Consider the following 144179-nt stretch of genomic DNA (forward strand, 5'->3'; position numbering starts at 1 on the left):
CTCTAATATCATCCAATGGGAAGCACACAAAAGTGTCATTAGGGGCGAATTCATAAAGAAACTGACCCAACTCAAAAAGGAAAAACAAGTTAGAATCAAATCCTTAACAGATCGCATTCATGAGCTTGAACTTCAACATAAAAAGAATTTGGCTGTCTCCACTTTCGAGGAATTGACCAGAGCTAGAGAGCTACTTACGGAAGAACTGAATCTTAAGGCTAAAAGACAATACATATTACGACATAAAATATACTACGAGCAAGGTAATAAAAGTGGAAAAATGCTTGCGAGAGCAGTTCAGAGTAAGAAAGCCGCTTCCACCATACATCACATAAAAGACAATCGAGGAAAGTCGTATTCGTCGAACGAGGAGATAGCCACCCAATTTGAACAATACTACCAAACACTATATAATATTCCTTCCAATCCCAAGTCCCCCCTTAACTCAGAGGCCAGATCGAAATTAATACAAAACTACCTGGAGAAACATAGTCCACCGAAAATCGTAAAAAATATTGCCCAGGAACTCGAATCCCCCATTAATGGCGAAGAATTTGATAGGGCCTTGAAAGACATGAAAATAGGCAAAGCCCCTGGTCCAGATGGTCTCCCCTTACAATATTATAAAACTTTTTTCGACATTCTTAAACCCAAATTCTTAAAAACCTTCCAATCACTACACTCAGAAAAAAATCCCCCCAAACAGCTCCTGGAAGCGCATATAACAGTCATTCCCAAGGAAGGAAAAGACCCATCCCTTGTCACAAACTATCGCCCAATTTCTTTAATAAACATAGATCAAAACATCAAAATATACGCCAAAATCCTGGCCAATAGATTACTACCCCTACTGACCTCCTTCATTTCCTTAGATCAGGTGGGATTTATTCCCGGCAGAGAAGGTCGAGACAACACCATTAAGGCTCTGAACATACATAATTGGTTGACTTCTAAAAAAAAAACAGGGCTTCTTTTTATCTCTTGATGCAGAAAAGGCATTCGACAGAGTGGCCTGGGACTTCATTGATGCAGTCCTTAAAAATATTGGCATAATGCCCCAGATGAGAGCTTACATCGCTGCACTGTACTCAAATCCAACTGCACGCGTACGCACTAATGGCCACCTGTCGAATGCCTTTACCCTTAAAAATGGGACGAGACAAGGCTGCCCCTTGTCCCCGTTGCTTTTTGTCCTTACCTTAGAACCGCTCTTAAATAAAATCAGATCCAACCCAAATATCAAAGGCATCGAGGTTAAAGACCACTCTTATAAAATTGCCGCCTTCGCGGACGATATGTTACTTTTTCTAACACAACCCCTTGTCTCTATACCCAATCTAATTAAAGAACTTGAAACATTCCAACTACTATCCAATTTAAAAATTAACCACTCCAAATCGGTAGCACTAAATATATCGTTGCCCCCCAAAGACGTAGAATTATGCAAACAAAACTTCCCATTCACCTGGTCTCCCAACCAAATTACCTATCTTGGGATAGAGATACCCTCAACCCTAAAAGACTTATTCAAACTTAATTTTCTACCCTTATTAAGAAACTCACAAGAAGACCTTAAACGTTGGAACTCCCTCAACATTTCGTGGTTTGGAAGGGCCTCTCTATTAAAAATGACCATTTTACCCAGATTCCTTTATGCTATGCAAATGATCCCCATCAGATTACCATCCTCTTTCTTTGCCTCCTTCCGCAAAGCCTGTACCACCTTTATTTGGAGGGGTAAACCTCCCAGAATCAAATATGCTAGATTGATCCTCCCCAAAAACAAAGGAGGAATTGCACTCCCTGATCTGAAAAAATACCACCAAGCAACTGTACTCACGCGAATTGTAGATTGGAACTTACACCAACCTGTCAAAGACTGGGTGTCATTAGAACAGGCCCAATTTCCCTACTCAATCAATCACCTACCATGGATAGACCCCAAATACCACCAAAAAGAAATCAAATCACACCCTTTTATTGGCCCCACGATAGCAATCTTTCACGACACATACAAGAACAGAGACCCTACCCCTTGGATCAGCCCCTTATCGCCTCTCAGGAACAATCCCAATTTCCCGCCAGGAAACATTCCAAACTCTTTTTTAGATAGCTGGCCCCACAAAGCAGTGCTAATTAAACACTTCCTCCACAATGGGAAACTTTTATCCCTCAAGGAAATCAATAAGGACAGTGACCCTGGACTGATTTCCCCCTGGACATATCTTCAAATTAGACACTATATCTCCAAAGTAGCATTGGCAACCCTTAGATCCAAATCTCCTACAACTCTCGAGACCCTATGTTCAGACACATCCCCACAGAGACACATCATCTCATGTCTCTACAATTCACTATTCAAAGAGGGCTTAGAGTTCTCCTACCCATCTTGTCTAGCCTGGGAAAACGACCTCAACCTATCCTTCACCAATGAAAACTGGGAAAAGTATCTTCACTTATGCTCATAAAGGCTCACTTAACATTGCCACACAGGAGTGTGGGTTCAAGATTTTAACGAGATGGTATAGAACACCTAGTACCCTTCATAAATTCTACCCCCAGATTTCCAACAAATGTTGGAGGTGCAGTGGGGAGGTGGGCTCGCTATTTCACATCTGGTGGTCATGCCCACTTATTCAACCATTTTGGAAAATGGTTCATGAAACCATCATATCAATAACATCAGAAACGTTAGAACTCAATCCAGCCCACTTCCTACTGCATCACAACACAATCCCCCAAAAAAAATATTTGAAATCCCTAACCATGATCATGACAAACGCCGCGAGACATTGTATCCCTTGCCATTGGAGATCATCCTCACTCCCAACGAAAAAAGAATGGTTCAGAAGGATTCATGGTTCAGAAGGATTCATTTTATTGAAAACATTGAGGAACTTATAAGTATTTCACAAGAAAGAATGTTAAACTTTACCTCAACCTGGTCGAAATGGTTAGCATTCAAAGATACGCAGGAATATAAGTCATCCATATAGTAACGATTGCTGTTGAACTTCTGTCATCTATGTTACTTCTTCGAGGACCTAACAGCGCCGGCCCGCTGCTTAGGAACTCTCCTTGCCTACTCTTCCTTTCTGCAACTATATTGAGCTAATCTCTTACCCCTTACCTAGCCTTCCCCTCCCCCCCCCCTTTTTTTTTTCTCTCTCCCCCCCCCCCCTTTTTATGAGTAATCCTGTCTTATTTTTATATTTGCTCAGATTTCCATCTTATCCACAACGAAAAGATTAACTGTATAATAAGCATTAAAAGTCTACAGACTGTTCTCACTTATACCCTGTTAATTCTAGTAACTGCTTTTGTATCTCTGTAACCACCTGTGATAATGTATTATTATGTTACCACCACCGTGCGATATATTGTTGACTGTAATTCCCTGCAATTCTTCAATAAAAACTTTTGTGAAATAAAAAAAAAAAACATTAGTGTTAGGGTTATTGGAAGGATTAGATTAAAGAGGGCCTCGTAAAGAAGCACTGTTCGTTGAGAGAGGAGCTCTGCACTGAATGTTACCACTACCTTCTGCCTAGCACTGAAAGCTACTAAATCAAAAAAACCATAGCTCTCAACTGTCCCTGATTCCGAGGGACTGTCCCTGATTTGGAACAAAGTCCCTCTGTCCCTCTGTCCTCCTTATTCGTCCCTCATTTTGGTCTGGTCTATATAATTGTATATAAAATGCGCTTTTTATCTGTCAAAAAGTATTAGGCTACTTTCACACGGGGGGGGGGGGCAGGGGGGCGTTAGCAGTAAAGCAGCGCTTTACCACTGTTATAGTGGCTCTTTTTGACCACAGGGGGTGAATGAATGGCAGCTTTAACCCCTGCTAGTGGCTGAAAAAAGGTTAAAAGCACTGCTTCCGAAGTGCATGCAAATCGCTTTGGCAGCAGCGCTTTGCGGGTGCTTTTAACCTTTTTTTCAGCCGCTAGCAGGGGTTAAAGCTGCCATTGATTCACCGCCTGAAAGAAGCTGCTTGCAGGACTTTTTCTAATGTCCTGCAAGTGCACCAACCCTGGTGTGAAAGCACTTGGGCTCTCACCCTGGGGCTGCTGGGTAGGCATTTTTCAGGTGCTTTAAAGGTGCTATTTTTAGTCCAAAAGCTCCTGAAAAATGCCCCAGTGTGAAGGGGGTCTTACACAATGCTAAACCTTTCATCCAATTTCTAAACTGTGGCATTTGTCATTTTCAAAAGCCAGTATAAAATAATAGTAGTGGTAAAAAAAGCACTTGTGGGCTTAACCTTTTTTTTTTTTTTTATTGCAGTAAATGCACAATGAGTGTGCAGTCAGTTTAAGAAAATTATTTCATTTCACTTTCTGCTTTGCCAAAATAATGTTCAAAGAATCTGAATAATACAAACAACCAACCTTGTGTAGAATCTTATGCCAGATACACACAACCTTTTTTTCCATCAGAATAAACTCTGGCGGTTTTTCAGATGGAGTCCCACTGAAACGGTCTTGCCTACAAATGATCACACCAAAGTCCGATCGTCTAGAATGTGGTGACGTACAACGCGTACGGCGGGACTAGAAAAAGGAAGTTCAATAACCAGTAGCCAATAGCTGCCCATGCGTCGTTTTTTGGTCCGTCGGAACAGCATACAGGCAAACGGTTTTCCCAATAGGAATTTATTCCGTGGAAGGATTTAAAACATGTTCTATTCCTAGGTCCGTCAGAATTTTCGAAAAAAAAAGTCAGTTGAAGCCCACACATGATTGGAATATCCAATGAAATTATTTCGTCTGACTTTTTCTGCCAGAAAGTCTGAAAGTGTGTACACAGCATTATTTCATTTATCAACTTTTTTCATAAAATTCAATAAGTACAAGTCTCCTTTATGCTTAATACAGTTATGAAAATATATGTACAATGGTGACGTTCACACCTTTCCCATACATAAGTAGATATGACCATCTAAGGCTTCTCCTACATAGTGCCGTATGGCCCAATTTGCATGCGCCATGACCACCATGCAGCCCTTGGACAACAACATCACACCCTAACATCCAAATAATACCTTAAGAGATATTTATTAGAAGAGCCACACCACTTATGTACTCTAGTTGATGACATGAAAGGTCTAAAATGAGGCATCTCTGCTCAAGTACTTGCTGTCTGCCCTCATGACAACTTCAAAAGACTTGTCAATCCTATTACTAAATACCTCAGACTTTCTACTTTCCAAAAAGGGGTAGTTTAGAGAGCATTTGTACTGGCCTGGCATTTTAGGTAAATCTCAAGAAATGAGATCAGAGCGTCAGCACATCAGAGCTGATACATTTTCAAATATACCTGTATATGCCATAGTTTGTAGAATAACTTTCACAAAACACAATTGATATAGGCTTATTAGGATTGTTTTTACCAAAGACATGTAGAAGAATAGATTGTGGCCTAAAATTTTGAAGAAATTTGATTTTATTGGGTATTTTTTATAACAGAAAGTACAAAATATTGGGGTTTATTTTTCAATATATATATTTTTTTTTTGGGGGGGGGGGGTTCGTTTAAATAGCAAAAAATAGAAAATCCAGTAGTGACAAAGTACCACCAAAAGAAAGCTCTATTTGTGTGAAAAAAAATATTACAATTTAATTTGCGTACAGCATTACATGACAGCAATTTCCAGTGACAGTAGCACAGTGCTGAATAGCAAAAAATTGGCCTTGTCATGAGGGGATAAAACCTTCCGGAGGTCAAGTAGTTAAAGTCTGCATGTGTAGTGCTTGTCATTACTGTTCTCCATTTAAAGTAGTATTAAACCCAAAAGCAAATATTTATTATATTGCAGCTTACCAATTCTTAGATGTAATGGCTGTATTCGTTTCCTTTTTTAGGCTCTCCTTTTTCGAAAGAGCCAAGTCCCCAGTTCTCAAGCCCTACTGCCCTCCAGCAAAATATGGATCAGATGAGATCAGAGGTTGGCAACCCGCGGGCCGCACTCGGCCTGCCACCGCTAATTGTCCAGCTCCTCAGTGCCCGTGATTAATTCACAGGCACCAGGCCCGTGGAAATCTTCGCCGCTGTCCTCTTCATTGGACAGCGGTGAGCATCTGCTATCACAGGGCTGGATGGGGGCAGGAATTTTATAGTTAACAGCAGGTGATTGGTTGCCGGGCGATCCTAGCAACCAGCCTGTTGATGTTAAACGTTAACATCAGCAGTTCCCGCCCCCATCCAGCCCTGTGATACCAGGTGCTCTGTGCTGTGCTCTACACCTGTGTAAGGTAGAAGAATTCTACCTACACAGTGTGTGTTTTTGTGTCCGTGGGGTGGGGTGCAAGGGTGCAGAGGACACCATGGGGGCAGAGGACCCCTTGTGGGCAGAGGACAGAGGACACTATAGCGGCAGAGGACAGAGAACACTATGGCGGCAGAGGACAGAGAACACTATGGCGGCAGATGGTACTATGGGGCAGAGGACACCATGGGGGCAGAGGACAAAGGACACCATGGGGGCAGAGGACAAAGGACACCGTGAGGGCAGAGGACAAAGGACACCGTGAGGGCAGAGGACAAAGGACACCATGGGGGCAGAGGACAAAGGACACCATGGAGCAGAGGACACTATGGGGCAGAGGACACTATGGGAGTGATGTGAAGGGGGACAGAGGACATCCATCTCCCCCGGAGAAAGGAACCCCATCTCCAGACCATGATGGCTGGCAGGGCTGACGACCTTTGGGTGCCAGGATGGGGAAGGGGGCAGTAAAATCTGAATCCCCAGCCACACGCCCCTTCAGGGTGAACTGGCTTTTTATTACTGAAGCACCTTAAAGTGAGGCAAACCTGTAAGTTATTAATACTATATTAGGATTATTAGCATCTTCATTTATTAGCAGGTGAATGTGGCCCTCTATGCATTCACATACATTGAATGTGGCCCTTAAGTGGAAAAAGGTTGCTGACTCCTGACCTAAAGCGATATTAAAGTCTTATTTTTTCTTCTAAAATAACTAACATGCTTTATTTACCTGCTTTTTGCAATGGTTTTCCACAGAGCAGCCCGGATCCTCCTCTTCTCGGGTCCCACTCTGGAACTTCAGGCCACTCCCTCCTACTGTGTGCCCCTACAGCAAGCACCTTGCTGTGGGGGCACCAAAACAGGTGTGCTCCCGAGCAGCTCTTTGTGTCCATTCACACCCAGAGCTGCGGCTCAGCCCCACCCCCATCTCTTGATTGGCTCACTGGCTGTGATTGACAGCAGCGAAAGCCAATGGCTCCCGTTCCTGCCAAAAAACAGTCAAGAGAATATCAAGGCTCTCGTGGACATTGCTGGATCGGGAGGGGATTCTGATAAGTATTAGGGGGGTATACAATGTCCAAAAAGAGTGTAACACCACTCAGACTGTGGATAAAGATTTCCTCGTGGGTGCTGGCCCCAACTCACCACTGTCAATAGTAATTGAAGAAAAGGAAAATTGGTCGCACACCATGGAAGGAAGAACTTCTGTGGAATAGTTACTTTATTGTGAAAGTGCCACAAGTTCTTTCTTCCATGGTATGTGACCAATTTTCCTTTTCTTCAAGTATTAGGGGGGCTGCTCCACACAGAAGTTTTTTTTACCTTCATGGATAGAATGCACAAAGGTAAAAAAACCTTGTGCTTTTACAACCACTTTAACACTGGCATTAGTGTTCGGCTTTTATTTATTCATGCAAAACCTTTATCCTAAAAGAAAAAAAACTGTTTGCTGTAACTGATAAAGTCGGAGATGGAGTCTGGCTTTCATTTGCTAGTGTATCTAAATCTGCTAATACATTTAACATTACCCCCCACCCCAGGCTGACAATAGTATTGCCTGCTGTGCCTCCTATCTCATTCCTCCAGTGTTGTGACTCACTAATACTGGAGGTGTGTTACTGGCGAGATCACCAGGTGAAAACAGAAGGAAAAAAGCCAAAGAAAACTGATGCAGCCACCACATCTGGGGACTGATAAGCTGAAATATATTACATTTTTGGTTTTGGGTTTAATACTGCTTTAATAACTAAGTGTAGCCAAAATAAGAAACAGAAAAATCTGCACAAGGAATTTAGTAAGCCAGTATGTGTCCTCTTCTGTTAGTGAAAATCTTCTTTTGTCCTGTCCCCCCCCCCCCCCCCCACCCCTGATGCTGTTATTTTCCGGCGCTATGGGGTTAATACAATAATGGGCTGTCACAAGCTCTTATCAAGAGAGCCTGACTATGCCAACCTTCTTCACTCAGCTGCTCCATTTATAGAAATCTCATGACGTAAAAGTTATAAATGGAGGGGCGGACACAACATTTCTGAATTGAGCAGCTGGGTGGAAAGGGAGGTCATAGTCAGGCTCTCTAGATGAGAGCCTGTGACAGCCAGATAGCTTTATTATTGGCGACAGGGTGCGCGGGGAGGCAGGATGATGAAGATTTATCACTAAGAGAAGAGGAATCAGCACAAGAGACATAACCTACAGACTGTAAGTTTTGTCCCTTGTGCTGATTTTTCAATTAGTGAGTTTGGCTGCACTTAAAGCGGTGTTCCGCCCAAAAAAAAAATTAAAAATTAAAAGCCAGCAGCTACACATACTGCAACTGCTGACTTTTAACAATAGGACACTTACTTGTCCTGGAGTCCAGCGATGTCGACACCGCAGCTGATATTTCCATTGAGGGTAAGGGTACCCGGCAGTGTAGCCTTACGGCTTCATGCCGGGAACCCTACTGTGCATGCGCGAGGCACTGCTCCTCTCTGCTACTGACTTGGTGAGGGAGGAGGAGGGAGAACAGCAGTGATGTCACGGGCCGTGGCCTGGACCCCCGGAAGTGGGAACAGGATACCTCTCAAAGACAGCTATCCTGCCCCCCCCCCCCAAAAGGTGCAGTTTGTGGCACCGGAGGGGGAGAGGAGATAAATGAGCGGAAGTTCCACTTTTGGGTGTCTGCTTTAAGTGATTGTAAAGTCTCTTTTTTTAAATTATTATTATTAAAATTAACAAACATGTCATACTTACCTGCTCTGTTGCAGTGGATCTACACAGCGCAGCCTGGCAGGGCTGGGACAATGGTTTATTGCAGGGATGGGGGCACTCTGATCCTAACCCTAAGGGAAGGGGGGGCGCAGTTTGGCATTTTTTGCACAGGGCACTGGATGAACTTGCCCTGATACTGTAGCCCGAATCCTCCTCTTCTCAGGTCCCTCTTCAGCTCTCCTGGCCCCTCCCTTCTGTTGGGTGCCCCTACAGCAAGCAGCTTGGTATGGGGGCACCCGAGCTAAGCCACAGCTCTGTTTGTCCATTCAGACATGAAGCTGCGGCCCAGGCATGCCCCCTTTCTATTCTTATTGGCTGACTGACTTTGATTGACAGCAGTGGGAGCCAATGGCACTACACTGCTGTCTCAGCTTACAGAGACATTCCAACAACTTCCCTGGAGCTAGAGGAAGCTCAGGTAAGTATTAGGGGGGCTGAGGAGGGCTACTGCACACAGAAGGCTTTTTATCTTCATGCAAAGAATGCATTAAGATAAAAACCTTCTGCCTTTACAACCATTTAAAGCTTTAGATATATACTTGTCAGTTTGGTAAATTTTCTAAGCTACCTATAGAGAACTTGTAGAGGTCTGCCCATACTTACAAATGTTTTTTTATTTTATTAGGGCACTGTAATATACAAGTTTGAACACCACATCAATAGGTAAAGATAGATAGTTTTAGTTAATACCTTAGGGTTACCCTGAAATGAGACTCAGGATCGTGTGGTAAGATGACAAAGTGTGTTCCCAAAAAATAGCAGTTAAACAGAGTATAGCAATGAGAAACATGCTGTGATAACAATATCTTAAAGCTTCAACTAATAAGGCTAAAGTACTACCTTAAATTCAAACTGAACTTATACAAACCGTTGCATAAAACGAGTTGGTACCAAATAAAAATAGCGTTTAAGTTGCGTAGAGGAAGCTTAGGCCTTTATTTAATACTGAGAGATATAAACAGACAGCAGATTATGCTCAATAGAAGAAAATGTAGGTGAAGTTTTTAAAGTTAGTCTTCTGCTGACTACATTCGGGCCCTTTGAAGACATTGGTCGTCATAGGGGACAAAGAAGAGAGGAGAGATGTTTCTGCAAACAATGCTTCAGTATAGGGACAATTAACTCTTGAGAGCATTGATGAAGGGGTGACCAGGCAAGACTCAATACTCAGGAAATGGGGATGACTACTTGTCACAAATTTTGTCCAGCAGGACTGTAAATATGCAGCCGATGGAAGGTGTCAATGAGGATGAAAAAATTGAGTGGAAAATTACTAGAAAGGACTGTATTCCAAACACCAGCTTCACTGTACTGACATAAGCAGGCTTTCTTTCCTAGGTGGGGGCCCCCTTCAACCACTTCAGCTAAAGAAGGATTTACCCCTTAATGACCAGGCCATTTTTTGCGATACGGCACTGCGTTGCTTTAACTGACAATTGTGCTGTAGTGCAAATCTGTATCCAAACAAAATTGATGTCCCTTTTTTCCACAAACAGCTTTCTTTTGGTGATATTTGACCATCTCTTTGGTTTTTATTTTTCGCACTGCCAAGCCGCGCTACCACAGTATATATGCGGTAGGCGTTCCATAAGTGGTTAAGCTGTTGTTGACTTCCCAGTGGCTTCTGGAAACACAGCGATGAATGATGCTTTCTGCTTTGAAGTAGTGAACCCTGAAGGGACTCTCTCCTGTGCAGCAGTGATAAGCAGGTCTGATTCTGTTGGGCCGGGTCTCTGAGGACTCTGAGCAGTATTCGATCACAGCAGCCAGCAAAGCACCGACTCTTGCTCAGTCCAGCGGGATGCCACTGATCTCCCCACTCTCCAGAACCGATAGGCTTTGGTTTCAATGCAGCACAAAGTCTCTAATTGCACCCTTTGGCTCAAATATCTCTCTCTGCAACAGGACCTTCCCCTGTAAACACACCAGTGGCTATCTCCCACAGCTTTCCTATTTATGTGGCCCCTCCTACCTTCAGGTATGCTGTGTCTGTATTAGTACTGGCATCTCTCCTGTCATCTCTCCTAGCCCGAACTACTCAGAGGTGCTCCAGCTGAGAATGAAGCAGGAGTTCTAAGTCCATAGAACTCCATCCTGTGATAGGAAAAAGGAAATTCATGCAAAGAACATTAACAATGACAATACATCATAAAACCTGTTACATGTACAAATACAATTATAAATTTGATTACTCTACTGTTGTTGACTGACAAATATCGATCGGGTTATATACTAAATCCAAACTCCATTGAAGTCACAGGGATCCAATAATGGCTAAAAGGCAAATGACTGTCAAACAAATGGCATGGGTCCTGGGCGGTACGTTGGGGTCACATACCAAAGCAAAAAAAATAAATACATTTTAATGCTGTTTGGCCAGGAGCAACAATTTAAGTAATACGTTAACCACTTCCCGACCACCCCATAGCAGATTCACTGCTACAGGGCAGCCGTTCTGAGCAGAATCACGTATATACACAATAAGTGATTCGTGATTCTGCAATTACGTCGGGGGGGGGGGGTGCCGTCTCTGCTGTGATTAGTCACAGCAGATGGAATTAGTGGTTGCTGGCTAATGGATGTCCGCTGGAACCCCCTGATCAGCGAGGACAGATACAGGATGGAGCCCTGCCTATGTAAACATGGCAGAGCTCCATCCTGTCAGCTGGGATTTGATGGATTTTCTTTCCCTACAAAGCAGGGAATAAAATTCTTATATCATATAGTAAAAACAGCACACATAAACACTCGTTAGGCACGAATTTAACCCTGTGATCTCCTTAGATGTTTTACCACTTCCCAGACAGTGTCATTATTACAGTGACAGTGCATATTTTTAGCACTGATTAGTTAGTGTCCGATTGTCCACTGCAATAGTGCAGTCCTATAAGTCGCCAATCACTGCCATTACTAGTATAAAACAAAGTGTAATAAATAGAAATTCCAGTATATATACCATAGTTTATAGACATTAAAACATTTGCACAAACCAATCAATACACGCTTATTGGGATTTTTTTTAACCAAAAGATGTGTAGCAGAATACATATTGGCCTAAATTTAGAAAGAAATTCGATTTTTTTAAATTTTTGTTGGATATGTTTTATAGCAGAAAATAGGAAATATTGTTTTTCTCTTTCAAAATTGTCAGTCTTTTTCTGTTTATAGCACAAAAAATTAACAACCCAGTGGTGATCAAATACCATCAAAGGAAAGCTCTATTAGTGTGAACAAAATGGCACCTTACCTTACCTTAGCCCTTGCTGTATTTTTTAGAAAGCTTCAGAGACTTCCTTGTATATAGATTTGGGGTGAAGAAACCAGTAAGACACCGGAAGGCATTTACCAGCTGACCTCATTAGCGCACAAATCCTGCCCTGACCTCATTAAAACTTATACCCTTCACCCATCAACTATATTTCACAGCATTCCCGGCATCCCTCCACGTGTGAATTTGCCATGGCTTTTCAATGTAGGCTGCCACAGCTGCTATGTTTGCTACGTCCGCATGCTAAACTCTTTGGGGCCATGGGTTGGACACCCTTGATACAGTGCAGGGGCCTGCCTGATTGGACAGGTGGTGCCTCCTCCTTTCCCATGGTTTTGGTGAATCTAAAGGAGATTGTACAGAGATTTTACAATCAGATTGTTTAGTGTAATGCCAACTTTATACACCTAAAATTAACCAGTTGCATTTTCATTGCCATTATTTGTTAATGGCGCAGCAAACACAGATTTTGCCACATGAAAAAAACGGGTGACAAAAGCACAGGAAAAATGTGCACCAACAAGGCAAAATGTCCTATGAGCTACTTTACATGTGTAGTGCAACCCATTGAAGTCAACGGGTTGCCTAAGTATATCATGGGAAAAACTATTTTAAAAAAAGAGTGCTCTCACTATGCTAAGTGTGAATGGGCACTGAAAGTGAAATTGGTGTGTTTACACAAGAACAATGAGGCTCCATTCACATCTGTGCGTTTCTAAATGCATAGCAAACAGCACAGAAAATGCATGCTTTGCCTTGCAATTCAGAAACACACCACAAACATGGTAAACAACGCACCACACTCCGCTCTAAAAAGAAAGAACTCTGGAGCTCTTTTGAGACGATTGTTGAGCATAGGCCAGCCCATTCAAGTGAGTGGGCTTGCCTATGTGTAATGAGTGTAAACGCTCCAAAAGGCCCCCCCCCCCAAAAAAACTGTGTGTGGGAACGTGAATTCCCGCTATGTGAACGAAGCCCAACAGCTGAGTTTCTCCATCCACTTCCTTTTATGTACTTATAAAAAAAGATGGTCATGCACTATGCAACACTGATGCCTGCCGAAAGAAAAAGTCTAACTGACTTGAGTCCCGCCACAAAAAAAAAAGGGCAGAGTCTCCTCTGTGATGTCATGGTATCTTTGACACTGTTTTCATGGCTGAGAATTCCAAGCTAGTACATACATGAGGACGGGTGACATCACTGCTAAGGATGGCACTAGCCACTTCCTTAGTAGTTGCTGACATATACTGTAGGAAACCATCATATATAGTAGTGGTAGAAATACAGCCTCCAGCCCCACAGATTCAAAGTGTGTTTGGACTGAATCATGAGCACATTCCTTTTTATTGTCTTCTTGCCATGGGGATACCAGCACAAAAATTTGTAGTGGACATTTTATTTTTTCATTTAATCACTTCAACCCTGGAAGAATTTACCCCCTTCCTGACCAGAGCACTTTTTGTGATTCGGCACTGCGTCACTTTGACAATTGCACAGTTGTGCAACGTTGCACCCAAACAAAACTAACGTCCTTTTTCTTCCACAAAAAGAGCTTTCTTTTGGTGGTAGTTGATCACCTCTGCAGTTTTTATAATGCAGAAGGAAAAAAAGAAGAACTGCGCTAACCTCAGAATCCCAAAATGAATGAGATATATATATATATTCTAAACAAAAAAATAAAGAACTTCAAATATTGTGCCTCTAGAGTCACCTCAGAAATGGTGCATTCAAATATATATGCATAAATGTGCAAAATTAATTTAAAGTGAAACACGATTAAGTGTCATTAATGTGGTAAATAAAAAACATATAAAAAATGAAAAATAGCCCAAAACAAAATATACACCTGAAATAAAACACACCCCAAAAATTGAGAAATGCATGAGATGAGAAACAAAATACAAATGATAATGAAAATTATCAACTCTATATAACGTCCATATAATTGTATGACAAATTATTAATGCAAAGTGTCCATATGATTAATCAAACACCAGTGAGAAAATCTTTATGTGAATAACTGGATTTGAAGCACACAAATTAAATTTCCTCTCCAGAAGTGTGATGTGCTCTTTCCCGTCACCAGACAAATAAAATGGCTCCTTACCAGCTCCAAGCGACCCCCCGTTACAGAAGGTCACCACAAGCAGAATATGATTAAATGGATATCCAGGTAGCTGTTCCCCTTAAGCGATCCCAGATCTTCCACACAGTGGGACTATAGCTGTTACTCCATATATCACTCCCAGCTCAACGTAGTGTCATATAGGGAAAAACATAGGCTCCAGATAGTGTAAAACCAACGACTTTAATTCACAATCAATAAACGTATGCACTTACATGAAAGAGTTTAAAAACAGGCTCGAACAGAAGCGTGCGCCGGCCGGACACACGCCACAGAAAACCAACCTGTCCTTCCTGGTATGTAATGAACGAACACGACTGGGGTGACGTCGACACGTCGCGCCACCCTACGCGTTTCGTAATAACTTACGTCGAGCCTGTTTTTAAACTCTTTCATGTAAGTGCATACGTTTATTGATTGTGAATTAAAGTCGTTGGTTTTACGCTATCTGGAGCCTATGTTTTTCCCTATATGACACTACGTTGAGATGGGAGTGATATATGGAGTAACAGCTATAGTCCCATTGTGTGGAAGATCTGGGATCGCTTAAGGGGAACAGCTACCTGGATATCCATTTAATCATATTCTGCTTGTGGTGACCCTCTGTAACGGGGGGTCACGTGGAGCTAGTAAGGAGCCATTTTATTTGTCTGGTGACGGAAAAGAGCACATCCAGTTATTCACATGAAAATTTTCTCACTGGTGTTTGATTAATCTTATGGACACTTTGCATTAATTATTTGTCATACAATTATATGGACGTTATATAGAGTTGATAATTTTCATTATCATTTGTATTTTGTTTCTCATCTCATGCATTTCTCAATTTTTGGGGTGTGTTTTATTTCAGGTGTATATTTTGTTTTGGGCTATTTTTCATTTTTTATATGTTTTTTATTTACCACATTAATGACACTTAATCGTGTTTCACTTTAAATTAATTTTGCACATTTATGCATATATATTTGAATGCACCATTTCTGAGGTGACTCTAGAGGCACAATATTTGAAGTTCTTTATTCTTTTGTTTAGTATATATATATATATATATATATATATATATATATATATTTTGGGATTCTGAGGTTAGCGCAGTTCTTCTTTTTTTCCTTCTGTTTATTTGTGTATTTTTGGTATACATCAGAATTGCAGCTTCCGACCAGTGTTGTTTCTACTCCGTAGCGCAGTTTTTTTCCCTCTTTTTTTCCAGTTTTTATAATGCACCCTTAATGGACGGACCACCCCTGACCCTTCCATAAATTGATTTAAATATTCATTAACCACCTTTTCTCATTGAAAAAGAAATGTCAATGTCAGAGAAAAATTCTTTTCACCTAGCGAATGGCGGATCTCTTAAACCAGTTCATCAAGGAAGGGGCAGCTATATAAACAAAGGTGGACATTGTCCAGTGAATATCTGAGAAGGTTCAGCAAATGTGCTGCTGAATCTTGTATATACTGTATATGCCCCCTAAGCTTTCAGACAGTTCATTCCATTTCCTTTTGTTTAGTGTACAGAGATTTAGAGTACTTTGTCAGGAAAAAAAGAGAACATTATAAAGCACGAATATTTGCATGTAAATTCTACAAAATTTCCTGGAAACAACAATAAAATAAAAACCCACCCCAGAAAGAACAATATTTAACTATAGGCTATTCTTTCTTGCTCATAAAATAGCATATACTTTCACATTATGGCAGTAAAGTAGAATGAACATAGTAAAATAATAAAAAGATTTCAAAATGTAGCACATGCATGCTATATCATGCTGCTTTGGATCAGAGTCATGGCTTAAATCAACTGTAGATTTGTAGTTTCCTATGGCTAAATAATTTACTGACTGTTTTAAGATTCTCTCTTATGTCTTTCGTGCCTTGGCTAAAAGAAACTCCCATTAAACAGAAGCATTAGCAGAAATAGATTTTTATATACTGCATGGTAGTGATATGAAACTCTAAGGGGACAGACCCAAAATTATCAGCTATATCTGTGTCTAGACTGAGTATACCTTTCCTCAAAGTACTGTTGGCTGGCCTTGCTTCCCAGACTGCAATATTAAATATAATGCCGCGTACATACAAGCAGAATGTCCAACAGAAAAAGTCTGACTGGAGCTTTTCATCATATATTCCGATCATGTGTATGACCCATCAGACTTTTTACATCGAAAATTCTGACAGACCTAGAAATAGAACGTATTCTAAATATTTCCGACGGAACCAATTCCTATCGGGAAAAACGCTTGTCTGTATGCTGTTCCGATGGACCAAAAATGACACATGTTCTGAAGCAAGTACGAGACGGAAGCTATTGGCTACTGGCTATTGAACTTCCTTTTTTTAGTCCCGTCGTACGTGTTGTACGTCACCGCATTCTTGACGGTCGGACTTTGGTGTGATCGCGTGTACGCAAGACAGTTTCAGCAGAATTCTGTCGGAACTCTGTCGGAAAAACCTTCAGAGTTTATTCCAACGGGAAAACCAGTTGTGTGTACAGGGCATTACAGTCTAGTTGATTTTATATCTCCAAAATGTAGAACTAAAATCCTAAGTAACCAAATAATAGGTTAGATAATGTGCTGTGGATCAGGTCACTAAGTATCGGGTAGATGCTTGCAGGGGATTAGTGATTCATGTCATTTACCTGTCACGTGTGCAGTTATGACATTGGCAGGCCTCTCCATCATGCTTAGTTGACGCAGTAAACAGCTTTACTATAGTCTTCTTCAGCAACCAATACATAAGAGTGAATTGAATGGGTATTTTGCTCTCCTACATAATGGCCTCACCGGGGAAGGGTGATATTTCATATGTTATGTGGAGAAGAATAAAGGTAAGTTGGGGCAGTGGGGGGCTGTTATGTAGAGAAATATCATTTCAGCTTGAGTTACAGTTTATGAGATGTACCACATACTGTGTTATTTTATATTTAAAAAACTGTTAAAATGCCACCTGCATTTGAAAGTGTGATAGAATCCAGTTATAAGTGGCACTCCATACAGTGCCTAACCAGTGTAATCAGTACATGCTTGTAGGAACCACAACAGATTGCATGGTACAGGGACAAATAGTCACCAGCAATCCAGTAATATTCCTTTTCATTTGTGAAAGCAGGGTCACATAAGTAAAAAAAAGGCAACGTTGCGGAGCCTCATAGGGCCACCTCCTCAAGGCAACATAGTGACAATGTTCCTGCAAGGTCCTGAAATATCAGCTTTTCTTGACCTATATGATGCTGCTTTCACAATAAGTGAAAAGGAACATCGGTGGAGTGCTGGTGACTTCCTGTCTTTTCATCCTGCATTTAGGCTCGGTTCACAGTGGTGCAATGCGGAACCACCACGACTCCTGTGCGGGTTCCCGCATTGCGTTTGACTCGCAGGCAGTTCACACTGCTCTCTGTGAACTGTTGCAGGTGTCAACATAAAGTTAATAACAACCCCAAATCGGTTCGCAGATCGCAGTGCGAACTGTGGAATCGGATCTCATGGGTCTAGACACCCATGTGATCCATTGTCAGTGTGGACCAAAATAAGGGTCCTGCATGATTTTGGTGCTAGCGCAAAGCGATTTCAGCCATACAAACTGTATGGCTGAATTTGATTCACACAGACATTGCACGTGAGGTCTGGCATTGCATTAGTGTGAACCCAGCCTGAAAGTTGAACTCCAGACCTCAAGGAAATATAAAAATTCCTCCTTGCACTGTGGCTATGCCCACACTTTTTTTCTGTCTGAGGAATTTGAAAAAATAGACCTACTTACCTGATTCTCCACTCCCGTAGGCTCCTCTGTCCTGCTAGACCAGTCACCACAGCCTCTTCCTCCCTGAGCTTTGGAGGTCTAAGATCCTCTGATGTCATCAAGGCTGATGAATGGTCCATACCTATATATATTCATCATGGGGATGCCGAGGGACAGTCCAATGACAAAGCATGAGGGAGCACTAGGGGTGTTGCAAAGTCAGCAACAGATCTGGGGCTAGAGCCCAATTACTTGCCACTGGTATGCCCCTCCCCCAGGCCACGGGGGGGTGGGGACACGCCAGGGCAAGACATTTTTTGTGGGAAAAGGCTGGTGTTGGTGTTTCAATCACCATGGCACCATGCTTGATATTGTGCCAGGGTGATTAAAGCACATTGGTTCTATTGTTACATTATTTTTAATTTTTTTTACTTTATTTCTTTATTAAGATAAAAATTGAACATCCCCTCGGTTCCCCCCCCCCCTCCCATCACCTTATCAGATAAAAAATATAAAAAAGGATGATTCATATCTTGGGTGACCTAAGAGAGGATTGGTATCATGAGGGCCACCCTGGCTGATGTTCCATATAATCTAGATTCCCACTCTATCAATCTTCCCTCCCATCCCCATTCTCGCATACTTCCACCCTCTTCATTTGTCCTCTTACTTTAATTCTTATTGGGTCACTTTTCATCATTAAAATATTTATTTTTCACTCTATTATTATTCACATATCAATCCCTCTGGCATCCCACCAAGGTTTCCACATCTTGTCATATTTCTTTAAAGTCCCTTGTTTTATATATAACGCTTTCTCTTTAAGAATTACCACATTCATGCTATTTATCCATTCTCTACGGACAACCATCTTAGGGCAATCAATTTCCTTGCCTGAAATAGGCATTTCAGGACCACCGTCTGGCTGCTTCCCGGGTTTCCAACTCCCTCAACTAATCCCAGGAGACAATACTTTGCCTCCATCCTGGTGGAGGTTCCAAAAACCTGATTAAATGGTTACTGTCACCTCCGTCCAGTAGCGGATCAACTTCGGGCATCTCCAAAACATATGAATCATATCTCCCTCCATGTCCCCGCACCGGGGGGAGGCTTGCATCCGGCTGTCGACCAAATTGATAAAGTTTACGAGGAGTATAATAGGTTCTATATATATTGTTAAATTCTAATAGATAATGAAGTGGTTCAACTCACCATAATGCAGAATCAGAGGGAGCCCTTGGCGAGTCATTTGCCACGTCTCCTGCCACCAGATGCAGTGTGTCACCTGCCACCGTCACCTATCACCAGATGCAGCATGTCACTTGCCACCGTCATCTGTCACCAGATACGGTTTTTTAACTTGCCACCGTCTCCTGCCACTAGATGTGGATTGTCACTTGCCATGTCGCCTGCCACTAGATGTGGATTGTAACTTGCCGCATCCCCCGCCACCATTTTCAGATTGCCACATCACCTGCCACCATTTGCGGATTGGCACTTGCCATGTCACCTGCCACCATTTGCAGACTGTCACTTACCTCGTCACCTGCCACTAGATGTGGGTTGTCACTTGCCAACTTGTGTATTGTCACTTGCCATGCCAGCCAGTGCCACCAAATGTGCATCGTCGCTGCATTGGTGGCAGGCTGGCAGCACTGGCCCATTTAGTGAGGGCAGGAGAGAGGTGATGCAGAGCGGGCAGTGAGAGATGATGTAATCTCTCTGCTCCCCGCCGCACCTCCGACATTGAAGAGGCCCGTGTTCGGACAAAATGAGCACCCGTGCTGTGAGGGCAGAAGAGTGCTGATGTGTGGCTGGCAGTGAGAGATGTCATCTCTCTGCTCCCAACCGCACATCTCTCCCACATTGAAGTGGCCTGGCTGTGATGGCGGAAGAGTGGTGACGTGGAGTGGGCAGAGAGAAATGATGTCATCTCTGCTCGTCCACCCTTTCGTCTCTCTCTTCTCATCCACCTCTAATGCAGCCCGCCCGCCGCAGCCATGACCCGCTGGTTAGGCAGGGACCCTGTGGCAAGATACTTGGGCTATGGGCTCCAGATTTAGGGCTACAGCCTCAATAGCCACCCCCTGGCAACACCTATGGGGAGCACCATTTACCAGGTGGCACAGGATCGGGTTTTTAGGTTTCCTAGATTTGGGCTTAAAGTGATACTAAAGTCTTGTTTTTTTTTTTTTTTTTTTTTTTTATGGTAAAATGTGTTATACTTACCAGCTCTGTGCAGTGGTTTTGCACAGAGCAGCCCAGAACCTGCTCTTCTCTGGTCCATTATCAGCACTCCTGCCCCCCCCCCGTCCTGTTGAGTAACCCCACAGCAAGCAGCTTGCTATGGGGGAACCCAAGCCAAGCCGCAGCTTTGTGTGTCCATTCAGACACTGAGCTGTGGCTCAGCCCCGCACCCTCTCTCAACTCATTGGCTCACTGACTTTGATTGACAGCAGTGGGCATTAATGGCGCCGCTGTTGTGTCTCGGCCAATCAGGAGGATGAGTTCCGGGCACTTGATCGAGATGGGGCACAGAGAAGGCTTTTTATCGTAAATGCAAATAACCTTCTGACTTTACAACCACCAAAGGGGCACTACCCCTCCACCCCAAAGCACTTTGCCCTCAAGGGCCTCTTCACGACAACCCTGGGCAGTGGTTGTCAGGGATTGCGGGCGGGGGGCTTATAGAAATCTGGAATCCCCTTTAACAAGAAAGCCCCAGATCTGGGCTCGCCCATCCGGGCAGTGGCATCACAAGGGGGCAGGGTTCCTCATGACATCACTGGATGGCCCTGTGTCTCTAAAAAAATCAGCAGAGAGCGGAGCTCGCCTAACTGTGGAAGCTAGTGTCGGGTGAAGACATCAGAGGAAGAAGACCCGGAGACAGCAGAAGAACCAGAGGAAGAAGACAGTGGAGGGACACCTTGGTATGGATTTTGGGAGGAACCCCCGCGCCATTTTTTTTCTTTTGGCATGGGGGTTCCCCTTAAAATGATATCAGACTCAAATGCCTGGTATGGAATTGGGGGGCCTTACGCCGTTTAAAAAGAAAATTGGTGTGGGGTTCCCCTTCAAGATCCTCGGAGAACAAGTCGCATGCCAAAGTCGCATCAGTTAGGATAATGATCCGACTTTCATCTGACCTTAATGATATTCAGCGGACTGAAATAGGACCAAAGTCGGACCAAAGAAGTGCAGGAACCTTTTTCAAAGTCGGACCGACTTGTGTCAGGACAGTTAGGATGGCTCTCGTAGGTAATCATTGATTTACACACGTCATGCAACATGTGCTCCCAAAGTCAGAGGGTATGTCGTACCAGTGTGAACCCGGCCTAAATGGCAAACCGCCAGCCTCTGTTTGAAAACATAAAAAAGTAACTGTTTTGCATTGGTACATGTCTTCTATATAAGTTTCCAGCTGACCATGCCCTTTAAAAAAAAAAAAAAAAAAAAAAAAAAACTTGCAAATTGGCTTTGAAAGAGGCCAGAAAAAAATAACAAGATTCAGCTACCATAGATGTTTATAGTGTTCGGCGCTATATTTAGGTGTAGTAGATTTTTTCCAAGGTTAGCCAAACTTCTTGCGAACCAAACTCTTCCCTGGTTTGTTTATTTTTTTACTTAACTTTATCATTTGACTCCATGTAGTAGGCACTAGGAATAAAAGAATAATTGGAGAAATACTGGCAGAAATTCTGTTTGTGTTACAGAAGGCTGCACTGGCTTATAACAAACATACTCCTATGTCCTAATACACATACAGTACTTGACATTTTTCTTTGAAGCTTTCTTGCAGTACTTGGGTGTATTAAGCCAATCTCTTGTTGGCCTATAAAAAGTCCAAATCTACAGCGATGTCAGTACGAACAAACTAAACAGTACAGCATGGAAAAGAGCAAGTATTGAGGAATTTAGAATTTTTGGAAGCAGTATTAAATCAGTTTTAAATCTTCTGCCAGAAAAAAGAGGCTTATTTATGCAGGTATGGTAGGTGCTCTGATTCCCTACTGACTGAGTAGTACAATCGTGAGCCACTGTCACACCACTCCTGTCAACCTTCATGGAAGGATCATCAACCTTTAATTAAGAAAGATAAAGATATTAAACATTACTTTTGAAATGATATTAAATTACAATATATTATGTTCAAGTTAACATGACATTTTAGTGATTGGGTTTCTATCTACTTTGAGTCAGAAAAATCAATATTGTAATGCAGCTGGTGTACTGGCGGAGGTGACATTCTGCCATTAAAGTAACAGAACTGGCAGTCAATATGTTAAACTTCAAGGCATTATATTTTACCAAATCTGATAGAACGTTTGTGTATTTATTTTCATGGCACAAATAAAAAAACAGTGTGCATCAAAAAATGAAGCTATAGCAGTTGTAAGTAAATACAGCTGTCCACTAGAAGGTAGATTTCAGGAAGAGAAGCAGACTGGAAAGAGGTTAAGATAAGTGTTTTCAAATCTAATGTAGGCTTATGAAAATGTAAGTGGAAATCTGTCAAAGCTCAGCGGCAGCATGACAAATTTAAAGATAGAGCTGGTAACCTGGAGGCAAATGTTACATACTGCAGAGTATATGATGTGGAACAAAATTTCTGGGAACTGAAACCATATATTATAGAAGGTCAAGTAGCCAAAAGCATATTTTATTAATGCAGTTTTGGCTGACACAAAACTTAACATATTGCTCTTGTCTATTTCCATAAAGTAATGCACTAAAACTTGCAATTGTAAACTGGGAGTACTGACTGGAACCAAGACCCATTTAGATAAGTTGATACATCTGCATATTCCCTTGCAAAAGACTGTGCCTGTGTACAGTAATAAAGGTTTAGGTTTCTGTAATTGTAATTCTATTTAACATAAACATGTAGTATTTATTATACAGTGCCTAAATAACTTCCTAGATTTTGTAGCTATAATATTAGAATGTTCTGTTTTTAGAATGTATTCCTATTCCCCACCTACTGGAAATGAACAAAGATTTTTTGCGGTGGGAAGGATACTGAGGAAACATATGTTGATGTTGTGTGGAGGATATGCTGCAGCTGTGAGAGGAGAACACATGGAGCAGCTATGCCTGCCCCTCCCCTCTACTGCCCATTCACAGAAGCCTTTGTAGGTTGTGAATACGTTCACAAAATACAAAGGCTCCTGTGAATGGACAGAAGGAGTGAAAAGACTCGTATAGCAGTTCCAGTGACTTTGCTCTTGAAGGAACCACAGTAAGCAGTGTCCGGGAAGTTATCTTAATTTCCCGCAGCACAATAAGCCTGTCAGATGTGAATAATAGATCTAAATCTATAAGGCAGCAGGCACCTCATTTGATGTAACTCATGGTATGCCTGCAGCTGGAATTCAGCTTTAAAGCATCAATGTCCTGTAGTAACCACACGTTATTCTTGTTTGTCAGTGGGTTCAGCACAGAATGTTTCTAGTGTCTTACACAACATTAGACTTAGTGTACATACCTGCCAGATGCTCACACAGAGAATACCTGCTAACTTAGTGGAATTCAGTAGAATTGGCATCACCCTTCCCTTCAGGTATAGCAATGGTATAGCCATGGCACCAAAAGCTCTACTGTCATGCTTACCCCTAACGCAGGTGGTCAGACACTATAGCTAGCTTCTGTGTTATTCATCTATAGCAGTCCCCTTTCCCATAAGGCAAGCAGGCCTACCGTTACTTGTTTGCCCTTGGACTTATACACAATACTATAGTGCCTGGCTACCATGCTGAGGCAAGCACAGAGTACAGAAAACAGGTACTTGCAGTTGGCAGACAGGCAGAGTGGTTCAATAAAAGTCCAGGTACAAGTCAGGCAAGGCCAGGGTCAATCCATAGTCAAAAGGCAGGCAGAGTTCAGAGAATAGACTGATCTGAGGCTGTCAACAAGGAAATCCAAACAGCAGAGCAGGACAGGCAAACAGGCAGCTTGAGCCCATTTAAACAGCGCTTTCATGAGCATGAGGAGACTGCCGGTTTGACTGGATTAAGTCAGGTTTCGTCTCCACCCAGAGACTTGCCTAATCTATCACCTTGGCCAGACAGACAAGAAGAATGCCACAGCCAAAACCAGGATGCTGAAATGAGGAGCAAGAGAGTTACACGCTCCTGACATCTACATCTTCTCTCTCACCGATCACTTGTTTCTAAAACGTATTTGCTTTCTTCCTTCTTCTCTTGCTACAACTATGAGGCTCATGTTAAATGGTTCAAAGTAGCTTGGCTGGAAATCAAAGCTGAACTGTGTGCGTGATTGGCCATTAATTATGCTTAGATGATGCTGAAGGACTAAAATAATTAGGTAAATTTAGCGATAGGAGCTTATTTATCTTTAGCAATACTCTCATGCGTAACAAAAACATACTGACTTGAAACAGACTATACAATATCAAGAATTATAGAAGGATTTTCAAATTTGGAACATTTGGCAAAACACAAATTTTAAATTTGTCCAATCCAATCATAGAGATCATGTCATACATGGATAATCCATGGAGCAGTAGGCAGAACATATACATTATATATATATATATATATATATATATATATATATATATATATATATATATATATATATATATATATATATATATATATATATACACACACACACACACACACACAGTAACACAGTATCTCACAAAAGTATGTACACCCCTCACATTTTTGTAAAATATTTTATTATATATTTTCATGTGACAACACTGAAGAAATGACACTTTACTACTAGTAAAGTAGTGAGTGGACAGCTTGTATAACAGTGTAAATTTGCTGTCCCCTCAAAATAACTCAACACACAGCCATTAATGTCTAAACTGCTGGCAACAAAAGTGAGTACGCCCCTAAGTGAAAATGTCAGTTGTACATCATCACGTTCGAATCCATCAGACTTTGGTGTGATTGTGTGTGTTCAAGTCCATTCATTCAAAAAGTCCGCCGGAACTCCGCCAAAAGTCCGTCGGGAAGACTGTCGGACCTAGTACATCGAAAAGTCCGGTCGTGGGTATACAACATAAGCCATCTTTATGTAGAGCAACAATTCTTTTTTTTTTTACATCTTCAGAGAGTTCTTTGCCATGTTGAACTTCCAGTGACCAGTATGCGAGAGTGAGAGTTGTTAACACCAAAATTTAACACATCTGCTCCCTATTTACACCTGAGACCCTGTAACACTAATGAGTCACATGACATAGGGGAGGGAAAATGGCTAATTGGGCTAAATTTGGACATTTGCACTTAGGGGTGTACTCATTTTTGTTGCAAGCGGTTTCACTCATTACTTTACATTGTAGCAAAGTGTATTCTCTTCAGTGTTGTCACATGAAAAAGATATAATAAAATAAAAAACACATACATACACTAGGGCTGTTACTGATTAAAATTTTCATGTTCGATTAATTTTTTTTTTTTTTAATCGACTAATTTCAATTAATTATAACGCACATACAGATCCAATTAGTTTTAGCTGATCTCCTTGCATTGCAACTCTGCATTAGTCAGTGGTAAATGTGGTATACACTATATACAATCACCCAACACTAGTTAGTTTCCACAATCCATGACTTAACTTCACAGTTCACACAAATACGTTTTAAATTCAAACTGTAGCACTGACGTAATACATTTTTTTTATTAAACTTTACAAAAAACGTAGAAAGTTAGTTTAACTTTATTTATAAAACATATCTAGTATATTGACTGTCAATCACTTTATAGTAGGCAAGTAGGCATCCCTTTAGCCAATCACTCAGACATACCAGAGTGTTTAATTTATTTATTTTTTTACAACAATGTTAAAAACAAAGGTTATCAAATTTTCCTACACTTAGCTCACTGAATGATCCCAGTTAACCGCATCCATATTTACCATCACTGTCCAGGTTGTCCGGTGACGTCATGGACATCGACATCACCGGACTCCTCCCCCCTTCTCTTCGTTAGCAGACAGAGGGGACGAGTGCGGTGACGTTGTTGTCCGTGACGTCACTGGATCTCCGACGGAACTCCCTGAAGACCCGAAAGCCGGCGGAGAGGTGAGTATCGATTAAAAGAATTTTGATCGATCAAAAAAATTAACGATTAATCAAGGAAATAATCGTTCATTTTCCCAGCCCTAATATATACATATCATATTAACTTATAATAAACTATATACACTGGACTCAGTTTTTATGTGGATTCAAATGGCTGTGGCCCTTTTAGATATTAAAGTTTTATTAACAGCATAAAATTGTAATTGTAGCATTCAGGGGTCCATAGCTGTGGGGGACTGTGTAACATGCAGGGGTCCAGAGCTGCGGGGGGTCTGTGTAATGTTCAGGGATCCAGAGCTGTGGGGGGACTGTGTAACATGCAGGGGTACAGAGCTGTGGAGGGCCTGTGTAATGTGCAGAGATCTGGAGCTGTGGAGGGGATGTGTAATGTTGCAGGGATCCAGAGCTGTGGGGGGGGGGGGGGGGACTGTGTAACGTGCAGGGTCCAGAGCGGCATGGGGGCTGTGTAACATGTAGAGGTCCAGAGCTGTGGGGGGAGGGGGGTGGGGGTCTGTGTAATGTGCAGGGATCCAGAGCTGTGGGGGGACTATGTAACATGCAGGGGTACAGAGCTGTGGAGGGGCTGTGTAATGTGCAGATCTGGAGCTGTGGAGGGGATGTGCAATGTTGCAGGGATCCAGAGCTGTGGGGGGGGACTGTGTAACATTCAGGGGTCCAGAGCTGTTGGGGGGCTGTGTAATGTGCAGGGTCCAGAGCGGCATGGGGGCTGTGTAACATGTAGAGGTCCAGAGCTGTGGGGGGGGAGGGGTGGGGTGACTGTGTAACGTGCAGGGATTCAGAACTGTGGGGGAACTGTGTAACATGCAGGGGACCAGAGCTGAGGGGGGCTGTGTAATGTGCTGGGGTCCAAACCTGGAGGGGTTGTGTAATACGCAGGAGTTCAGAGCTGCGGGGGGGCTGTGTAATGTGCAGCGGTCCAGAGCTGTGGAAGGGGGCTGTGTAACATGTAGGGATCCAAAGCTGTGGGGGAGGGGGCTGTTTAATATGCAAGGCTCCATAGTTGTGGGAGAGCTGTGTAATGTGCAGGGGTCCAGAGCTGTGGGGGGCTGTGTAATGTGCAGGGGTCCAGAGCTGTGAAAATGTAAAAACACCCCACTATGTTCCCTGCATATCTCTGCACCCCTCAATATCTCTTTGTCACTACTGTGTACCTCCTCTCCACAACTGCACCTCTGGACCACAGGTGTGGGGGCTGTGTAATGTAAAGGGGTCCAGAGGTGCAAGGGGTTGTGTAATGTAAAGGGGTGCAGAGGTGTGGGGGCTTTGTAGTGTAAAGGGGTCCAGAGCTGTGGGGGAGCTGTGTAATGTAAAGCAGTCCAGTGGTGTGGAGGCTGTGTAATGTAACAGGGTCCAGAGCTGTGAGGGGTGCTGTGTAATGTAAAGGGGTCCAGAGGTGTGGGGGCTGTGTAATGTAAAGAGGTCCAGGGGAATATTAAGGGGTCCTGAGGTGCAGGGGAATATGCAATGTAAAGGGGTCCCAAGATTTGGGGGCTGTGTAATGTAAAGGGGCCCAGAGTTGTGGGGGGAGGCCATGTAATGTGCAGGGGTCCAGAGCTGTGGGGGGCCATGTAATGTAAAGGAGTCAAGGGCTGGGGGTGGACTGTGTAATGTAATAAGGATCCAGAGGTGCAGTTGTGGAGAGAGGTACACAGTAGTGAAAAGAGATATTGGGGGGTGCAGCGATATGCAGGGAGCACAGTGGGGGGTTTTTAAATTTTAAAGTGGGGAGTGCCAGATATAGGATCTGTTCCAAATGCTCTAGGTATGCTCCTGGGCAGGGTTGAGCCGCAATGTGTGTGTTAATAGACGCACACAGTGTGGCTCAAGGTCCAGCCTGCATGAGTAACCCCCCCAGCTAGCAGCTTGATAAGGGGGGTACTGAAAGGTAGGGGGAGCCAGAAGTGCTGGCAGGGGACCACAGAAGAGGAGAATCAGGCCTGCTCTTTGCAAAACAATTGCACGGAGCAGGTAACTGTAACATGTGTGTTATTAAAAAAAAAAATTACAATCACTTTCAGTTGTCACAAACTTGGTACTTTACTGGCATTTGCGATTTGAATTACAGGGGGTGATGCCAAAACAAGGAGATGGCAGGGGTTTCATATTCATTTGCAAAGATGTTGAGGCCCTGTATATAACCTAGGCCTGGGGTCCAGAGTCTTCCCAATTAAAAAAAGCTCAATGGTTTGCAGGTTACCCAAAATGACTGCTCTTTATGTCTAGTTTACATAGTGACAGGTTTACTTTAACAAATTGCCATTAATGTGATAAACGTAGTAAACATTTCACAAATTATGTTTTGCTTTGGCTTTTGCTCTTATATAAATAAATATACAAAAAGCTTATGCTTTTAATGGATCTGCTGACAATTTTGAATACTAGAAAACTGCACCACCTGCTCCCCCTGCTGTTAGATGATTTGTTCACAGGCATTGCAATGCACAGTAAAATTCCAGGAATACTTCAGCCTTAAAGTATGTTGTGTGCTCAGCATTATATTTCTTACAGCTGCGTAAGCTTATTGGCTGTTCACACTGGCTTGCTTTTTTAACTAGCAGTAGTAGTTAAGCTACATTCAACTGGATCATCTAATTGTGAGACATTTAATAACTTCTTCTTGTCACTTCTTCAGTTCAGAAGAAGTGGCATGGAGAAGCTGTGAAACATCTTCAACATTAAAGTAGTTCTAAATGCTCAAGGTTTTTTTACCTTCATGCATTATACTGTATGAATGAAGGTAAAAAAGAAACCTTCTACGTGCAACAGCTTCCCCTAATACTTAGTTCTACCGTGATCTAGTGATGTGCACAAGAGCCTTGGCTCTCCAGGGACTCTCCCTTCTCATTGGCTGAGGCAGCAGCAGGAGCCATTGAGCCAATGAGGAAAGAGAGGGGTGGGGTAAGCCTCATCAGATTTGCTGTTTGAAGTGGTACGTGATCAGGTAACTGTTAAGTCACTTCCCCTTTTCTCACACGTCAATTAAGCTGTCACATGAGACTGGAACAAAGAGGAACCCAGCATAGAAATATTGTTCCCTCTGCTATGGGCTCTGGGTTCCATCATGGAGAAGCCTGTTATGGATTTCAATGCAAGTTTCCCACCAGATTTCTGTTGCCGTTTTGAACACAGATTGCTATAAAAAGCATGATCTGCATCATAAAAGAGCCTTTGAGTGGGTAAAAGGTTAGGGACAGTGCCCCGCGCTGGTTAGAGATATATAACGCTTGGATTTGGCACTGCGGAGTTTAGAAGTTTTCTTTCTGGAAAGTATTCTTTAGAAAGAGGATATTGGGTGCTCTGTTTTATGTATGCCAGCTCAACACCAGGCACTAAAAGAATATTTTCAGGATTATTACATTATCTTATTCAAAAAAGCCTGTTACCTTTCCTAATTGTTGCTACAAGAAAAAAAAAAGGTGCAGCCAATCATTTAAGATAACTTCAGTTATGGGAACCTTGGTGCTTAGCCACTTGCCTACAGGGCACTTTTCCCCTTCCTGCCCAGGCCAATTTTTAGCTTTCAGCGATGTCTTTCAATGACAATTGCGCAGTCATGCAATGCTGTGCCCAAATTAATATTTTATCATTTTTTCCCACAAATAAAGTTTTCTTTTGGTGGTATTTAATCACCGCTGGCTTTTTTATTTTTTTGCTAAAAAAAACAAAAAAAAAGCAGAAATTTTGAAAAAAAAAGAAGAACGTTTTTCTTAGTTTCTGTCAAAAAATGTTGTAAATAAGTATTTTTTCTGCATCACTAATGTGCACTGCTGAAGCTTCATATATGGGCACTGATATGTTGCACTGAAGGGCACCGATGAGGAGGCACTAATATGCAGCAGTGATTGGCACTGATGTGCAGTACTGATAGGTGGCACTGATGGGCACTGATGAGTGGCATTGAAAGGCAGCACTGACCTGCATCACTGATGACAGACCACAGAATGGCCTCACTGGGCACACATTGGCATCACTAATGGGCACAGAATGGCACCACTGATGGGCACAGATTGGCACCACTGATGGGCACAGATTGGTGTCACTGATGGGCACAGACTGGCATCACTGTTGGTTCAGTGCCCTGATTATCTGTACAGGTCTCCCCTGTGAGGTGAGGGGAGCCGATTACCAGCACTTCCGTGTTTACATGTGATTGGCTGTGAGTGGCTGACGTCATATGACATCGGCCCAGATTGAGAGTGGATCCTGTCCGCTGTCATTTGTCTATACGGCATGTGGGAGAGGGTTAAAGAAGGCATTATCAGGCCTAACTTCTTTTGTTGATCTAACAAACAAAATGATACCAAAATGATACCACATCCCAAGTATTCAATATAAACAAGGAAAGCAGGGGGAGAGGTGACTAGCCTCAATGGGACTTTTAACGGTATCAGACATTACATATGAAAAAAATCGCATAGCAATCAAAAAAAGTTTTTTTTAAAAACAAATTTTCTTAGAAATCTATTATACAAAATGGTTATGTTATGTTTTTGTATAATACATTTCTAAGAAAATTTGTTTTTAAAAAAAACTTTTTTTGATTGCTATGCGATTTTTTCCATATGTAATGTTTGATACCGTTAAAAGTCCCGTTGAGGCTAGTCACCTCTCCCCCTGCTTTCTTTTGTTGATCAGTGAACTTTTGGATCCAAAACCCTTCATACATTGAGCGTTCATTTCTTTTGTTTTCGCTAACCTTCTGAATAGTTAAGTGTTGCAAGAAGGGTTTCTACTTATTGTTTTCTACAATATTTTTTGCCAAATAAAGATTTTTTTTTTCAAAGGGCATAAAATTTGTCTTGAGTCTCTGTTCTGATGGAACCCCCAAGGCGCTAACATTTTTGAGGTAGTCAGTAGGATGATGGAGTATCTTCCTGCATCAGCACTGGATGTCTCAGGTGGTGCAGATGGGAATAGTATTGGCAGTAATACCCTAGTTTCATGACACTAATGTTCTCCTCACTGATTGAGAGGGGCAGTTAAAGAGCAGTCCAGCCTGCCTGTATTAGGTCCCTATGGTGCATCTTCCTAATTTGGCCACCAATCACTTAGGGAGCAGAGCTTGCATGGCTCTATTGGTATTGCCTTAAAGAGTTTGGGCTACATTGAACATGGTGTTAGCTAGGTTAGAACGCCTATACTGAAAAGATACTTCAGTTGCTGGTCATCAAAAAACATTATTTACCAAAAGCCTTCATGAAAATTGGTCCCTTCCACAATTAGCATTGGTCATCCAGGATATGTGGAATCTTTTAGAATACAAGGATAGGCCTAGATATGCAGCAGCACTACAATCAGTAAATGGGTAAAAAGCTAATTTCTGTAATTACAGAAGGACCCCTGAAACAGGTATTAAGGCAGTGGCAGAATTATCAGGGTCGCAGCAGTCATACTTGCGACTAGACCCTGCAGTTCTGCCACTTCAGTCTGTCAGTGTGAGGGGTCTGCCAGTTTGCTCTGCCGCAGAATGGGGCTTTCACCCCACTGACAGCACTGAGGAGAAAGAAGGCAGAGGTGAGACTATGGACGTGGACCGTTCCGCCTATCCAGAGAGAATGTAGGAAGGCAGGGGCGTTCACTGAAAAGAAAGTCAGCTGACCAGCTAACACAAATTTTTTGAAGGGGGAGGAGCTCTCTCCTTTGCGACTGCCAGGAGTCCCCATGAGGCAAAGGCAGCCCTGGGCTGCAGGCACCATGTGACAGAATTCCGAGGAGGAATCGATTGCTTGACCTAAGTAAGTGACAAATTGCCAGTGCAATCCATCACAACCTCCACCACCTATGCCTCTTACTGATCCCATTGCCCCACCACCACCACTGCCACCCCCCTCAACACCACCACTGCCACCCCCCAACACCACCGCTGCCATCCCCTCTCAACACTACCGCTACCACCCCCCTTCAACACTGCTGCTGCCACTCCCCCTCGACACTACAAATACCACCCCCCTCAATACCGCCACTGCCACCCCCCTCAACACCACCGCCACTACCACCCCCCTCAACATCACTGCTGCCACCCCCCTCACCACTACCACTAATGGGGGGGGGCAGAATTCTGAGGATGAATCGATTGCATGACCTAAGTAAGTGACAAATTGCCAGTGCAATCAATCCCAACCTCCACCACCTCTGCCCAACACTACTGCTGACACCCCCCCTCAACACCACCTGCCATCCCCTCTCAACACCACTACTGCCACCACCCCTCAACACCATTGCTGCCCCTAATGGGGGGGCCCATCATGATTTCTTGCACCAGGGCTCTGAAGTTTCTAGTTACGCTTCTGCATTAAAGGATTGTGTCCAAGCCAAAGATGTTATTTACTCTAATGTCCTAGAGAAAGCTTGATCAGGAGAAATAAGAAGTTTGGATGACCACTGTATAGGGGGTCAGGAGACACTGGCATATCCTCTGCCATGTCTGTATTAAGACTGCTGTCTTGGACCTTGAAGGGTCATTAGCCTCTAATAAGGATTACCTATTAATTTACTATTGTGAGTGTGCATTTTTTATTTATATTTTTAATAAACTGTTTTTATTCAAATACTGCACCATGGAGGTTGCTTCCTTTATTTTTTTGTGTGCCATGCTGTCTCTTAATGAGAGGAGCAGAGGCTATTCCGATTCTCTGAGTGCTAGATCCATACACCTAACTCAGCTTATTTGATCTCTTATTATTTAGGGGTCAATTATCTCTGATAAGCAGGTTTGCTGAATGTGTGGAGTGGGATCACACCATAGCTGAAATTCCTTGCTGGATACATCGGATACACCAATTTCTTGCATTAAGAGTGTTACACTAGGCTGTTTTAGCAAATTTATCATCACATTTGAGAATAGCTAGTGTATAGGCATCTTTTCACAGTTAGTGCAATTATTCATGTTTTATGCAATCATATGGATCTTTGCACTGTTATGCCCTATACACACGGTCGGATATTCCAATGACAAAATCAGTCGGATTTTTTCTGATGGATTTTGGCCGAAACTTGTCTTGCATACACATGGGCACACAAAGTTGACGGAAAATCCGATCGCTCGGAACAAGGTGATGTACAACACGTACGTCGGCATTATAAAGAGGCCAGTAGCCAATAGCTTTTGTCTCGTAATCTATTCTGAGCATGCATGGCCCTTTGTCCGTCGGAATTGTCTACACACGATCGGATTTTGTTGTCAGAAAATTTTAAAGCCAGCTCTCAAACTTTATATGTTGGAAATTCTGATGGAAAAAGTCAGATGGAGCCCACACACGGTTGGATTTTCTGACAACAAGATCTGATCGCACATTTTCTGTTGGAAAGTCCAACCGTGTGTACAGGGCATTAGTATTACACAGCATTGTTCATTTATTTTATTGTCACACATGATCATTTCACTGTTTGTATTGTAGCAACTGTTCAGAACTTATGCTATTTTTTTTTTGCAATGTTTTGTGATACTATTGGATTCTTGCACTGTGAGTGTTACACGGTATTGTCAATTGCCTACTATTTATCGCACAGGATTATTTCACCATTAATAATTTGTGCGCCATTGCTTACGATTTATGCAATTTTTTTCACTTTTTAGTTTTTTTCACTCAGCTTTGTAAGTATTTTTTGTTTTTAGTTGTGTTTGAAAATAACACTCATTTAATTTGATGGTTTTAAACAGGTGGCTACAATCCTTGTGGAGGTCCTGGTTCTAATTATACATGTGCGATTAGTTTCGTACGAAACTAAAATTCGTAGGAATTTCCGAAAATTCGTACACTCCAAAATACGAATTTTTATGCATACGAATTCCATACAAAATACAAAATTTAGTTTACGAATTTCTGATCCAAATTCATAACGAAAATTCATAATTAACGAAAAGTTAACAAAACTAAAGGTTAAAATCCAGGAAGTCAGCACAGCACAGGGATGGTGGGAAACCCTCATAATGATAAATGCATCATAACGGAAATTCGTAATTGTTACAAAAAGTTAATGAACCTAAAAGTTAAAACCCCAGGAAGTCAGCACAGCACAGGGATGGTGGGAACCCCTCATAATGATAAATTCATCATAACAAAAATTCGTTATTGTTACGAAAAGTTAATGAACCTAAAAGTTAAAACCCCAGGAAGTCAGCACAGGGATGGTGGGAACCCTATGGGAATTTCTATGCTTACGAATTTCACACGAAATACAAATTTCGGAATTTCGGATCCAAATGAACAGAAACATGACTGGTCTTTTGTTCACCAATCAGAGGAAGTCAGCACAGCACAGGGATGGCAATGATAATGATAAATTCATCATAACGAACATTCTTTATTGTTACGAAAAGTTAACGAAACTAAAAGTTAAAAACCCAAGAAGTCAGCACAGCACAGGGATGGTGGAAACCCCTCATAATGATAAATTCATCATAACGAACTTTCGTTATTTTAACGAAAAGTTTAAGACTCTAACAAAATTTATTTTCGTACGAAACAAAATGAATTTTTTGACGGCGCCCATGTCTAGTTCTAATTAGAGGTGTTGGCAGTGCTGGTGGCTTGGTTATTTCACTTGGAACTGTCAGCATGGGGGGGAATTTTCCTTATTTAATTGAAGATTCCTGTGGCAAAGGGGCAAGCTATGGGCAATACCATGACCAGCCCCTAAGATGAAACCAGAGTGGTGTGTGCAGTTTGATATATGATGAGTCCAACGTTACTACTATGGAATATGCCTTCTATCAGCAATGGTATACTCAGTCTAAATTTGTTTGCATTCTGAGGATTGCTTTAAAAGCAGCCAATAATTTACGTATATCAGTGGAAGGCATCACCTACAATAGATGGCGGTTAATCACACATTTGGTAAAATCGGAATGCTGGTGGCCAGTAGCTCTGTTCTTCCAAAACAGGGCATAGACATGTTGCATAAATTGGACATACTAAAGCTTCAGGAAAACAGAGCAACATTGGGAAACATAATTTTTTGTACTCCCTTGGAACAAAAGCAATTGCAGAGCCTTGTTCAAACCTTACAGACATGTCACCTGCTTGCCACTTTTACCTCAGAAAGAATGTGATACGTTGCGATTAGTTTGCCACTTCGTCAATCACTGATATTGCCTCCCTTTCAAGAAACTTTTCTTTCATATGTAAGTGGGAACTAATGAAAAAACGACAGGGAGCTCTTGTACTTATGGGGGTGTATTGAATCATTGAGGTGGGAGGTAATTGGCTAGTGGCTAGAACTCTGTCCACCATTCAGCAAGGCGGAGTTAGAATCCAACTGATAAAACGGAGATCTACACCTATACAATTACCATTTGCTTAAAAACTGCACATGCTTTCTGTGTACCGAGAGAGTGCATCATTCCCTCATGTCCAGAGATGGAGAGAGCACGTGTTGTGCTTCTCTGACAAATGCTGACCAAAACACTGATGCTTACTAGCGCTTAAAAGAACTGTTTCTATCTATCAAAAAGTCCAATCCTGAACACCAAAGGCAGCTTTGAAAGGTTAAAACGGTATCCGTTTCTCCTAGAAGCACCGAGGACTATGGTTGCACTGTGGCTCTTGAACACCAGATACGTACAAGATAAGCACCTCCCATGAGGGATAGATACTAGAACAGTGATAGCGAACCTTGGCACCCCAGATGTTTTGGAACTACATTTCCCATGATGCTCATGCACTCTGCAGTGTAGTTGAGCATGGGAAATGTAGTTTCAAAACATCTGGGGTGCCAAGGTTCGCCATCACTGTACTAGAACATCTCACCAGCTTTAGGTTAGGAAACAAAAGAACTGCTATGAAAGATGCAACATGAGGGTGTGATTAGGAAGAGTCGTGGTCCTTGCCTGCTCTGATAATTTTAGTCTAAAAGAGAGATGAGAGCCTCAGTTTCTGCACAGAATATAGAAAATGGAATTCCTGCACACAATGAGACATGTGCCCTTTACCAAGGTTCAACGAGTCCTTAATGGCCATATGGCAAGCACATTACTTTTTTACCTTAGACTCGGCTTGTGGATACTGGTATTCAGAGTGGATAAAAATCGATGATTTAGAAAACATTTTTTAATTTTTTTTTTATAAATCAGATTTTTTTGTTTTAAATCCCATTGTTTTACCATTCTATGTACACTACAAACTGTATGAATGCATCAGTACCTGGCTCTAAGCGTGAGGAGGAAGGTCAAGCAGTAAAAATTAAAGTAAAACCTTCTAAGCAGCTTATAAACCTTGTGATCTTTTTGCACATAGCTTAAAGTGCTTTATTCCTCCCTTGAGGAGCAAAATGGCAGCAGGCCATAAAAGAGACACAGCTTGGGAATATTTACTAACCTGACAGCTTATTATTCTAAATAGGAAACCTTCATTTTGCAAATATTAAAGATTCCAACTACCAGCAAGAATGAGTCCTTACATTTAAAGCACCTGTCACTTCAGATCCATCATGGCAGTGCCTGTTAGTGGGCATCCACTCACCTGCTGTCGCCACGTCCCTCACCTTGTTGTGTCCCTGCTGCATCACCAGCCATCCCATTAAAGTGAATGGGGCTGTTGGTGAGTCAACAGCGGGTCAGAGGAGGAGCCACTGCTGGACACAGTTGACAGTTGCTCTTTAACAACTTTCAGACCGGACCATTTTGCTGGTCAATGACCAGAGGTCTTTTTACAATTTGGCACTGCGCTGCTTTAACCACTTAAGGACCAGGCCTCTTTTTCAGACTTGGTGTTTCCATGTTTAAAACAGTTTTTTTTTGCTAGAAAATTACTTAGAACCCCCAAACATTTTATATTGTTTTTTTTCTAACACCCTAGAGAATAAAATGGCGGTCATTGAAATACTTTTTTTCACACCGTATTTGCGCAGCGGTCTTACAAGCGCACTTTTTTGGAAAAAATTCACTTTTTTGAATAAAAAAATAAGACAACAGTAAAATTAGCCCAATTTTTTTTATACTGTGAAAGATAATGGTATGTCGAGTAAATTGATACCCAACATGTCACGCTTCAAAATTGCGCCCGCTCGTGGAATGGCGTCAAACTTTTAGCCTCAAAAATCTCCATAAGCGACATTTAAAAAATTCTACAGGTTGCATTTTTTGCGTTACAGAGGAGGTCTAGGGCTAGAATTATTGCTCTCGCTCTACCAATCGCGGCGATACCTCACATGTGTGGTTTGACCACCGTTTTCATATGCGGGCGCTACTCACGTATGCGCTCGCTTCTGTGCGCAAGCTCGTCATAACGGGGTGTTTTTAAAAAAATTTTTTTTTTTTCTTATTTATTTTAATTGATTTTATTTATTTTTACACTGTTTTAAAAAAATAAATGAAATGGATCACTTTTATTTCCTATTACAAGGAATGTAAACATCCCTTGTAATAGAAAAAAGCATGACAGGTCCTCTTAAATATGAGATCTGGGGTCAAAAAGTCCTCAGATCTCATATTTGGGCTAAAATGCAAAAAAAAAAAAAAAATAAAAAAAAAGAAAAACTGACATTTAAAAAAAATATATACCTTTAAGAGGTATGGGCGGAAGTGACGTTTTGACGTCGCTTCCGCCCTCCTATGGTATAGAGACGAGTGGGGGCCATCTTAGCCTCACTTGTCTCTATGCCCAGCAGATGGAAGGACCCGATCGCCTCCGCCGCTACCGACGGCTGCGGTAAGCGGCGGAAGGTGCGGGAGGGCGGCGGGAGGGGGGGTGGCACCTCTCCCGCCGCCGATAGCAGTGATCTCGCGGCGAATCCACCGCGGAGACCACCGTTATCGTACAGCCGACCGCCGCCTGAAGAGATGGATATCTCGGTTGTGGCAGCAGCTGCTGCTGTTACCGAGATATCCCTCTTCAAAAATAGGACGTACATCGTCGTGCGGCGGTCGGCAAGTGGTTAACTGGTAATTGCGTGGTCATGCAATGTTGTACCCAAACAAAATTTGCGTCCTTTTTTTCCCACAAATAGAGCTTTCTTTTAAAGGTATTTGACTGACTAAATGATATTTTCTACTTTTTGTTATTAGAAAAATCCAATAAACTCAATTTTAGTCATACATTTAGGCCAAAATGTATTCAGCCACATGTCTTTGGTAAAAAAAAAGTCAATAACTGTATATTTATTGGTTTGCGCAAAAGTTGTCACATCTACAAACTAAGGTACGTTTTCTGGAATTTACGCAGCTTTTTGTTTATGACTGCCTATCTCATTTCTTGAGGTGCTAAAATGGCAGGGCAGTACAAAACCCCCCCAAATGACCCCATTTTGGAAAGTAGACACCCTAAGGAAATTGATAAGAGGCATGTTGAGCCCATTGAATATTTTATTTTTTTGCCTCAAGCGATTGAATAATGACAAAAAAAATTTTTTTTTTTTTTTTTTTTTACACAAAGTTGTCACTAAATGATATATTGCTCACACATGCCATGGTTATATGTGGAATTGTACCCCAAAATACATTCTGCTGCTTCTCCTGAGTACGGGGATACCACATGTGGTCGACTTTTTGGAAGCCTAGCCGCGTACGGGGCCCCGAAAACCAAACACCGCCTTCAGGATTTCTAAGGGCATACATTTGTAATTTCACTACTCACTACCTATCACAGTTTTGAAGGCCATAAAATGCCAAGATGGCACAAAACACCCACAAATGACCCCATTTTAGAAAGTAGACACCCCAAGCTATTTGCTGAGAGGCATGTTGAGTCCATGGAATATTTTATATTTTGCCACAAGTGGTGGGAAAATTACAAACTTTTATTTTTTTTTTATTTTTTTTCACAAAGTTGTCACTAAATGATATATTGCTCACACATGCTATGGGCATATGTGAAATGACACCCCAAAATAAATTCTGCTGCTTCTCCTGAGTACGGGGATACCACATATGTGGGACTTTTTGGGAGCCTAGCCACGTACGGGGCCCCGAAAACCAAGCATTGCCTTCAGGCTTTCTAAGGGCGTACATTTTTGACTTCACTCCTCACTACCTATTACAGTTTTGAAGGCCATAAAATGCCAAGATGGCACAAACACCCACAAATGACCCCATTTTAGAAAGTAGACACCCCAAGCTATTTGCTGAGAGGCATGTTAAGTCCATGGAATATTTTATATTTTGCCACAAGTTGCGGGAAAATTACAAACTTTTATTTATTTTTTTATTTTTTTCACAAAGTTGTCACTAATTGATATATTGCTCACACATGCTATGGGCATATGTGAAATGACACCCCAAAATAAATTCTGCTGCTTCTCCTGAGTACTGGGATACCACATATGTGGGACTTTTTGGGAGCCTAGCCACGTACGGGGCCCCGAAAACCAAGCACCGCCTTCAGGCTTTCTAAGGGTGTACATTTTTGACTTCACTCCTCACTACCTATTACAGTTTTGAAGGCCATAAAATGCCAAGATGGCACAAAACCCCCACAAATGACCCCATTTTAGAAAGTAGACACCCCAAGCTATTTGCTGAGAGGCATGTTGAGTGCATGGAATATTTTATATTTTGCCACAAGTTGCGGGAATATTACAAACTTTTTTTTTTTTTTTCACAAAGTTGTCACTAAATGATATATTGCTCACACATGCCATGGGCATATGTGAAATGACACCCCAAAATAAATTCTGCTACTTCTCCTGAGTACGGGGATACCACATGTGTGGGATTTTTTGGGAGCCTAGCCGTGTACGGGGCCCCGAAAACCAAGCACTGCCTTCAGGATTTCTAAGGGTGTAAATTTTTGATTTTACTCCTCACTACCTATCGCAGTTTTGAAGGCCATAAAATGCCAAGATGGCACAAACCCCCCCCCCCCAAATGACCCCATTTTGGAAAGTAGACACCCCTAAATTTAGGGGTACACTAGTGAGACTCACAGGTAAAAAAGCACCTAGGCTGTCAGCGACTGTATCAAAACGCTACAAAAAAAACTGTTAGCGATCGCAGGGATCAGGCCTGACTCTGCGAACGCTGCAGTTATGTGTGTTGTGTTTTGTAAGTGACAGTGATCGATCGATACTGCACTTGGGTGGGCTGGGCTGGGCTTGGCGGAGGGGCTAAACGCAGGTGCTAGCAGGTATCTGGGCTGATCCTGCTAACAATGCGTTTTGGGAAACCTAAACTGCTGGCGACGCTAATATAGATCTGATCAGATACTATATTACTAAGGGAGGTGTATGCTTTGTGCGTGGGTGTTAGCGGTACTGGCACTAACCTGACGCTGCCTGGGGCGACGCAGACCTTATCTGACCCTCAAACTTATATCACCCGCCGGGTGATCAGGGGGTTAAACCTTTATTAGGTAATAAATGGCGGGTGCCCTGAAACTATAAAAAAGAACTAACCAACCAGCGTCACCTGTAATAGTTATATGGTGATCACTGGTGAAAGGGTTAACTACGGAGCAATCAGGGGGCTTTATGCGGTAGTATATGGGGGTCCCTGGCGCTATAAAAAGCTGCGGCGAACCTAAATACCTACCTGCCTAACTAGCGTCACCTGTGACACTAATACAGCGATCAGAAAAACGATCGCTTATTAGGCTGGGTTCACACTGGAGCGATGCGGGAACGCCATGAATCCGCGGCGGGTTCCCGCATCACACTGCCCTATGCGAACTGCTGGGAGTGTCAGTGAAATGTTAATGACACCCCCAGATCAGTTCGCATATCGCAGTGCGATCTACAAACTCGGACAGGAATCGGATCGCATGGTGTGAACACCCATGCGATCCGATTCTGCTGCGGACCAAAAAAAGGGTCCCGTGCGAGTTTGCGGCGGGTGCGATGCGAATTCAGCCATACTATCTGTATGGCTGAACTCGAATCGCACAGAGATCGGATGTGATTTGCACTGCAGTGCGGTGCGAATCACATCCGTTCTCATAAACCACTGCAATGTGAACCCAGCCTTAGTGACACTGGCGACGGGGGGTGATCACGGGGTTAAACCTTTATTGCGGGGGTTAGGGGGGTACCCTAGAACTAAAGGGGGCTAACCCTAACTGCCCTAACAGTTATTACAGTCACAAATGACACCAATGCAAAAAAAAAATGCAATTGGTGTCACTGTGACTGGGGGTGCAGGGGTGATTGGGGGGGTGATCGGGGGGTGAAGAGGGGGTGAGAGTGTGCCTGGCATGTTCTACTGTATTGTGTAGTGTTGGTGCAACTCACCGATCCTCTCTCCTCGGTGCCGGAACGAAAAATACCGACACGGAGGAGAGATTACATCACTTCCTCTGCCTGTGTTTACATTACAGGAGAGGAAGTGATGTCACGCTGCACTTCCATTCGCCAGGAGCGATCGCGAGGGGGTGGCCATGAACGAATGGCCGCCCCCTCATCCCGGATCGCTCCTGAACGGATTCCGACCGCCGCTGGCACCGGGGGGGGCCCGATCGGGCCCCCCACCCGCGGGAAGGCAGGGACGTACATGTACGCCCATATGCCTGCCCGTGCCATTCTGTCGACGTACATCGTCGTGCAGCGGTCGGCAACTGGTTAAAAATTGTGTTTTAAATCAAGTTGATTTAAATCAAGCCTTTTTACTAGGGATTTAAATCATGATTTAAATTGACTTGATTTAAATCAAATCCACCCCGCTGGTATTCCCGTAAATTGTATCTAAACCCAAAAGCAAAAATGTAATATATTGTAGCTTACCAATCAGTAAATGTGGTGGCTGCATTTGTTTTCTTTTTCAAGCTTTTTTTCTTCATTTTCACTTGGTGATCTGACCAGTAAGTCTGTTATTTGTCAACTTCCTTTAGCAGTCCAAGTTGTTTAGTAAATTGGCAGTAAAGGGTTGGGAAAAAACATTTAATACTGACATGGGTGCTTACAGTGGTAAGCTTTTATTGTTTTATGTAGAACCTTTATCCAAATAAACTGTAGCTGTAACTGTTTAAAAAGTGTCAGATAGAGTTCAGCTTTAATTTGTAGTCACAATCCATCTAAATTTGCTAGTGCATCTAATGCCGCGTACACACGACCAGACTTTCCGGCAGACTAGGTCCGAAGGGATTAGTCCGTCGGACAATCCAATTGTGTGTGGGCTAATCAGACGGACCTAGAAATAAAACATGTTTCAAATATGTCCGATGGACTCAATTCCGACAGACTAAAATCGGGAAAACCGTTCGTCTGTATGCTGGTCCGACGGACCAAATACGATGCAAGTGAAGCTATTGGCTACTGGCTATTGAACTTCCTTGTTTAGTCCCATTTACGTCATCACGTTCAAAATGAACAGACTTTCGAACTGACTTAGTCCATTCGTGTATGGCCAAGTCCATTCGGAAAGTCCATTGAAAATCGGCCAAAAGTCCGTCGGGAAGACCGTCGGACCTAGTCTGCCGGAAATTCCGGTCGTGTGTACACGGCATAATACTACCCTCTTTAAAGGGTTGACAGTGCTGCTGTCAAAGGTTGGCTCCATTGCTTCTCCATAGAGTGGAGCCCACTAAGACAGCAAGTGTGTTATTTTTTAGATTGAGAGGTGAAAATAAAGGAAAAATCTGCAAAAAAAAAACGATTTATGGATTGGTAAGCTGCAATATATTACGGGGTTGGGAGAGATAGATATTCATGAAGAGTGAAAGACTGCTTTTATCACCACAATCAGTTTATTTCTAAACGGATGCCCTTGGGCTAGACAAATGCCCCTAGCACCTATCAGATGTTAATGGATCGTTGCTTGGGGGGATCCCAGTTTTAATTCAGTTCATATATATCTGGACAATGTCATTAATTTTTTTAAACATTTAAAGAACGCCATCAGCATCTAGATCGTAGGGTTGATTTACTAAAGGTAAATAGACTGTGCACTTTCCAAGTGTAGATGCTCCAGAGCTTAGTAAATGGGATGAAGTATCACTTTTCAAAGAATGTCCAATCACAATTAAGGAAAATTAAAAAAAAAAACTAAATTTTTGCTTGCACGCGATTTGATGATGGAAGGCAGAAGAGCTTCCCCTCATTTACTAAGTCTTAGAGCAACTGCACTTGCAATGAGCACAGTCTATTTTCCTTTAGTAAATCAAAACCTGTGCTTGCTCAGGAACAAGGCAGAACTCAAAGAGTCAAGTCATTGCATATGCCAGCTGAAGCTTGCAGCCTTCAGAGGAAAATCGAGCTAATTACAGCTTTCAAATATGAATTAATAGTCATCATTTGATCAGTTGTGGAAAAATTAGCTGAATATTTATTTGGTGGATGAGTTAAACTTGTTATAAAGCCTAAACATTCTTTACCTTAATGTATTCCTTGTATCCCCCCTCATTCCCCTTTTATACTTACCTCATTCGCCCTCATTCGATCCGGTGCTGTGCCTGTTTGCAGCGGATCTCTCCTGGTCACTTCCTGGTCTCACAGGCTTTGCTGAGGCAGGGGAAGCCATTGGCTCCCACTGTTATAAATTAAAGCCAGGGACAAGGCAGCGGAGGGCGGGTCGAACACACTGTCTGTCTCTACAGATGCAGTGAGGCTCGGGAGAAAGCCCTCATGAGTACCCCCATAGGAAGAGGCTTTCTATGGAGGCACTCTCCAGGGAGGAAATTGAGGCACTGGGGTGCTTAACCACTTGCCGACCGATGCACGCCGAAATACGTGGGCAACTGGGCATACCTGTACGTCCCCTTTAACCACTTACTGACCAGCGCACGAAGATGTACGTCCTATATTTGAAGAGGGATATCTCGGTAACGGCAGCAGCTGCTGCCACAACCGAGATATCCATCTCTTCAGGCGCCGGTCATCTGTACGATAACAGTGGTCTCCACGGCGGATTCGCCGCGAGATCACCGCTATCGGTGGCGGGAGAGGTGCCACCCCCCCTCCCGCCGTCCTCCCGCACCTTCCGCCGCTTACCGGAGCCGTCGGTAGCGGCGGAGGCGATCGGGTCCTTTCGTTAGCTGGGTATGGAGACGAGTGAGGCTAAGATGGCCCCCACTCGTCTCTATGCCATAGGAGGACGGAAGCGATGTCAAAACGTCACTTCCGTCCATACCTCTTAAAGGTATATTTTTTTTAAATGTCATTTTTTCTTTTTTTTTTGTTGCATTTTAGTCTAAATATGAGATCTGAGGACTTTTTGACCCCAGAACTCATATTTAAGAGGATCTGCCATGCTTTTTTCTATTACAAGGGATGTTTACATTCCTTGTAATAGGAATAAAAGTGATCCATTTTTTTTTTTTAAACAGTGTAAAAATAAATAAAATCAATTAAAATAAATAAGAAAAAAAAGGTTTTTAAAAACACCCCGTCACAACGAGCTTGCGCACAGAAGCGAGCGCATACGTGAGTAGCGCCCGCATATGAAAACGGTGTTTAAACCACACATGTGAGGTATCGCTGCGATCGGTCGAGCAAGAGTAATAATTCTAGCCCTAGACCTCGTCTGTAATGCAAAAAATTTTTTTTTAAATGTCGCTTATGGAGATTTTTGAGGCTAAAAGTTTGACGCCACTCCACGAGCTGGCACAATTTTGAAGCGTGACATGTTGGGTATCAATTTACTCTTCGTACTATTATCTTTCACAATATAAAAAAAATTGGGCTAATTTTACTGTTGTCTTATTTTTTTATTCAAAAAAGTGAATTTTTTCCAAAAAAAGTGCGCTTGTAAGACAAAATACGGTGTGAAAAAAAGTATTTCAATGACCGCCATTTTATTCTCTAGGGTGTTAGAAAAAAAACAATATAAAATGTTTGGGGGTTCTAAGTAATTTTCTAGCAAAAAAAACTGTTTTAAACATGTAAACACCAAATCTGAAAAAGAGGCCTGGTCCTTAAGTGGTTAATTGGCGGGACTAGTGGGCGAGCGTGAGCCCGTCGTGTACAGCGTGCCCACAGGTTCAGCAGACTCGATGTCCGCCAGTGTCCCGTGAGTGTGTCACGGAGCCGAAGAATGGGGAGATGCCTATGTAAACTAGGCATTTCTCTGTTCTGCCTAGTGACATGACAGGGATCTACTGCTCAATGTCATCGGGAGTAGTGATCGGTGTCATGTCAGTGGTAGCCCATCCCCGCCCACAGTAAGAATCACTCCCTAGGACACACTTACCCCTTGATCGCCCCCTAGTGTTTAACCCCTTCACTGTCAGTGTCATTTACACAGTAATCAGGGCATTTTTATAGCACTGATCGCTGTATAAGTGACAATGGTCCCAAAATAGTGTCAAAAGTGAACAATGTGTACACCATAATGTTGCAGTCATGATAAAAATCTCAGATTGCCATCATTACTAATAAAAAAAAATTAATAATAAAAATGCAATAAAACTATCCCCTATTTTTAGACGCTGTAACTTTTGCACAAACCAATCAATATATGCTTATTGTGATTTTTTTTACCAAAAATATGTAGAAGAATACATATCAGCCTCAACTGAGAAAAAAAATGTTTTTTTATATATTTTTGAGGGATATTTATTATAGCAAAAAGCCAAAATTGTTCCTCTTTTTTTGTTTATAGCGCAAAAAATAAAAACCACAGAAGTGATAAAATACCACCAAAAGAAAGCTCCATTTGTGGGGAAAAAAGGACATCAATTTTGTTTTGGTGTAACGTCACACAGCCATGCAATTGCCAGTTAAAATGATGCAGTGCCGAATCGCAAAAAGTTCTCTGGTCAGGAAGGGGGTAAAATTTTCCAGGGCTGAAGCGGTTAACCACTTGCCAACCATGTCACGCAGATATACTGTGGCACAATGGCTTTCTTGGGCAAAATCCCATATGGGTACGTCCTACCCTTTTTCGGCCCCTAGAGGGCACATGCGCCCGCTGCAAGACTGGGGACCCGGTGCGTGTGGCCAACGGGCACGATTGCCGACTGTCACGCGCGATTGGATGCACGAGTGCCAGCATAGGGATTTCTGTGTGTAAGCATACAAATCCCTCTGCTGTCAGAGGAGAGGAGCCATATCGTTTGTTCCTACTAAGTAGGAAAAATTATATGGTTCCTTTCCTAGTCAATCATATCCCCATACAGTTAGAACACAGTGATGAAACACATAATTAACCCCGTAATCGCCCCCTAGTGTTAACCCCTTCCCTGCCAGTGACATTTAAAAAGTAATCGCGAAAGTGTCAAAAGTCTCCAATCTGTCCGTCACAATGTCGCAGTACTGCTAAAAATCGCAGATCACTGCCATTACTAGTTAAAAAAAAAATGAAATAATAAAAATGTCATAAAAATGCCACAAATCTTCCCATAGTTTGCAGAAGCTATAACTTTTATGCAAACCAATCAATATATGCTTATTGTGATTTTTACCAAAAATATGTAGAAGAATATATATTGGCCTAAACTAATGAAGAGTTTTTCTTTTTTAAATTGGGGTATTTATTATAGCAAAAAGTAAAAAAATATTGTTTTTTTTTTTAATAGTTTTTTTGTTTGTATAACGCAAAAAATAAAAATCACAGAGGTGATCAAATAGCACCAAAAGAAAGCTCTATTTGTAGGAAAAAAAGGATGCAAATTTCGTTTGGTACAGCATCGAACTACTGCACAATTGTCAGGAAGGGGGTAAAATCTTCTGGGGCTGAAGCGCACATTGACACCCTTTTGTGGTTTCCCTACAAGACCCAAATATTAATCAAGTACTGGAAGGAGATGAAGAAGTACCGTCAGAGGTAGCCTGCCATGAACTGGGTCAAACTTTAGTAACAACCTCCATTCATCCACCCCTGAGCCAAGATCCTGTTATTGATGGAGTACTTTTTTATTTTTAAACATTTGTATCATATAAAGGATTTTAGATCTGTTATGAAGATTTACAAAATATATAGTATAGAGTAGAAGAACGCATAACACAATAAGGCATTTTATTATTATTATTTACCATATTTATAGGGTGTATAACACGCACAGCTGTATAACACGCAAATTCATTTTAAGAGGGACGTTTCAGGAAAAAAAAAACACATTTACATTTTAAATAAGGAACTTTGAAGCAAAATAAGGGTCAGTGCCTATCTGCAGCCTCACTATTGCAATCAATGCAGCCTGGCCAATGCCCATCTGCAGCCTCACAAGTGCCATCAATGCAGCCTCATCAGTCCACATCAATGTAGCCTCACAAGTGACATCAATGCAGCAGCCTCACCATTGCCATCAGTGCAGCAGCCTCACTATTGCCATCAGTGCAGCCTGATCGATGCCCACCTTCAGCCTGGGGGGGGGGGGGGGGGGGGACGAGCGCCCACAGAGTGAGAATCTCCTATGATGGACAGAACAGTGTTCCAATTGCGGCCGAGGAGATGGGACTTCCTATTACAGAGGTCGCCAAGTAAACAGAAGATTCTCATTGTATGTATTCTGACGGTGCTCATCCCAAACCCCACCCTCCCTGTCCCCTCTGAGGCAGCTAAAATTGAAGTATTGGCATATAACATGCACACGCTATTTGCACCCAATTTGAAAAAGTTTGTGTTATCCGCCAATAAATACAGTATTTTATTTTTTAGCTACTGTGTATTTTTATCTTTAATGCAATGAAAAAAATATGTGGTTAAAATGCCACTAAACAGAACAATTTTTAATATTTAAATTACAAAAAAAAGAGGCATATTTTGGATCCTCAAGACTATTTTTCAGACCATAGATAGAGTCGTTTCAGATTTCCTTTGAGGTGGGGCACCTCGTCTTAGATAAGAAGTGCTGCAGTAGCCCTGGAAATGAATGGGCATACCCAATTTTGCTAGATATTTCTTAGCAGGACAATTAGTCTTTGCACACAGGTGGTTGACACAACCTGATGATGATGCAACAGTATCTCTGGAGGCTGTAGTCAAAGGATCCAATGAGGCATTGTCACATTTAGTGTTCCGTGGGACCAAGGCCCCCTATCCCCTCACGGGGTCTATGCGATCTGTCATTAGCACGCGGGAAGTAATCAGTAGGACTGAAATGCAAGACAGCGTGGTGCCATTGTGGCATAATCCTCAGCTGACTCAGTTATTTTCCTATTCTGACCCAATCATTTGGACCAGATATGGGATCAAGACATTGGGTTTGGTAGTTGGGAATAGGATGCTATTGACATCTGAGGTGCTTAAACGCAAATACCAGCTTCCTAGCTCACACCTATTTTGCTATCTTCAGTTCAGGCATGTTTTTTCTGCCCAATTTGGGTCTTCCAATCTACATGTGTGGGTTAATGATCTGGAATCCTTGCTTAGAGATAAAGACCTTCCTAAAACCCTATCTACTATTTATAAACAACTATTCATAGATACTACCAAGGTTTTGGCCTCTTGTCGCACTGCATGGTTGTTAAACTTCCCACAGATTAATAGTGATGACTGGGATAACATATGGAGCTCTACCTTCTCTAGACGGGTGTCAGCACCGGGTTCACCTGATACAATTTAAATTTCTCCATATAATTCATTACACTCAAGCTACACTGAAAAGGTGTGGGGAGGTTGGATTAATGCTAATTATACAGCTTCAGAATAATTGTTTATAGGTTAAAGGTTCATATTTTGGTCAAGATGCTGAGTATATGCAAGCTTTGGTGAGCAACTGGTTCAGTCGATGTTGGTACTCCTGGGGTGATGGGATTTGACTCTGTAAGTGCTTAATCTGTGCTCTTTATTTACTTCTTTACATAAAGCTTATCACAATTAGGCCTCATGCCCATGGACTTTGTTACAGCCGATTTTTTGAGCGTTTTTTTTTTGCGGCTTAAAAACGTCTCTCCATGTTAGCCTATGGCCTCATGCCCACCATGGCGTTTTTGAGCTGTAAATGGCATAACCTTTTTTAAGCTGCAAAAAAAAACAGGACCAATGCATTCTGAGGCTCCAGCACTAGAGCTGTAAAATTGTCACATGCCGGAAAAAGGTGTTAAACGCGATTTAACAAGGCTTAATGCTGTGTTAAGCCTCATCCGATGCTCAGACAACCTTCAACAGGGTAGACTGGGGATTCATGTTCCGGACCATAGAAACAATGGGAGTGGGCCCGAGAATGATTCAGATGATGAAAATATTATATCATCATCCGGTAGCGCGTATAAAAATTAACGGAATGGAATCCTCCACCTTTCGAGATGAAAAGGGTAACGAGACAAGGGTGCCCTTTATCACCCCTCCTTTTTGTGCTGTCGCTAGAGCCTTTACTTGTTTCAATCCGAGTATAACGGGAATTAAGGTAGGGGAAGAGGAACATAAGTTGGCCGCATTCGCGGTCGACGTATTGTTCTATGTAAGTAACACAAGGACTACAATGCCCAATTTATTAAAGGTCTTAAAACAATATGGGGAACTTTCAAATATCAAAATAAACCAACTTAAATCTGAGATTTTAAATATAAACATAAATAAGATGGAGGAACGGTTGCTCCAAAGGGAATGGGAATTCCCTTGGGGGAAAGAACTTAAATATTTGGGAATTAAACTAGCCAATTCAGAGAAGAAGAGGTACAAAATAAACTACATACCATTATTAGATGAAATTAAAGCAGAATGTAAAAGATTAATAAATAGACCTCTATCATGGATAGGTTGCGTAAATTCAGTAAAGATGTCGATATTCCCCAAGATTTTATATAAATTTCAGATGATGCCTATAGCACTACCGTGAGCATATTTCATAAAGTTAAAAACCTTAATAATGAAATTTGTGTGGAAAAACAAAAAACCTAGAGTATCTTTTGCAATTACAAAACAAGAAAAAAAACGGGGTGGGCTTGCTGTCCCAAATGTTCAAAAATATTACAAACGCGGTTGTACTGTCAAGAATTGTCGAATGGGTAAAAAAAATTAGCACTGAAAAGAGGTGGGTAAATTTAGAATATGCATACTCTGAGGGGCAGTTAGGGAAGATAATATGGAATCCTCCACCTAAGAGAACACTAGTCTTATATGGCAATGCACTAACACAAAATGCACTCAAAATTTGGGATAGGGTATACAAACAATTGAAAGGCCAATATAATTCGCCCTTAATAGCAATATAAGAAAATGTATATTTTCCACCAGGGTGTAATAGGAGTTAATTGGGTGAAAGATAAGCCACAGTTAAGAGATATAATCACAAAAGGGAAAATAGTTTCTTAACAGGAAATATGGCACAAGACAGATTTGATGGTGATTGATGAATGGAGGTATTCCCAGTTGTCCCACTTTGTTAAAAAGTTAACCCAACCCATTTGATCAGGGGGAGAGCTGACTCCATTGGAACAGCTATGTACAAAGGATAACACCAAAGGGATTATATCGAGGTTATACAAAGTGTTGTTGATAGTGGACGAGCTGGAGATCCCTCCATTTATTAAAAATGGGAAAGGGAATTGGAAACACAGAAAGATAAAATAACGATAGGTAAATATTGAAATTAATTCATAGCTTGGCATCAGACGTTAAAACCGTGGAGATGAACTATAAATGTGTAACTAGATGGTACGCCACCCCTGATAAGATCAGTAAATTTCAAACCGGCAGATCGGTGGAGTGCTGGCGTGGATGTAAAGAGGTGGGTACAATGGCCCAAAAAAGTTCTTTATAGGAACTATGCAGGATGCATTAGCGAGGGGCTGCTTTTAAGTCAAATGCTCTCATAGCATGAAAGTTGCAAAAATTAGAAAGAAAAAACTGTTTCTGCTGTTCAGTGTGAAAAACATTCTCATGTACATGTTTATGATGTACTGCCTTATAACCACTTGCCGACCTGCGCACGCCGATGTACGTCGGCAGAATAGCACGGACAGGCAAATGGGCATACAGGTATGTCCCTTTCGATTTTTTGGCGTGCCATTGCGTGCGCAGGTCGGCAAGTGGTTATAAGGCACACCGTGAGTCTGGTCGCAGGTCCCGTGGACTCGATCGCCGCAAGGATACCCACGATCGCCTCACAGAGAGGAAGAACGGGGAGATGCTAATGTAAACAAGCATCTATCCATTTTCACTAGTGACAGTGTCACTGATCTCTCTGCTCTGTATGTTCAAAGCAGAGATCAGTGATGTGTCATACACAGCCACGCCCCCCCCCACAGTTAGAAACACGCCCCTAGGACACACTTAACCCCTACACTGCCATCTAGTGGTTAACCCCTTCACTGCCAGTGCCATCTACACAGGAATCTGTGCATTTGTATAGCACTGATTGCTGTATAAATGACAATGGTCCCAAAAATGTGTAAAAAATGTCTGATGTGTCCTCCATAATATCGCAGTCGCAATAAAATTAAAATTAAAAAAATAATAAAATATTATTAACCTCTTCCTGCCCGCCCTATAGCCGAATGACGGCTATAGAGCAGGCGCTTTCGTCCGGGAGGCCGTCCCTGGACATCCTGGTGTTTACTTCTGCAATGCGTACCGCCGCAGGGAAGTTTTGTGTTTGCCATGTGCCCTGGAGACAGGCAATCACAGCGGCCGTTTACAGCGCGATCAGCGTGTCCAATGTGAGATGATGTGAGATGATGTGACATATGAGATCATCTCTCAGCGCCGATCTCCCTCCTCACACAGACAACGTGTGAGAGGGGAGAGATGAACGGCTGTAGCGGCGGTAAGTGGGAAAATAAAAAAATAAATAAATAAAAGTGCCATCTGCCCTAGTGCCATCCTCCCCCAGTGCCATCCTGCCCCAGTGCCATCCTGCCCCAGTGCCATCCACCCCAGTGCTACCTGCCCCCAGTGCCATCCACCCCAGTGCTACCTGCCCCCAGTGCCACCTGTTAGTGCTATCTGTCCCCAGTGCCACCTGTTAGTGCTATCTGTCCCAGTGCCACCTGTTGTCAGTGCCATTTGTCCCCAGTGCCATCTGTCATCAGTGCCACGTATAAGTGCCATCTGTCATCAGTGCCACATAGTGCCATCTGTCATCAGTGCCACATATTAGTGCCATCTGTCATCAGTGCCACGTATAAGTGCCCTTTTGCCATTTGTCATCAGTGCCACCTGTCAGTGTCACGTGCCATCTGTTGTCACTGTCACGTGTCATCAATGCCACTTATCAGTGCCATCTGTCATCAGTGTCACGCGTCATCGGTGCCACATCTTAGTGCCATCTGTCATCATTGCTACGTATTAGTGCCACGTATTAGTGCCATCGGTCATCAGTGCCACGTATTAGTGCCATCTGTCATCAGTGCCACGTGTCATCAGTGCCACATATAAGTGCCACGTGTCATCAGTGCCACGTATAAGTGCCATCTGTCATCAGTGCCACATATAAGTGCCATCTGTCATCAGTGCCACGTATAAGTGCCATCATTGCCACGTATCAGTGCCATCTGTCATCAGTGTCACGTGTCATTGTCCTGGTGCTCCAGGGCCTTCAAAAGTGTAATAGGTAGTCAACAAGTTAGATGTGTAATTTATGCTCCTAGAACACCTGATGGCGCTCCCTGCATGTTGGACCTCTCTATGTGGCCAGGCTATGAAAAAGTCCCACACATGTGGTATTGTAATACTCAGGAGGAGTAGCAAAAAAATGTTGGGGGTGTCATTTGTGGTATACATATGCCATGTGAGAGAAATAACCTATTACAATGAAAATTTTGTGGAAAAAAATAAAAAAAATGAAAAATCTTAATTTTGCAAAGAATTGTGGGAAAAAATGACAACATCAAAAGGCTCACTATGCTTCTTATTAAATACCTTGGAATGTCTACTTTCCAAAAAGGGGTCATTTGGGGGGTATTTGTACTTTCCTGGCTTGTTCGGGTCACAAGAAGCGAGATAGACCACAGCTTGTAGACTCTCTAACTTTTATAAAGACCAAATAATATCCACTAATTTGGGTTATTTTTACCAAAGATATGTAGCACTATAAATTGTGGCCAAAATGTATGAAGAAAAATTAATAATTTGCATAATTTTGTCACAGAAACAAAGAAATATGCGTTTTTTTTAAAAAAATTCGGTCTTTTTTCATTTATAGCGCAAAAAAAAAAAAAACCCAGAGGTGATCAAATACCACCAAAAGAAAGCTCTATTTGTGGGAAAAAAAGGACAAAAAATTCATTTGGGTACAATGTTGCATAACTGAGTAATTGTCATTCAAAGTGTGAGAGCACCGAAAGCTGAAAATTGGTCTGGGCAGGAAGGGTGTTTAAGTGCCCAGTAAGCAAGTGGTTAATAAAAATGCCATAAAACTATCCCCTATTTTGTAAAAGCTATAACTTTTGCACAAACCAATCAATCGCTTATTACTATTATCTTTACCAAAAATATGTAGAAGAATACGTATCGGCCTAAACTGAGGAAAAAATGTATATTTTTATATATTTTTGGGTGATATTTATTATAACAAAATGTAAAAAATAATGTATTTTTTTCAAAATTGTCATTCCTTGTTTGTTTATAGCGCAAAAAATAAAAACTGCAAGGGTGATCAAATACCACCCATAGAAAGCTATATTTGTCGGAAAAAAAGGACGTCAGTTTTGTTCGGGAGCCACGTTGCACGACCGCACAATTGTCAGTTAAAGTGACGCAGTGTCGAATCGCAAAAAGTGCTCTGGTCTTTGGCCTGCAAAATGGTCCGGGGCTTAAGTGGATAATGATGGCTTTTTTACACATCGGGGTCTATTTATAAATCAGTAAATGTGGTTATAATTCAATCACTGGTATTTAAAACACATGCATCTGGAAGATTTTGCTGTCATGAATGTTTTGGTAAATGTCAGATCCATTGCTTTATGAATATGTCCTATGGCGTATAAATATTTACCTGCCAAAATATTTGTACTTCTACTCCTCCAGTGTTGTAACCTAGATGCCATAGCTAGGTCAGCAACTTCATTTTTGTCTGCTGCAGTTAAGTAATAGGACTTGCCCACCTTAGGCTGTTGATTGGACAATGAGGAGCAGCTGCTCACAGATGAGGTCATCTTTCTTGTCTTCCCACATTTAAACATACTGTATACTGTGCATTGTACAAAAGCCTGAGTGCCCGACCCCACCCCCCCCCCCCCCCCCCCCCACACCTTCTGGTCTGGGTGCTGCTAAGTAGTAGTTACTTTTAAATATTTATATGTGACTTCATAATTGGATTAAATGTTACTTTATTTTACATCTGCTTGCAGTTAAAATTGAAGGTAGCGATAAGCTAAATAAGTGCAGCATAAACGTTAGAAGATATTCTAGCAGCAAAGCCAAGAGAGCTGCCGCCATCATTTTCCAGACTCTACATTGTTTATTGCAAGTGTGTAAATCTAGGTGTGAAGTGTGCTGTAGTTTAATTATTTCCTCTGACAAACCCCAGGCCTCTATGCTGGGTTAATGAAAAAGAAGAAATTGTTCTTTTCTGACTCACTGTCACATTTATTTCCTATTTGTGTTTAACATACATAAAAGTAACTAAAAACTACATTTTATGTCCTACTGTGGTTGATGATGTGCAATATACAATACCTTTAACCACTTGAGATCCGCGCTATAGCCGAATGACGGCTACAGCGCGGACCTCCTTTGCCGGGACTACGTCTATTGACGTCGTCCCGTGCACGAGCGGCCTGCGCGCCCCCTGAGGGCCACGCGCGGCGCGCTCTGTGATCGGCGAGTCTATGAGACTCGCCTGATCACTGATCCGAGCAAGGGGTCGATCCCGACCCCTTATCACGTGATCAGCTGTCAGCCAATGACAGCTGATCATGTGATGCAACGGAGCCGGTAATCGGCTATTATTCCTCCTCGCGCTGACAGCGCGAGGAGAAAAAAAAGAGCCGATCACCGGCGGCCGTGATCGGGACATCAGTCCCGATCACGGCCAGCCCTGCCAGTGCCCACCTGCCCCCTGCCAGTGCCACCTTAATAAAACATAAGTGCCCCCGTCAGTGCCACCCAGCAGTGCCCACAGTGCCACCCAGCAGTGCCACCCACAGTGCCACCCACAGTGCCCACAATCTGCCTCAACAAGGGTGCTGCACCCCAGTGCCACATATCTGTGCCCATCAGTGTCATCTACCAGTGCCCGTCAGTGCCCAGCAGTGCCGCCCATCAGTGCCCAGCAGTGCCACCTATCAGAGCCACCTATCAGTGCCACCTATCAGTGCCCATCAGTCCCATCTATCAGTGGTACCTATCAGTGCCCCTTAGTGCCACCCATCCGTGCCACCCATACGTGCCACCCATCCGTGCCCATCTTTGCCCATCAGTGCCGCCTTATCTGTGCCCATCAGTACTGCCTTATCTGTGCCTATCGGTGCCACCTTATCTGTGCCTATTAGTGCCGCCTTAACTATGCCTATCAGTGCAGCCTATCAGTGCCCACCAGTGCAGCCTATCAGTGCGGCCTCATCAGCGCACTTCAATGAAGGAGAAAAATGACCTGTTTGCAAAATTTTATAACAAACTATTAAACATATATTTTTTATTTTTTTTTGCATCTTTTTTTGTTTGTTTAGCAAAAAATAAAACTCCCAGCTGTAATTAAATACCACCAAAAGAAAGCTCTATTTGTGGGGAAAAAATGATAAAAATGTCATTTGGGTACAGTGTTATATGCCTGCGCAATTGTCATTCAAAGTGCATCAGCGCTGAAAGCTGAAAATTGGTCTGGGACTGAGGGGGGTTTAAGTGCCCAGTAAGCAAGTGGTTAACCACTTATCCTCCCTTGTTTTGGCAAGCTTAAATTCAAGATGTGAACAATAAAATAACGCACATGTATGGAAGCTTATGTATACACTTACCTGTTCAATTGTTTGGTAACACAAATTGCTAATCAGCCAATCACATGGCAGCAACTCAATGCATTTAAAGCGTAACTCCACTTTTGTTGAGAAAAAAACATTCCCCTCTGAGTGATCTCTGTACACTTCAAGGATTATAACAACCTTTGTTGCAGATGTCTACCTTTTTGTTATTCTGAAGAAATCCATATGTGGTTTGTCTGTGCCTCTGGGTCTAATGGGAGTGGTTTCATAATTATCAGTCAGCTGTGGCAGCTGCAGGGCACTAATGGGGAAATCTGCTGGGCCTGCATCCCTTTAGACATGTTCCTATTGGGAGTATCTCACCAAAATGTTTTGTAATGCGCTTTAAGAGCCAACATGACATATTGCCTTGGCCCTTTTTGACAAGGAAACTGATTTTTATGGTAACTATATCTTCTGAAAGAAAGGTATCAGAGTTGGCTACTCTTTCTTGTAAAGAGCCATATTATTATTATTAAACGATAAGGTAGTATTGCATTCTCATCCTAACCTTTTACCGAAGATAGTATCAGGTTTGTTCTAAACCCGGATGTTGCTCTACCTTCATTTTTTTCCAGAACCCTGTTCTATGGAAGAAAAGTCACTACATTCTCTTGATGTGGTGAGAGCAGTCAAGGTCTACTTAAAGGCGACTACTCAGATTCAGAAAACGGATGTTGATTTGTGTGGCCAGAAGGTCCTAAAACAGGACAGGCAGCATGATGGATTTGACAAGTAATCATTCAAGCTTATGGTTTAAAGAGGTAGATTTCACCCTCTCACATCAAAACGCTCTGCTCTAGGGCTGTTAGTGCTTCATTGGCAGTGTATCACCAAGCCTCCATGGCTCAAATCTGCAAGGCCGCAACTTGGTCTTCAATCCATACATTTACCAGATTCTATCAGGTGGATGTAAAAGGTCATGAGGATATCGCCTTTGGGCACAGTGTACTGCAAGCAGCAGTATAAGTCCTCAGGTCTCTTGGTGCCCTACTTTTGTTGTGTCTCCCTCCCCTCAGTTGGCATTGCTCTGGGACATCCCACATAGCAATTACTATGGCTCTGTGTCACATAATGTACAATTAAAGAAAATAGGATTTTTATAACAGCTTACCTGTAAAATCCTTTTCTTTTGAAGTACATCACGGGACACAGAGGTCCCTTCCCTCTTTCTAGTATACATGTGTATTGCTTTGCTACAAAACTGAGGTACTCCCGGAATGGGAGGGGTTATATAGGGAGGCAACTTCCTGTTTAGGGTGTGCCAGTGTCCATCACCTGAAGGCGGACTATAACTCACATAGTAATTACTATGGCTCTTTGTCCCGTGATGTACTTAACCACTACAATACAGGGCACTTTTGCCCCCTTCCTTTCCAGCCCAATTTTCAGCTTTCATCGCTCTCGCACTTTCAATGACAATTGTGCAGTCATGCTACACTGTATCCAAATGAAATTTTTAGCATTTTGCATAGCTTTATTTTGGTGGCATTTATTCACGACTCCAGAGCCAGGTAATTTTTAATAATATTCAACTGCAATATGACTTGTGTTGCAATTGTATACGCTATATTATTTTTTCTTCATTTGCTATTTGTTCTCCCCATGAAAGTGGAGTTATCCTTTAAGCATCTAGACATGGTGAAGACAACTTGCTGAGGTTCAAACCGAGCATCAGAATGGGGAAGAAAGGGGATTTAAGTGACTTTAAACGTAGCATTGTTGTTGGTGCCGGATGGGCTAGTCTCAGTAGTTCAAAAATGGCTTATCTACTGGGATTCTCATGCTCAACCATCTCTATGATTTACAGCAAATGGTCCAAAAAAGAGAAAATATCCAGTGAGTGGAGGTTATGTGGAGGAAAATGCCTGTTGATGTCAGAGGTCAGAGAAGAATGGGTTTGAGATGATAGAAAGGCAACAGTAATTCAAATAACCACTCTTAACAATAAACGTCTACAGAATACAATCTCTGAATGCACAACACATCAAACCTTGAAGCAGATGGGCTACAGCAGCACAAGACCACACCATGTGCCATTCCGGTCAACAAATAACAGGAAACGGAGGCTATAATTCGCACAGGCTCACTAAAATTGGACAATAGAAGATTGGAAAAATGTTGCCTGGTCATGAGTCTCGATTTCAGCTGCAACATTCAGATGGTAGGATCAGAATTTGGCATAAACAACATGAAAGCATGGATCCATCCTGTCTTGTACCAATGGTTCAGGCTGGTGGTGGTGGTGTAATGGTGTGGGGGATAATTTCTTGGTACACTTTGGGCCCCTTAGTACCATTTGAGCATCGTTTAAACCCCGCGGCCTACCTGAGTATTGTTGCTGACCATATCCATCCCCTCATGACTACAGAGTATCGATCTTCTGATAGCTACTTCCAACAGGATAATGCACCATGTCACAATGTTCAAGTCATCTCACCACTGGTACCCCAATGGCCTCCACAGTCACCACACCTCAATCCAATAGAGCAGTGGTCATCAACCCTGTCCTCAGGGCCCACTAACAGGCCAGGTTTTATGTATTACCTTGGGGAGATCCATACCAGAATACTGCAATCACTGAGCAGCAAATTATATCACCTGTCATGTATCTCCGTTATCTTGCAAACCTGGCCTGTTGGTGGGCCCTGAGGACAGGGTTGATGACCACTGCAATAGAGAACCTTTGGGATGCGGTGGAACAGAAGATTCGTATAATGGACGTCCAGCCGACAAATCTGCAGCAACTGTGTTATGCTATCATGTCAATATGAACATCAAAATCTGAGGAATGTTTCCAACACCTTGTTGAATCTATACCACAAATAATTTAAGGCAGTTCTGAAAGCAAAAGGGGTCCAACCTGGTACTAGCAAGGTATACCTGATAAAGTGGCTGGTGAGTGTTAACATAGTTAAAAAATATGCATATTTTGAAATGTAATAATATATCACACTTGTAATGGCCAACACAACAGCACAAAAACTCTGAGGGGAGGGATAAGCATTACAAGCCAGTCAGGCTCTCCTTAAAGCAGTTTTATTGTCCACTTGGTTATTTTTACCCCCAGGTAAGCCTATAATAAGGCTTAATCTAAATATAAAATCTGCGCTTGGTAAAAAATTAATTAAAAAAACAGCAGCTGTACACAACAACCCAGATACTAGGCCCAAATAACAAAAATGTGAAAAACAGTGCAGCGCTTGCTATTACATAAATTAAACATGTAACTAAATACAATGAAGTGATCTTTCATGAAAAAACCTTAGTGTTAATGATTCCAGAAACTGAACATCAGTGAAGGAAAATATTATACATCAGTAAAGAAAGGTATTGTGCAAAAAGTTAATTTGCAAAAAAAATGTTTGGTTGTGAACCAAAAAAATGTTTTTCTAAAAAATGTATATATATATATATATATATATATATATATATATATATATATATATATATATATATATATATATATATATATATATATATATATATATATATATATATATATATATATATATAAATGCCAAACAAGTGTGTTTACCAAAATTACATCTAAAAAAACAAAAGAAACGAAAACAGAAAAAAATTATAGAACAAAACAGAGAAATCAAATCAAAAGAGAAAGTCCTCTCCCTTGAATATACGAAAGTGACTTTTCAAAGTCCCATACAAGTGAAGATAATTATTGGTTGAGTGAAATATCAGTGAACACAAATGAAGTTGATCCCATGTAACTCCGGTGAGAGTGCTTGACCACATAAAATCATTTACTACAGCAACTTAAGTGAGTAATGCAGGCTTACCAGAACATCTATTAATGTGCGCAGATACGAATTCCCAAACGATTTGGATCGGTCAAGGTCGCTCCTCAGACACTCCACATTGACTCGGACGACTCAAATCCTCTTTCCGGACGGGAAGGTAAAACACAACCCACACCTTCAGGTGTTCCGAGATCGTAGTCCGTTCCGGTCAGTTCAAAAGTCTCAAGGTGTCGTATCACCGAATGGATGAAAAAAAGTTAAATACGCCCAATCGTGTGATATAGTTTCAAACACGTAGAATTTATTTCTCAACCAAGTACAAGTTGGAAAATACGAATGACTCGGTCGAGTCACATAAAAATAATCGTAACATAAAAAAGAACAGTTTTGCTAGCAAAAGTATATAAACAAGCGAGTAAATAAAAATAGCACGAGGTGTAAGCGTATCTACCCGACGATCGTTTCGTCAGAAATTGACGTCATCAGGGGTACGCCCACACCCTCGTGCTGAAGCCTTTTATATCCTATGGGTAAGGTAGGGAGCCCTGCCATAGGTGCAGACAAAAAACGTCCGTTCATGATCAAATTAACCACCGAACGACCAGTTTATTTGAACAAGTTCCCATCAATTGGGAAAGATGACAAAGGTACTGAAAGTGATAGGGTATCCCCCAACCAACCAATAAATTCCAGCACGGTCCATGACCAATTTGTTCGAATAAGGTTGGAGTTCCCTCATGAAGTTTGGTAAAAAACTTATATCAAACATTAAAAATAACTCTTAGACAATGCAAACGTTCAATGCAAGTCCAAATCCCCCCCTTAATTCCAATGGCCACATACACTAATGATGACCTGTACCACACAATTTGACCACATATGTGTCAAAAAGATGGGTGGCAGGTTCAAAAAATGAACAAAGCTAGTGAGTGCGTGTGGTTTAGAAACAACCCTCCACAAAATCATAAAGATATGCAGATATGATGTTGTAATGGGGGCCTAAACAGCATTGACTACCCACCATTACCCACAGTCAATTCAAGAAACTTCATAGGTAAGATATGTGTACTAAGTTTAAAAAACATACAATTTTTTCTTATTTTATAAAAGAAATGTATAAATGATATAACAGAAATTATACAAAAATACACAGACGATAATATCATAGTTAACAGGGCATAAACAACCTATATTAACTACAAACTAGACACACTGAAAGGGGGGGGGGGGGCATCAACCATTGTTGATGAAGCAGTTGATGTCCCATTCAATATTGAGTCCCCCAGGAACATGTGTACCTAATTTGTGTATCCAATTTGTTTCTGCTCTTGAGATAGTGCGCTTAGCATTGCTGCTGCGCCAATGCGGAATATATTTCTCTATATCTAGAAAAGTGGTGCCTCTTGGATCACGGTTATGTTTTAAATCATAGTGTTTACTAACATTGTGTTTATCAAAACCTTTGCAGATGTTGGTTATATGCTCCCCCAGGCGCACATGTAACATGCGTACTGTGCGACCCACATATTCTAGACCACATGGACACCTAAGCAGGTACACAACACACTTAGTGGTGCATGTGATAAAAGTTTGAATAGGGTAAGTGAGTCTCGTCCCCTCCGAGGTGAAATCAGTGAATCTCCTACCCCGTAATACATTCAGCTTACAGGCTCTACATTTCCCACAAGGAAAAAAGCCTTTTAAATCTCCAAAGAATATTGGTCTAGTCGGGGGATCCGGGACATTTGGAGCAATCATATTTCTCAAGCTGGTGGCACCCCTAAAGATCACATTTGGTCTGTCGGGTAGCTCAGGACCCAAGATGCGATCATTTTTAATAACTGACCAGTGTTTCCGTAAGATTCTTTTAACGGCCCAATGTTGGCTCGAAAAAGTTGTAATTAAAGATACCCCATAGTTGTCTGTGTTACCAGTCCTAGGTTGTTTGTCGACTAACAATGATTGGCGATCTCTACTGTTAACCTCCGTTATGATGGAATCAAGAGATTCACTATTGTAGCCCTTAGCCAGGAATCTCTTCTTTAAAATTAGTGCCTCCCTAAGGAAATCATCATTAAAAGTACAATTGCGCTTAAGGCGCAGAAACTGGCCTTTAGGGACAGCTGACAGCCAAGATTTATGATGACAGGAATCCAGTGGGATATAGCTATTCCTATCCGTTTTCTTAAAAAACGTTGTAGTAATTATAATGTTGTCCCTGATGGAGATATTCAAATCCAAAAATTGGATGTTGGTGGGACTCAGAACGTGACTGAGAACTATCCCACGGTCATTATTGTTTAGATGGGACAGAAAAAGTTCTGCTGATAAACTGTCCCCATCCCAGATGAACAGAATATCGTCAATGAACCTTTTCCAGGTCACCAATTCAGGAGGTTTGTTACTCAAGACAATATCCTCCTCCCATTTTGCCATGAAGAGGTTGGCCATACTGGGAGCAAATTTAGCTCCCATGGCCACCCCCTTCACTTGCAAAAAATGGGTCCCGTCATGCCAAAAATGGTTATGCGTCATAGCGAAAAAAAGTAGTTCTAGAATATAATTACGCTGCGTCACCGAAATACTCCCATCTTGGGCTAAAAAATGATGTACTGCATCATAGCCCAACTGATGGGAGATTGCGGTATACAGTGAAGCTACATCCGCGGTGATCAGCAGATAAGTAGGTTTCCATTCAACCAATTGTAAAGTATTGATGACATGCTTAGTGTCCCTCAAGAAGGATGGGGTGCCCACCACCAGTGGTTGTAGATATCTGTCAATATATTTTCCTATGCGGGAAGTTACAGAATCAATTCCACTGATGATGGGCCGCCCTGGTGGATTCTCCAAAGACTTGTGTATCTTTGGTAAAGAATACATGACCGGCAGGCGTGGCGCCAAAGGTACCAAAAAATCTCTCTCTTTTTTGTTCAGAATGCCCATATTGAACCCTTTATCGACCAACTCTCTTAGTTCACCTTTAAACCTAATAGTAGGGTCTGTAAGTAGTGGGGAGTAGGTCTCGGAGTCTGACAAAATCCTAGTCATCTCATTGGAGTACATAGTTTTATCAAGTATTACTATTGCACCCCCTTTGTCAGCCGACCGAACTACTATATCCTTCCTATTCAGCAATGAGTCTAGTCCGATCTTAAATTCCCGTGTTGGTTGGGCTGGTCTCAACCTCAAATCGTTGAGATCTGTTAGTAACAGATCGCGAAAAATGTTTATGTTGGGTGCTGTATTGCTGGGAGGATTAAACAAAGAGGCGTTTGATAAACCAGAATGCATAATTGTTGTGGAATCCCTAGCCATTTGACGGGAGGGGTTGCTCATGATGTACCTTTTTATGTTCAACTTACGTGTGAACTTTTGAATATCTATAAAGGTCTGGAATTTATTTAAATTCTGAGGAGGCACAAACTTCAGGCCCTTGCCAAGAGTCTGTAATTCCTCCTTTGTTAACTCCTTGTTGCTAAGGTTGATGACACCGCTAATGTCTAGGTCCTTCTCCTTTTTGGTGTGAAAACGTTTTCCCCCTCTGCAACCTCTCTTGTGTCTCCGTTTCTTTTGTGTCCCCCCCGAGTGCCTTCCTGAAAACCCTGTTGGTAGTAACTACCACCTGAGGGTTGAATATATGATGGTTGGGAACCACCATGACCCCTAAGGGGTCCAGAGTGCCCCATTCTTTCTTCCCCAAGGGGGCCATATCTGTTAAAGGTATCAACCATATAGTTGGATCCCACATCCCTCAAATCCGAGGGGGGTCTCCTGTCCCTACTACCACTCCTACCCTGTGGAAATGGTTTTCTTCCTTGAAACAAAGGCTTACCACCTCTAGAGCGCCAAGGTGGAGGAGGTGCCATTGAGGTGGGGTGTTGGTAATAATTTGATGGAGTCGGATACTGTTGGCGATTAAAATTACGTTTGTCCATCCTTCCTCTGGAGAACTGAGGATATGGCTGTAATGATGGACCCATTCCTCGTTCTGTGTGTACTGGGGAGGCCTGATTTATGGAGCCCCATGAGGAATTAGAATCACCAACATCACCCCCTCTCAATCCCTCCATCTGACTAGGGGGATATAAATCTGGATCACCCCTGGGGGGCAAGGGGGCCAAGTTTTCCGTAGAGACCTGCCATTTGAACACCACATTGTCCTTATAGTCCTTTTTGTCCCTATTATATTTTTTCTTTTTCTTAGCTTTTTGTTCAGTTTCTTCTTTAGTCAATATGGTTTTTAAAGCTTCGGACCTTTGCGTATATTCCGGATCATTTTTAAAGGGGACAAGCTTGGTTTTTATCAAACTGATCTCATAGTCCAATGAGGCAAGTTTCCTCGATTTTTTAGCAATCAGGAATTTAAAAAACTGAACCCCTGCCTCATTGAAATATTTAAACCATTCAGCTATCTCAGTGTCCTCTTTTTGTGGGTTCACTTCCCATCTCAGGCTTCTGGGAACCATATTCTCCCTTACATATTCTTCCAGGTAGGCTATATCCCATTTAGTGTGTAGTTCAGATATGGTTAGATTCTTCAACCTCAAAAAGCAACCTGATAAATCATCCCTGGAATTCTCATTCCCATCAAAGACCCCCGTGGTGTCAATGACTGCTTGGGATCTGTATTCAAAAACATCCATTATAGATGAACCAGCAGCAAATTAATTGTATCGACAAACAATAGCAAAATCTAAATATAAAATCTGCGCTTGGTAAAAAATTAATTAAAAAAACAGCAGCTGTACACAACAACCCAGATACTAGGCCCAAATAACAAAAATGTGAAAAACAGTGCAGCGCTTGCTATTACATAAATTAAACATGTAACTAAATACAATGAAGTGATCTTTCATGAAAAAACCTTAGTGTTAATGATTCCAGAAACTGAACATCAGTGAAGGAAAATATTATACATCAGTAAAGAAATAAGGCTTGCTTGTAGGCAAAATGAATATTTCCTAAACCTGTTTGGTTTAGGAGATATTCACCTTGCATGCACCCGCTGACATCAGCAGCACATGCGCAGTGAAGGTCCAGCGAAGGTCCGGACTATCATTCAAATGGAGGGCTTCTGCGCAGGAGTGACATTGTCACGGAAACCTGCATTACATCAGAGGGGGGCGGGGTCACCGAATGTCACTGGGGAAGCCCGGGTTTCCCCTTGCGTCAGAGGGGGGCGGGGTCACGTGACGGGTGGCCCCGTCCTCAGATAAGAGACCTGTCAGGCTGCCGGGATTCCCACGTTGTCTCCGGTGGAGACAGGATGCGCTGAGCTGGACATCATCATTGGACCCTGGACCTGGAGAGGAGAGATCATCCATCGCTAGACTCTGGAGAAGAGATCACTCATCGTGGGATACCGAGAGTGGATTACCACTGCTGGAGTCTTTTTTTTTTATTTTTTATAATTTTTATTTATATATATATATATATTTTTTTTAATAAAGGACTTATCCCAACGGTGTCTGTGTGTTTTTTTTTTTGTTTTGTTTTACAGTTTCTTTGTGAAATGGTGTGGGTACAATGAACACCTTACCATTTCAAACAGGGGGGTCGGGATCTGGGGGTCCCCTTGTTAAAGGGGGCTTTCATATTCTGATAAGCCCCCCACCCACAGACCCCCACACCCACCGGGCAAGGGTTGTGGGGATGAGGCTCTTGTCCCCATCAACATGTGGACAAGGTGCTTTGGGGGGCTACCCCCAACACCCTCCCAATGTTGAGGGCATGTGGCCTCGTACGGTTCAAGAGGGGGGGTACTCTCTCATCCCCCCTCTTTTCCTGCAGCCTAACAGGTTGTGTGCTCAGATAAAGGGTCTTGTATGGATTTTTGGGGGGAACCCATGCCATTTTTAAAAAAATTTGTTGTGGAGTTCCCCTTAAAATCCTGAAGAATCTGGTATGGACATTTGGGGGAACCTCACGTCATGTTTTTTTTTTTTTTATTTGGCGCAGGGTTCCACTTAATATCCATACTAGACCTCAAAGGCCTGGTAATTGAATTTTTTGGGGGACACACTTTTTTTTTGGTTTATCAATGACTTTCAATTACTTTTCTTTGTATTACCGGGAGCTGACAATTCATTATAGCCGCGAGTGCTTTTAAATTACTTTTTTTCCTTCAGAAATTAAACTTTGTGCAGGGACAGTTCTAAGCACGGGAAACAAGCGCTACTTTACAGGCATACTATACACACCCCCTAGGTATGAACTTTAAAGGAATATTTCACTGTTATTGTTTCACTTTAAGCATTATTAAAATCACTGCTCCCAAAAAACGGCGTTTTTAAAAAAAATTGTTTGCATTGATACATGTCCCCTGGGGCAGGACCCAAACACTGTTTATGACAATAACTTGCATATAAGCCTTTAAAATTATCACTTTAGATTTCTCCCATAGACTTTTACAGGGTGTTCCGCGGCTTTTCGAATTTGCCGCGAACACCCCAAATTGTTCGCTGTTCGGTGAACAGGTGAACAGGCAATGTTCGAGTCTTGAAGCTCATCCCTAATGGTGAGGAAGATTGGGGAGATGCTAAACAAGCATCTCCCCGTTCTGCCTAAAAACACTCTCACTGATCACAGCTCCCTGTAATCGGGAGAGGTGATCAGTGACGTGTCACCAACAGCCCCTACCCCCCACAGTTAGAATCACTCCCTAGGACACACTTAACCCCTTCATTGGTCCCTAGTGGTTAACCTCTTCACTGCCAGTGTAATTTACACAGTAATCAATGCATTTTTATAGCATCGATTGCTGTATAAATGACAATGGTCCCAAAAAAGTGTCAAAAATGTCCGATGTGTCCGCCATAATGTCGCAGTCCTGATAAAAATTGCAGATCACCGCCATTACTAATAAAAAAATTGTTAAAAATAAAAATGCCATAAAACTATCCTCTATTTTGTAGACGCTATAAATTTTGCACAAACCAATCAATATAAGTGTATTGAGATTTTTTTTTTTTTACCAAAAATATGTAGAAGAATACATATCGGTCTAAAATGAGGGAAAAAAATGTTTTTTATATATTTTGGGGGATATTTATTATAGCAAAAAGTAAAAAATATTGCGCTTTTTTTTTCAAAATTGTTGCTCTTTTTTTGTTTATAGAGCAAAAAATAAAAACCACAGAGGCAATCAAATACCACCAAAAGAAAGCTCTATTTATGGGGAAAAAATTTTTTGTTTGGGTACAACGTCGCAGGACCGCGCAATTGTCAGTGAAAGCAATGCAGTGCTGAATCGCAAAAAGTGCTCTGGTCAGGAAGGGGGTAAAATCCTCCGGGGCTGAAGAGGTTAAGCTATATGCTTGCGTTTAGCTTAAAATACATAAATCATCTAAATAAATTAAACACAATTCCTAATCACCCTACTGTACATATTTTATACAGTTCAGACATCTTTCTAAGCTACTGTATTTCAATCAGTAAGTAATTTACCTCACAGATATGTAAACTGATATTTCACCCACTCTAATGGAAAATGCTTCTGCCCAGATTCTACCGTAAACAAAAGAACAGGAACTGAAAAGGTTTAATATTGTGTTCTAATATATTACTGAAAGAGATTCCGTGAAGTGCATTTTGTATGCCTGCTGTTTTGTAGGATTAGTAGTTCTTTTATAGAATATCTTATATTATAAAAGATTCTTTTATTCTCAGGAAAAAAAAAAATATGACAAGACTTAAACATAAGATTTGTTTGTGCTTCAGGCATCATTGAAATGAATAAAAGCTTCAATGGCTTTAATGAAATCAGTTTCTGTGAATTTGTATACCAACCTTTGTTAAAATATGACACACCACAACAAATTGTTAAACCTTTCCCATAGAATCCTACCATCAAATGTTTAGTGGGCTTTTGTACTGTGCAATGTGATATTGTTTGAATTTTGGGACAATAAGGATATTTAGTTGAAATACTTTGTGGGCTTTTATGTTCTACAAAAGAACACGATTAATGGCCCAGCACATCAGTGGAGAAATATTAAATTTATTACAATTTATTTTAGTGGAGCCTCTTGCCAACCCAACAGGGATAGATCATTTTTAAAATAGTACTACAGTAAAACCTTGAATTGTGAGCATAATTCGTTCCAGAAGCATGCTTGCAATCCAAAGCACTTGTGTATCAAAGAGGATTTCCCCATAAGAAATAATGGAAACTCATATGATTCGTTCCACCATTTATTCATAGGTCCTTTTGTTTATAGTCCATATAAAAAAATTATAGCAATGTGACCAGGTTGTGTAACCATAAAATGTCCATCCACAAATGGAAGCCTCCACAAGGGGATTAGAAGTAAAATCCAGCAGGAGCTACAGAGTATAAAAGAGAAGAGAGGCGCTTCTAAATGTAGCAATATATTGCTAAGTGTTGTACCTTCACTAAATGTAACCATCTTGCTACACTTAGAGGCGCCTCTCTTCTCTTTTATACTCAGTTGTGACGTGATGCTACTTGTATATCAAGACATCGCTTGTGTATCACGTCAAAATTTATTTAAAAATGTTGCTCGTCTTGCAAAATGCTCTTAAACCAAGTTACTCTCAAACCAAGGTTTTACTGTCTAGGTAACATCAAAAATATCATATATCATATATTGGGCAGTAGCGATGGACGAACTTCCGACGGGACATTTCGCGAACGCGAACCGCCAACGCGGCCAAAATTTCACGAACCGCAAAGTTTGCGGCGGACCCCATTGACTTTAATGGCAGGCAAACCTTAAAAACCTACAGGTCATATTTTCAGCCACAAAATACTTACTAGCTGTGCACACATAGTCCCACAACATGGACACCGACATAACAAAAGTATTAAGTGAATCTGGGATCGACAACGACAAGCATTCTTTTTTTATCTGTGAAATTTTAACAATACAGGAGCGCATGAAGGCTATGGAGGAGAGGCAAGGTCAGGCCAGGCTATGAAGGGGGTGCAGGAGATGACACAGTCAGGGCAGTGCAGTCCTGTGCCAGTGTTCCAGTGTGCCAACCTGTGCTTGAGCCCCTCCCTCTGCCCGGCCCTTACCCCCACCTATGCAGGGCTCCACTGCGGTGGTCCGGAGGTGCCAGTTCAGTGCTGATCCTTGGCCATGGTGCTGGCACTGCCTGCTGATTGGCTTCTCTCCCTCACTGTCTGAAACTGCACAGCGATAGAGACTGAGCACTGACACCAGCACCGAGATAGAGAGCACTGACACCAGCACTGAGATAGAGAGCACTGACACCAGCACCGTGATAGAGAGCACTGACACCGGCACCAAGATAGAGAGCACTGACACCGGCACCGAGATAGAGAGCACTGACACCGGCACCGAGATAGAGAGCACTGACACCGGCACCGTGATAGAGAGCACTGACACCAGCACCGTGATAGAGAGCACTGACACCAGCACCGAGATAGAGAGCACTGGCACCAGCACCGAGAAAGAGAGCACTGACACCAGCACCGTGATAGAGAGCACTGACACTAGCACTGAGATAGAGAGCACTGACACCGGCACCGAGATAGAGAGCACTGACACCGGCACCGAGATAGAGAGCACTGACACCGGCACCGAGATAGAGAGCACTGACACCGGCACCGAGATAGAGAGCACTGACACCGTGATAGAGAGCACTGACACCAGCACCGTGATAGAGAGCACTGACACCAGCACCGAGATAGAGAGCACTGACACCAGCACCGAGAAAGAGAGCACTGACACCACACCAGTACCGTGATAGAGAGCACTGACACCAGCACCGTGATAGAGAGCACTGACACAGCACTGAGATAGAGAGCACTGACACCAGCACCGTGATAGAGAGCACTGACACCAGCACCGTGATAGAGAGCACTGGCACCAGCACTGAGATAGGGAGCACTGACACCAGCATCGTGATAGAGAGCACTGACACCAGCACCGCGATAGAGAGCACTGACACCAGCACCAAGATAGAGGGCACTGACACCACACCAGCACCATGATAGAGAGCACTGACACCAGCACCGTGATAGAGAGCACTGACACCAGCACCGTGATAGAGAGCACTGACACCACAGCAGCACCGTGATAGAAAGCATTGACACCAGCACCGTGATATAGACCACTGTTGGTGGTAGTGTCTTTGGGGGTGCACACAGCAGAGAGTGAAGAGGGTGCAGATCGAGAGGATGAGGAGGGTGCAGAAGAGTAAGGCTGAGTGAGCCACTCAACTAAGTCTGGTGCGTCCTTTGACGTAATCGCACACACCTTCTGCAATTTGCCACTTTGGCTCAAGTCTGTTGCTCCGGCCCTACCCCTACCACCCCTGCGGAAGGGCCTGCCTCTTCCTCTGCCTGTCATTTTTTAAATTACCCTGTGACAAAAGTCTCTAGAGAAGTGCAGTATGTATGTGGAAGAAGGTATATAACACCCCGCTTCAATCTGTCATTTTTGGGGGCCACTGGTCTATCACACCAGTTATAATACTTTTTTTTAAATTGCGTTTGTCACTCTTTATGCTGCACAGTGGAAATGCACTATACTATGCTTTCTATATGTGCAAGTATTTTATACGTGTATTACACCCCTATATACTGCACACCAAATAGTACACCTATACCAGTCCTTAAAAGGACCTTTGTGGACCTAGTAACTAGTGATTTGCAGACTGTCCCTCAGTCCCTACACTGATAAAAGACAGCTGCAGAATCGGTCAGCACTCAGCTCAGCAGTCAAGTATAATAGGCTTTCTATATTTGAAAGAAAGCATATTATATGTGTACAACCCTATATACTGTACACCTATACCAGTCCTTAAAAGGACCTTTGTGTACCCAATAGTAATAGCTAGTGATTAAACTGACTGTCCCTGCTCCACACAGCGTACTGTCTCTACACTGACAAAAGACAGCTGCAGAATCGGTAAGCAGTGCACTCAGCAATCAGCAGCACAGCAGTCAGCAGAAGTGCACCAGAACCCTATATGCTGTACACCTATACCAGTCCTTAAAAGGACTTTTGTGGCCCTAATAGCTAGTGATTTGTGTCACTACAGTCTGTCCCTGCTCCACACAGCAACCTCTCCCTACACTTACAAAAGACAGAATGTAAAATGGCCGCCAGATCAGGCCTATTTATAAGGTAGGGGTAGAATGTCCAATTGTCCATGTGCTTAAATGTCTCAATTGGCTGTCCTGTACCCCATGATGGATGTGTCATCATGGGTCAAAGTTCTTTCACAATGTAAACGCATATGTCCGGCGCGCGAACATCGCCAGAAGTCCACCGGTTTGGCCAATCGCGAACACGCAAAATTCGCCGCGAACCGACCGCGAGGTGAACCGCAAGGCCATTCCTATTGGGCAGCATTAACACAGCAGTCTTTGTTTTGCTTTGTTTAGTGCCCTCTGTAACATAGCTTAGTTACCTGTTGACCCTGCCAGTAGATTTTATATTTCCTTTAACAGGCCAGGCTGTCCAACAATAGTCACAGTTAAAGAGGTTGAGACAAACCATCTAATACTGGTTCCCTTTCCACACTGGGGCAATTTTCAGGTGTTTCAGCACAAATAATAGCGCCTGTGAAGCACCTCTGGGGGAAAAAAGTCATGCAAGCAGCATCTTTGGGGCGGTGCTCCCAAAACACCCTGCTCATTGAAATGAATGGGCAGTGGTGCCGAAGCGCCTGCAAATAGCTTCGGCAGTGCCACAACACGGGCACTTTTAACCACTTTCTTTGGCCACTAGTGAGACAATTTTAAGCAGCCAAAAAGTGTCGCTATAACAGTGGTAAATCGTGTTTAAAACTAGTGGCGCTTTACCGCTGACACCGGACCACCCCAGTGTGAAAGTAACCCACAGGATGCTTACAACAGTCAGCTTTTTTTTCAAATTGTTTACTTATACCCCTTTCCAAAAATAAACAAGGCCTGTGGCTGCAGGGGCAGATCAAGAGTCTAGTCTCAGGAAGGGCACTGCCAGAAAATACTTTTTCTTACATTATAATATAAAATGAAATAGTTCAACTCACCATAATGCAGAATCAGTGGGAGCCCCTAGTGTGTCACTTTCCACATCGACCTGCCTTCATATACTGCTTGACACTTGCCATATCCCTGCCACAAGCTGCGAATTGTCACTTGCCTGCCACCAGATGCTGATTGTGACTTGCCACGTCACCTGCCACACATTATTGCGGATTACACTTGCCACGTCACCTGCCACATGTTGCTGATTATCACTTGCCACACATTGCTGATTACACTTGCCACGTCACTTGCCACACATCACGGATTACACTTGCCACGTCACCTGCCACATGTTGCTGATTATCACTTGCCACACATTGCTGATTACACTTGCCACATCACCTGCCACACATTGCAGATTACACTTGACACATCACCTGCCACATATTGGGGATTACACTTGGCACATCACCTGACACACAATGGGAATTACACTTGACCCGTCACCTGCCACGCATTGTGGATTACACTTGACCCATCACCTGCCACACATTGTGGATTACACTTGACAAATCACCTACCACACATTGTGGATTACACTTGACACGTAACCTGCCACATGTTGCTGATTGTCACTTGCCACGTCACCTGCCACACATTGCAGATTAGACTTGCCACGTCACCTGCCACACCACATGTTGCTGATTGTCACTTGCCACATCACCTGCCAAACATTGCAGATTACACTTGCCACATCACCTGCCACACCTTGGGGATTACACTTGCCACGTCACCTGCCACATGTTGCTGATTGTCACCTGCCACCTCACCTGCCACACATTGCGGATTACACTTGGCACATCACCTGCCACATGTTGCTGATTATCACTTGCCACACATTGCTGATTACACTTGCCACATCACCTGCCACACATTGCAGATTACACTTGACACATCACCTGCCACACATTGGGGATTACACTTTACACGTCACCTGCCACACATTGGGGATTACACTTGACCCGTCCCCTGCCATGTATTGTGGATTACACTTGACCTGTCAACCAGCCACACATTGTGGATTACACTTGACAAATCACCTGCCACACATTGGGAATTACACTTGACACCTTACCTGTCACATGTTGCTGATTGTCACTTGCCACATCACCTGCCACACATTGCGGATTACCCTTGCCACATCACATGTTGCTGATTGTCACTTGCCACGTCACCTGCCAAACATTGCAGATTACACTTGCCACGTCACACACAACACGTTGCTGATTGTCACTTGCCACGTCACCTGCCACACAACACGTTGCTGATTGTCACTTGCCACATCACCTGCCAAACATTGCGGATTACACTTGCCACGTCACCTGCCACACATTGGGGATTACACTTGCCACGTCACCTGCCATATGTTGCTGATTGTCACTTGCCATGTCACCTGCCACACATGTTGCTGATTGTCACATCACCTGTCACATTTTGCTGATTGTCACATCACCTGCCACATGTTGCTTATTATCATTGGCCTGCTAAGGTGCAGATTGTCAGAGTGAAGGCAGGCAGCAGAGAGATGATGTAATCTCTCTGCTGCCTGCGGCTGTACAGTGAGGGTGGAACTGCAGTGATGCAGGGAGAGCGGAGAGAGATGATGTCATCTCTCTGCCCGCCAGCTCACTGACTGGCCAGTCTCTCCGCTCACCTGCAGACCGGCCCGCCCCCTCACTCGATGTCTGCCCTGCATGACCGCACACTCAGCTGGTGACCTCCCCTCACTCATCCGCCGACCTGCCCGCTGAGGCTCTCTCTCACCTGGTGAACCCCACTGACTGGCCCGCCCGCTCATTAACCCACACACTCGCCCTCCCACCCACTCCATCATCCGCTGACTGACCTGCCAATCACAAATTTCTCGGAGGGGGCAATTACCCCATTGCCCCCCCCAGATCCGCCCCTGTGTGGCTGTACCTGCTTGAAAAGTGCTAGCTAGTGCTTGGCAGGTGGCAAGCATTGTGATTGATGGTAGATTTACTCATTCCCCCAGATTCAAAGCAGGGGACTCTATGCAATGTTTTGATTCTTGCTGTAGGATGTGGTAGAGCCAAAGGGATGTTTACAAAGAAGAAAATTTACACAGTTTAAATTACCGCAAGTAGAACTTTATTGCTGGGTTATAAAAAAAAGAATACAGCACACAGACCCCCAAAGGTCCTGCCACAATAAATAACAGACCCTTAGGACCTTTGTGCCAGGAGGAGAGATGTATTTTGCTGGCAATTTAAAACTCTTTTTCTTTTGTGAATTTTGGTGCTTTAAAAAAATCCCTGATCACAGCTGCATGTAATTTTTAGACTTCTTTTTTTTTTTGCCGATTCTTACTCAAATGGAACCCAGGCAGTTTGGCTAATCACTAGTAACTACCAGTTATTATTATTATTATACAGGATTTATATAGTGCCGCCAATTTACAGAGCGCTTTACAAAATTAGGGCAGACAGTACAATTACAATACAATTCAATACAGAGGGGAATCAGAGGGCCCTGCTCGTTAGAGCTTACAATCTAGGAGGGAGAGTCCAGTTACAAGTGTGTGTGTATATATATATATATATATATATATATATATATATATATTGCACTTTAATCATTTAAAACATATATTTGAAGTCTAATATTCTGTATAGGGTTCTGGAGAAAATAAATGTGAGGTGGTTGATATGGATATTTTGTGTCAAACAGGAGGAGGAGTAGACCTCAGCAGCTCCAGCCTCCCAATTTGAGAAATCTGAACGAAATAAAAAATAAAAGTACCAGATGGCCCTCTTAAGAGTACATAATCTTTTATAGTTACATAGTAGGTAAGGTTGAATAAAGACAACAGTTCATCCAGTTCAACCTGTGTAGGTGCACTTGTATCTGTGTCTATGATTATTTCCCATATACCTGTATGTTGTGTTCTTTAGGATGCATATCTAGGCCCTTGTACACACGGTCGGAGATTCCGATGGAATGTGTCCTATCGGACCGTTTTGTCGGATAATCCGACTGTGTGTGGTCTCCATCTGACTGTTTCCGTCGGAGTATCCGATGGACCAAGTTTTCCAACTTGTCCGTAAAATTTTCCGACAAAATGCTCCAATCGGACATACTCCGATCATGTGTAGCCTACGCCGATGGACAAAGTGCCACGCATGCTCAGATCAAATTCCTAGACCAAAGCTATTGGCTACTAGCCTGAACGTAGAGGGTTTTGTAAGTTCAAAAATATGTGTCAGACTCTGTATTATTATGATTTGCCACAGTTGCATGAAAGTTACATTGCAATTGGTAATGCAAAGTCGCACTGGAAATCGCACAACTTTGGGGTTGCAGCAGTGTTAATCTGAGCCTAATGCCGCGTACACACGATCGGTCTTTCCGGCAGACTTGGTCCGGCGGACCAGAATCCGTCGGACAATTTGATTGTGTGTGGGCTCCAGCGGACTTTTTTTTCCCTAAAAGTCCTGCGGACCTAGAAATAAAACATCTTTCAAATCTATCCGATGGAATCAAGTCCGACGGACTAAAAATCGGGAAAACCGTTCGTCTGTGTGCTAGTCCAACAGACCAAATACGATGCAAGGGCAGCTATTGGCTACTGGCTATTGAACTTCCTTGTTTAGTCCCGTTTACGTCATTACATTCAAAATGAATGGACTTTCGAACAGACTTAGTCCGGTCATGTGTGGCCAAGTCTGTTTTGTTCAGAAAGTCCTTCGGACCTCCGCCGAAAGTCCGTCGGGAATACCGTCAGATCTAGTCCTTCGAAAAGTCCGGTCGTGTGTACGCTGCATTAGATCAACTGTTGGTGCTTTTTTGTAAACTTTTTATTGTTCAGACTGCAAAAGCTTCACTGTTTTGATTTACATTGTATTACATTTCAATAGTAAACATGGCTGTTGCAGTGTATGTAGCATAGGCGTGCACATGGGGTGTGCCGAGTGTGCCTGGGTGTGCCCCCCTGAACACTGCACACCCCTGAGCTCTGCGCCCTGTCCACTGCGCACCCCTATGCTCTGCACCCTGTTCACTGCACACATCTGTGCTCTGCACCCTGTACACTGCGCACACCTGTGCTCCGCACCTTGTACACTGTGCACCCCTGCACTCACCCTGTACACTGCGCACCCCTGTGCTCTGCACCCTGTACACTGTCCACCCCTGCACTCCGCACCCTGTACACTGTGTACCCCCCTGTGCTCCACACCCTATACACTGCGCACCCCTGAACACTGCACCCGCCTGAACTCAGCACTCTGTACACTGTGCACCCCTGAACCCTGTGCTCTACACTGCACACCCCTAAACTCCCTGTGGTTGAGTTCCTGTACATGTTCTCTGAGGAAGCCATATATATATACATATATATATATATATATATATATATATATATATATATATATATATATATACTGTACATATAAGTTTGTTTGTTTTTACATTATATGTTAACATATATTAACAGTGTTTACATTAAAGCAAACATTTCCCCCTTTTCCCTCAAATTCTAATTACCTTGCATCCCTGCCATTTGATGTAAAATTGCCAAACACTTTTTTTTTTAAGTTACTATAAATGTTTTCCACTACACTGTTTTCCTGAAGGCAGTGGTAACATAACTGTAGGGAAATTTAATTACAAACAAATGGCCCCTGTTTTTAACGCATACTGTTATGCCCCATACACACGGTCGGAAATTCAGACGTAAAAAGTCAGATCGGATTATGTTGTCGGAAAATCCGATCGTGTGTGGGCTCTATCGGACTTTTTCTGTTGGAATTTCCGATGGAAAATGTTTGAGAGCTGGATCTAAAATTTTGCAGCAACAAAATCCGATCAGACTTTTTCCGATCGTCTGTAGAGAATTCTGACGCACAAAGTGCCACGCATGCTCATAAAAATTTTGGAGACGAAAGCTATTGGCTACTGGCATATGTGTATAATGTGACCTTGTTCCGAACTATCAGATTTTCCGACAACTTTGTGCAACCGCGTGTATGCAAGACAAGTTTCGGCCAAAATCCTTAGGAAAAAATCAGATAGATTTTGTGGTCAGAATGTCCGACCGTGTGTATGGTGCATTAGACAGGTCAATTTCGTTGGTTGCAGGCTGGTTGGTTAGTTGAGCTTGGAAATTTCTTTGGTTTTATTTGACATATGTTGCCCTTCCCGTGTTCCTTGCTGCAAAGTTCAGTTAAAGGTGGGGGCAGTGGTCATTTGTTTGTATTGTTAATATATTGGTCAGGCAATGCATTGACATCTTTGTTACCATTGTGCCATGTGCTAGGTGTTCAGTGTTTTCCCTGTGCCTTTAAGGAGGGGTGGACTCCATCCAGCTCACCTGCCCTCTGCCTGTCCAAATGTGCTTCCACTGTGGAGTCTATTAGAATTTAGAGTTAGGACTACAGAAAATGGGGTGCCTTGATGAAGCCTGCAGCTTACACATGTATTTGCAAATGTGTGCAGACTAAACCCCTGTTTTTAACGCATACTGTTAGACGGGATAATTTGGTTGTCTGTGGGCTGGTCACTAAGTTGAGCTGGGAATTTCTTTGGTTTTATTTGTTTTAGGGAAATTTCATGCCTAAACTGAGAGATCTCACAAAATCCTACAGTACTGTCTGCGTGTATGAGATAAAGTGCAGTGCATCATGTGCCGCATTTAAAGCATGCTCCAATTCAAAATTACATTAATTTGCTGGTAAGGAAAAACTTCTGTGATCTCACAAGACTTTGGGGGGTGGGATTTTTTTTATTGCAACAGATACAGACAGTATAGTGTTGTGCTTTTTGTCGCGTATGCACATTATGAAGTCAATTTTTCAAAAAGGTAACGCAGGAACAGGGTCCCAAGCACAGAAGCAGGATGGAAACAGGTAAAAATTAAGAAAAAAGTTGCTAGGACAAAGGTAAGTATTTTTCTTATTTACCGCTGTACATTATTGATAGGTGTATAGTGGGAGCCGAGTGAAGGCCCTCTTTAACCAACTGCTGTTCAGGGGATTTTTTTTTATTAATTCTTAACATACATGTTTTTTTTACACAAAAGTTAAAATCAGCATTTTTTGCTAGAAAATGAGAAGTCCCAAACATTACATGGCTATCCTAATTTAAATAAAAAATATAGTTCTCTTAAATTCCAAATATAAAAGTATATTTATAATCAAAATTTAAAATCATATTTCAATTTTCACCTTGCATTTCAATTATTTCTAGCCTATGCCTATTACTCTGAACAATCTTTAAGTCTGTATACTTACTTTGTGAAGATCCCCACATATTTAATTGAGTTCTGTGTAACATAGTCAGTATGTCCTATGAGCAGACACTGCCGCGTCACAGAATTCAGAGCTTACTTTCTTACCTATAGAGGTGCTGAGAGGAGGCGTTTCAGGAGGCGGAGTTAGTACAGAAATTGCAGCTTACAGGCAGCAAGGTACCATGGGATTTGTAGTCCTTAGCAGAGAAGAAGCTGCAGAGCATGCTGTGTAAATAGATGACCAGCAAATAGGCAGTACTTAAAACATGAAAGGGGATTTTTCAAGTAAGTTTATATTGGATTTTCAAACATAACTATTGTTTGTATTCTTATTATGATGCTGGTGTTTCTAAAAAATTAAAGTGTATGCTGTGCTCTTAGAAATGCTTTTTATTTTCAAATAATGCTGGATGGATAGCTACATTAGCAGTTAATTTACAAGATTAAATACACATAAGACAGACCAATGTATTCAAAGCAAGTGTAGCGGCCATAACCCTTCGCAGGAGGCCTTCAATTTTGGGATTACCGGTTACCTCCCCTTGGCTGGTTCTTCCACGTCTAGGGGTTCCCAGGGTTGGTACCCAACAACTTTGGATGCTGGAACCATAAAAGTCCTTTAGAAAAGGTTTTTATTTGCAGGGGTAACATCCAACAAACACAATCTCGTATGAGAACAGAGGGCAAGGGTGAAGAAACTCAGGCACCTTGAACTGCTAATATCAGAAAGTCTCTAATACCACCCAGAGAGTAGCCACTCGCAGCTGTGCGCTTCAAGGCTGAACAAATCTCTAGCCAGAGATTATGGCAGTCAGCACTTTGATCCAGAACTTGTGACTCTTTGACTTTGAGTAACTTGTAACAGAAGTGATCAGAAACCTTTTTCCTCAGTACCTGGAACATTCTCTGTCTCCTTGGCAGTACTGGAAAAAAATGTGGATTCGTCAGTGTCCTTCACAACCCAGCAACCAGGCACTTCTCAGGATGCCAGCTTGTTGGCCTTCCTCCAAAGAGTCCTCCCCCGGTCACTTACACAAGCTGCGGTGCCTCTCCAAGCCGAGAGCACACCCGGATGCCTTGAATCCTCCCTCAGTTACTGCGCCTCGGACCAGCCGGTTCCGAGACTCGGAAAAAGACGGATCCCCACCCCATACCAGGCGGGTCCCCACCCCAGACCAAGCATGTTGCGGAGCGACGAATAATCCCGTGACCAGTAAGTTAGAGTATCCCCGCGCTTTCGCCAAGGGCCTAAGCTATTTGTAAGGGTAGGTTGCAGCAAACCACCGGCAGAGGTATAAACCCTAACCCCCAGATAGTATATTTAAAAATCAAACAAATGGTGTTGCGCTACCTGAACTAAATAAAATTAAAGTGCCTTATGCTTATATAAATAGTGACAGTATTATTAAGTGATAAAAATTATGGTAGGTAGTGATACACTACCTGAAAGCGTTAGGCTAAACTATACTAAATTAAAATTAAAGTGCCTTGTGCTTATATGAAAAATAATAGTGTTAAATGAGTGGCCCACTCCCGGGAGTAGTGTCTCCTTCTTATTGAGTGATAAGTTGTTCCTTTAAATAATATGTGATAGTACAAAAAATTAAAAAATTATGCACAATTACAATATGAAAAAAGTTCAAAGTTGTGAAATTTCTCCAACAAATTAATCCTTGAATAATCAATGAAAGGGGATATCCAGTCTGTTACAACTCATAAGCAAAAAGTATCATGTGCTTTAAATAGACATGAATATCTCCAAGAAAAAAATCCATTAAATATTTTTCCTTATATTAAAACGTGCGACACACAATGCATGCTTGAACAAGAAAGCTATGTAATAAAGTCTTTGGTGAGATTAAATAAAATACAGTGACCAGTGGTTATTTGTTCAGTGATCTTCTTAGTAGGGAAGATACAATAATAGAGTCTATATGTGAGCTGAAATAAATAAAGTGACCAGTGGCTTATTCAGTGCTTCTCAAAGACAGGTGCCAGCAACCGTGTTTTGTGATTCCTGTATCTCCAGTGTACACGGCACACCAGGTAGAGTGGCCCCTTACCTTACTGCTGTAAGGTAAACAGCAAATCAAATAAGCAACAGGGTCCAGGGGTTATGCCCTAATTCCTGGTAGATGGGTACTGGCCCCCTCGGCTGGGTTTTTTCCCTCAGATAATTTCCATATGGATCTTAAGCTTCAATACCATCCACAGAGGTCTCATAGGAAAGAGAGAGGTATACTTCAGGAAATTTACTTTTCCTCTGGTTGTTTAATGTGCCTCTCTGCCTGGGACATACAAAGCTGGTCTGTGAAGAGAAAAGGTGACTCTACTGTTTATAATAAGAAAAATTCATTAAACAACCAGAGGAAAAGTAAAAATACCTACCATAATTTTTATCACTTAATAATACTGTCACTATTTATATAAGCATAAGGCACTTTAATGTTATTTAGTTCAGGTAGCGCAACACCATTTGTTTGATTTTTAAATAATCCCGTGACCAGGACCCAGCGGGGCTACCCCGGTCCAAAATCAGGAACAGACCGCTATGGTCTCACGAACAAACCTAGAACATGTGACTTCAACATCTTAAGTACCCTTCCCCAGACTCCTCAGCGGGGCCCGGCGCACCCACTGATTGGCTCCGGGAAAGCTGATACCTAAAACGTCCAACCAGGCCTGGTTCTGAGCCTGTCACGTGCACCTAACTGTACACATGACCAGGCAGAACTCTAAGCCCCATTACACACGGTCGGAGATTTCGACAACCAAATCCGTTGGATTTTGTCCGTCGGATCTTGTCCGAAACTGTTGCACACACACGGTCGGACTAAGTTGTCGAAAAATCCGATCATTCAGAACGTGATGACGTAATTTCGTTACGATGGGACTACGTTCAGGCTAGTAGCCAATAGCTTTGATGTAGGAATTTGATCTGAGCATGCGTGGCACTTGGTCCGATCAAAATTCTCTACACATGATCGGAGTATGTCCGATCGAACGAGTTGGTCGGGAAATATTTCCAACAAGTTGGAAAATTGGGTCCGACGGATATTCCGATGGAATCAGTCCGATGCATACCACACACAGTCGGATTATCCGACAACACGGTCCGATAGGACACATTCCAACGGATTCTCCGACCGTGTGTACAAGGGCTTACACAGCCCAGCCAAACTGATGTCAAAGTTGAACCTACATAATTAACCCTCAAAACCCCTTTACTGTTCTGAGGCAAAAACTAAATTTGTACATGACAGACACTTTGTTCAAAGTGTCATCGCTACAAAAGTGTGCCATAACAGTGTGTTGATCTAAGGATTTATCCATTTGCTTATTATGGAGAAAGGAAATAAAGGCAATGTAAATGCTTTTTGGCATTCACTTTTGGCATCATACTCAAAAATTACCCCTCAGAAATACATACATAAACAACAGAAAATAAAGGTAATTAGGCATATTGCATTAAAATAAAGTTACACTTAGTAAAAGCAGGCTATGTTGAAAAAGAAAGAAGTACGTTACACATAAAGCAAAAGTCAAGAAGCCTGAACAGGGTTAGAATGACATACAATTAAGTACAACGAAACAATAGTTTAACATTGAAACCGCTCATAAAAATGCCTGCCTTTGGAAAAATTGTCCAATTTTATGTACTAAGCTTGTATTTGACCAAATATAAAACAGAACAAGAGTCTTTTACACGACCGTTTAGTATTTCATATTAAGCCTCCTGTTTAAATGATACCATTGTTCAGTGCAACAAGCTCTACATCGGATAACTGAGCAAAGACAATAAGCTCTTATTCTTTCATGATAAGGTCATCTTTCCAGGCAAGATCCCATGTTAAATAGTAGAATTATTTCCATTATAACATGCTCAGCTCAATTAACTACTCTGCACGATTCTGCATTGCGAAACAAATCCTAGTAAAAAAAAATGTGCATTCATTCATTTATAAGGATGTTGTTTCATACAGCAATGAGTGCATTTAATTAATACTTAAATCACCAGCATTCAGCAACAAGATCAGCATTATATGTAAGGGCCTATAAACACTTCTTTGTTGTGGTAATGCGTGCTAAAGCGCATGCATTAATGCATGTTACACAATGCAGGACACTGTGTGGTTACAGTCTTCCCTCTGTCATTCTCTGGCTGCTGTGGCTGGCGATCAAGCTGATCCAGCACAATCTGTGCTTGATCAACTCCTTTAGGGTCCATATGTGACATAAGGGGGTTGATTTACTAAAACTGGAGAGTGCAAAATCTGGTCCAAGCACTGCACAGAAACCAGTTTCCAATTTTTTTGTCAAAGCTTAAGTGAACAAGCTGAAGTTAGAAGCTACCATGCACAGCTGCTTCAGATTTTGCACTCTCCAATTTTAGTAAAATAACCCCAAGCTGTCTAGTAGCCCATTGATAAGGCTCACCAGCAGGGGTCTGGTGCGTCCCCATTCACTGATTCAGGTCCGATTTCAGCCCGAATTTTTTTGGCTGAATTCAGACCTGAAACAGACCAAAAGACACACAGGACTCCTGTGCAATTCACACCGGAGCCGCAGTGGAGATATGTGAACTGACTCAATAGAGTGCCAAGCACAATCTTCTGACATGCGAATTGGGAGCGCATTCAATTTGCATAGGTGTGAACCCAGCCTAAAGAAAATATGTCATTGCTATAATGCTATCACCTAGGGGACTATCAGCCATGTATGTAATGGCAAAAGGTTAACGCTAAAAACATGCTGGTAGGTTAATCAGATCCTGTCTAAATTGTCCCTAGAGTATGAATGTGTGTTAGGGACCTTTGGGTTGTAAACAGGGCAGGGACTGATGTGAATGTACCGTATATATGTAAAGTGCAGAAAGTACTTGAAATAAATAAATAAATAAACTATAAAAAACTAAACACTAAAAAGGTATTTGCGTGCAACATGTGTGCCTTTAAAAAAATAAAAATAAATAACACTTGTGCCAATTGTCAGTTTGAGAGCAATAATTCTAGGGTCATTATTCATGATTAACTCTAAACTGATAACCTTAAGCATTGCCTATGGACACTTTGACTTACCAAAATGTGTTGCTGTCATTGGCATGTGCAATTTTATGTGCATGTTTGATATCTATTTATTCATTGCATCCTCATATTTTATATTTTAACCACTTCCATACCACAGGCCCTCATGTGACATCCTGGGCTTTCCGTGGTGATATAGTTTTTTTCAGCCTGCGATTCCCTTCACCGTAATAAAAATCATAGCGGCTGTTCAGCCACTTGATCGTTTTTACAGGCAGCGGGAGGGGACTATCCTGGTTTTCCTGTATGATAAGCTTGAGAAGGAATCCACCACCAGTGGAAGTTAGCCATAGAGATTTCCAAGGGACAGATGGTCCCCAGAAGTCTCTATGACTCTCGGAAGCCCGGGTGCGACATTATGACGTCACATACGACCTTCAGAAGTAAACAATGCAGGGGACATGACTGGAAAGCCTGAGATCATTCATTTCTTTTTGGATCTCAGGCTTTCCAGCCTGGAGGAGAGATGTGGGGTCTTATAGACCCCACATTTCTCCATAAAGAGGACCTGTCACACACTATTCCTATTACAAGGGATGTTTACATTCCTTGTAGTAGGAAAGAAATGTGAGCAAAACTTTTTTTTAAAGGGAAAGTGTAAAAATAATATAAAGTTAAATAAATGAAACAATTAAAAAAGAAAAATACGTAAGTCGCGTCCGCATATGTTAACGACATTCAAATCACACATGTGAGGTATCACTGGGTGTGTTAGAGAGACAGCAATAATTCTAGCCCAGGATGTGCTCTGCAACTCTAAACATGTAACCTGTAAACATCTTTAAAATGTCACCTATGGAGATTTTTAAGTACCAAATTTTGGCAAAATTACATGAGTGTGCGCAATTTTAAAGCATGACATGTTAGGTATCTATTTACTCGGCGTAACATCATTTGTCTCATTATACAAAAAAATTTGGCTAACTTTACAGTTTTTTTGTTTTTTTATGCAGTAAAGTGTTTGTTTGTTTTTAAACGCATTTGAAAATTGCTGCACAAATACCGTGTGATATAAAAAGTTGCAATGACCACCATTTTATTCCCTAGGGTCTCTTAGTAATTTTCTAGCAAATAAATTATGATTTTATATGTAGGAGAGTGCTGGAATTTGCGCAGTATGGAAGTGGTATAACAAATATGCATTTGATAAACATGTGTGCTAATATCATGTGTAATGAAAATAGCAACTGCCACCATTTTGTTCCCTGGGTCTTTGCTTTTAGAAAATATATGTTTGGGGATATTACCTAATGTTCAATCCTAAAATGTGTATTTTAACATGTGTGTCAAAACTGAGAAAATGGTTCTGATAGAAAAATGGTTAAGAAGGGTTATGTATTTTTTCATCCATTTTGGCGCATTGGGGGCATATTCATAATGAATGGGCTACCTTAATGTAATGCAGCTAAAGTGTGTGCATTAATGCACTGCAACAGAACAATTAAGATTGAATGGGCCTTGGATGTATGTAAAATATACTGCAGACTTAACAAGAAGTAATTTACAAGTATGTTGACTGAATAGTTAATTGCATATTGCTGTTATTTTTGTTTTAGAGCTAATGATTTTATTTATGAAAATAATATTCATTACTAGTTAACCACTTAACGACCATTGCCGGTCATCTGTATGATAATGGTGGTCTCCGCGGCGAAAAAAAGGGAAAAAAAAGGTTTTTAAAACACCCCGTCACAACGAGCTCGCGCACAGAAGCGAGCGCATACGTGAGTAGCACCTGCATAGGAAAATGGCGGTCAAACCACACATGTGAGGTATCGTCACGATCGGTAGAGTGAGAACAATAATTCTAGCCCTAAATCTCCTCTGGAACACAAAATATGCAACCTGTAGAATTTTTTAAATGTCGCTTATGGAGATTTTTTAGGCTAAAAGTTTGACGCCATTCCACAAGCGGGTGCAATTTTGAAGCATGACATGTTGGGTATCAATTTACTCGGCGTAACATTATCTTTCACAATATAAAAAAAATTGGGCTAATTTTACTGTTGTCTTATTTTTTCATTCAAAAAAGTGAATTTTTGTGCGCTTGTAAGACCGCTGTGCAAATACGGTGTGAAAAGAAGTATTGCAATGACCGCCATTTTATTCTCTAGGGTGTTAGAAAAAAACAATATAAAATGTTTGGGGGTTCTAAGTAATTTTCTAGCAAAAAAACTGTTTTAAACATGTAAACACCAAGTCTGAAAAAGAGGCCTGGTCCTTAAGTGGTTAAGAATGGAAAGAAGATCTGAACTCTTGAAGGTGTGCCCCAAAAAACAAGCAGAGGGCAAAACACTAGTCCCCATACTGTGTTATCATCTTAGTAGAGGCAAGACCTTGCATCTTCAGGCCTCAGTTAGCAACAAAGTAGTGGCATCACCAAAACCCATTTTGAATTTCCTTAGACTAGTAGTCAGAGGCAGCAGTGCCTTTTATCTCACATTGGAGATATACAGCTATGAGCATGTAAGCACATACCAGAAAGTGTTCTGCTATTTTTCTGGAGGAAATTTAAACAAAGGGTAAATTTTTCAGGGTACTGCTCAAAATGTATAACATGTTAACCGATTGCCGACTGGTGCGTGCCGAAGTACGTCGGCAGAATGGTGCGGCTGGGCAAATGGGCGTACCTGTACGTCCCTTTAAATTTGCCGCCATGCCATCGTGTGCTTGCCACCGGCCGGGACCTCCGTGAGTCGTGTCGCGGGTCCCGCAGACTCGATCGCCACAGGGATACCCGCGATCATCTCATGGGGAGGAAGAACGGGGAGTTGCTAATGTAAACAAGCATCTCCCCGTTCTGCCTAGTGACAGTGTAACTGATCTCTGCTCCCTGTGATCGGGAGCAGAGATCATTGACATGTCACCCGTAGCCACGCACCCCCCAGTTAGAAACACTCCCCAGGACAAACTTAACCCTTACTCTGCCCCCTAGTGGTTAACCCCTTCACTGTCAGTGTCATTTACACGGGAATCAGTGCATTTGTATAGCACTGATTGCTGTATAAATGACAACGGTCCCAAAAATGTGTCAAAAATGTTTGCCATAATGTTGTATTCACAATAAAAATCGCTGATCGCCGCCATTACTAGTAAAAATAAGTATTAATAAAACGTCATAAAACTATCCCCTATTTTGTAAATGCTATAACTTTTGCGCAAACCAATCAATAAACGCTTATTGCAATTTTTTTTACCAAAAATATGTAGAAGAATACGTATCGGCCTAAACTGAGGAAAAACATTTTTTATATATATTTTTGGGGATATTTATTATAGAAAAATGTAAAAAATTAGTTTTTTTCAAAATGACGCTCTTTTTCTTTTTATAGCGCAAAAAATAAAAACCGCAGAGGTGATCAAATATCACCAAAAGAAAGCTCTATTTGTGGGGGAAAAAAGTACGTCAGTTTTGTCTGGGAGCCACGTCGCACGACTGCGTAATTGTCAGTTAAACCGACGCAGTGCCGAATCGCAAAAAGTGCTCTAGTCAGGAAGGGGGTAAAATCTTCCAGGGCTGAAGCGGTTAATGAACCACAACAAACTGTAAAATTGTAAACTGGCACTGTATGTTGGCAAATGAAGAAAGGGAGAAAATCTTTGGTGAATCCTCTAAAAATGTACAGCAAATGTATTTTAAATGTACAGTGTACATGAACTTAAAGCAGGACCATGGACTGAATAGGAAGGTATAAACTAACATGCTACATATCAGTTTCATTTTCTTTACAACAGGTTTATTTGAGAATATATACACTAATGTTTCAGATTGTATATATAATTTGGTGTGGTGCAGTGTTTAGAATGAAACCACATATCAAAAGCAATCAATGTGCAGTGTTGACCTTTGAACATTTTTCTTTGATCTTGCAATGTGAATCTGATGATGTCATGGTAATATAGGTAGACTAAAAACCACAGAACTTTGTTTGGCTAAATCCTCTTCTTTTAAATTTTAAAAATGATTTAGTAACGTATAGTTACGTATAACGATATTTTATTGCAATTGAAATCCACAACCATTAATACTCCTAAAAAATTCCAACGCCATCAATTAAAAAAGTAATTGTGTGCAATAGTGTCTATTGCCAGCATGTGGTTATATCTAGTATAAGAATCTGATATAGAATTTAACCAAAATCCTGTCACTTTAAAAGTACTTGTGGGTTGGAGAAAACTCATGAAAATGCCAGTAATCTAGTCCTCTAAGCCTGAATCAACAAAGTTCAATGTAACCTATACATAGGCTTTACACAGCCCACAGCTACAGTAACTGGAAGCAGTGCTAACACTTAAGCATGATATCTAATTCGGCTTGGTAAAGCTTGGTCACACCTTTGAGATTTTTAATACCGTGTGCACATGACCGAACTTTCCGGCAGACTAGGTCAGACGGGATCAGTCTGTCGGACAATCCGATCGTGTGTGGGCTAGTCCGACCGCTTTTTAAAAAAAAAATCAGAAGAACCTAGAAATAGAACATGTTTCAAATCTATCCGACTGACTCAAGTCCAACGGACTAAAAATCGGGAAAACCGTTCATCTGTGTGCTAGTCCGACGGACCAAATATGACGCTAGGGCAGCTATTGGTTACTGGCTATTGAACTTCCTTGTTTAGTCCCGTTTACGTCATCACGTTCAAAACGAATGGACTTTCAACCTGACTAAGCCCTTGTACACACGGTCGGACATTCTGATCAAACAGTAGATATTATCAGTAGGTTTACACATTCCACCTTACTCTTTCACTAGTATGATTACACTTACGTGGATCGACTACGGTCCTTCTCTGTTGACATAGGTACACAACATGTTTTCTTTTCTTTTTTCACTTTATTTGCTCCCCTTTTTCTTGCACCATCCATCCATCACTACTGCAACACTTGTTTACAAATACATATTTTTATACTTTATTTCACTTAGGTCCCCTTTGGGGTTTCTTTCAATCATTAAGTTTACATCACACGCATTGCACTCACCGACTCTGGAGGTGTTCTTGGCGGTTGCGACCATCCATGCAGGCTACTGTGCTACCTGGGGGCTTCACCTTGCGGTCTTTTTTTTGTCGATACTCGATGCCACCCAGACGGTGTGCGGATGCAAATGTAAGTTGGATGCACAGTTTTTCTTTCAATATGGGTTAACACCCATTTTTAGCAAATTTTTTCATTATTTCTCCTTTTATTATTTTTTGCTATTTTTCTTTTTTAGATTTATTCCATGGTACCTGCTCCTGATGAGCGGCTATAGTGCCATGAAACGCGTAGTGCCTTGAATTATTACCTTCTTTTTATTGTAATCATGGAATATCAAGTTTTTATATAATCTGAATTTTTGGTTAATTTACTTACTAACTAAGATCTCAAAACTACTCAATACATGTTTATTTATTGAACTGTGATTTATATTGTACGAGGCATGTTGCCCCAAGTATTTTTTAGAGGCCTGTTGCCCAAAATACTTGAAAAAAATGTATGATTTGTGAAATATAAATAAATTAAATTTTCTTAGTCACTTGACCAATCCATTTACTGCTGTGTGCTTCACTCAAAGTGCCATCTCTCTCCTCTCCTTATAAACTACTGACAGGGATGGAGGCTGGCGTCCCTTTGATGCTGGCCTCATTTAAAGTCCCAAAATGCACTTTTCCTATATTGATCTATGTATTTAATGTTTGCGAATGTATAGTATTTCTTTCCTCATTCCCTAATTACCATGATTGCAATATGTTGTAATTGATATGCTGTGCCCCTTTGTCCTCATGCATGCTGGAAGCTTTTAAAGTTCCTTTTTTGTCCTTCATGCATATTTGCCTTCACTCACCTCACGAGAATGCTCTTCTGGGCCATAAACCTATAGCCTAGTCACTTAGCAATGTATTTTGTCAGCTCCATAGTATTGCTTTCCCCTAAACACCCCCTAAAATGTGTACAAATGTTATGTGTGTGCTTAAATTTATGCAGAGTGCCAGAGGTTTTTTTTTTGGTGGGCCAAACTCATTAGGAACTCCCATCTCTCCAACTGCTAGGTCAGCTGATAGAAATCCTCTATCTGCTGACTTTGCCAAACCCAATACACACTATACCTACCTCTTTTGTGGTCAGATTTATGGATGCATTCACCAAAGCATGTAGTGCAAGGACCTGCCTCAATACTTTCAAATGCTACTGTTTAAAGCTTTTTTCTCCTATTATTATCTTGATAGGTAATAGCAGAATGTAAAAATGTGCTTCCATTTGTTCATTATTTTTTGTCTTTTTGTATTATGACACTTCTTACCTGTCCGGTGGGCTGCCAATAGTGTAAGTAAGGAGGGTCTGGCCAAAGTATCACACATTATTTATGCATTCAACACTCAATGAAGTGGAGAGGGTTATCTGTCCAAAATATCCCCCCCCCCTAATTTTTTGCAATGGGCCATCAGTTGGGGGGGGGGGGGGGAGAAGTCTGATAAGAGGACCTTATACTTTTGGCTTTAAATACTCATTTCCAAAAATGTTATACTGATCTTGTTTGTGTCTAATCTGCTTGCAATGTTTATGTGCAAAATGTTGTTTGACTCCACAGTTTCCTTCAACGCCACAGGAATGGCAGACTGTGGCCTCCCACTTTGCCACCCGTTGGGACTTTCCCAATTGTGGAGGTGCAATTGATGGGAAACATGTCCGCATTGTCCCACCCCCCAACTTGGGGTCCTACTAATATAGTTACAAGGGGTTTAACCACTTCCCAACTGGCGCATGCCGATGTACGTCGGCAGAATGGCACGGGCAGGCATATTGGCGTACAGGTACGTCCAGTTTTAAATGCCGCCCTGCCATCGAGAGAGTGCCGCGGGGGCACGCTCACGTGGCGGTCGGGACTCCCGTGAGTCTGGCCGCGGGTCCCGCGGACTCGATCCCAGCGGGAATACCCGCGATCGTCTCACGGGGCGGCTGAACGAGGAGATGCCGTTGTAAACAGCATCTCCCCATTCTGCCTAGCAACATGTGACGCTGATCTCTGCTCCATGTGATTGGAGCAGTGATTAGTGTTCACTAAAACAAAGCCCAGGCCCCCACAGTTAGTAACACACCCCTAGGAACACTTAACCCCTACACTCCCACCCACTGGTTAACCCCCTCACTGCCAGTGTCATTTACACAGGAATCACTGCATTTGTATAGCAGTGATTGCTGTATAAATGACAATGGTCCCAAAAATGTGTCAAAAATGTTCGATGTGTCCCCCATAATGTCGCTGTCACAATAAAAATCGCTGATTGCCGCCATTACTAGTAAAAGAAAATATTAATAAAAATGCCATAAAACTATCCCCTATTTTCTAAACTATTTTTGTTTATAGTGCAAAAAAAAAAAACGCAGGGGTGATCAAATACCACCAAAAGAAACCTCTATTTGTGGGAAAAAAAGGACGTCAATTTTGTTTGGGAGCCACGTTGCACGACCGCGCAATAGTCAGTTAAAGCGACGCAGTGCCGAATCGCAAAAAGTGGTCTGGTCTTAAGCCAGCAAAATGGTCCAGTCTGAAAGTGGTTAAGAGTATCGTGATGTTGGCGGTGGTGCCAGTGACATATGACTTTCTCTGTGTGGATGTGGGGAAAAATGGGCGGATGTCGGATGGTGGAGTGTTCACGCAGATGGACTTCTACTGACGTCTCCAGAGTGGCAGTCTGGGCTTGTCACCTCCAGAGGAGAATGTGGAAGGACTCCCCTTCGTTTTAGTCGCCGATGAGGCATTTGCTCTGGCAAACCATCCAATGCGGCCTTTCCTGATGAGGAACCTCACCCCGGACCAGAGGATCTTTAATTTCCGGCTGGCCAGAAGAGTAGTGGAGAACACTTTTGGGATAATGGCCAGCCGGTTCTGCCTATTTTTGACTCCAATCCACATGGCGGAATATAAACTCAATCATATTGTGCTTTCGTGCTACATTCTGTACAATTTTTTGAAGAAATACTCACCAAACTATGTGGCCTCAGTTGGGCCTGATGCAGACCGCAAGGTCAGAACAAGATATATGGAGTACTTTGTGGGTAGGGGAGGCATTGAAATGCCAGACAATGTCTGAGAGGCATTTTTTTTAATACATTTTTCTTTCAAACTGCAATAATCTTTGTTTTCATTTACTGCTTGGGTTTGTTATAGGTGTCTCCTAGGTTTTTTTGTTTTTTTTTGGGCCTTTTTCTTCAAAAGTGCAAACCCAATTTCTGTGCGAGATGAGGGGACAGTCTCTTCTTCAGATAATATTATTATGTTGTGGGTCTGCTACAAAACTCCTTGTTTTTGTTGTTAATGTATGTTGTGCGTTACTGACAAAAATATTGCTCATTTTCAGCACCATGACAGAAATGTGTGGAGTCATGAAAATGCCGTGATTGGGGCAGATTAAAATGCACTGTGGGTGTTATTTACTAAAAGCAAATGGAGTGCAAAGATTTGCCTTTAGTAAATAACACCCATTGCCACAGAAAACAACAACTTTACTACAAATACTGCTTTTGCGCATTGAAAAAGGAAGCCACACATTGTTGATAATTCAACTTTTTACTCAAAGCACATTCACATGTGTGTTTTACAACAAACCAACATATTTGGTGTAGATAATATTATTTTTGGTAACATTAATATAACTTGCCGTTTTTGTGTAAACAGGCATAACATACAGAACACAGGAACTTACAAAGTTCAACTTTGAAAAGTGAAGACAATATCAGACATGATTTTGTATAAACTTTGTTGATATTGACTTCATCACATGGCGTGTCACCCCTGTAAAAGCCAAATTTGGAAGATGCACACAAATCGTGAATCAAACTGGCCATTTTCCTCCTGATCCCATGTCTAATGTCAACATGTGCTATCTCCCATCATGGGGGATCAATGTACGTGTTTTGGGGGTGCAACCCCTTCATCTCAGCCACTTTAGTAGCAAGGAAGGGGTTGCACCCACAAAACGCGTACATTGATCCCCCATGATGGGAGATAGCACACTGTGTGCATCTCCCAAATTTGGCTTTTTTAAAAATATAAAAGTGTTTTTGAAAAATGAAAATGGATGCTATCTAGTTTTGGGTGTTTCAGATTCTCCCTAAAACATCAATGATATTCTTCATTTTTTGTTAAACATCATTGATGTTTTTCTTGATATTATCTAAATCGTGATTGTACCCCAATATCTCACCGATGATGATCTGGGCACTTTCACTGGTAAAATGCGATTCTTCTTCCACAACATCCACATCACCTAAAAATAAAAAAAATAAAAAAAACACTGTGTATTATAAATATGCAGGCATACATTGATTACCTTACCTGAAGCTGTGGTCTCAGACACTCACCTGTTGTGGTGCCAATTTCGCCAATTTCTACAATCTCTCCTTCCTCCTGCTTCTGGTGTTGGTATTTCCCCTTCTTTGGGAGGTGTGGGGTCCCTGGTGTCCTCAGACGTCCTGAGTCTTCTCTCCCCTATGAGAATGTAAAAAAGGAATACTTAGCACACAGATATTTGAGGGCAGAAATAGGAATATGAAACATTTCTTGGAAGTGTCGTACAATTTTGTTTTTTGGCAGAGTTCAAAGCTGAAAACATTATTTTTGACACTTTCTAAAGCTGGTATACTTACCTGTTTTGTGAACAAATGTAGTCAAGTGCAACTTGCCAAAACATCATCCTTGGAGTGGGCTAATGAATGATTTTTATTACGAACGATTGAACCCATAAACATGAAAGTGGCCATTTTAAACTGTACAACACTAAATCAAAGCACATGGAGTAGTATGCAAGCAATAATAATAATATGAACACACGTGACAACTACTTACTTTTTTGAAGAACTTGATCCTTCTGTTCTGATCGTGCTCCCTCAGTTTCAGGTCTGACCAGCATTTCCTCAGTTGATCCTTGGATCGTCGTACCCCAAAATTGTTCTGAAGATTCTTTACAACTTTAGTCTTGATCTTGGCCTTTCTGATATTTGGGTTTGGGTAAGGTCCATGCTTTCCATCATAGTCGTTCCTCTTCAATATGTACACCATCTCCAACATCTCTCCAAAAGACATATTTGAGGCCTTAAATCTTCTGCTCTCCAGGATTGGGACGTTTCTGGCTCTGGGCTTTCCTCGTCCTCCTCCTAATTAGTGGAATTATTAGTGCACACCTGCTGTGTCTCAGTCATGTGCTCACCCCACTGCATCAAAAGAGAAGGGGCAGGGAATAGACTAGAAAGAACGTGAGGGGTGGGCGGAGTTTCACGCACGCGCACTGTATATAAAACAGTGCATCGTACACCCTTTCTATTTGTGCTGTTTACCTTTATCACGGAATGTGAAAGAAAATCCAAAATTGTGGGATGTCCCCAGAATAGTCATAAAGAGAAAATCTTCCAATGGGGATGCTAGTTCTGGTGACCCTGGTGTCAACCAAGGATTTTCTCACTTTGAAGGGATTTTCTATCCCTTCCTGTATTGGCTATGGGATAGGAAGTTAAGGGAAATCTGCCCAATAGAAAACACATGACAGAAAAAACTGATGGGTAAAACCCTCCCTTGATCTATCCAAAATGCCTTTAACTCTGCTTTAAGCTCCTGGGCTTCTATAGCGGTATGTAAGGTAATACCCAAATTGTTGTACTCTTGTTAATAGCTATAGTTTTGTAGCTTAATACATTTGTATCAATGATAATTACAATGTGCATAATGCAGTAACCTGTACCAACCAAATTTCATTCTGCTGTAGTCAGATCAGTAAAAGATGGCATATAATTGACTGACAAGCTAAACTTTTTAATATAAGTGTAGCGGCCACCACCTTTGCAAGGTGGCCTTGACTTATTGGGCTTACCGGTTACCTTCTCTTGGCCTGCTCTTCCACGTCTAGGGGTTCCCATGGTTGATACCCAACGACTTGAATGCTGACACAGATAAAGTCCTTAGCCAGAGATCATGGCAGTCAGCACGTTGACTCAAAACTTGAAACAATCCTATGAACGTATACAAGTTGTAACTAAGGGTGAGCAGGAACCTTATTCCTCAGTACCTGGAACCTTTCCCGTCTCCTCAATGGTACTGGAAAAATGTGAATTCATCAATGTCCTTCCCAACTCAGTAATCAGGCACTTCCCAGGATGCCACTTGCCGGCCCTCCTCCGAAGAGTCCTCCCCCGGTCACTTCCACAAGCTGTGGTGCCTCTCCAAGCCAAGAGCACACCCAGACACCTTGAATCCTCCCTCAGTTACTGCGCCTCGGATCCAGCAGACTCAGGAACAGACAAATCCTTACCCCAGACCAGACGAGTCTACCAGGAGCCTCTGACAGGAACATGTCGAACACCCCGTGACCGGGACCCCTCACGGGGCTACCCCAGTCCTGGAACCAGAACAGACCACACGGGTCTCACAAACTCCTCTCCTCTCAACACGTGACCCACACAGTACCCCTTCCCAGTCTCCCCTGCGGGCCCGCACTCCGACTGATTGGTTCCGAGAAGGTTGATACTCAAAACGTCCAAGCAGGCCTGGTTCTGGCCTGTCATGTGCACCTCACTGCTCACATGACCAGGCAGAACTTCCAACACAGCCCGGCCAGACTGATGTCAAGGCCAATCTACGTAATTAACCCTCAAAACCCCTACGGTTCTGAGGCAAAAACTAAATTTACATGCGTATGACATTTTGTCCAAAATGTCATCCGCTACATAAGTGTATTTGTTTTCCCTAATACAGTTATGTACAGGTTATGCATTATTTCTTATTATTTCTCTTATGATTTTTAGCATCTGTTATATATTTTGAACAGAATGCACTACATACAGTATATTGTCTCTATAATTAGCCAGGATAAAGATGTCTGCAATGTCACCCTGGTGGTTATGACGCTTATCCTGTTTATGTTGTCTCAATAAACCAAGCTGTCTTTAAGGAACTCTACAGTGACCTGTTATTATATGCTACTGTAGTATAGTTTTTCAGTTGCTTCTAAATCACTAGGCTTGTGTTTTAAAGTGGATGTTTAAAATACCATAGTAACTGTTTTGCCAGTAAGCTTTATTCCTTCTACTAATTCAAAAGATGAAAGTTCATGCTTTCAGTAATTAGGCAGAAGAACGCAATTTGGCCGAGTAGAGCAACATTACAACTGATAATTCCATGTAAACCATTCCTCCTTCCGTTATAATTTGTTTAAGGTGCAACAAAGAAATACCAATTATAAAATAATAACCACTGGGTAATTGTGTGTGTAGTTCAGCTTAATGAGATTGCCTTTAAAAGTCTTGTAAACACCCTATAAAAAAGCTGCTATTTCTTCGTGGGCTTAGAGGATCAATTTTGGAAAATAAAATCCCTAATTTGCAAGCATGCAACTTGTAACAATAACAATCCATCTGTATCTGATCACACATGACTACCAATTGTGAGTAACATAAGTGGATTTTAAAATTTATCATTTTAAAATAAGCATTGGTTATGATTTGCAAGCGCATGCGAATGCATTCGGCTTGCATTGGTTGCATTGGTTAACTAACTTATATCTTTGAATTAAAAAAGCACCTAATTATATATTATGTAATAAAAAAATTATTTTTTGAAATACAGTAAGTAGAGGAACAGAAATATTTACATGAGTTGTTCACGGCAATACATAAGTGGAGTATAGTTTTGTTCTCTATCTTTACAACTAAGATAACTATTTCTGACCTCGGAAAATCTGCACACAGGAAAAGTGAGATGCAGCTGGGACTAAAGTTTGCTAAAACAGATGTTTTGTTCCAGCATTGCAGAATAGATTGATGTGACAGGGTGCCATTCATATGTATCTTGCTGTGCTCATTCCAGCTAGAGGCATATGTTCAGACATTCTAGGACTGCCAAAAGGCATTTTTAAGAACACCAGTGGACATTGCTATATATCATGTATTCATATATTGCCTATAAGCATTTTCAAAACTAGAAATAATGTAGTTGCTCGTGTCAACACACAAATCTTTACTATCACAACGTATAATACACTCCTAGATATAGTTTTTAAAAGGATAATCAGGCATTTCATTTTATAAAATGTATTAAATTATAATTTTTTTTTTATTAAAGCAGAACTCTTTGTGATTTTATCTCTTCTCCAGAGTAATAGTGAATCCTCTGGCTTCTGATCACAACACCCTAGATGTACCTGAATTTCAGAAGCTAAATAGGGTGGGATTGGTTACTACCATGCTAAAAGAGCTTATGGCCACATAAGCCAGACTATACATTACCTTGGAAGCTAAGCAGCATTGAGCCTAGTTATTACGTGGACTACCTGGAAATATCCAGTGCTGTAGGCTAATGTGATGCTGTTGCAGGATTGTGACTGCCATGATTTCATGTTAAAGGAGAGCTCCAGCCCTCATTGGCTCTCACACTGGGGCTGCAGGGGAGGTGTTTTTCAGGTGCTTTACAGATGCTATTTTTAGCCCAAAAGCACCCGAAAAACGCCCCAGTGTGAAAGGGATCTAACAGATTTTTTTTTTCACCAAAGCTGGTCGTAGATAATGATCCATTAGCTTCTTCTCTGGTCCCAGTGGCCAAGGAAGGTGACAACAGAAACTGGAAGTTATGTTATACAAATCTCTTCTGGGTTTTTTACAGCTAGGGAGATCAGAAAATAAATGTTGTTTGGTCAACCTCTCCTCTATCTGGTGACACCCTCCATGTGGGTTTTGGGCCCCCAGTTGGAAGAGTAGAGCATGAGAAGCATAGTGGAGGACACAGTGTAAGGGGCTACAGAAAGCGATCACTTTAATCAGCAAGCTGACAGTCAACTTGTGGAATGTGCACACATTGTGTAAACCCCCCCTACTGCCACTAGCATATGACATATAGCGGTGGCAGTGAAAGGGCTAAAAAAATTAAATCAAAAAACTAGATTCTGCTTCCATATTCAGCTTCAATCCAGAAAGTACCTCTAATATTATTTTCTGCCTCTAGATATCCTCAGTCTGTTGGCCAGCATCATTCAACCCTCATCTTGTGAGCCCAGGTCATCCCGGACATGCCCCAGACTGCGACTGGACAGTGAAAGGAGAAGCAAACAGCAGTGAACTCTTTCACCTTGCTTTCTCATCCAATCAGTATGTTTTTGTCAGCAAATGAACTGAACTTTTGCTGCTTCTTTATTTCACACTTAAGTTCTGCTGAACAGGTACTGCAAGAGGCTAATATCATGTCACATTCAAGTTCTTATGCTGCTTGCATTTTAACAATTTGGTAATGTAATGCCACGTACACACAACCGGACTTTCCGACAGACTAGGTCCGACGGAATCAGTCCGTCAGACAATCCGATTGTGTGTGGGCTAATCCGATCATTTTTGGTAAAAAAAAATCAGACGGACCTAGAAATAGAACATGTTTCAAATTTGTCCAATGGACTCAATTCTTATCGGGAAAGCAATTTGTTTGTATGCTGGTCCGACGGACCAAATATGACGCAAGGGAAGCTATTGGCTACTGGCTATTGAACTTCCTTTTTTAGTCCAGTCTTACGTCATCACATTCAAAACAAACAGACTTTCGAACGGACTTAGTTCGTGTGTGGCCAAGTCCATTAGTTCGAAAAGTCCCTCGGAACTCCGCCGAAAGTCCATTGGGAAGACCACCGGACCTAGTCTGCCGGAAAGTACGGTCACGTTTACGCGGCATTAGAATGCTACATTAATTTGTGTTTTTTTAGCTGCCTACAGTTCAGCTTTAAAGTTTCATGTATCACATTTTTTGGAGCACCCACAGAAGAAGATCTTACACCATAGGTTATGTAGAAGAGACATGGACTTTACATTAACCACTTAACCCCTTAAGGCCCGAGCCTCTTTTTTACACTTGTTTACAAGTTAAAATCATTTTCTTTTGCTAGAAAATTACTTAGAACCCCAAACATTACATATTTTTTTAACACCCTAGAGAATAAAATGGCAGTCATTACAATACTTTCTGTTACACCGTATTTGCGCAGCAGTCTTACCAATATGTTTTGGGAAAAGATATACTTTTTTTAAATAAAAAAATAGGTCAATGGTGAAAAAAATCGTAATAGGTGTATATTGGTTGGTTTGCACAAAAGTTATAGTGTCCACAAAACAGGGGATATATTTATGGCATTTTTATTATGAATTTTTATTTTACTAGTAATGGCGGTGATCAGTGATTTTTTGCGGGACTGCGACATTGCAGTGTGCAGATCGGACACTTTTTTGGGACCATTGACATTTATACAGCATCAGAGCTAAAAATAGCCACTGATTACTGGTTAAGTATGTTCCCTGGGAGGTGTTTCTAACTATATGGGGGGTGGGCTACCTGGGAGTACAGAGAGACTGCTGTTCCTAACCACTAGGAACAGAAGATCACTCTCTACTCCAGTGGTCATCAACCCTGTCCTCAGGGCCCACTAACAGGCCAGGTTTGCAAGATAACTGAAATACATCACAGGTGATATAATTTGCTGCTCTGTGATTGTAGTATTCTAGTCTGCATCTCCCCAAGGTAATACATAAAACCTTGCCTGTTAGTGGGCCCTGAGGACAGGGTTGATGACCACTGCTCTACTCCTGTGATAGAACAGAGATTTGTCTATTTACATTGACAGATCCCAGAGGCGCCTCCTATTCTATTTAAAGAGGCCGACGTACAGTGATGGAGATTTGCGCAGGGGAGCCAACCTGCTGTGGTACAACTACGTCGGCTGGTCCTTAAGCGGTTCTCACTTTTTGGAGAAACTTCTGCTCATTTCCCGTGTAGCCTGTGTAGAACTGAAATACGCGGACTGTAAGCTTTCCTCACTGTATCTAAAAATATTGGCTGGAGTTCCAATTAAAATGCAAGCATTAATTATATTCTATTCACAAAATCTTTTGAAAATTTGTTTCAAAGTAATGTTTCCCTTTAAGAAAGAATGTCATGTCATGAGCACATAAAACTTTCTGTTCACTACGTGGTATGTTCCGGTAGCAATTAGAAGGCAGTAAGTCTTTTAAAATGTTTGATTATTTACACTATTTCTATTAAAAGAAAAGAAAGAACTGATTGAGAGGCACACTTTGCTATATAAAATATTTCCGCTATTTCAGAGTGTTGGCTCTTGTGGTTTCAAGGAAGTTTTGAAGACGTGGGATGGTGAAAATTTAACAGTGGCTGTGGGTTTGTTGATACATGAAATTAAATGAGTTGGAAGATCTGCAGTCATTTCCAACAAATTCAAGAGCATAGGAAGCAGATGGAAAATTTGAGGTAGTAATACAGCATTCCATAGACCCTAATGTTGCCTTTCCTGTGAATTATTTTTAGAGGATAGACTGCTTGCTTCAATGGCTTATTAAAAAATGTATTAGAATGCCAGGATTTTTTTTTTAAATAAATGCAAATAAACAAATAATTACTTTTGCAATTGCACAAGTGTTTAATTTATTGGCAATGACATTGTAAATGAAGAAGGGAGACTGCAGATAGTTATTAGCCTGTGAATGGAATGATCTGTATCTCTTATGGGTGAATGCTTTTGGGAGCTTTAACCAGACATGTCCAGAATGAAGAGGCTGTGTGAGACTGCCTATAGCTAAAGACCACACACGAGACTTTCGCTCAAGATCTGAACATGTGACAGGACCACAGACGCATACAAACCTAGTCCAAGCATTAGAGGCCAACTAAAATGATAGCGATCATCTGCAAAACACAGATCAAATATGAAAAACAAAACCCCAGACGGCACTGTATGTCTGCCAGGAGGACTAAAGGCTGACTTTATTAAGCCTAAGTAATTATAGTTAATACTCATTCACTACAGAACTAGTAAAAATTAAAAACATCATGGAAATGTACTGAAATCCACTGACAACATCTTGTTGGCACAGAAAATAAAATTTGTATCCTGGAGATCATTACTTTCCTAAAAATAACTTGCCCTTACACTTTTCTATTGTAACTACACAAGAATCCCAGACTCAAAAACCAGCTTTGTAGTGTGTGATGAATTTGTCCAAAAGAGGCATTGCCAGAAAAACTGACAAGGTGCGAATTTGTCCCATTTGCTCTCGGGGCATATTGAGACAATTTTCTCAAACTGCCTCCTGACCCCTTACAACTGTTTTACTGTTTTCTTCTGTTATCAATGCTAAAGGATCAGTACAGAGCTGCAGATTCTACTTGCTAACCCACTCAAGACTGAAAGCACTATAAAAGGACAATTAAATCACTAAGGAGCAGCATTTGAGTTATGGCTTTGGCCAGGGCCATTTTAGGACATTGATAGAAAATGGGCCAGGCACTGAGTGCAATGGCGGGCATAGAAGATTGACACCTCAGGAAGTGTCGGTCACCCAGCAGACTTCCGAGGATGACTCTTCTAAATATTTGTTTAGACTAGACATGGAATGTTGCTATGGTAACACAACATAAATAAAAAACAGATCATTTATTTAATTTTAATTTATTTATTACACTTATGGTAATTTTAGAATGCAACAAAAAGTGAAGAAAATCCTTTCGTAGAATGTCATTTGATCTCAGAACAAATGCCCCTGTAACCAAATAGAAGGCCAGCTCCCCCTTGTGCATGGAATGGGAAACACCAGTTTGGTGGTCAGTGTTCTGCCCAGCCAAAATGACCAAAGGCTTTATCCTTAGACTCATGCAATACAGTTTAACACAGACACAGTCACTGGAGGGGAGCTTCTTTCCTGAGGACAAGCCTCCACAGTTCATAGGATGGCGATAGATCCCTTGTCCCATTTATTACAGGCAGAGCCCATGAGTGTAAACTTCAGCACTCTCATTACCCTTTCCTAGAACAGAGTGAGCACCAGGCTTACCAGTCCTCACTGCAATAACAGAACCTGCTAGCATCTCTCTTTCTCTTCATCTTTGCAGCTCTCAACAATTTCAATGTAACAGACATTCCAGTAGTAACTGGCAAGGTCAACAAAAACATTAACAACATTGTGAGCACAAAATCCATTTGTAAGACCCCTTTCACACTGGAGGCATTTTTCAGGTGCTACAGCACTTAAAATAGCAACTGCATAGTGCCTTAAAAAAAGCCTCAGCTGCAAACCTAGTGTGCCCAAGTGTTTTCACACTGGGGTGCTGTGCTGTGCTGGCAGGGCATCACAAAAAGTCCTGCCAACAGCTCCTTTGCAGCAATGGGACAGCGCCGCCATACCGGCAAAGTGGCATTTTGTGGGCGGATTTAACCCTTTTTTTCTAAAACTACGGTAAAACAGTCATAAAAATAGTGCCGCTTTACCGTCTACGCTTGGGTGGCTCAGTGTGAAAGGGCTCTAAGTGGCTAACATTATTTTCTTCTAAGTATCCTGGTGCTCAATCAGTTCTCATTCAATCCCATAAATAGGGTGCTCTCTCTTTTCCAAGCACAAGTTATTTCCTCCCAAAAAGGGTACTCACATGCCATGAAGCAGTAAATTACATTTTCATTCCATTTTACCAGGAAATTCGCATCAACTCTCTTTGTGGTATGCGTTCCAACTCTACCCACCTCTTTATATGTTGCATAGCTACCTAAGAGGAAGGACCCTTTGTTAAAGCGGACATAAACCCATCCATAAAACAGTTTCATTTCCGTTACGTGCCGGAAATGTAACACTCCCATTGGTTGTGCTCTCAAGCAAACTGTCAAACCATCCAATGGCTGGTGTCATAACTGATCACATGTGCAGCATCATGGCAGTTGTAGAATAAACAGAGGTAAAGATGGCAGGTTCCTTGGCTGAAAACAATAGGGGGTTTACTTACACTTTAAGGAAGCCTAACACTCTGGTACCACCTATTGGCAGACTTCCCCCTATTTCTGTTTCAGTGACAGCTCAACATTTTTGATGTATCCTCACTATTAGTCTATACTACCAGGGAAGCCAGCAATGGAAGTAAAAATAATTTATGTTTTCTTTTTTTTTTAGCGGCAGCCCTAGAAGCAGCTAGTGTGGAACTATTAGCCAATTTTACTAAATAGCTGTTTTTTTATTGTTTTAGGTATGTACTGAAGTAGCACACTCAGACCTAATAAGCCTAGGTTCACACTACTTCTGCTGCATCTTTCAGTGCATTTTAGGAACATTTGTATGCAATTTTTAATGTGTTTTCCTGTTTATTGCATTTTTTTTATGTAGGAAAAAAGACTGGTTGTTAAATACAAAACCCTGCCAAAAACGCACCAAAAATACATGTGCATTTCCTGCACTCCTATTGAAGTCTATGGGGCCACAAATGCACTATGCTACAAAGAAGCACTTGTGTATTTTCAAAAATAATACTGAACCATATTGCATTGATATGAGTAGGCACTATAGAGAATAGTGGGGGTTATTTACTAAAGTAAAATCCACTTTGCACTGCAAGTGCACTTGGAAGTAAAGTCGCTGTAGATCCGAGGGGGACATGCAAGGAAAATACATTTTCGCTTGCACATGATTGGATGATAAAATCAACAGCGCTTCTCCTCATTTCAGATCTACCCCTTAGATGTAGAGCGACTGCACTTCCAAGTGAACTTGCAGTGCAAAGTGGATTTGCCTTTCATAAATAACCAACATTGTGTTTTACATTGTCATGCATTGCAGCTCTACTGTATGGGTGCTTAGTGACAGAAATCAGAAACAGATATGGATATTAGTTTAAAAAAGCAAAGTGAATGTGAAACCCTTCTGCACGCTGCAACATTGACTAATTCCACTCACAAAAAATACGCACAAAAAATACAACAAAAAATCCAAAAATGATATGAGAAGCGTAAGGCCGCGTACACACGGGCGGACTGTTCGCCCAACTTTGTCCGCTGAACAGTGTTTCAGCGGACAGTCCGCTCGTGTGTGGGCTTCAGCGGACAGTTTCAGCGGACAGTCTGACGAACAAAGTTTTTCGGAAATCCCGTAAAACTGTCCGCTGAAACTTGGTTTGAGCGGACAGTCCGCTCGTGTGTAGGCTTGTTCGTCAAACTAAGTCTCGCGCATGCTCAGAAAGAATTTACACGCCGAAGGTTGCATTGCAGTGTATAGGACGTCGTTTTTCTAGTCCCGTCGTACGTGCCGTTCACGTCATCGCGCACGGTTTCAGCGGACTGTTTGTTCATCGTGTGTAGTCAAGTCTGTTTATGCTAATTTTGAGCGGACTGTTTGTCAAACTGTTTGACGAACAAGGTTGGGCGAACTGTCCGCGCGTGTGTACGCGGCCTAAGGTGTAAAGGTTGGTGTCGCACAGACTCTATCGTGTGTGCGTGTATCACAGATTATATCCTATATTTAAAATCATAAACATAATATATATTACAAATTACATAAACATACATTTTCAGAAGTCCACACTTGCATACTTAATCCAGGTAATTGACTCAAGATATGCAAGTCAGAGAGTTATCATGACAGCCAGGAAGCTGACAATTTCTGCAGGAGATGTGAGCAATAGCAGTCCCATATTTTTCTCATGACAGGTTTATTTTATTTGTTTCTAGAAGAATTTTTCACTGGTAAACGAGACTGCTTCAGAGATTGCTATTCTGGCTGACTGAGAGTAACACCTCAGGACTAATGATTTTCTCACTGGAGACCGCTACATGTGGAGTAAAACAACTTCTGAACACCTTAAACTGGGTGAAGGAGTTTGCTAATCTCAAAGCCTAGCCCAAACTCTGTTATGAAAAATAAAATTGTGCTATTTTCTTGGTACACCACATAGGAATGCTGCTACAAGACTTATCCACCTTATCAACCATTCAAGGTCCTCCACCCCTCTCTGCCAATCCCCGCACTGGCTTCCACTGAAGATACTATCTATTTCATTTTTAATTTATTTTGCAAATTACTATTTGTTTCCATAAGATCTCCTGCAGACTATTAGCATCTATTTAAATTTTTTGCAGATCTCCTGCAGACTATTGGTATCTATTTTTTTAGCAGATCTCCTGTAGACTATTAACAGCCATTTCACTTCTTTATTTTTTTCAGATCTCCTGCAGACTGTTAGAGTCAATTTTCATTTTTTTTTTGAGATTACTATTTATTTCCATCAGATTTCCTGCAGTATAATAACATATATTTCATTGTTTGCAGATCTCCTGCAGACTATTAGCATCTACAGTGGTGTGAAAAAGTGTTTGCCCCCTTCCTCATTTCCTGTTCCTTTGCATGTTTGTCACACTTAAGTGTTTCAGAACATCAAACCAATTTAAACAATAGTCAAGGACAACACAAGTAAACACAAAATGCAATTTGTAAATGAAGGTGTTTATTATTAAAGGTGAAAAAAAATCCAAACCATCATGGCCCTGTGTGAAAAAGTGATTGCCCCCTAAACCTAATAACTGGTTGGGCCACCCTTAGCAGCAACAACTGCAACCAAGCGTTTGCGATAACGTGCAATGAGGCTTTTACAGCGTCCTGGAGGAATTTTGGCCCACTCATCTTTGCAGAATTGTCCTAATTCAGTTACATTAGAGGGTTTTCGAGCATGAACAGCCTTTTTAAGGTCAAACCACAACATCTCAATAGGATTCAGGGTAGGACTTTGGCTAGGCCACTCCAAAGTCTTCATTTTGTTTTTCTTCAGCCATTCGGTGGTGGACTTGCTGGTGTGTTTAGGATCATTGTCCTGCTGCAGAACCCAAGTTCGTTTCAGCTTGAGTACACGAACAGATGGTCGGACATTCTCCTTCAGGATCTCTTGGTAGACAGCAGAATTCATAGTTCCTTTTATCACGGCAAGTCTTCCAGGTCCTGAAGCAGCAAAACAGCCCCAGACCATCACACTACCACCACCATATTTTACTGTTGGTATAATGTTCTTTTTCTGAAATGCAGTGTTCCTTCTACGCCAGATATACTTGGACACACACCTTCCAAAGAGTTCCACTTTTGTCTCATCGGTCCACAGAATGTTGTCCCAAAAGTCTTGGGGATCATCAAGATGTGTTGTGGAGAAATTGAGACGAGCTTTGATGTTCTTTTTGCTCAGCAGTGGTTTTCTCCTTGGAACTCTGCCATGCAGGCCATTTTTGCCCAGTCTTTTCCTGATGGTGGAGGCATGAACGCTGACCTTAACTGAGGCAAGTGAGGCCTGCAGTTCCTTGGACGTTGTTGTGGGGTCTTTTGTGACCTCTTGGATGAGTCGTCGCTGCGCTCTTGGGGTAATTTTGGGCGGCCGGCCACTCCTGGGAAGGTTCACCACTGTTCCATGTCTTCGCCATTTGTGGATAATGGCTCTCACTGTGATTCGCTGGATTCCCAAAGCTTTGGAAATGGCTTTATAACCCTTTCCAGACTGATAGATCTCAATTACTTTCTTTCTCAATTGTTCCTGAATTTCTTTGGGTCTCGGCATGATGTGTAGCTTTTAAGGATCTTCTGGTGGACCTTACTGTGTCAAGCAGCTCCTATTTAAGTGATGCCTTGATTGTGAACAGGTGTGGCAATAATCAGGCCTGGGTGTGGCTAGAGAAATTGAACTCAGGTGTGGACAACCACAGTTATAGTATGTTTTAACAAGGGGGGGGGCAATCACTTTTTCACACAGGGCCATGATGGTTTGGATTTTTTTTCACCTTTAATAATAAACACCTTAACCACTTGCCGACCGCCTCACGCCGATGTACGTCGGCAGAATGGCACGGGCAGGCATAAGCACGTACATGTACGTGATTTGCCTCCCGCGGGTCGGGGGCCCGATCGGGCCCCCGCCCGGTGCCTGCGGCGGTCGGTTTTCGTTCGGGAGCGATCCCGGACGAGGGGACGGCCATTCATTCATGGCCACCCCCTCGCGATCGCTCCCGACGAATGGAAATCCCCGGTGACATCACTTCCTCTCCTGTAATGTAAACACAGGAGAGGAAGTGATGTATTCTCTCCTCCGTGTCGGTATTTTTCGTTCCGACACGGAGGAGAGCGGATCAGTGAGTTGCACCAACACATCCCACACACAGTAGAACATGCCAGGCACACTCACACCCCCCCTTTACCCCCCGATCACCCCCCCAATTACCCCTGCCCCCCCAGTCACAGTGACACCAATGTCATTTTTTTTTTTTTTTTTTTTTTTTTTGCATTGGTGTCATTTGTGACTGTAATAACTGTTAGGGCAGTTAGGGTTAGCCCCCTTTAGTTCTAATGTACCCCCCTAACCCCCCCAATAAAGGTTTAACCCCGTGATCACCCCCCGTCGCCAGTGTCACTAAGGCTGGGTTCACATTGCAGCGGTTTATGAGAACGAATGTGATTCGCACCGCACTGCAGTGCAAATCACATCCGATCTCTGTGCGATTCGAGTTCAGCCATTCGCCGCACCCGCCGCACCCGCCACACCCGCCGCACCCGCCGCAAATTCGCACGGGACCCTTTCTTTGGCCCGCAGCAGAATCGGATCGCATGGGTGTTCACACCATGCGATCCGAGTTTGCAGATCGCACTGCGATATGCGAACTGATCTGGGGGTGTCAGTAACATTTCACTGACACTCCCAGCAGTTCGCATAGGGCAGTGTGAACTGCCGCCGGGAGGCATGCGATGCGGGAACCCGCCGCGGATTCGCGGCGTTTCCGCATCGCTCCAGTGTGAACCCAGCCTAATAAGCGATCATTTTTCTGATCGCCGTATTAGTGTCACAGGTGACGCTAGTTAGGCAGGTAGGTATTTAGGTTTGCCGCAGCTTTTTATAGCGCTAGGGACCCCCATATACTACCGCATAAAGCCCCCTGATTGCCCCCTAGTTAACCCTTTCACCAGTGATCACCATATAACTGTTACAGGTGACGCTGGTTGGTTAGTTATTTTTTTATAGTTTCAGGGCACCCGCCATTTATTACCTAATAAAGGTTTAACCCCCTGATCACCCGGCAGGTGTCATTTGTGACTAATAACTGTTAGGGCAGTTAGGGTTAGCCCCCTTTAGTTCTAAGGTACCCCCCTAACCCCCCCAATAAAGGTTTAACCCCGTGATCACCCCCCGTCGCCAGTGTCACTAAGGCTGGGTTCACATTGCAGCGGTTTATGAGAACGGATGTGATTCGCACCGCACTGCAGTGCAAATCACATCCGATCTCTGTGCGATTCGAGTTCAGCTATACAGATAGTATGGCTGAATTCGTGTCGCACCCGCCGCACCCGCCGCAAACTCGCACGGGACCCTTTTTTTGGTCCGCAGCAGAATCGGATCGCATGGGTGTTCACACCATGCGATCCAAGTTTGCAGATCGCACTGCGATATGCGAACTGATCTGGGGGTGTCATTAACATTTCACTGACACTCCCAGCAGTTCGCATAGGGCAGTGTGAACTGCCGCCGGGAGGCATGCGATGCGGGAACCCGCCGCGCATTCGTGGCGTTCCCGCATCGCTCCAGTGTGAACCCAGCCTAATAAGCGATCGTTTTTCTGATCGCTGTATTAGTGTCACAGGTGACGCTAGTTAGGCAGGTAGGTATTTAGGTTCGCCGCAGCTTTTTATAGCGCCAGGGACCCCCATATACTACCGCATAAAGCCCCCTGATTGCCCCCTAGTTAACCCTTTCACCAGTGATCACCATATAACTGTTACAGGTGACGCTGGTTGGTTAGTTATTTTTTTATAGTTTCAGGGCACCCGCCATTTATTACCTAGTCTCACTAGTGTACCCCTAAATTTAGGGGTGTCTACTTTCTAAAATGGGGTCATTTGGGGGGGGGGGTTTGTGCCATCTTGGCATTTTATGGCCTTCAAAACTGTAACGCCCTTAGAAAGCCTGAAGGCGGTGCTTGGTTTTTGGGGCCCCGTACGCGGCTAGGCTCCCAAAAAGTCCCACATATGTGGTATCCCCGTACTCAGGAGAAGCAGCAGAATTTATTTTGGGGTGTCATTTCACATATGCCCATGGCATGCGTGAGCAATATATCATTTAGTGACAACTTTGTGAAAAAAAAAAAAAGTTTGTAATTTTCCCGCAACTTGTGGCAAAATATAAAATATTCCATGGACTCAACATGCCTCTCAGCAAATAGCTTGGGGTGTCTACTTTCTAAAATGGGGTCATTTGTGGGGGTTTTGTGCCATCTTGGCATTTTATGGCCTTCAAAACTGTAATAGGTAGTGAGAAGTGAACTCAAAAAATTACGCCCTTAGAAAGCCTGAAGGCGGTGCTTGGTTTTCGGGGCCCCGTACGCGGCTAGGCTCCCAAAAAGTCCCACATATGTGGTATCCCCATACTCAGGAGAAGCAGCAGAATTTATTTTGGGGTGTCATTTCACATATGCCCATGGCATGCATGAGCAATATATCATTTAGTGACAACTTTGTGAAAAAAAAAAAAAAAAGTTTGTAATTTTCCCGCAACTTGTGGCAAAATATAAAATATTCCATGGACTCAACATGCCTCTCAGCAAATAGCTTGGGGTGTCTACTTTCTAAAATGGGGTCATTTGTGGGGGTTTTGTGCCATCTTGGCATTTTATGGCCTTCAAAACTGTAATAGGTAGTGAGGCGTGAAATCAAAAATTTACGCCCTTAGAAAGCCTGAAGGCGGTGCTTGGTTTTCGGGGCCCTGTACGCGGCTAGGCTCCCAAAAAGTCCCACATATGTGGTATCCCCGTACTCAGGAGAAGCAGCAGAATTTATTTTGGGGTGTCATTTCACATACGCCCATAGCATGTGTGAGCAATATATCATTTAGTGACAACTTTGTGTAAAAAAAAAAAAAAAATTTTTTTTTTGTCATTATTCAATCGCTTGAGGCAAAAAAATAAAATATTCAATGGGCTCAACATGCCTCTTATCAATTTCCTTAGGGGGTCTACTTTCCAAAATGGGGTCATTTGGGGGGGTTTTGTACTGCCCTGTCATTTTAGCACCTCAAGAAATGAGATAGGCAGTCGTAAACTAAAAGCTGCGTAAATTCCAGAAAACGTACCTTAGTTTGTAGATGTGACAACTTTTGCGCAAACCAATAAATATACAATTATTGACTTTTTTTTTACCAAAGACATGTGGCTGAATACATTTTGGCCTAAATGTATGACTAAAATTGAGTTTATTGGATTTTTCTAATAACAAAAAGTAGAAAATATCATTTTTTTTCAAAATTTGCGGTCTTTTTACGTTTATATCGCAAAAAATAAAAATCGCAGAGGCAATCAAATACCATCAAAAGAAAGCTCTATTTGTGGGAAGAAAAGGACGCAAATTTTGTTTGGGTACAACATTGCATGACCGCGCAATTACCAGTTAAAGCAGCGCAGTGCCAAAGTGTAAAAAGACCTCTGGTCATTTACCAGCAAAATGGTCCGGTCTGAAAGTGGTTAATTTACAAATTGCATTTTGTGTTTACTTGTGTTGTCCTTGACTATTGTTTAAATTGGTTTGATGTTCCGAAACACTTAAGTGTGACAAACATGCAAAGGAACAGGAAATGAGGAAGGGGGCAAACACTTTTTCACACCACTGTATATATAAAGGAAATGGCTGTTCTAATGCAAAAAAATAAAAATAAAAATGAAATAGATGCTAATAGTCTGCAGGAGATCTGCAAAAAAATAAGTGAAATGGCTGTTAATTGTCTACATGAGAACTGCTAAAAAAATAGATGCTAATAGTCTGCAGGAGATCTGGTGGAAAAAAATGAAATAGATACTAATAGTCTGCAGGAGATCTGCAAAAAAATGAAATAGATGCTAATAGTCTGCAGAAGATCTTATTAAAACAAATGGTAATCGGCAAAAAAATAAAAAATTAAATAGATAGTATCTATATTCTATTCTGTTCTATTGTTCTAGTCTATTCTCTATTTCTATTCTAATCTTTTCTATTCAAATTCGAATTCATTCTATACGAAATTCAAATGTCTGAAATATATATATATATATATATATATATATATATATAACCATCTTCCGAAATTCCAATTTAGTATATAATGATTTCGATTTTAATAGAAAAGATTTTAATAGAATATAAAAGAATAGACTAGAAAAACAATAGAACAGAACAGAATAAAATATAATATATTCTATTCTGTTCTGTTCTATCATTTTTCTAGTCTATTTTCTATTTTATTATAATCTTTTCTATCCAAATTTAAAATTAATTCATTTAAAAATTTGAATTCATACTATTCGAAATTCAAATTTATTCTATTCAAATTTGAATTTCAGAAGATGGTTGTATATTCTTTCTATTTTATTCTATTAAATTATTTTTTTCTATTCTGTTCTAATCTTTTCGATTTGAATTAGAAATTTTGGAAGATGGTTAGTTACTTATACTTATATATATCTGTCACATCAACTTTTCAAACTTGCAGTGTACCAGTGCAAAAAAAACACACACATCTTATTTAATTTATATTTATGGTATCAATGAAGTTGTCAGCATGCCTGATTGAAGAAGTCACAGATGTCGATCACAAGGCAAGTGCATATGCTGTATGTCATTGTCCACTTGCCAAAAGTTGTGTATTGTATTTGTTCACTTGCCACATCACCTGCCACAAGTTGTGTATTGTCCACTTGCCACGACACCTGCCAGGAGTGCCATGTGACCTGCCAGGAGTGCCACGTGGCCTGACATGAGTGCCACGTGGCCTGACACGGGTGCCACATGACCGGCCACGAGTGCCACGTGACCTGACACGAGTGGCATGTGGCCGGCCACGAGTGCCATGTGGCCTGACACGAGTGCCACGTGACTGACCACGAGTGCCACGTAACTTAATACGAGTGCCATGTGACCGGCCACGAGTGCCATGTGACCAAGTTGTGGATTGTCCACTTGCCACGTCACCTGCCACCAAGCGACCCCAGATATGCGCAATATGAAAGTACTTTTCTGCAGCAGAGAATGAGGTGACCCCGAGATATGTGGCCCCAAATTCGGGTCACAAAATGTAAAGCACTTTTGTGCAGCAGAGAATTACATTTTGCGACCTGAATTTGGGGCCACATATCTCGGGGTCACTTATAGCTAGAAACACCAAATTTGGTATGCAAACACAATAGAACTAGCACTACAACATATCCAAAGTTTCTAGCACCAAGAGATACATGGCCCTAAAGTTGAGTCGCAAAATATTTTCGAATCCGGTTGAAATAGTTTCGAATGTGGTTGAAATAATTTCGAATCATGTTGAAATCATTTCAATTTCGGTAGAAATATTTTCGAATTTGGTTGAAATATTTTCGAATGTGACTGATTTTTCGAATTTGGTAGAAAACTAAACGAAATACGAAAACGAATTTAAGGAATTTAACGAATATAACTAAACGAAATTAATTAATTAACGAATTAAAACGAAATGAAACTAAACAATTTTTTTTCCTTTTGCACATGTCTATTCCACTCCCCCAACGAATAAAATGCAAAGTACTAACAATAATGTACAAAGCCATCCACAACTACATCACCAACCTAGTCTCAAAATACCAACCAAGTCACGCTCTTTGGTCCTTCCAAGACCTCCTCTCTAGCTCCCTTGTCACCTCCTCCCATGCTCGCCTCCAGGATTTATCCAGAGCTTCTCCCATTCTTTGGAACTCCCTACCCCAATGAGTCTGACTGTCCCCTAATCTATCCAACTTTAGATGATCCCTGAAAACCCTTCTCTTTAAAGAAGCTTATCCTGCTTCTAACACACTGTTTTACTTTCTCCATCCACTCATCCCCCCACAGCTATTACCTTTTGTATCAATTGACCCTCCCTCCTAGATTGTAAGCTCTAAGGAGCAGGGCCCTCTGATTCCTCTTGTACCAAATTGTAATGTCTGCCTTCATTTTGTTAAGCGCTGCGCAAACTGTTGGCGCTATATAAATCCTGTATAATAATAAGAAGAAGAAGAACAACAACAACAACAAAAAACTGATAATAAAATCAGTTTAGGAACTATTGAATGATCTGCAAAAAACATACACTGTAATGTAATTGAAAATAGATAGCTGTAACACTGCATAGTTCCATTGACCTACAGAGAGCTATTAAACCTTTTTTAGTAGAAGTTGTAAAAATGACATTCTGCAACAGTGAAGCTATGAGTTTCGCCAGGTTTGAACAATCGCTCCATTCAGTGTGCTTATGAAAAAATGTCTAATCATCAGATGCCTTTAAAAGCTATAAACCTAAATAAGAAGCTGGTTTAGATGAACATATAATTAACATTAAGCACAATTAAATGTGTTAAATGTTGAGGTGTTAAGTAAAGGTTAAAATCTTTAAGAAAAAGTGAAGGATGGGTAGATTAAATAGCGGAAGCTTGCTAAAACAAATAATTGGCTTTTGGTTTAAGGCAAAGTCTGGGTATATTGTTAGGTGGTAGTAACAGTGGTGGTACAAATGTTAAATGTTTTTTTTCACCAGGCCATAGAAATTAACCCCAATGAGGTGCAGCAATACATTTCAGGATGTAAGCACTTAGTAGGAGTAGCAAAAATGATTTACCTGGCAGTTCTGCATGGTGAGGGAGCTCGGCATCCTGCCAACTGATAAAAATCTTATAGGTCTGCAGAGTGGTACAAATTTTGGCATCTGAAACATAATGCAGGAAAATAAGGTACATACCTTTTGGCTTCCAGAAAAAAAACTTATTGTTAAAGCTGACGTTTAGTTAAACTTTTTTTTTTTTTTTGCTATACAGCACCACAGACTTACCATACCTGTAAAGAAATATGTTCCATGTCCAGCTGGATGCTGCATAGTACAGTGGGAAAAATAATTATTTGATCCCCTGCAGATTTTGTCAGTTTGCCCACTTAGAAATGAAGGATCTATCATTTTTATCATAGGTGATTTAAAATGATAGAGACAGAATATCAACTAAAAATCCAGAAAAAAACACATAAAAATAAGTTGCAGTTCAATGAGTAAAAAAGTATTGGATCCCCAAGCAAAACATGACTACCTGGTGGAGAAACCATTGTTGGCCGGGCACAGAGGCAAGACATTTATTGTAGTAGGTGACTAGATTTGCACACATCTCAGGGGGGATTTTAGTCCACTCTTTTTTACAGATCTTCTCTAAATCCTTAAAGTAATTATTTTCCCCACTGTATAAAAACATTCTCCCAATTTCTGCTGCTTCCTCCTCACAATACCGATCCTCCAGCACTACTGGGGTTAACATCAGTAGCTGCAAGTGTGAAAAAGTTGTGATGTTCACCCGCCCCTTCCTTTCATAGAAGTATATATTATTCTTTCCCAGAACGCAAAATATTCGGTGAATGGAGGATGGGTAGGTGAGTGACAGGATCTGCCTGTGTGTTTAAATGTTATACATAGGCAGATCTTTAAAAAAAAAAGGTCTCCCCTCCCTCTCTCCCAACCCAAACACACACACACACACACACACACACACACCTGCACATATCTAAAAATAAATCCAACATTCCTTTAATGTAGACGTCTTATAGCAGGTCACATTACACCCTTTTCCTTTTTTCCCTGTGGTGGTGGTGGGTGGTCTTCAATAGTCCAGAAACATTATGACATCAGTGACACTTCCTGCAGTTTTAAACTGTGACCCCAGGATGATAAGATGGTTTGTCCATGACTGCCCTGTCTAGGAAGAAATGGGTTAAGTGAAGCTGCGTGTTATAGGTTCTGTCATTTTTCAGACTTACATAAACATGTTTGTTGTTTTAAGAAGTAAACATCAGTTTTCTTGAGGGAACATCTCTTATACAAATGCCACTGGGACAATGTTTGCACATGCTTATTATATAATACAACAATGTTATAATACAATGGGGAAATAGATACTATTGTTGTGTATTTGGGCAATGTATACATTTTTAAAGATTGCCATTGTTTTAAATAAGTTGGGTCAAACATTGGACCCAAAGCTATGTCAATAAGGATTAACCTTGACCCTCTGACATATTTCAACCATGACATGCATGATACTACAGTACCATCTAGAGTTTGGCATTGGAAGATGCTTATCTCATAGAAACTTATGTGGAAAGGAATAGGTAGGAAGGGATATACAGTGGGGAAAATATTTTCCCCTGCAGATTTTTTAAGTTTGCCAACTTACAAAAGAAGTGAAGGGTCTATAATTTTTTTCATAGGTGTATTTTAAATTATACAGACAGAATAACAACCAAAAATAAAAAACAAAACAAAAAAAACACATAATACAAATGTTATAAATTGAGTAGCAGTTTAGTGAGTAAAATAAGTATTTGATTCCCAAGCAAAACATGACTTTGGTGGAGAAACCCTTGTTCACAAGCACAGATGTAAGACCATACTGACCATACCTTACATAGCACTTTCCATTGAATGTTTAACCACTTAAGCCCCGGACCATTTTGCTGGCCAAAGACCAGAGCACTTTTTGCAATTCAGCACTGCGTCGCTTTAACTGACAATTGCGCGGACGTGCGACGTGGCTCCCAAACAAAACTAACGTTCTTTTTTTTCCCCACAGAGCTTTCTTTTGGTGGGATTTGATCACCCCTGTGGTTTTTATTTTTTGCGCTATAAACAAAAAAAGAACAACAATTTTGAAATAAACGCATTATTTTTTACATTTTGCTATAATAGGGACCATTGTCATTTATACAGCAATCAGTGCTATACAAATGCACTGATTCCTGTGTACATGACACTGGCAGTGAAGGGGTTAACCACTAAGTGGCAGTGTATGAGTTAAGTATGCCCTAGAGCGTGTTTCTAACTGTGGGGGGTTTGGCTGTGTGTCACACGTCACTGATCTCTGCTCAAATGACATGGAGCAGAGATCAGTCACACTGTCACTAGGCAGAACGAAAAATGCTTGTTTACATTAGCATCTCCCCATTCTTCCTCCCCATGAAACGATCGCGGGTATCCCCGCGGCAATCGAGACACGTGAGCCGACTCACAGAGGTCCTGACCAGCGCACGCGCGTGATGGCATGGCAGCAAATTTAAAGGGACATACAGGTACGCCCATTTGCCTGTCCGTGCCATTCTGCCGATGTATATCGGCAAGTGGTTAATGCCTGAAATCCTGCTTAAGCGCTCAATAGAAACTAAGTAACTTTTTTAGTGTATCTCTATAGTATACAGACCATTTGCTACAAAGGTTGGATAGCATGTGCATGTGTGTTGTATGCATATTTCTAATACTCTGTGTGTCTTGCATTGTTTTCCAACAATTGTAAATAGTTTATATATGCAGATTTCTTGTTTAGTAAAAACACAATAATATACTACAGGGTTTTTAGTTTCCTCACTTTACCGCAAAGTAGCTGAAACAATACTAATAAATCCAGCTGGCAATCATCTGACCTGAAAGTGAAGCGGTGACAGAGCGGAGTTTCTCTCAGGGACAGCACTGCCATTCATTCTCACACAGCTCTGTCCACCCACTGGAATTAAATACCCAGTATTTCCAGATATGGAGAAGAATGTGATGTCCTCCTGCCTTCAGCAGTGCACCACCATCAAGCACAAGCTCTATTATGTGGGCATAAAGAGGGTTGAATTTGGAGCATAAAAGGGTTTTATTCCTCTTTATTGTGGCAGGGGAAGAATGCAGCAGAGTAGAGAATGGAGGGTGAGTATAATCAGCAGGGAGAGGAAACATTTAGGTCAGGGGCGTAACTATAGGGGGTGCAGCAGTCGCGACCGCAACTGGGCCCTGTGATGCAGGGGGCCCATGCAGCCCCCTCTACATATGGCTGGCAGCAGCATAGGCAGCTAGGGGTACCAGTGCACCATGCACACGGGTGGCTGGAGGTGGAGGGTGACTAGCAGAGCTCCATGCTCGACTATCGCACTGGCTGCTCTTTAGTTGTGCATTCCCCGCATGACCTGTGTCCTCGGCCGGCTCCTCAGAGTACCCCTCTCCTGCTCTGCCCTCCCTGAGTCCGGCCCACACTGCACTGCATACTTCTCCCGGGTAAACAAACTTTAAGCACACAGATGCAGTGCAGCCCAATGAGAGCCGGCTCCCCAGAGGACACTGCAGGCTTGTCTGCCAGCCCCCCTCCTCCCCCGTCATACACAGATGATGAAAGGTCTTTCAGGATATGCTGATTGCCTGTCCAGCACACTGGATGGAGCCCAGGCCAACAGGGATGAGTGAGCGGCCTGCAGCTTGGTCATGGTGAGTGAGAGGACCCCATCCCCCACACACCATTTCATACCCCCCTCCATCTCCCCCTGGGGACAGGGACCCCTTCTCACGTGGGGACAGGGACCTCTTCTCACCTGGGGGCAGTAACTGCATCTGCCTTGGAGAAAAGGACCTCATCTCTTCTGGGGACGGGGACCCCATCCTGCCTAGGGACAGTCCCCCAATGGGGCACCTAAAAATTGAAAAAAAAATAATAAAAAAAAACTACTGATACCAATGGTGGAACTACAGGGCTCACAAAGGTCACACCTGTGACCACGCCCTGGAGTTCCACCGCCGGACTCAGAGGGAAGGGCTCTGGCTGGGGTTCAGGGGGGCCCTTCATGGTTTCTTGCATCAGGGCGCTGAAGATTCTAGTTACGCCACTGTTTTAGGTCAACATAATGCTTTGCTATGCATAGGCAAAACATGTATATAGTTTTACAGGACACTGGCACATTGACACATTTTTGGTGTCAGAACTGCTTCACTCCTCATACAAATCAATAGAAATGCAAAAGAAAATTGAAGCAGGTCAACACAGCTTATAAATAGGTCAGCTGCAGGTCCAAGGAAGGAACTCTGATCTCAGAAGTATCTCAAACCGTCTGTCAATCTCAAATTCAGGTTGAATGCAGTTGAAAGCAAGCTGCATTTGCCTATAAACCCTTGGAATATTCTTCACTGTGTGACACTACAGTTCCCTGTCCTAGTAATTGTTGCCCAGGGTTCTCATATAGGCAGGTTGAGGGGCTCCATGGGTATTTAATGTGGAGGAATTGTTTTATCAGTTTCCTCCAAAGTTTGTAAAATCCATTTGGGGACCTGGAGCCCGGAGATTCCATAGCGTTATGGGTGGGACTATATCTCCAATCCTGGGCCCGGGTTTTGGGAACAGCCAGGAGTCTGGCTGGTTGATTGAGCAGGTGGGTCCTGTGCTTATAGCAGAGTCAGGATTAGGGTTCTGGGCTCCCCCCAGAGAGACAGGAGGTCTCCAGGAGTCCAGAGAGTGCAGGTGTGCACTAGTGAAAGCCAGAGACCCAAGTCTGAGGATCAGAGCAGTGAGGGGCTGCTTTCTAGATAGACACTGTGTGCGTTGAAGCTGTGTGCATCTAAGGAAACAGATGAGAGCCTGAAGTGGAAGGCCTGAGCAGCAAGGAAGCTGAAAAGAGATACAGTAGTTGTACAGGAACCCTGTTATATGGCCAAGAGGGCTGAAGTGTAAAGCCTAGGTGGCAGTACTACTGCAGAGAGCCAGGTGGCTTGGCATTTTTCATGTATTGTTTTGGGAGAAGAACCCCTGTGTGGGCAACCAAGTGCATGTATGAACTTTATTTTGTTCCTTTTAATAAAAGTGGGCTACCATGCCCTTAAACTAAAGTTGCTGTTCGCTGTGAACTTACTGAAAAGGCATCTGCTACGAGAGCTAATGGTCCCCCATGTTACAACTGCTTAACATTCCTCATCTTCCCCATATTAGAAGCAGTTTTGTGGCTGTAAGTAGCTCTAAATCTACTAAAACTCTGAGAGCTGGTTGCTTGTTTTCAGGAAAATACAGCTTTAGCCTTGCAGATGCACAAATAGCACATACCAGTGGAGTGTTTTTTTTTATATAGGTACTATACCAAAAGCATTTGCTCTAGCCATGATTTTACATATATTTCCTATTTTAGAGCATAGCCTGTATGTTGAGAGAGCTTCTGTATGGTTGATATTTGATCAAAATGAATAACCTTAGAAAGTAATGTTTTATCCAAACATACTTTTTTGCACATTACTAGCAGTTTACTGAAATTACAATTTTCTGGCAATCATAATGAAATTATAGTGAATCTAGTTTCCAGAGTAAAATAAATATTGTATAAAATTAATATCCTGTACTAAGCAGTTTATGTTCAATATTGCCAGTAATGGAACTTGTTTGTGCATACAGTGCTCTCCAGAAAGACGAAAAACGAATATGAAAATAGCTGAACCTGGACTGAGAAAAATGGAAAAGGTATACATAACTATAAAATCCTCTGTAAGTGTTTGGAAAGATGAGAAACACTAAAGTCTGTCCAGGAACAGGCATTTGTTGGAATACACTCAAAAGTGTTGGGAATGAGTTATCTGTGGCCAAGTAAGAATCATTGAAGTTAAACTTTAGATTTTAAGATGGCGCATAGAATGTTCCAGATATTTTTGGCATTCAAAAATATCAAAAATTCCCCAGATTAGCTTTTACTTATTGTCTTCCTGTTTTTACTGTTTTACCTAGTTGAGTCTGGAATAATCGGCTTCATAAATACTAAAGTAAGTGTGTTATGTACCTTTGGGGCAAATAGCTTGCCAAAGTTTGGCACAGCTCTTTTAAATGGGAACAATGCGATTGGATGTACAGTATATTTATGGTTGTTTAGGTTTGACACTAAATTCATTCCTATCATATTCTGAAAACAAAATGGTATTTTATGTCTATTTTTTATTTGCTTTCTCAAATTACATAAAAGCCACATACATTTCTTGTTCATTGCTCATTGCATATAACCTATAGCAAGCCAAGTCTAACAGTAATGCTATAAGTATACAACTTCTAAACAAGTCTGAAATGTTGGTAACATACTGTAAATACAACTGCTTAATACCAAAATAGCTTAATGAAATGCATTACATTTCATGAAATGATAATTTCAATACATTTACAGGCAGGGCAGTAGGTTTATAGAGGTACAGTACATAAAAAAGACATGAAAGAGTAGGTACGGTAAGTGTGATTCTTTCTGTTTTAAACCAACTACTACTTGAAAGTTAAGCTAGTTGGAAACTTAAGGGTTTATATTTTGTGAGAGTATTTGATTTTTATCTGTCAGCACTATAAAGGTTATTCTCTGATGGCATAATAAACTACATTCATTATATTTTCTGAAACTCATCTGATTGGTTAGTATGGAACAACTCAGGACAGTTCTTTTTTCTGACCATTTAGGTAGATATTACCTAAATCACAAAAATCTATAAAATATGTTTATTTAACCCCTAAACCTTTGTTTAGTATTCTTGGCTTCACTGTGTACAGTTTTCATAAGAAAATTATTTTGTTAATGTATTGCAATGTTTTTTACCTGAAGATCCTGCAGGTGCAGAACCTCCCGTTACAGAGACATTTTATAAGATCAGTGCAAGATAATAACTTTGCTTGATAACATTTTTGCTAGAAAATTACTTAGAACCCCCAAACATTATATATTTTTTAAGCAGATGTCCTAGAAATTAAAATGGTGGGTATTATAATTTTTTATGTCACGCAGTATTAGCGCAGTGGTTTTTCAGAAATACACTTCATAAAAACACAATATCATATCCAACTGTTTGGCAAACTATAAAAGATGATGTTACACAGAGTAAATAGATAACTAACATGACAGGCTTTTAAATTGCATGTGTGGTGTGAACACCATTAACATATGGGTGCACGATTTATGTATGTACTGTATTTGCATGAACGGAAGGTGGTGGGGGCTTTACATTTGTACAATATAGAGTAAATAGTGCAGGAGTATGTAATGTACAATAAACTGTATATACTGTGAGTCACACAGGTCATAGTTGCCAAAGTTTCTGAAAAGTTCAATGGACACCTTTTTTGCTATGCATTCAACAAGCCATTATAGCATGTACTTTGTGTGTAGGAAATTCACTTCACCACAGGGGGTATGATGATGTGTGTAGGAAAAGAGTATGGAGTGCATGATAGTGAGTAGTATGTATAGAAGAGGAGTAATTAGGGTGTAATGGTGGCCTGTATATGCAGGAGTGGAGTGTGGAGTATATAGTGTTAGTTAATATGTACAAAGCAGTAATACATATTATATGATAGTGGTTATATGTGCAGGAGATGAGTGCGGAGTGTATGGAGGTGGGTAGTGTGTGCAGGAGAGGAGTGCGAAGCATATGGAGGCAGCTAGTATGTGAAAGAAAGGAGTGTGGAGTGTATGGTGGTGGGTATTAAGTACAGGAGAGGGGTGCAGAGTGTATGGCAGTGGGTAAAAAGTATAGGAGAGGGGTTCAGTGTGTAGTGGTGGGTAGTGCAGGAAAGGAGTGTATGGTGGTGGGTAGTATGTGCAGGAAAGGACTGCATGGTGGTGGGTAGTATGTACAGGACAGGAGTGCAAAGTGTATGGCGGCAGGTAGTATGTATAGCAGAGTGGTGCAGAGTGTATGGCGACAGGTAGTATGTACAGGAGAGGAGTGCGGATTGTATGGCAGTGGGTAGTATGTACAGGAGATGAGTGTAGGGTGGTGGGTAGTATGTACAGGAGAGGAGTGCGGATTGTATGGCAGTGGGTAGTATGTACAGGAGATGAGTGTAGGGTGGTGGGTAGTATGTACAGGAGAGGAGTGCGGATTGTATGGCAGTGGGTAGTATGTACAGGAGATGAGTGTATGGTGGTGGGTAGTATGTACAGGAGAGGAGTGAAAAGTGTATGGCGGCAGGTAGTATGTACAGGAGAGGAATGTATGGAAGTAGTTAGTATGTACAGGAGAGGGGTGCAGAGTATTTGGCGGCAGGTAGTATGTACAGGAGAGGGGTGCAGAGTGTTTGGCAGAAGTAGTATGTACAGGAGAGGGGCGCAGAGTGTTTGTCGGCAGATAGTATGTACAGGAGAGGGGTGCAGAGTGTATAGTGTTAGGGAGTATGTACAAGAGATCGGTGCGGAGTGTATGGTGACAGGGAGTATGTACAGGAGAGGAGTGTGGAGTGTGTGGTGTTAGGGAGTATGTACAGGAGAGGGGTGCGGAGTGTATGTTGACAGGGAGTATGTACAGGAGAGGGGTGCGGAGTGTATGGTGGCAGGGAGTATGTACAGGAGAGGGGTGCGGAGTGTATGGTGACAGGGAGTATGTACAGGAGAGGGGTGCGGAGTGTATGGTGGCAGGGAGAATGTACAGGAGAGGGGTGCGAAGTGTATGGTGGAAGGGAGTATGTACAGGAGAGGGTTGCGGAGTGTATGGTGGCAGGAAGTATGTACAGGAGAGGGGTGCGGAGTGTATGGTGACAGGGGATATGTACAGGAGAGGGGTGCGGAATGTATGTTGACAGAGAGTATGTACAGGAGAGGGGTGCGGAGTGTATCTTGACAGGGAGTATGTACAGGAGAGGGGTGCGGAGTGTATGTTGACAGGGAGTATGTACAGGAGAGGGGCGCGGAGTGTATGGTGGCAAGGAGTATGTACAGGAGAGGGGCGCGGAGTGTATGGTGGCAAGGAGTATGTACAAGAGAGGGGTGCGGAGTGTATGGTGGCAAGGAGTATGTACAGGAGAGGGGCGCGGAGTGTATGGTGGCAAGGAGTATGTACAGGAGAGGGGTGCGGAGTGTATGGTGGCAAGGAGTATGTACAGGAGAGGGGTGCGGAGTGTATGGTGACGGGGAGTATGTACAGGAGAGGGGTGCGGAGTCTATGGTGGCTGGGAGTATGTACAGGAGAGGGGTGCGGAGTCTATGGTGGCAGGGAGTATGTACAGGAGAGGGGTGCGAAGTGTATGGTGGCCATGGAGTATATACAGGAGAGGGGTGTGGAGTGTATGTTGACAGGGAGTATGTATAGGAGAGGGGTGCGGAGTGTATGGTGGCAAGGAGTATGTACAGGAGAGGGGTGTGGAGTGCATGGTGGTGGGTATTATGTGCAGAAGAGTAACTGAAGCAAGCTGCAGCACACAGCATCAGAACTGGCCTCCCCCCCCCCCCCCCCATAGCAAACATTGCTCTCATCCCCTCCCTGCCATCTCAACCCCCTTCCTCAAGTCCGTGCACACAAGTAACTGCCAGCAGCTTACAAAACCCCACCAATTTACATCTCCCCACACATCCTGCAGATTGGACTCCTCCAGCTGGCATCCCTCCAGCGGAATCTCTGAACTCCTGCAATGCGCTTCCATCCACTCCCATCCTAGCACTTGTCAGTAACAGCCAACAGCTCCCCCTCCTCCCCTGTATCCTTTCTGCTGGCAGTGCTGGAGTACAATAAGGGGGAGCACTGGAGAGGAGAGAGGAGAATCCATCCTAATGATATAAACCCCCCGGGCCCCATGTGCAGCATACACATTGCACCCAAGGATGATATGCCACTGTCCTGTTGCAGGCTGACAAAGCACAGCCACTATCTCCCAATTGCCAGCATGGTTTCAGCCCACCATGCAAGTTGCATTAGCTGGCCATTGGCCTGGGTATCTGATAGACCTGATAGTGACCCCAACAGCCAACTGAAGGAACTCACATGGCAAACCAAAAACACTGTTGTTAATTGCAAAACAGTGCCGTAACACTATCCGCTTGCAACAGAAATTGCTGTTACTGGAAGGATCTCCAGCTAAGACACTTTCGAGTAGCTTTACAAAACAATATGTGCTTTTTTATTTTTTATTTGGGCTTTAAATACACTTTAATATAGTTCAAAAAGTTGTTTCTAATCTTTTTAAACAGACAAAAGTTTACCTAGGTATCTGGCCATGAAAGTCCTGTTTCAGGTACTATCTGTTGTGGAATGACAACTGACTTGCAGTTGTGTTCCTGTGTAGTCACTGTGTCTCATGATCCAACCTTGTCATTTTCAGTAAACCATTCCAGATTAATTTTCAGCCAACACTGGAGCGAAGACATAAATAAAGTGCATAAAAGAGCCTGGAGGAGATCATGGCTTCACCTAGGGAAAAGACATCTGTGCATTAAACAAACTGAAACTGGGCTTTCATAGATCAGAATGACCTGAACATTTGTTCCAAAAAATTTTTTTGTTTTTCTCAATATTTTTCAAATACCCTACCACAGCGTTAAGTGTGAAATAACACAACCTAAAAAAAAATTTGCAATTCAATTCAAAATACATTTTTTACAAATAAAAATGATGGAAAATATTACTTATTTCCCCTTCCCTATAAAAGGAAAGCTAACCATTTCAGTTCCAACACCTAATGAGGTTTCTCCTTTTGCTGTAAAAAAATGAAATTCCTAAATCCTGATAAAGAGGGAGACTTTTTGGCTCCTAAAATGCTTTGGCTTTTTTCTGCTATGAACCAATACTGTCGTTAAAATTTTTTGAACTCTTGGACATTTGTTTGGCACTCTCTTTGGATAAAATGTGTGGGGATTTTTAACTCTGGTTTCACACCCTGTTTCAAGACAAACTGCATGTTTGTATATATATATATATATATATATATATATATATATATATTATTTTTTTGGACTACAGTTCCATTTTAAAAATTGAAATCTCAAATAATTAATTGTTGGTGAAAATATCACATTTTTACATTTCACCTCAGCTTGCAATTTCAGTAATTATTTTCAACCAAATCTTCACCAGTTTAGATTAATTTTAGGTACTGGATTTTAGTGAAGAGCCTTCTGCTTGGGTACATTTATTACACACCCCCAAATTAAATTTGATGGTTCATATACCATATTTCTATCCTAGAGTATTTCCACTTTTATTTTCTTTGATTCATTAATTATTTATTTATTTTTTAATCACAATGTTTGTATGACAGTTTGTGCATATACTTGACCTCAGTACCCAGTAGTATAGCTGTCAGCATAGGGCATTTTTTTTGCACATTCCTTTCATATATACTTTACATGAACTTTTAAACCACCGATCAAGTAAACTGAATTATTTCTTGTATATGTTTTCAGCAAGGCAAAATAAACGTTAGTTATTATTTTAAATTCACAAGACAGTTTGCTGTTTGCCTTTGAGAATACTGACTCCAACATAGCAGAGTGATGCAGACCAAAATAATGAGTTCATTATAGAGGGCACAGCTATGTGAACACATATCTAGTCTAACGTAGTCTAAAGTAATATATTTTGTCCAGCACGGTCCTTGTAATGGTCACAGAAATATCCATGCGATCCCTAGAAAAGGAACTACAAGAAACATGTGGTCTGAACTAATCCTATGTACTGAATGAAAAAAATGTAATTTATTTTAGCAGTCTCTAACATTTGTAGTCCAGGAATGCAATATTATCTTATATGAGACAGATCAACATTTATCATAAAACAAACCTATATAAATAATAGATGAATTAGCACATTCTGGTTAAGCAATAATAAATATATTAAAAAGATGTGCATATGAAACTTGACTTTTTTAACAATATATATTAAATTGCATATTATTATATACAGTATGCATTGTTGTTATTATTATTATAGTTTTCAAGGAAATCTTACATTATGATCACATTAAAAACATTAAAATAAATGATATCCTATTTCAAAATTTTTTTTTTCATACCAGAGTTATTCTTTCCACTGTGTGCCTTCACAATCGCCCAGCTTTCCCTGTTTAAATTATACTGTATCTATGCTATAGACTGTATATAATTGTATTGCTCCCCCTCCTCTTTTGAATTGTGATGTTTTACTCAGGACTCAGATATGGATATGTGCTGAAGCTTCTTCCATGTCTTCACCTGTAGAACAGACATCTGTGCATTACAAAAAGTGAAAATGGGCTGTCAACGATCAGAATTATCTCACCATTTGTTCCAAATATTAAATTTTTCTTATATTTCAAATGCCTTACCACAGTTTTAAGTGTTAAGCAGAGTGGCTATTGCAGGAATAAAAGTGTATCCTAGAAAATATGTATACAGTTATAACACATGATTAGTACAATTTTCGATCTGATTGTTCAGTGGACATAAAATAACACAACTTAAAAAAATGTTGTGATGCAATTTAAAATACCCATAAAAGAACAGCCATATAGACAAGTAAAATGAATTAGCAGGAAAAAAAAAAAGATAGTTAATGCATTTAGTTTCAACATCTATATACCCTTTATGAACCAGAGCAATTTTAAATTTCCACTATGGGCCTTTCTATTTGATGAAATTGTTGTAATAATGCAAGTTATCAAAGTAATCCAAACACTTTTTTTTTCGAGCCATTGGTGATATTATTTTGCAAAAATTATTTTGTTTTATTTTATATGACATTTATACACAAAAAGATGTAACAAAAAAAAAAAAAAAGAATGCATTTTTGTATTTTGACTAGTGTTAAGCTGGCCATATAGTACATGGCTCCGTTTTTTAATTTAGCCAGTGGTCTGAATGAAAAAAAACTGAACCAATTCCCCCATCCACACATTCGAGGTGGATGCTGGAACCCCCCACTGCTTCATTGTATTCTGACAGCGGAGGAGTTATGTAATAGGCTGCAGCTCTGATTGATTTAAAGTTCTCCAGCAAGCCCGTTCCTGAGAAGTCAATCAGTAGAACCTGAACAGACTGAATTTCAATCCACTATGGGAAAGCTTTCGTTTTAAAATAATCAACTGTGGAAATAAAGTATACATTTTATTTTTTAATTCTTCTTTTTTTTTTTTATGACAATAAAATGATGCTTTTGGTACAAAGCATAACAAAGTTAATTGCACATTGACAATTTAGTTTTTTTTATTGTTTTGCACTTTTATTTTTATAAAACACTGAAAAAAGTCACATACAAAACAAATAAAAACCAAATAACTTACACATTAATTGTAGAAAAAAATCAGAACAAAAATAGCTGAGGGTAGGAGAGGAGGGATGAGTTAATTAAGGCTAATTCTGGTTAAGTAGGGTTAATAAAGGGTTAAATAGGAATTCATTTTATTTAAAATCTTTTTTTTTTTTTTTTTTTACTTGTACGGTTGCTTTCAAGGATAGGTTCATCTTTTTAGAACATGTTACAAGCTACACCTGTATGTTGTATGTTCCAGCAGCCCCCCGCACCCCCTCGGTGACAGCGGACAGGGGTTCTTCTCCACCATCGCCACTGTCACATTTAAAATTGGTGCAGCTGTGAAGAGCTCTGCCCGCAAAGCTGTGTCATTTACAGAGATCTTAGCATTAATAGCATCAAGGACGTGACAGCAGAAGGTGAGAAGCAGAACATGTATATGATCTATCTCCTATACCAAACATATAATGATTAAAAACCAAACTAGACTACTTTTTTGTTTTTACATTAAAGGGATACTAAACTCTTTTTTTTTTTTATTTAATTCAATAAGTCAAGACTAATGCCGCTTACACACGTATCAGACTATCCAGTGGACTTAGTCTGGCAGACAAACCGCCGGACTGTCTGCCGGACTTTCCAAACGAGCTACCTGCCCACACACGGCACTTTTCCGCCGGACTATCCGCCGTATTGCCGGACTTTTGAAATGAACGGACTCGCCCACACACATGGAGGAAAGTCCGTTCATTTTGAGCGCGGCTCCAGGTAGCAGGGGCCAGCGAAGAAGGCGTCGCTGGTCCCGTTACCTGGTATGGACTTAAAGGGGAATCCCTACACCGAAAAAATGGCGTGGGGGTCCCCCCAGGTCCATAGAAGACCCTTATCCAAGCACGCTACCCGTAATGTAACGGAAACCTGCCTGTGTTACATCAGAGGGGGGCAGGGTCACCCATACGTCACGGGGAAGCCCGAGTTTCCCCTTGCGTCAGAGGGGGGCGGGGTCAGATGACAGGTGGCCCCGCCCTTCGCATATAACAAACGTCAGGCTGCCGGGATCCTCGCAGTGTCTCCTCTGTGGAGACAGAAGATGGATGGATTCGCTGCGCTGGATCAGATCAACCATTGCTGGAGAGATATCATCCGTCGCTGGATAGAGTGGATTACCACCGCTGGAATTTTTTTGTTATTTATTTTTATTTTTAATAAAGGAATTTTTCAAAAGTGTGTTTGTCTTATTTAACTATTTTTTACACTTTCTTTGTGAAATGGAAGGGGTACTTTCGTACCCCCTTACCATTTCAAACAGGGGGGGGGGGCGGACATCTGGGGGTCCCCTTGTTAAAGGGGGCTTCCAGATTCTGATAAGCCCCCCGCCCGCAGACCCCCACAACCACCGGCCAGGGTTGTGGGGATAAGGCCCTTCTCCACATCAACATGGGGACAAGGTGCTTTGAGGGGTCACAGACCCCCAAAGCATCCTCCCAATGTTGAGGGCATGTGGCCTGGTACGGTTCAGGAGGGAGGGGGGCAGCTCCCTCGTCCCCCCCTCTTTTCCTGTGGCCTGCCAGGTTGCGTGCTCGGATAAAGGGTCTGGTATGGATTTTTAGGGGGAACCCCACTTCAATTTTTTTTTAATTTGATGTGGGGTTCCCCTTAATATCCATACCAGACCTGAAGGGCCTGGTAATTGAATTTGGGGGACCCCCACGGTTTTTTTTTTTATTTTTTTTTTTATCAACGACTTTCAATGAGTGTTCTCTGTATTACGGAGCTGAAAATTCATAATAGCTGCGAGTGATTTTAAAGGACTTTTTTTCCTGCATAAATGACACTTTGTGCAGGGACAGCTCTAAGCACCAGAAACATGCGCCCCTTCACAGGCATACTACAGACACCCCCCAGCTACGAAATTTAAAGGAATATTACACTTTTATTGTTTCACTTTAATCATTATTAAAATCACTGCTCCCAAAAAAACAGCCGTTTTAAAAACTATTATTTTGCATTGATCCATGTCCCCTGGGGCAGGACCCAGGTCCCCAAACACTTTTTAGGACAGTAACTTGCGTATTAGCCTTTAAAATTAGCACTTTAGATTTTGAACGTTGGAGTCCCATAGACTTTAATAGGGTTCTAAAGTTCACACGAAGTTATACTAGCTCCGTCGAATCTTCTTTATAAATTCAACAGACACCATAAGCCTTCAAAGACAGATTCGACCATAATTCATGTGGATTTTCGGATGAATGCAATTTTTGAACGAAAAAGGGAAATAAATAAAAACGAATTTCGGGAGTAACTAAATAAATTAATTTTTCGGACGAAAACGAAATTCCGAAACAAAATATTTTACTCTGCACATGTCTAATAATCGAGGTTGCAGTAGTTCATCTGCTGTCAAATTTTCCAGGAAGGGAAACCCCTCTGTTCACGAAGGCCAGGTCCTGGGTGGAGGTGCTGCCAACTTTATTGTCAATGTGAAAAGAAAATAATATTCTATACCGCGCTCATAAATCATATATAAAATATACAAGTCCATAAACCACCACCAAATCCTTAATCCAAGTGAAAAAAAAAAAAAATTATATATGATTGCTGTGAAAATACGTGCGGTCTTCCACAGTAAATGTAAGTTGAGCATATACTATATGGACACCAAAGTATCCCCATTCATCAGGTTAGGACCACTTTCTCCTCCTGTCCACAGGGGTCTCTCTTAGCATCACTTTACCTTGTTTCACAGGATAGGAATGTGGCTCCTTTAAATGTAGCTCTCAGTAGAAAGAGAGATACAGGGCTCCTATAGTGTAGTATTAAAAACCACCACCAATTTATTCAATGTTCAATGTTCAGTTTATTCAATTTATTCAATGCCCCCATGGGGCAGAGGACCGCGCTATACCACAGATGGACACCAGTGGCAAAAAGCGCCCTGAGGCAATTCAGTTTGCATAGGTAGCGCTATACAAGTCACTCATTCATTCATTCAATGTTCAATATACTCACATTAAAAACATCAAAACATGCTTTAAATTATATTGTTAAAACCAAATACTGGATGTCCTATCACATCACTTCTGGTTCGCGTCAGCCTGTCCTCTCACCCTACGTGTCATGTCAGGCATACTCCACCCTGTGAAACAAGGCAAAGTGATCCTAAGAGAGACCCCTGAGGAAAGAAAGATAAAGTGGTCCTAACCTGATGAATATGGATACTGTGGTGTCCATATGCTCAACTTACATATACCGGAGGTGAAAGTTTTGAGAGCCTAAAAGAAGCAAGTGGTGTTATGACTAAGGTGATGTAAAATATTTGTTGAATGGTAAAGGTTACATCTAACCACAGAAGTTAAAAGCACTTGTAAAGTCTTAATGTGACAGGGACATATACATATTTAATTGGACTGCATTCACTCAAGAAAACACTATATTGAATTGCATTTTGATAGCAATCTTTAAATGGTGAACTTTAAATGATGCACTCAGATAGCATGCATAGCACAATAAGGGTGTGCAGCCTCCTTAAGGATCGCTTGGATTTAGCACTGACAACCACCAAACAGGGTGCAATCTTCCTCTGAGAGCGCGCTGACATCACCCAGCCCTGCCCGACTAGTTTCATCACATTCCACATGACTATATCTCTGTCAGCGTGCTCTCAGAGGAAGATTGCACCCTGTTTGGTGGTTGGCAATACTACATGTAAGCGATCCTTAAGGGTGCTGCACACCCTTATTGTTCTACACATGCTATCTGATAGACATGTGCATTCGTTTTCATGCAAATGCATTTTTTAACAAACGATAACGAAAGTGCAGAATCCGAAAAACCAAAGATCCGACATAAACAAATGCTTTATTTTCGTTTTCCTTTTGACAAAAGTTCGATATAGATAGGAGATTCGACATGACACTGACAATAACAATCTGTGTTTATCGAACCTGTGGTCGAATGGGCCTAACCTTACCTCTATTAGTCTAGGATTATTCTACATAGAGAGAAAAGATTTGACATAGAGAGAAAAGATTAGACATAGAGAGAAAAGATTCGACATAGAGAGAAAAGATCGCTGCTGGAATTGGGTGGGGGAAGTAAAATAAAAATAATGATGATGAATGTTATTCCCTGATTGTAACCAAAGAGGAGGAGGAGTAAAATAGCTAGAACTAAGTATACACGTACAGCCAACTTACTTTCACTTACGATTGCTAGCAGAGAGAGACACGCACACTGAATCATTTCAGAAGACAGTCAATCTTAGCTGGTCCATTTGTCAGGGAACCTAAATTATTTATCAATTAAGCATAAGCACAGCAGCAGAACAATAGTGAAGCAAGCTACAGTTCAACTTAACTGTTTCATAATAATCTGCTGCTATTGTGTTATTGTTGTGAACTTGATAGTGATACTAGTGTTGCTAGTGTTGTGATAGCCTCAGAGGCTGCCCATGTTGTGGGGGGGATTTATTATTATAGGTTCTATAATATAGATTGAGATTCTATATAGATTCTATATACCCTATCTTGTTACCTGTCTGATCAGTGATCACTATCACCAGTCCATTTTCTGTTTGAACTATATACATTCAACATGAACGACAAAGATTCGACAAAGCAGCGAAAAACATACAAACGACAAATCTTTGGCTTATGGTGTCTGTCGAAAGTTCTAAGAAGATATAAACTATACAGAGTCATACAGTTTATTTGCTCCGTCAAATCTTCTTTGAACATTCGACAGACACCATAAGCCTTAAATGACAGATTCAACCTTAATTAATTTGGATTTTCGGACTAATGCAATTTTTAACGAAAAACAAAATGAATAAAAACGAATTTCGGGTGTAACTAAATGTTTTTTGCAGACGAAAACGAAATTCTGAAACAAAATATTTCAGTGTGCACATATCTACTATCTGAGTCTGAGAGCTAGTGCACTGAAAAATGTGAGTAAAGTAATTTCTTATGTTTTTTATTAAATTGGTTTATGTCAATTTTCTGATTTCTTTATGAGTATTACCGATAAGAATTGTCGCAGGAGATAGAGGATTTACTTAGCACTAAAGATCCAACCACCCACCAGAGGTTTCTTTAGCCCCTTAAAGGGGAAGATACATATTGACCTGTGGAAGGTCTGTAATGGAGGTGAGTGCATAGTTTGGAAGGTGACAGGCACTGGAAATTACTGTGAACCTTTTATGGGACCCATGGACTAGCCTCTTCACTATATCGGACTTTATTTATTTCAAGCTTACTTTATATCACTGAAAACACCTATTACTGATTATCACTGGTTTAGGCATCACATTGGTGTTTTATTTAAATCCACCATTCACCTAAACCCTTTATTTCCACCATTCACCTAAAATCTTTATTTCTGCTCTTTTTCCACCCCTTCTCCTTTTTATTTTTTCATGTATTATTTTTTGTTGTTGTTAACTATGCACAATATATTTTAATTGTATATTCATTGTTGTTATATTATATAACATATCTGTATTACCTTGTTTATGTATTCTATCTTAATCTTCTTAATGAAAAATATTGTATCCTAAAGTGTCTTTTTTTGTTTATTATTTATATCTTCCACACAATGCATTTGGTTTTAATGATGTCTAGGACTTCACATGTAGTGTGCTCATATGCCGCGTACACACGATCAAACTATCCGGCAGACCGTGTGTGGGCTCCAGCTGACTTTTTCTTCCCAAAAGTCCGGTGGGATTTGAAAGAAGTCTTGACTCAAAATTGTCCACCAGACTCTGCTTTCCGGTGCACAATCCGCTAGTCTGTCTGCTAGTCCGCCGGACTTTTCAAATGAATAAACTTGCCCACACACAGAGTAAAGTCTGTTCATTTTGAACGTGACTTGAGGTACGACGGGACTAGTGAAGTAAGTCAATGTCACCGCCTCCATCGGCGAGATTGACACCTTGCTAGCTCCATCGCCTGGTATGGGACTTATCGGAATCCAGGAGTCCCCTTTAATAAGGGGGCCCCCAGATCCCGGCCCCTACCCTATGTGAATGAGTATGGGGTACATCGTAGCCCTACCCATTCACCTGAGGGAAAAAGTGTCAATAAAAAAAACACACTACACAGGTTTTTAAAGTAGTTTATTAGACAGCTCCGGGGGTCTTCTTCCGACTTCCGGTGTCTTCTCGCCGGGCTCCTCCACTATCTTCTTCTAGCTCTTTTACTAGCGGAGGACCCCGTCTTTCTCCTTCGTCGTCCAGAGGTCTTTTTTCCAACTTTGGGGGTCCTCTTCCAACTTTGTCTTCTCGCCAGTCTCCTCCGCTATCTTCTTCCAGCTGTTTTACTAGCGTTGGCCCGGTCTTCTTGTTCATCCATGTGACATCACCCGGTGACCCGCCCCTTATGCCTATATAAGTCGCCACGCAACGCGTCTCTGGCATTACAGCGAGAGAGAGCGTCGTGTCAACATCGGAAGAAGAGAAGAAGAAGGAAGAAGAAGAATAAGGCTGCCGTGATAGGGATGAATGAGAAGACCGGGCCAATACTAGTAAAAGAGCTGGAAGAAGATATCCGAGGAGCCTGGCGAGAAGACCCCCGAAGTCGGAAGACGACTCCCGGATGACGGAGGAGAAAGCCGGGCTCCTCCGCTAGTAAAAGAGCTGGAAGAAGATAGCGGAGGAGCCTGGCGAGGAGACCACCCAAAGTCGAAAGAAGACCCCCGAAGTCGGAAGAAAACCCCTGGACCATGAAGGAGAAAGCCAGGCTCCTCCCCTAGTAAAAGAGCTGGAAGAAGGTAGCAGAGGAGCCCGGCGAGAAGACCCCCGAAGTCGGAAGAAGACCCCCGGATGACGAAGGAGAAAGCCGGGCTCCTCTGCTAGTAAAAGAGCTGGAAGAAGATAGAGGAGGAACCTGGCGAGAAGACCCCCGAAGTCGTAAGAAGACCCCCGGGTGACGAAGGAGAAATCCGGGCTCCTCCGCTAGTAAAAGAGCTGGAACAAGATAGAGGAGGAGCCTGGCGAGAAGACCCCCAAAGTCGGAAGAAGACCCCCGGAGCTGTCTAATAAACTTCTTTAAAAACCTGTGTAGTGTGTTTTTTTTTATTTACACTTTTTCCCTCAGGTGAATGGGTAGGGGTACGATGTACCCCATACTCATTCACATAGGTTGGGGGGCCGGGATCTGGGGGCTTCCGGATTCCAATACCCCCCACCCACAGACCCAGACAGAAGAAGCCCTTGTCCTCATCAACATGGGGATTTCCCAAAGCACCCCCCCATGTTGAGGGCATGCGGCCTGGTACAGTTCAGGAGGGGGGCACTCGCTCGTCCCCACCCCCTTTCCTGATCGGCCAGGCTGCATGCTCGGATACAGGTCTGTTATTGATTTTTGGGGGGCCCCCACTCCATTTTTCCGGTGTAGGGGTTAAAATCCCTTAAAATACATACCAGGCAACGGGGCTAGCAAGGTGTCAATCTCGCCGATGGAAGTGGTGACATTGACTTCCTTCACTAGTCCCGTCGTACCTCAAGTCACGTTCGAAATGAACAGACTTTACTCCGTGTGTGGGCAAGTTTGTTCATTTAAAAAGTCCGGCGGACCACTGGCAAAAGTCTGGCAGATTGTACGCCGGACCTAGTCCATCGGAAAAGTCCAGGCGTGTGTGGGCCTGTGTGTGCAAGTCCGCTCATTTGGAAAGTCCCAAAGTCCGGGGGATTGTCCGCTGGATAGTCTGACCGTGTGTACGCAGCAATATTATACATTATACATTATCAGTGTGTTTTTCTATGCAGTACTAGTGGGGAGCGCAGTACCACATATTTAATTTTTACCACTTACCAGCTAGCTTGCAAAAAAAAACTAACAAAAAAAAATTGCAAATATATGTGTGAGCTGCAGTGCTAACATCAAGGCTCCTCTGTATATGGTGGTTATAACTTTAATCTGTCTACTAGCTACTGGTGTGGGGAGAAGTGCCCCCCTAGTGACGGTTTTGGTGGAAAAGTGCCCCCTTTCTGCTGGTCAGTCCTGTGCCCCTTTTTCTTGGGTGGTGAGTGGGCAGTGTATTTGTTCAGCATCAGTCTCATCAGCACCCTCTAAGTTACGACCCACCCCCCCCCCCCCCCCCCAAAGAAAGCCACTAGCAAAAAAGAAATAACTGTTGTGAGTAACAACAAATTCTATCAGAGCTTTCAGTCATGAAGTCCAAACGGATTTTAAAAAATAGATGAAAAGTAAGTGTCAAGTTTCCTTCTGTCATAGAAGACATTTTATCAGTCTTGACACATTAGCAGGCATTAGTCATATATACACAGCACAAAATGTTCCAGTAAAGCTCCAGATGACCATGAACTGATTACTCATAGTTTCATTGCTGCAAACAAAATATAAAGAAAAATCTTTTAGCACTGTTAGTCAGTGTAATATATTGTTTATATCACATTTTCACACGAGATCATATTATACATGAATCTACAGAATGTAAAGAGTTGTTTTAATGTGGTAGTTATAAAGTTTCTAAATAAACATACAACCATAAAACCCTTTGAATGAATAGCTTGAACAAAGACGGCAATCAAAACAAAAATGTGAGATGCTAAGAGGTTGGTGTATATTAATTACATAGTTACATAGTAGGTGAGGTTTAAAAAAGACACAAGTCCATCAAGTCCAACCTATGTGTGTGATTATATGTCAGTATTACATTGTATATCCTTGTATGTTGCGGTCGTTCGGGTGCTTATCTAATCGTTTTTTTGAAACTTTCAATGCTCCCTGCTGAGACCACCGGCTGTGGAAGGGAATTACACATCCTTGCCGCTCTTACAGTAAAGAACCCTCTATGCAGTTTAAGGTTAAACCTCTTTTCTTCAAAAAAAATTTTTTGTTTACAAAAGTTTTATTTGGAAGTTCAATTGTATAAAGTCATATACAGCCAGAAAATATAATCATCAACAAATAGATATCGCAGTGAAATATAATATTACAAGACAAGTTAAGTGATTGGTGTGGTGATCAATGTTTCTTATATGCATTATATTCTGATATTAAGTAAAAGTAGATATTCATGGTAGTAAGTGCTAGACCAAGAAGACAAAGAACAATCTTTAAATACAAGGTACTGATTAAGGTAATTTCCAGAAGGACCATTTTTTTTTCATATATGTGTACTGTATCATGTAATATATGAAAAATCCACTCTGAAAGTCTAATTGTCTCCATTCTGGCTAGCACCTGAGGCCATGGTAGATTGTTAGATCTCCAGTTATAAGCGATCATCCATTGGATAGAACTACACAATGAGTGGAAGATTTTCACACAGGGTATTGGAATGTTAGGTATATTTGTGTATAGTAGGCATATGGGGGGGGGGGGGGGGGGTGGGGGAAATCTTTTGTTTAGAAGAAATTTCAAATCTTTCAACTGCACTACGCCATATATACTCAAGGTGGTTGCAACTCCAGAATGTGTGTAGAATTGTACCAGGAGCCTGGCAGCCCCTAAAACAGTTTGGAGAGATTGAGGGATAAAAAGTGTGAAGTTTGGAGGGGGGTAAGTACCATATGGAGAATACTTTTGTAGGGGTTTCCCTGAAGGAGATGGTCCTATTGCTCTTGCGGAGATTGCCCGACATATTGTGCCACTCATCAACTGAAAATGTGCAATCTAGATCTGATTGCCAATGAAGAATTGGTCCATATTTGTCAGGCATATCAAGATTATTAAGGTAATTATACAATCTTAGGCCGCGTACACACGGGCGGATTGTCTGCCCAACTAAGTTCGTCAGACAATCCGACAGACAGTCCGTTCAACTTTTGAATGAACGGACTTGACCACACACGATGAACAGACAGTCCGCTGAAAGCTTGCGCGATGACGTATACAGCACGTACGACGGGACTAGAAATACGACGTCCAATACACTGCAATGCAACCTTCGGCCGTGTAAATCCTTTCTGAGCATGCGCCATACTTAGTCCGTCCAACTTGCCTACACACGAGCGGACTGTCCGCTGAAACCAAGTCTGGACGGACAAAACCAAGTTTGGACGGACAAAATTACGGAAATTCCGAAAGACTTAGTCCGTCAGACTGTCCGCTGAAAAAGTCTGCTGAAGCCCACACACGAGCGGATTGTCCGCTGAAACACGGTTAAGCGGACTAAGTTGGGCAGACAATCCGCCCGTGTGTACGCGGCCTAAGGCTGCTGTCACCAGCAGAGGACGTACATATTTTCTCAAAAAAAGTAATTTGAGGGTGTGTAGGGAGTGAACAATGCTTTGCAAAAAAGGTTCTGATTTGATAATATTGTTGTTTTTTCTTCTAATTTTAATGAGTGGCCACATGTCTTGTTAAACTCCCTTCCACAAAAAAGTTTTATCCCTATTGTGGGGTCTCCAGTATGGTATTTGTATATTGAAATCATATCCCCTCTCAAGCATCTCTTTTCCAGAGAGAATAAGTTCAGTACTCGCAACCTTTCTCATAACTAATATCCTCCAGACCCTTTATTAGCTTTGTTGCCCTTCTTTGTACTCGCTCCATTTCCAGTACATCCTTCCTGAGGACTGGTGCCCAGAACTGGACAGCATATACTAGGTGCGGCCGGATCAAAGTCTTGTAGAGCGGGAGAATTATTGTTTTATCTCTGGAGTTGATCCCCTTTTTAATGCATGCCAATATTCTGTTTGCTTTGTTAGCAGCAGCTTGGCATTGCATGCCATTGCTGAGCCTATCATCTACTAGAACCCCCAGGTCCTTTTCCATCCTAGATTCCCCCAAAGGTTCTCCCCCCAGTGTATAGATTGCATTCATATTTTTTCCACCCAAATGCATTATTTTACATTTTTCTACATTAAACCTTATTTGCCATGTAGTTGCCCACCCCATTAATTTGTTCGGATCTTTTTGCAAGGTTTCCACATCCTGCAGAGAAGTTATTGCCCTGCTTAGCTTAGTATCATCCGCAAATACAGAGATTGAACTGTTTACCCCACCCTCCAGGTCGTTTATGAACAAATTAAATAGGATTGGTCCCAGCACAGAACCCTGGGGGACCCCACTACCCACCTCTGACCATTCCAATTCCTCCCTATTTATCACCACCCTCTGAACTCACCCTTGTAGCCAGTTTTCAATCCATGTAATCACCCTATGGTCCATGCCAATGGACCTTGTTTTGTAAAGTAAACGTTTATGGGGAACTGTGTCAAATGCTTTTGCAAAATCCAGATACACCATGTCTACGGTCCTTCCTTTATCTAAATGGCAACTCACCTCCTCATAGAAGGTTAATAGATTGGTTTTGGCAAGAATGAGTCTTCATGAATCCATGCTGATTACTGCTAATTATACCGTTCTCGTTACTACAATATTGTATATAGTCCCTTATCATCCCCTCCAAGAGTTTACATACTATTGATGTTAGGCTAACTGGTCTGTAATTTCCATGGATGTATTTTGGGCCCTTTCTTAAATATTGCTGCTACATTGGCTTTTCTCCAATCACCTGGTACCATTCCAGTCAATTACAACCAATTCACTTTTTTACTGGATACACACTATACTACTTTTGTTGTTTGATTTCCTTTAGCTTTACCAAAACCATGTAGTGCAAGGGCCTGCCTGATTGCATACAAATTGAAACAGTTAAGGTTTGACCTAATATTATATGGTTTTGGTAATTGTAAAGGAAAAAATCTAAGAAAATTGTATAGTATGTTTCCAGCTTAACGTTCTTTGCAAAAGGAGAGCAAATATAATGCAGCAAACAGTCTAACAGAATGAAAAAAGTTGTATCTGTATCCCTACCAAATTATATATTTACTCCTAATGAGATAAAGGAAGATAAAGGATCTATTGCATCATGAGACTCAAGTTATTGTTTTTTTCTAGTGTAGACCTGCACAACTTACATTTAAAACACTTTCATATCATGATCTTCTCAATAGCTCTTGTGGATGAAAAACATCAGGGAAAAATAAATGGAGTATAATATTATCATAAAGAATATTGATGGAAGTATAACCCTTATGTAGCGGATGACATTTTGGATAAAATGTCATACGCATGTAAATTTAGTTTTTGCCTCAGAACACTAGGGGTTCTGAGGGTTAATTACATAGGTTGGCTTTAACATCAGTCTGGCCAGGTTGTGTTTGGAAGTTCTGCCTGGTCATGTGAACGGTGAGGTGCACATGACAGGCCAGATCCAGACCTGGTTGGATGTTTAAGTATCAGCCTTCTCAGAACCACTCAGTGGGAGTGCGGGGGCCCACTGAGGAGTCTGGGAAGGGGTACTTAAGAGGTGTTGGTCACGTGTTCATTGAGAGGAGTTCGTGAGACCCGTGTGGTCTGTTCTGGTTCCAAGACCGGGGTAGCCCCGTGAGGGGTCCCAGTCATGGGGTGTTCGACACCATGCAACATGTTCCCGTTGAAGGCCCCTGATAGACCTGCCTGGTCTGGGGTAGGGATCCATCTGTTCCCTTGTCTTGGACCTGGCTGGTCCGAGGCGCAGTAACTGAAGGAGGATTCAAGGTGTCCAGATGGGCTCTTGGCTTGGAGAGGCACCACAGCTCATGGAAGTGACCGAGGGAGAACTCTTCGGAGGAGGGCCGGCAAGTGGCATCCTGGGAAGTGCCTGATTACTAAGTTGGGAAGGACATTGATGAATTCACGCTTTTCCAGTACCATTGAGGAGACGGGAAACATTCCAGGTACTGAGGAAAAGGTTCCTGTTCACCTTTAGTTACAACTCGGCCACGTTCACAGGACTGTTTCAAGTTTTCAGTCAATTGCTGACTGCCATGATCTCTGGCTAGAGATCTGTTCAGCCTTGAGGTACCCAGCTGCGAGTGGCTACTCTCTGGGTGGAATTAGAGACTTTGTTAGACCTTCAGTTCAAGGTGCCTGAGTTCTTCACCCTTGCCCTCTGTTCTCACAAGAAACTGTTATTGGATGTTACTACTGCAAAATAAAACCTTTGTTAAAGGACTTCATCTGTGTCAGTGTTCAAGTCGTTGGGTATCAACCCTGGGAACCCCTAGATATGGAAGAGCAGGCCGAGAGAAGGTAACTGGTAAGCCCAACAAATCAAGGCCGCCTAGCAAGGGTGGTGGCCACTACACTTATATTAAAGCAACCCTTTTTAGGAAAATTGTTACTAAAACCACTATTACCTGTAAAACTAAACAGAAAATAGTAACCTTCCCCAGGGCCTATGTTGCTGATCACTCCATACACCAGTCCTTATCCCCCAAAGTTTGGAGGAAACTGACACTTCTGTCAATCTCCTGGGTCCCCTGCAGCTCTCACTGGTTCCACGCTCTGGCTTTATGGCGCTGCAGGAAAGTGATGATGTAAAGTCAGAAGGCAGAACAAATAAGGGCTACAGGGAATCAAGGAGATCAACATTCTCAGAAAGGTTGGTTTACCAGAAGACTTTGAAGGAAAAGTTATGGTAAATGAAGCAGTATTTGATGGTGAGGGCAGTGGAAAGGTATTTACAGTCTCCATGCAACCTGCAGACAAAGGTTCCTTAGGTATCAAAGTAGAACTAAGCAATTGGAAATGATTGGAGAGTAATATAAGTAGCACAAGATTTTCTTTATTTTTGTAAAAAAAAATGTTTTTTAATTTTATTGCTCATGTTTTACTTACTCTGTGCACATCATGTAGAGTTGTAGCATCTTTTTTTGAACTTACTGTAAAAGGTCGCACATCACAGCTTTACCACGGTGGCTACATCAATGCTAGCATGGCTGCCTGCAGTTCGAATAATGAGTGTGCAGGATAGGGTGACAATGATACAGCTGAATTGAGTCACCGTTGTGACCCAAAGATATGAAGTGCCTGTGGATACACTTTGCAGGTGGGATCACCGTGAAATAATTACAGTCACCGTACAGCAGGGCTCAGGCTGTGACGGAGAAGCAGCACAAGGAGACAGCCTATTGTGCTGTAGTGCCCATGTTCTAACAAGGAACATGTTGACTGGTGGGGAGAGCAGAGTGGCAGAAACATATGCTCATCAGTCTGTTTCTTCTCCATTCACTGTCTACTCACAGAGGAACAAGAGTTGTAATGCCCCGTACACACGAGAGGGATTAAGTCTGACAGACCTCCAAAGGAGTTCCGCCGGAGTTTCGACGGAGTTCCGACGGAGTTCTGGCGGACTTTTCGACCGAACGGACTTGACCACACACCATCACACCAAACTCCGACGGAGTCGAACGTGATGACGTACGACTGGATTCGACGTAGGAAGTTCATAGACAGTAGCCAATAGCTGCCCTAGCGTCGGTTTTAGTCCGTCGGAGTAGCACACACACAAGCAAATTTTTCGAAGGGGACCGGGTCCGGCGGAGTCCCGTCGGGAAAATTTGAAGCATGCTTCATTTCTAAAGTCCGTCAGACTTTTGCGAAGCTAAAGTCCGTTGCAGCCCACACACGATCGGATAGTCTGACGGACTCAGTCCGTCGGAGTTTGGATGTCGAAAAGTCCGCTCGTGTGTACGGGGCATAAGTGTTATATACATGCAGCAGAAAAAAACAGGTCTTTGGTCTTGCTGCACAGGGCTGCAGGGCCGTCTTTAGTATAGATTGGACCCTGGGCAAAAATTTTCTTGGGCCCCCCCCCATGCAAATTCCCTCTTCACCTACTCTGAGACATACAATAAATAGCAGCTAGACTTAAAATCAGTTTTCTGTATCAGATCAGGCAACAATTGTGATTGGTTGCCAGCAGTTACAGCATATCATTATTGATTACTGACTAGTTGCTAGAGGTTACCGCACACATTACGGCTCACTGATTAGTTGCTAGAGGTTACAGCACATCACCTCCTCACAGCAGGGGAGCATGATATACATAGGAATGCTGCTGGCCGCAGCTATTTACTTAGTATTGTCGCCGCTATTTACATACGAATGCGGGTTATTTACATGTAAACATAGGATCTTTAGGTGAGTCATCTGCACACAACAATAGAGCAGAGCTGGGCAGCATTAGTACCAGCACTTCACACTGAGATATTGGGATACAGCACAGGAATAAAACTTCAAGGGACAAGGGAATTTACACCTGGATAGTTGGCAAGTATGAGGCAGCTGTTTTGGGCCCCACAACAATGACAGCTGCCCCTTTTGCCCTGCCTTAAAGACGGCCCTGCAGGGCTGTGATATATATTTAATCTGTATAAAGCTCAGGAGTAGATGGACAGAAATACAAACCTTTTGGCGGGTAAAGCATGTCCCGTGAATGTATTTCATCTGTGTAGCTTACCTGGTTGGGAGTGTTGGGAGTTTAAGTGTTAAGAGTTAGGAGAAGTAATGTTTTAAGGGACAAGTTAAGAGTAAAGTGTCACAAGGAAAAGATTAAAGTGGAGGGCCACCCTGAAAAAAAAATAAAAATACATTAAAAATTAGAAAAAAATGAAAAAAAAATGAAAAAAAAATTTTTTTTTTACTTACCAGAAATGCCTGTTGCTAGGCACATAATCCAAATCTGCCTCCTCTTCCTCCGCGGAGATCTTCTCTCTTCTCTCCTCGTCGCGTTGTCTTCTGGGTAATGGGTCGTGCTGTGTTCTGGGAACTGTGTGTCCCAGAACACAGCGCGTCCCATTCACAAAGCGCTGCGCGACTCGCGCATGCGCAGTAGGAAACGGGCAGTGAAGCCGCAAGGCTCCACTGACTGTTTCCCTTAGAAAGAATGGCGGTGCCGGGACCCGAGAGCCGAGGGACAGGTCGGCCTCGGGCGGCCGACATCGCAGGCGCCCTGGACAGGTAAGTCGGCTTATTAAGTCAGCAGCTGCAGTGTTTGCAGCTGCTGACTTTTAATAATTTTTTTTTTAAACAGCCCTCCTCTTTAAGAGTTAGGGGCTCAAATGTTATGGTTGGGGGAATGGAAGGTTTAAATAAATATGTTTGAGTATAATGGTGGGTGTGAGCTAAACGCTGCTTAGTTTATGGGTTAGCTTAGGTGTTTAGCATGTAGGGGTAAATGATTGGGGGTCCATTAGCCTAGAGAATATTTTTTATTATCTTGCTGGAAGCCCATAGCGAGAAATTCCTAGCACTGGATTCCCAGCACTAAGAACCAATCCATACATCTTTACATGTACAGTGCCTTGAAAAAGTATTCATACCCCTTGACATGTTCCACATTTTGTCATGTTACAACCAAAAACATAAATATATTTTATTTGGATTTTATGTGATAGATCAACACAAAGTGGCACATAATTGTGAATTGGAAAGAAAATGATAAATGGTTTTCATTTTTTTATTTTTTACAAATAAATATTTGAAAAGCGTGGCGTGCATTTGTATTCAGAGATCTTTGCTCAGATACCCCTAACAAAAAATCTAGTGGAACCAATTGTCTTCAGAAGTCACCTAATTAGTAAATAGAGTCCACCTGTGTGTAATTTAATCTCACTATAAATACAGCTGTTCCGTGAAGCCCTCAGAGGTTTGTTAGAGAACCTTAGTGAACAAACACCAAGGAACACACCAGACAGATCAGGGATAAAGTTGTAGAGTGGTTTAAAGCAGGGTTAGGTTTAAAAAATATCTCAAGCTTTGAACATCTTACAGAGGACTGTTCAAGCCATCATCTTAAAATGGAAATAGTAATCCAAAAATGGAAATAGAAAAGCAGCCAAGAGGCCCATGGTAACTCTGTAGGAGCTGCAGAGATCCACAGTTCAGGTGAAAAAAACTGTCCACAGGACAACTATTAGTCGTGCACTGCACAAATCTGGCCTTTATGGAAAAGTGGCAAGAAGAAAGCCATTGTTGAAGGAAAGCCATAAGAAGTCCCATTTGCAGTTTGGGAAAAAGCCATGTGGAGGACACAGCAAACAGGTGTAAGAAGGTTCTCTGGTCAGATGAGTCCAAAATTGAACCTTTGACCTAAAAGCAAAACGCTATGCATGGTGCAAAAACTAACACTGCACATGAGTCTGAACACACCATCCCCACCATGAAACATGATGGTGGCAGCATTATGTTGTGGGGATGCTTTTCTTCAGCAGGGACAGGGAGGCTGATCAGAGTTGATGGAGCCAAAGATGGATGGAGCCAAATACAGGGCAATCTGGAAAACCTGTAATGCCGCGCACACACGACCGGACTTTCTGGCGGAATAGGTCAGACGGAACGATCCATCGGACATTCCGATTGTGTGTGGGCTTCATCTGACTTTTTTTTCAAAAAATCAGAAGGACCTACAAGTAGAACATGTTTTAAATCTTCCCACCCGGTAACTCCGCCAGACCCAGTTCCTATCGGGAAACCCGTTCATCTGTATGCTGGTCCAACGGACCAAATACAACCAAGGGCAGCTATAGCACCTGCCCGCGAGAATGTTTCCAGCGCAATCCTATCGAGCTGGTTCTTGGCTACAGGGTACTGTACATCTCGCGCTCGCCGCAATAAGAAAAACACATTTTCCTATTGCAGCGAGCACTAGAGAGAAGCGACAATGTCCCTTAGGTCTAGCATGGATTTTAAGGGGAACCCCCTATGCTGAAAAAACAGAAAGTCCATACCAGACCTTTATCTGAGCATGCCCGGTGACCCCGCCCCTTATGACGGCACAGTCCCAGCATGCCTTGAGACTGTGCCGTCATAAGGGGTGGGGTCACCGGGCATGCTGGGACTGTGCCGCCATAAGGGGCAGGGTCACCGGCCATGATGGGACTGTGCTGTCATAAGGGGCGGGGTCACCGGTTGACATCACTCGGTGACCCCGCCCCATGCCTATATAAGTCGTAGTGCATACAGAATTACAGCAGGAGAGAGCGTTGTGTCAACATCGCAAGAAGACCGGAGGGAAGAAGGCGACAGAAAAGATGGGGCCACTGCTAGCAAAAGAGCGGCAAAAGAGCAGAAGATAGCAGAGGAGCCCAGGAGAAGAATCTGAGAGCGGGAGATGATGCCGAAGAGTGGGAGAAGAACCGGAGACCAGGAGAGAAGACCGGAGAGTGGGAGAAGAGGCCGGAGAGAGCAGAGGAGTCAAACGAGACCCTTGAAGAAGGAAGAGACCACCCAGAGCTGCCTAATAAATTACTTTAAAAGCCTGTCTAGTGTGTTTTTTTATTGACACTCTTTTCCCCCAGGTGAAAGAGTAGGGGTACAATGTACACCATACTTATTCACATAGGGTGGGGGGCCGGGATCTGGGGAGCCCCCTTATTAATGGGGGTTCCCGGATTCTGATAAGCCCCCTGCCCGCAGACCCCAACAACCAACAGCCAGGGTTGTCAGGAAGAGGCCCTTATCCTCATCAACATGGGGACAAGGCGCTTTGGGGTGGGGGCCACAGGGACGTGCTCGCTCATCCCCACCCTCTTTCCTGACCGGCTGGGCTGCGTGCTCAGATAAGGGTCTGGTATGGACTTTGGGGGGCCCCACGTCATGATTTTGGCATAGGGGGTTCCCCTTAAAATCCATACCAGGCAACGGGGCTCGCAAGGTGTTAATCTCGCCGATAAAAGCAGCATGATTGACTTACTTTTCTAGTCCCGTCGTACTTCATCATGTTCAAAATGAACGGACTTTAGTCCGTGTGTGGGCAAGTCCGTTCATTCGGAAGACCATCGTAACTCCATCGAAAGTCCGTCAGGAA

Source organism: Lithobates pipiens, unplaced genomic scaffold (assembly GCF_037356315.1).
Source record: "Lithobates pipiens isolate NorthernLeopardFrog02 unplaced genomic scaffold, aLitPip1_a1.2 Scaffold_18, whole genome shotgun sequence".
NCBI classification, from domain to species: Eukaryota; Metazoa; Chordata; class Amphibia; order Anura; family Ranidae; genus Lithobates; species Lithobates pipiens.